This window comes from Sus scrofa, chromosome 6, assembly GCF_000003025.6.
Source record: "Sus scrofa isolate TJ Tabasco breed Duroc chromosome 6, Sscrofa11.1, whole genome shotgun sequence".
NCBI classification, from domain to species: domain Eukaryota; kingdom Metazoa; phylum Chordata; class Mammalia; order Artiodactyla; family Suidae; genus Sus; species Sus scrofa.
In genome coordinates, this window is record NC_010448.4 from 115,668,522 (window position 1) to 115,812,700 (window position 144,179).

At 37.3% G+C, this 144,179-nt stretch overlaps 1 protein-coding gene across 2 annotated transcripts; it reads right to left on the bottom strand.

Moving 5' to 3' along the window:
- Window positions 23,988–118,147, bottom strand: TRAPPC8 (trafficking protein particle complex 8). 2 transcript variants are annotated; one of them, XM_021096212.1, is made up of 29 exons: window positions 117,598–118,147; window positions 110,400–110,594; window positions 98,980–99,069; window positions 97,990–98,164; window positions 95,701–95,854; window positions 93,198–93,291; window positions 91,774–92,027; window positions 91,307–91,422; window positions 90,466–90,616; window positions 85,264–85,364; window positions 82,687–82,792; window positions 77,069–77,200; window positions 74,833–75,057; window positions 73,821–73,929; window positions 72,206–72,400; window positions 71,374–71,504; window positions 67,816–67,890; window positions 67,195–67,321; window positions 64,205–64,359; window positions 55,907–56,349; window positions 50,245–50,392; window positions 47,169–47,265; window positions 45,886–45,954; window positions 45,736–45,794; window positions 42,716–42,889; window positions 38,280–38,381; window positions 34,516–34,661; window positions 28,248–28,337; window positions 23,988–27,460 (listed from the first exon to the last, which is right to left on the bottom strand). In XM_021096212.1, the coding sequence occupies exons 1-29, from the start codon at window positions 117,752–117,754 to the stop codon at window positions 27,226–27,228; spliced, it is 4,305 nt and encodes a 1,434-aa protein (XP_020951871.1). In that variant the 5' UTR covers window positions 117,755–118,147; the 3' UTR covers window positions 23,988–27,225. The 2 variants fall into 2 exon arrangements, with proteins under 2 accessions (XP_020951871.1, XP_020951870.1); XM_021096211.1 differs by having other exon boundaries at window positions 26,416–27,460; window positions 91,774–92,030; window positions 117,598–118,109.

The following is a 144,179-nucleotide window of genomic DNA, read 5'->3' on the forward strand; positions in this document are numbered from 1 at the left end:
TGCTAAGGCATTTAGCCTTAAAGGGGCATAAGGTTGGCTTATGAAGAAACATGTGTTTAAGGAAGTTATTTTTTTAACTATGTGTATGTAAATGTTAGCAGGTAATATTAGACAACAGCTTTAATGTGATTTGTTCCTTATGCATTTCATACATCATTATATTATGGTATTTGTTTAATAAGAATTTTGTTGAACCTACACTGATCTAAAAAATTGAAATTAAAAAGTACTGATTGGGAGTTCCCGTCGTGGCACAGCAGAAACGAATCTAACTAGGAACCATGAGGTTACAGGTTTGATCCTTGGCCTCGCTCAGTGGGTTAAGGATCCAGCATTGCCATGAGCTTTGGTGTAGGTTGCAGACATGGCTCAGATCCCGAATTTCTGTGGCTGTGATGTAGGCCAGCAGCTACAACTCCAGTTAGACCCCTAGCCTGGGAACCTCCATATGCCACGGGTGTGGCCCTGAAAAGACAAACAAACAAACAAGCAAAAAAAAGTACTGATTGGGAGTTTCTGTTGTGGCACAGCAGTAATGAACCCGACTAGTATCCATGAGGACTTGGGTTCAATCCTTGGCCTTGCTCAGTGGGTTAAGGATTCAGTGTTGCCGTGAGCTGTGGTGTAGATCGCAGATGAGACTCGGATTCCAGGTTGTCATGGCTGTGGCATAAGCCGGCAGCTGCAACTCTGATTCGATCCCTAGCCTGGGCACTTCCATATGCTGAGAGTGCAGCCCTAAAAAGACAAAAAAAAAAAAGTACTGATTATCGGGAGTTCCCATTGTGGCTCAGCAGGTTAAGAACCCAGTTGGTAACCATGAGGATTGTGGGTTTGATCCCTGGCCTCGCTCAGTAACTTAAGAATCCAGTGTTCCCACAAGCTGTGGTGTACGTGGCAGATGCAGCTCAGATTCCACATTGCTGTGGCTTTGGTATAGGCCTGCAGCTGCAACTCCGATTTGACCCCTAGCCCTAGAACTTCCATCTGCCTTGGGTGTGGCCCTAAAAAGAAAAAAGAGGAAAGAAAAGCACTGATTATCAAAAATAAGATTGCATTATATTTACAACACAAGGAGAGTCAGACATAATAAAAATAAAATCCAAAGTAGGGAGTTCCCTTGTGGCATAGTAGGTTAAGGATCCAGCCTGTCGTTGCTGTGGCACATATTTTATCCCTGGTCTGGAAACTCCACAGAATAAAAAAGAATATTCCAAAGTTAACAAATATGGTATTTACACAGTGATTTTTACTAATTTTGGTCATTAATGTTTAAAATAGTTAAAATAGCTAATTAGATAAAATGGTTAAAATAATAAAAACTCAACATAGATGGAGATAATACAACCTTGTAAGTGGAGAGCTTCACAACGGCTAATTTTGAGAGAAGCATTCTAGTCTATTTTGAGTCCCGCTTTCAGAGGTGCCTGGGAGCCATGTGAATGCTAATCACAGCTCTTGTTGAAACAAGAAATTCAGCCTCACGGCAGAATCTATACCAAAAAATCTATCAGGTAGTTCAAAATAATAGGCGTTAAATTGATGAGACATTTAATGTAACTGCTCTCCAATACATTTCTATGAATCTCATTTTCTCTGTATGTAGTCAATGGTGTTGGTTTGAAAAACCCAACATAACATTTCAAAGTACCATCCACTTCTATCTCCACCTCCCACCCCCATCCAGCTTATCTCTCTGTCCTTGGAATATTGCTCTGAAAGGGAAAAAAAGAAACCAGGAAACATGCAGACCTTTTTCTCAATAAGGACTATTTTGGTTATTCCCTAGGCTTTATATGGATATTTAAAAAGAAAGGAAAATTTCTAATTTACTTCTGCTCTGGTCATTCCTGGAGGCTAGTGTAGTTTGGGTCCAGCTTGGATTTTCCAAGAAGGCTGCATGCAATAGGATTTGATGAATCCCAGGAAAGAGTCATATACAAATTTCCTCCACCTGGGCCTGCTATTGATGAATGGATTTTCCACTATGAAAGAAAAATTATTTTGGTTAAAATGGTGTCCTTTTTAAAAATGTAAATAATTCTAAGAAAGCTATCACTAAGCAAGGATCCAGATCTGATGCCTTAGTTGATCAATGATGACTGACAGAAGATACTGATTGGATGAAAAATACACATCATGTTTTATAACCTGGCTTGAGCAGGGGTTCTCAACCTCAGCACCCCTGACATCTGGACCTGGATAATTCTTTGTACGGAGGTGGGGTGTGGGGGAAGAGCTATCCTTGCAGGACAGAATGTTCAACAACATCCCTGGCCTCTCACCACTACAGCCCAGCAACAACCCCTTCAGTTGTGACAACCAGAAATGTCCTCTGGGGGCAAAATTGCCCTTGATTGAGAACCACTGGGCTAGAGTTTTAAATGAAGTCAAGTTATCATTACCAACATATTCAACAACATGGATGAATCTCAAAAACATTATGAATGAAAAAAACCTTTCCCCTAAAGAGGTATATATTGTATAATTCCATTTCTATGAAGTTCTGGAACAGGCAAAACTAATCTCTGGTGGGGAAAAAATAGAACCATGGCTGCCTATAGGGCATAAGGGTTAATGGGATGAGACAGGAGGGAACTTTCTGAGGTGAGGGTGATGTTCTATATCTTGATCAGAGTGTGGGTTAGACACGTGTATGCATTAGTCTAAAATCAGCAGATGTACACTTCAGACTTATGCATATCATTTTACCTACAGGAAAAATAGAACTTAAAAAATTGAACTAATGATATATATGCTGCAGTATTTAGGGGGAAGTATTCAAATGGCTTCAATTTACTTTGAAAAAGTAAAAAAAAAAAAAAAAAAAAGATGACTCAGCATTCTCACTGTGGCATACGTAACAGGATCAGCAGCATCTCTGGAGTGCTAGGACACACAGGTTCAATCCCCAGCCTCGCACAGTGGGTTAAAGGATCCCATGTTGCCACAACTGGGGCATATGTCACAACCATCATAACTGCTACAGCTGGGGCTCGGATCTGATCCCTGACCCAGGAACTCCATGTGGCCAAAAAAGAAAAAAGTAATAATAACAATGAGATGACTGGATGGATGAATAGAAGACGGATAGAGAGACATATGATAAAGCAAAATGTTTATGGGAGAAGCTAGGTGGTGGTTTATGGTGTTCACCGTAAAATTATTTCAGTGTTTCTAAATGCTTAAATTTCTTTCCTAATAAAATATTTTATTAGGAAAAGAAATGATGTGGCTTGTTAGTGATATCAACACTAGTGCTAGTTTAGATGGCCTAAACTAGCAGCTTCATAAATATTCAGACTGATAAATCTGGTTCTTTGCACCCTTCACTTCATTTATGTCTCCACTCAAATGTCACCTTATCAGAGCTGTCTCTGACCCCTCCTGTAAAAATAAGGCCACAGCCCCTCTCAAGCCCCTGATGCTGTCTTCGGCATTATTTTTCTCTGTAGCTCATATCATAACCTGACATATTTATTTCCAAGTTGCTCATCTCCTTCTGCTAGAACACAAGCTCCATGTAATTGTCAGTTTTATACACTCCTGACTCCCCAAGTCTAGAACAATGTCTGACACATAGGTGCAGCTCAGTTAATATGTGTTGGATGAAGAATCACTGAAAGAACCAGGAAGATTTCTCATGTGCAATTGCTGTGTGCAAGATGCTGATCCAAACCTAGAAAGCAAGACTGTCTGTCATCTCTGTTCTCAAGAGACCTTCAGTCTAGTCCGATGTCCCAGGATAGTTAATAAATAAGACATTTGCAACACACGATGGCAAGTGCTAAGTGCCTTAGAAAAGCTAAACAGCAAAGCAAAAAAGGGCCTCATGGAGATGAGATTTAAGCTTTGTCTCAAAGGCACAGTAATGACACTTGATCTCCTTGAAAGTTATATGTGTCACTAGAAATTAATACATTGGGCTACCACGTTTCAGGGATGTGTGATGTGTCAGTTCTCGTGAATTCACTCAATGGATGTTGACATAATCGAGCTTTGGGGAATCATGAAGCTGCAAAAGGCTACTGGGAGAAAGAATTTAAAGACAGGAAATAACTGAGACAACCAGATGTCAGAAGAGGGAATATGATGGATGGCTTAGGTGGAGGGATTTACCTGGGACAAGAAAAGGCATTTCTCATCCTGAGCCTGAAGGGAAAGAAGTTGTTTACAGTATAGAACTGAGGAGATGAAAGACAGGAAGATAATGGTGCTTATGTCTGCATTTAAATCCTAGTTCTGGTACTGAGTAGCTGTGTGACCTAGAGCAAGTTACATAACTTCTCTGTGCCTTAATGTCCTCATCTATAAAATGGGGTGAGATGTAACAATAATAATAGCATTACCTCCCAGCATTGTTATGAGAATTAAATTTAAATGAACTGATACATAAGAGGTGTTTTGAATAGTGCCTGACACATCATAAATGTATTATTATTATTTGGAGGCTTAAGATTGGTAAGAGCTACTGTGAGAAACTAGAGCAAGAAGAAGGTAAAGTGAATTTCCGCTAATGCTTAATTGAGGTTGCAGACTATAGATTGATCATTATGCTGAAGATGTTTAGATTTTCTCTAGAAGAGCTAAGCTACCTAGTGCTGGAGAAGAGATCATAGACTTTAGGACATATCCAAGGTTGAGACCTATGAAGTGAGATGTGTGGAACCACAGTGGGTCTGAAAGCTGAGACTTTCTGGGTAGGGAGTAGTTCAGTGGGTCGACCTGGCTGTAAAGACATGAGTTCTGGGTGCCAGCTCTCCCACCTAATGAAATCACCCAGGGTGACAGCATGAGGAAGGGTGGGGGCAAGCTTGGTTCCTGGGTGTCATCATGTGTAGGCAAATCTCAGTGGTGACAACAAGGACTGTATGGGCAGCCGATGGTGTTTAGAGAAGGGTCTTTAGGGAAGGGTCATCCAGGGAGAGCAGTTGGTTTCTTTGGGCCTCGCTGAGTGGCATTCCTCTGGGTTAGTGGGGGGAGAAAAGGAAGGGTAATATGAAAAATTGTGTCCCCATAATTCATGTTGAAGCCCTGTCACCCAATAATATTTGTAGCTAGAACCTTTATAGAGGAAAATTGGGTTAAATGAGGCGATGAGGATGGGACCCTAATCCAATATGATTGGTGCCCTTTATAAGAAGAGGAAGAGTCACCAGGGATGGGTGCACAGAGAAAAGGCCAGGTGAGGATGCAGTGAGAATACAGCCACCTGCAAGCCAAGGAGGCCTCAGGAGAAACCAACCCTGTCAACCACCTGGTCTTGGACTCTCAGCCTCCAGAACTGTGAGAAAATAAAATCCTGCTGTTTGAGCCACTTGGTCTGTGGTCCTTGGCTGTGGCAGCCAGGGCAGACTAATATAGAGGCTATGCCCTGAATCTCACCCTCAACTCTGCAAGACCAGAAATCTGATTTTCTTCCTGTATCACTAGATAATCATTCAAGGACTGACTCATACATATTAAACTCATAAAAGGTTGTTTTATGGACCCTGAGAGTAATACTGATTGACAAGCAAAATGAAGCCTACAGAGAACCGGAATGCACCTCACCACCACCAGTATATTCTCTCTCTGTCGGCAAATGTTGGTGAAGCTAAATCATCATTTGAAGGTCACTGGGTGATTATGGCTTTAGGAGAAAGGGAAGTGGAGAGGATTGAAAGATGCTGTTGTAATTCCTATTGCCAGTGATGTGGGCCCATGACCTCAAAATGGGCTTACATCTTTGTTTTTGTTTTATTTGGCCCTGGTGTGTAGTGGCTTAATGTGGACTCTCAGTTCCCAGACCAGGGATCAAACTCCAGCTGCAGCAGTGAGAGTGCTGAGTCTTAACCACTAGACCACCAAGGAACTCCCTACATCTCTGTTTATTCAGCTTATTATGACTTGGGCACCCAGTCCTACCTCCTCCAAAGCGCCATCCTAGCTATTTGCAGGTGTTCCCAAGGTGCTGCCTCAGGGGAGTTTTACCACAGATCCCCGTGTTTCTTAACCTGCAACCCTGCCGAGCCTTGTGAAATGGCTCCCTGGTGGGCTCAGCCTGTCCCTCATGATGGCCACTCTGCTGCTTCTACTCTGTCCTCAGTTTGGGGACCATGTTGCCACTAATGGCCAAGAAGACAGCTGAGACCCGATGGTGGCTCTTACTAATGTTTAGTAAAGTGGGATTACAGAACATGGTGCCAGGACTACTGTGTAGCTGCTACAAACCTAACCTCAGGAACTCCTGACTGGCTTGAAGCAGACTGCCTGGTGGCAGGAGCAGGCCTCGCCCCCAGTGGGAATCCCAGGCCTCTCTAGGCATCGTCACCAACTTAGTCCAGACCCAACTCCACCCAGGTGGTGCCTTCCCTGCTCCTGTCCCACCTCAGGATGATTGACAGTAGAAACATGTATTCTCTTCAAGGAAACCCCCCTCCATGGCTCAGCCAGAGCAATGGCAACAGGTGGTCCCCTAAGTCTAAAATCCCTCTTTTTTGTGACAGTTCCACCTTCTGATAATGCCACATAATGAGTGTGACTGTGAAATCTCCCCTGATAAATTTTGAGGAGATACCATATTAACCCCTGAGTGTTAAACCAGTGAATTATCACAGATTCTGTTCAAAGTTTACCTTAGGGGTTAGAATTTCCCCCAAGCCACGAATAGGAAGAAAGCAGAAGAAAAGCTTGACAAACACAAAGAAAACCATCGCAGCCCCTGGTGTATCTAAAGACAGAAGAAGTAAGCAGATATATTGTCTGCAGAGAAGATAATAAATGGGGAGTTCCCATTGTGGCGCAGTGGAAACAAATCCGACTGGTATCCATGAGGATGTGGGTTTGATCCCTGGCCTCATTCAGTGGGATAAGGATCCGATGTTGCCATGAGCTGTGGTGTAGGTCACAGACGAGGCTTGGATCCCACGTTGCTGTGTCTGTGGTGTGGGCTGGCAGCTGTATCTCTGATTTGACCCCTAGCCTGGGAATTTCCATATCCTGTGAGTGCAGCCCTAAAAAGCAAAAACAGAAGAAGAAGGAGAAGAAGGTAATAAATGAGTATCGGATGATGAGAAAAGATTCATCAGGCTATAGTCAAGAAGAAGATACAGAAGTTCCTGTTTTGGCTCAGTGGGTTAGGAACCCAATATAGTGTATGTGAGAATGCAGGTTCAATCTTTGGCCTTTCTCAGTGGGGTAAGAATCTGGTGTTACTGCAAGCTGCAGCATAGGTCTCAGATGCAGCTCAGATCCATCATTGCTGTGGCTGTGGTGTAGGCTGGCGGCTCCTATTCAACCCCTAGCCTGGGAATTTCCATATGCTGCAGGTGTGACTGTAAAAATTAAAATAAGTAAATCATAAAAGAAGAAGAAACACTGAATCTGAGAAAGCATTCACCAGGAAGTACTTGTTTGGAAGCTGTGGTTTATGGAACAGCAAGGATGCCAGCTGGAGAAGCAGGAGAGAGCAGAAGAAAGCTGCTTCCTCATTTCCCAGGTGGGGACCCACTTTGGCTTTCTTTGGCCTGTAGCTCTTGTTAAATTAAACAAGGAGGCCATGAGACAGAACTTACTCTGATGCCCTGTTCTCTCACATTAGCAAAGCAGTGTAATGTAAATGCCTCAAGGTTATAAATCAAAACGCTAGGGACAACAAGTCACAGACAGCCACCTAGCTTTAACCTGTAGCCAATCGAATGATTTCCTCTCTTTCTCTGTGAACTTTCTCTGAGTGTCTCCCAGCTCCTGTCCTTGGAGGCCCCTAACTGCTTCTGCTTTGCTGCTGCCTGATTCCCATAGATTTTTTGCTCAGAGGAATCACATTTTTAATATGCCTCCGTTTAACACTCTTGAGACCTCCTATTTATTTGGATTCTGCTGTACAGTTCACAGAGGGCTTCCCCAGCATCTCTCTGACGGCAGTCATCGTGAGAGGAGCAGAGAAGGTGGTGTTAGCTCCCCTCACTGCATGAAAACAAGCAATATCTGAGGCAGGAGGCAGGTGGGCTCCAGGATAGACACTTCCAACCAGCCGCCTCTCTATACTTCAAGATAGAAATAACAACAGGCACAAGGCAAATAACTGGAATTTGTCTTCTGTGAACTGGTTAAACAGTGGTGATGACAAGATCAAAATAGGGGCTGAACCCTGCTTGAGCCATAGGCCAAGAGTTCACACACGTCCCATCCTCGGGGTCAGGGAGACCCTCTTGGGTCAGAAAGGGAGGAGTGCCAGGCCATAATAAGTCTGGACAACCTTCCCGCCATGCTCTGCTTTGGATTCCATCTTGGCCAACAGATGTGCACGCACATCAGGGAGGGCCCCAGGTCTGGTCACGTGTGAAAGATAGAAGAAGATAATTGGCCAAAGGAAAACAGAGACCCGGAAGAAATGTCATATATAAGTGGTTTAAATCACCTCTCTGGTGCGCTCCTCATTCAAGGGGACGTCCATACCCGCACTCCTGCCTCAGCTAAAATAGATGAATTCTTCTCTCTGTGCTCTCCCACATATTGTACTGTGTTTCTAACAATAAACTTTATACCACTTTTTACAATCTTTGCTTTCAACAGGGGGCAGGAATCAGGGCAATTCTGCTTTTAGCCTCTATTCTAGTCTAGCGGCTGGGGTTCCTGATTTTCACCCAGGCTGCCCAGCTTCAGTTCCTAACCAGAGAATTAAGATCTCGCTTGAAGCTGTCCCTCACTGCTGTCTGTCCTAGGTCACATCCTTGCCAGTACAGCAGAACTGATCTAAAACCAATCTTTAGAGTCCAAGTCAAAGAAACTTCCCTCATAGGACTGTTGATCCCAAAAAGATGTCTCACCAGGTTAGTCCTTTCTCATCAAGCTTGTCATTCATCTTTCCTGCTTGCTGCAACATCCTCCCCTTTGCGTTCCTGCCGGTGTGGTGCCTCGTGGTGGCCTGCGCCTGGACTGCTGTGAGGAATCTATGGAAACATCACAACAGCAATACTCTCACCCTCACCCTTTCTGATGCAATCACTCTTTGCCTTGGGATTTTTTCGTTTAGGTAATAACTGAACTACAAATTACAGTCCCTATTCTGTTCTCTGTTAGCAAAGGGTCCTAAGGCAAGTTAACACTAACCTAGGCAGGTTCTGGGAAGAGAAGATTGTGAGGCGAAAGAGGAAAAAGAGCCATTTATCCCAATCTGGATTATGTGGTGAAGCAAAACACATATACTTTGTCTCAGCAAATGCACATTTCAGCTCATGAGATATAAAATCTGTGGTAAATGGGCTTTAAGAATATTATTTTCCTTGCTTATTTTCTCGTGTGTCCTTTACTCGAAACTTAGGAAAAAACCTCTGACATTGAGATGAGAGATACCAAAAGGAGACCAAACCAGAATGCAAGAAGAACGTCATTTACATCAAAAATCATCTGCTGGTCTTTGCTGTTAAACAAAATCTGTTAGCCTGGTTTAATGGCCACGGCTCAGTCTGAATGGGGTAAATTGTGCTGAAAGAAAATATTGTGCATTTATCTTCCTTTCCTCTGTGTGTAAAGCAGGTTCTGACATTATTTATGCAAAGAAGACTGGCATTTAATGGCTCTGTATTTGCATAATGACTATTCTTTTGCTGTCCCAGCTAATTGCCTTAGAATACCTCTACCACATCTGTTGGGTTGTACCACTTTCTAATAGATTCAAAATCCTCAATCCCAGCCAAATCCACACCACCTAAATCAAATTTTGAAACATGGGAATGTATGTAGCATCCAAAATTTGTATGATTTGCTGGTGACAAGATCATACTCTATCAGAAAGAAGGTAACAATCCAGAAAGGACACAGAGTCATAAAAGGAAAAAAAAATAAAAATGCTGGTGTTTCTATGTCCTCCGTACCTTTCTGGAATAAGCTTTGAAGAAAGCTTTGTTTCTTCTTGTGCTACAGAGATCTTCCTATTCATGGAGTCCAAGATTCTGCATGCCCGATGGTTCTCCTGAGCTCTGTTGGGTCTCTTTTACAGTATCACTAATTTCATTCATGAGGGCTCCACCTCATGACCTAATTGATGCTGGAGGGAGGGAAGCAGGGCACAACCATTACAAAAATAACCTGGTCATTGAGGACACAGCAAAAACCAAGGTTAGAACCATCTAGGTCCAAGATAGCGGAAAAATCATCTCCCAGCAGACCTTGAGCCTCATTATGCCCACAGACACCGTGACAATTCCCAGGCTGACCATAAAAGGACAAATACGGGCAGTGGCCCAATTCCTGGAAACCCTGCCTTTCCTGAAAATAGTTGGAATACTCCTCCCACTCATTAGCCTATGAAATTCCCTGCCCATAAAAACACACCACCGGGTTTCAGCCACTCTCACCTTCTGAGACAGACCACATTCTGCCAGTGGAAAGTGTGTCTCTCTCAGTAAACCTGCTTTCATTTCACTAAGGCTCCGTCTTGAATTCTTTCCTTTCATGAAGCCCAGGCCCCTCAGCTGGTGGCCCATCTTAAGAACTTTCCCAAGACCTGGAACGTGGCCATCCTCTCACACCGTGTTTTCCTGAAACCTCTTTATAAAGGATACTAATAGGAGTTCCCGTTGTGGTTTACTGGGTTAAGAACCTGATGTTGTCTCCGTGAGGACACACATTCCATCCTTGTCCTCACTCGGTGGGTTAAGTATCCAGTGCTACAGTGTAGGTTGCAGATGTGGCTTAGATCCCAGTGTTGTGGCTGTGGCTGTGGCTGTGGCTAGGCCATAGCCACAGCTCTGATTCGACCCCTGGGAACCTCCATTTGCTGCAAGTGCAGCCCTAGAAAAGACCAAAAAAAAAAGACCCCCTTCCCCGTGGGACACCACACACCTCCAGCTTTCTCAAGATTACGAGACCACCCTACCTCGAGACACCTCTGACTTTCTCATGACTATGTGACCACCAGAGTCCAGCTGGAAGCCAAAGATAAACCTAACCCCCTCCCTCCCCGCTTCAGGGAATCCAATTTCCCATCCACATGGTACAAGAAGGCCCCAAGAGAAGGCCGAGGAGGCCAGCTCTTCTCAAGCGTCAGTCACCCTCTGCCTTTCTCCTCTAATAAGTTTTCTTCTCTTTGCCTGAACACCTGGCTCATTCTCTTTTTCTCTATGCTCACCTTACACTTATCTCTTTCTTTTCCAAATTATATGTCTTCTATCATATTGTTCCATCACACAAAAATGAATTAAAATTTTTTTTAAAAATTTACAAAATATGAGAGTTGTGATGTTTCTGTCATAAATAAGGAACAAAAGGTAAAGCTACTTTATGTGGCAAGAGTTAACAATCCTCTATAAAATCACCCCATCTCCTGGGAGAAGAGTTAGGCTAAAAATAGAGCATTTGAATGCAGGCAAAGCCAAAATGTGAATAAGAAAGAGGAAATAACAAGCTGTGGACCAGGTGCCACCCTCCCCAAATAGAAAAATTTGTGTGCGTATCAGGAACCCCGGAATTGCTTTATTTATCAGTCATTTGAGGACATACAGGCTGCACAACAACTGTCTTCGTCTGCAAAGAATTTCTGCTTATTATCAGACAATTAAGGCACAATACCAAGAGATAAATGTCTAGCACAGACTTCCTGTTTCCGATGGAACACTAGATGATGTAGGTATGGTTTCTAAGGCCATTCCTGTTCCTTGGTTCTTGGCTAGCAAGCCCAAAAATTTGTTTTTTGGGTTTTTTTTTTTTTTTTTTCAGGGCCACACCTAGGGCATATGGAAGTTCCCAGGCTAGGGGTTGAATCATAGTTATAGCTGCCGGCCTACCACAGCTCATGGCAACACTGGATCCTTAACCCACTTAGCGAGGCTAGGGATCGAATCTACATCCTCATGAATCCTAGTCAGGTTCATTACCACTGAGTCACGACAGAAACTCCCGACAATTTCTCTCTCTCTCTCTCTTTTTTTTTTTTTTTTTTTTTTTTTTTTTTTTTTTTAAGGGCTGCTCCTGCAGCATATGGAAATTCCCAGGCTAGGGATCTAATCAGAGCTACAGCTGCCGACCTATACCGAGCCACATCTGCAACTTGCACCATAGCTCACAGCAATGCCGGATGTTAACCCACTGAGTGCTGCCAGGGATCAAACCTGCAACCTCATGGTTCCCAGTCGGATTGTTTTCCGCTGCGCCATGACAAAAACTCCCAACAATTTCTTGATATAACATTTTCCTTTTCCTTTTAAGACTAATGCTGAGGTGTAAAAGTGTTTTGCTAGTCTTAACATGACTCAAGGAACTCCTGAAATATTCAAGGTAGCCTCAGGGGACAGAATGCTGCCTTCTGCTGGGAGACACTTCTCTGCAGGTACTGCATTTCTGCTTGTCTTGTGCATTACCTGCCCTTGGGTTTGACTCCCTTTTCCAGGATGTCAGTGTAGTGAACAGCCTTGGAAGCTAGTGTCCAGGCCAACCCTAGCTAATGACTCCCTCTACTGTGAAGTTCAGGCAGGTTGCCTTGCTGTCCGTTATAAAAGATATCTTACAAATAATGAAATAAAATTCATCATTTATGGTTAAACAAGAAAACTGTAAACATAAATTTTTTTTCTCTTCCCACTCAGGCCTCTTCCCTCCCCTTTAGTGTGTGTTGTGCCTCTGCCTTAACCAGGCCTCCCGAGGAGATAACCTTCCTTCTTAATTTGTAATGGATCATAATGATCTACTAGGTCTGTAAACTGTCAGTAGATCATTTGATATATAATCCTTTGTCTCAAAAACACACATAACTGCTTTGATCTCTAACAGGCGGAACAGTCCTCAGAATTTAAAGACTGTCTCTTGGGTTGTCTCGAATAACATTTTTCCTTTCTTTCTTCGATCAAACTATTGATTAATTTTTCATCGACATAAATATTCTATAAACAACCTTTAGAATCTATGTTGCCCTGCAGCCAATCACTGAGAGTCCTTTGAGACAAATGGATTGATGAAGACTAGACTTTAAACTTCTATTTTAAATTGGGAAATTTGGCCATTTAGGCAATTTCACTCCTTTTGAAAACAGACTCTAGGAGTTCTCTTGTGGCTAGAGTTCTCTTGTGGGTTAAGCATCCAGTGTTGTCCTTTCAGCGGCTTGGGTCACTGCTGTGGCACAGGTTCGATCCCTGGCCTGGGAACTTCCATGTGCCATGGGTGTGACCAAAAAAGAAAAAAATACAGAGAACACATTCTAGTTTGTATTCTTGTTAACAGTAAACCTTCAATGAATTCTCGTTTCAATGCTGCAGCTTAGTAAACAACTCTCCTTTGGGGACCTTATGATAGAGTCCAAGTTGGCCACACTTGGGGCAAAGCAGCCTGGGAGAAGCTGCAGCTGAAGGGAAACCTGTTACCTGCCCAGTGGCCAGAGGTGGCTCAGAAGCCAGAGCAGCAGCTGTTTGGACACGCACAACCAAGATGAACCTACGATAGGTTAAGTAGCCTTGTGAATTGTGAGGGGATCCTGGTCAAAGACGACTTTTTTTTTTTTTTTAGGTCTGCAGGTGCAGCATATGGAAGTTCTCAGGCTAGGGGTCAAATTGGAGCTCCAGCTGCCAGCCTACGCCACAGCCATAGCAATGCCAGATCCCAGCCACATCTGCAAACTACACTGAAGCTCATGGCAACGCCAGAGACTTAACCCACTGAGCAGGGCCAGGGATCGAACCCGCATCGTCATGAATATTAGTCAGGTTCATTACCACTGAGCTACAACAGGAACCCCTCATTTATTTTATAAGTCATACTCGTGTTTCAGTTATCTATTTTCTGATTGATTTGCTATGAAATATGCAACAAAAAAATTTAACTTCTAGGCAGATGATCCCAATTTTTAAAATAGTAAACTTAGCAAGAAGTTTTGAATCTCCCCGAACTGCAATTTGTTTTAGACTAACATATTCCTAGATTTTAATTCACTTTCCTTGAGTCTACAGTTCTTTTTTTCATAATAAAAGAATATCTTTCTAAACAATAGCACTTATTATGTAGGAATGTTTTTCTATCATAAAGCGCTCTCTCTGTCGTCTTTTATATTATTAGTTTATCTAGTCCTTGAGCTCCATTAATTTTTTTTTTTTTTGCTTTTTGGGCTGCACCCTTGGCATATGGACACACCCAGGCTAGGCATCGAATTGGAGCTACAGCTGCCAGCCTACACCATAGGCTTGGCAACTTGGGATCCAAGTAGTGTATGCTACCTACACCACCACAGCTCATGGCAACACCAGACCCCTGATCCACTGAGGGCAGGGGTCGAACCTACATCCTCATGGATCCTTGTCAGATTTGTTTCCACTGTGTCACAGTGGGAACTCCACACTGTTAATTTTTAAATGCTTAATTACACACTCTAAAAGTTCAGGAGAAAAGTCACTTTCCCTATTATTTTTCAATGCTTACTAACCCCCAATCCCAAGGATGTGTGGAAATAAAAAATAGAAGTAGAATCAAGCCTGCCTTTTAATGGAAACCTCACTCTGTGCTGAAACCAGCCCACTCTTTAAGAAAAAATTAGGCCTAATTGTTGGTGGTTGAAGGGAGGAAAAGGAGAGTGAAAAAGGAGACTCAAAAGGATCATCAGAGGTGTTGGAAGAAAACCAGACAGGTGTTTTGTCATGAAAGTCAAGATGACAGTCTTTCTTGTTTGAGTTTGAATCTGAAGAAAAACAGAGAAGGCAGGGTTGAGCAAGAAATTATACTGACAAGCCATTTTTTTGAGAAAAAAAAAATCTTGCAATGAAGTAGAGTTAATGCAAAATATCCAGCAGCAACTTCTAGGGCTATTATTAATCTTAGCTAAAATATAGCAAAGGCTAAAACTATTGGTATATGTGAAACCCTCAATCATAACAAAAATTACTTGGGCACAACATTATCAAACATACATAACCCTCTCTCCATGGACTTCTTGTAAATAGGAACAATAGGTCAAGGAACACCTTTCTTTAAAAGATGAGTTTAGAAACCAGACGGGGATATACATTTAAAAATACTCCAAGGGAAAAGTGAGAACAAGAAAAATTATCTGAATAATGTTGACATAAAGGAAACAGAATATGTGACCAAAGATATACCCATCAAAAAAAAAAAAAAAAAAAAACAACCTTAAAAAACAACCCCACTACATAACAAGAGCACAAGGCAGAGAGATACAAAGACAACATGGTGAGAATGACATTAAAAAGTGGAAAAGCAAAACATAGGCAAAACACTCTCTGACATCAAAATCATGAATATTTTCTCAGGTCAGTCTCCCAAAGCAATAGAAATTAGAGCAAAAATAAACCCATGGGACCTCATCAAACTGAAAAGCTTTTGCACAGCAAAGGAAACCCAAAAGAAAACAAAAAGACAACTTACAGAATGGGAGAAAATAGTTTCAAATGATGCAACCGACAAGGGCTTAATCTCTAGAATATATAAACAACTTATACAACCCAACAGCAAAAAAGCCAATCAATCAATGGAAAAATGGGCAAAAGACCTGAATAGACATTTCTCCAAAGAAGATATACAGATGGCCAACAAACACATGAAAAAATGCTCAACATCGCTGATTATAAGAGAAATGCTAATCAAAACTACCATGAGATACCACCTCACACCAGTCAGAATGGCCATCATTAATAAATCCACAAATAACAAGTGCTGGAGGGGCTGTGGAGAAAAGGGAACCCTCCTGCACTGTTGGTGGGAATGTAAACTGGTGCAGCCACTATGGAGAACAGTTTGGAGATACCTTAGAAATCTATACATAGAACTTCCATATGACCCCGCAATCCCACTCTTGGGCATCTATCCGGACAAAACTCTACTTAAAAGAGACACATGCACCCGCATGTTCATTGCAGCACTATTCACAATAGCCAGGACATGGAAACAACCCAAATGTCCATCGACAGATGATTGGATTCGGAAGAGGTGGTATATATACACAATGGAATACTACTCAGCCATAAAAAAGAATGCCATAATGCCATTTGTGGCAACATGGATGGAACTAGAGAATCTCATCCTGAGTGAAATGAGCCAGAAAGACAAAGACAAATACCATATGATATCACTTATAACTGGAATCTAATATCCAGCACAAATGAACATCTCCTCAGAAAAGAAAATCATGGACTTGGAGAAGAGACTTGTGGCTGCCTGATGGGAGGGGGAGGGAGTGGAAGGGATTGGGAGCTTGGACTTATCAGACACAACTTAGAATAGATATACAAGGAGATCCTGCTGAATAGCATTGAGAACTTTGTCTAGATACTCATGTTGCAACAGAAGAAAGGGTGGGGGAAAAAATGTAATTGTAATGTATACATGTAAGGATAACTTGATCCCCTTGCTGTACAGTGGGAAAATAAAAAAATTTTTTTTAAAAAGTGGAAAAGCAGGAGTTTCCACTGCACAGTGGGTTAAGAATCCTACTGCGGCAGCTCAGGCTGCCCCAGAGATATGGGTTCGATCCCCGGAAGTGCGGTAGGTTAGAGGATCCGGTGTTACCAGTGTTGGAAGTTCCTGTTGCCGCTCAGCATGTTTCAAACCTAACTAATATCCATGAGGATGTGAATTTGATCCCTGGCCTCATCAGTGGGTTAGGGATCTGGCATTGCTTTGGCTGTGGCGTAGGCCAGCAGTTGCAGCTCTGATTCAACCCTAGTCCAAGAACTTCCAAATGCTGCAGGTGCAGCTGGAAAATAAAGGGGGGGGGTGGGAATTCATCTAGAGGGAATTGGGAGCCAGAGAGAGACAGCCATAAACAGCCCCCCAAGGAGGTGTCAGCCACATTTGGGGAAATTTAGATGAGATCTCCAGAGATGGAGAGGTCTCCCCAAACCCCACAAGTATTAAGTAATAAGGGATGATATGAAGGGAGCAGATCTCATAGTTGATGTGCATGGGTCCCAAGCCTGCAATCAAAATAAAGCCTATAATCTTGTACAAAATTGGAAACTTAAAATAGTGCAGTGGTTGCTATAGATAGAATTTATTATGGGTTTACAGTTCATACAACCATTTGAAACTGCATCTATTAGAGGAGCTTACAAGGGCATTTTTCAAATGGGATTTAAGTAAATCATGTTTAAAATAGACCAATGAGTGTTCACTACCAGTCAGTCACCGAACCAAGAAATGTATGGGATTTAGTCATTTGATCCCTCACAGTGACCCAGTGAGATGGGAACTATCATTGTCACCTTATATAGATGAGAAAACTAAGGTGGGTAGTTAAATTACTTTTACTTTTGCGAAGTCTCATATTTGGTAAGAAGTAAAGCCATGGATTCAAACCCATGGAGACTTAGGAGCCACTGGTTCTAGCTCATACAAGGCTGTCTTGTTTGCAGACATGATGGTCCATTATCCATCCACAGGTAAACTCATATGCCCCAAATCACAGACCCTTACTTTTTTGTTTAGAAAATATTACAACCTCCCTTTAAATATCTAAAATATTTCAGTATTACACTTGCCTTCTCAATCTTGGTATTTATTTTGAAGTCACTGTTTTAGTTTATGAAACTATAACTTCTGTTTCAAAATTTGAAAGATGATTCATGCCCACTTCTCCTTAACAGTCCCAGGTTGTGACTTTGGGGTAACTGTGGGATACTTTTTAAAAGCTGCCCAGGAGTTCCCATTGTGGCTTAGTGGTAACAAACCTGACTAGCATCCATGAGGACTCGGGTTCGATCCCTGGCCTCGCTCAGTGGGTTAAGGATCCATGTTGCCGTGAGCTGAGGTGTAGTTCTCAGATGTGGCTCAGATCCCATTTGCTGTGGCTCTGGCATAGGCTGGCAGCTACAGCTCTGATTCAACCCCTAGCCTGGGAACCTCCATATGCCGCAGGTACGGCCCTAAAAAGATGATAGATAGATAGATAGAGAGATAGATAGATAGATAGATAAAACCTGCCCAAATGACTGAAACAAACTGGTAGCTTTCCTGTTCTCCACCATGCCTGAGGGCTCTTCTGGTCTGAGTCATCTTGCTCTATAATGTCATATCCCACTGGGAGGAATTCTCAGGTACATTGACTTAGCTAGTACTGGACACCAACCATGTTCTAAGAACTTTAAAACCCATTATTTCACTTAAATAAACCATAAGAGTATCCTGTGTTATAAGACAACAAAGAGGTTAAAAGTTTTGTCCATAACCAACGAGCAGGAATAGAAGTCTTACCCACATATTTTATCAGAGGTTTCATTGATTTAACAATGTTCCATTTTAGCCTCCATTTTAGATTGCACTAAGACAAATTAAATGACTTTCTGATCAATAAAACTTTACAATGTCTTAAAATATTAAGTTTCAAGAAAAATCCTTCTATCTTGAGTCTCTGGATGAAGTAAACACTACTAAAAAGTTCAACAAGTTTTAATTATGATTGTATTCCCTGGGTTAATACCGTGACTACTTTAGGCTGGTAAATTATCATTTTGTCTGATTCCAGTTCTCTGTAGCAGAAGAAAAAAATGTTTAATGAGAAACCCAGCTCCATTAAGTGCTACCTGATAAAATGCTAATTGAGACTTTTTAAAGGCAAATAGGCAGGATGGCACTTCTGGTGCCCTCTAGTGGATATAGTTGGTTTCAGAAATCACTTGCTAGGTTTTAATGTGAAACCAGCCATAGAAAGGAATCCCGGCTCCCTAAAATCAGTCCTCTCTCCTTTCTCCTTCTTTAGTCATAATCCAGGTTCCCAAGATCTGCTGACAACATCACTCAGTGTTAAAGCTAATATAACTCTATTTACAAAAATAGATTAAAAATGGTCACACCCATGCCTTCACATATTGTTTGGCAGGTTTTGTACTACAACGGGAAGAGTTAAGTAGTTTCAGCAGAGACTCTGACCCACAGGGCCTAAACTGCTATCTGCCTGTTTGCAGAAAGTCTGCTAACCTCTAGTCTGTCAGCATTAGCACCAGTTCTGAAAATGCTTGGGCCAGGAAGAGCTGGCTTGTCCCTATCAACATGTTTGGAAAACCTCCACCGCCCACCATGAAATGTACATGGGCAATAAGGAAGCCTCTTTCATTTTATTTGATTCCATATTTCCCTAATTTGTTTAATCAAGGACCTCCTTTCTCACCTAATAGCTATTAAGGTCTTGTTCAGTGGGACTTATTTTGGGAAATGCTATAGTATTATTCTTACATTTAAGACTTAAGTCTTATGGTATTATTTTGTTCATTTTTATGGCTGAGTAGTAGTCCACTGTATATATGTACCACATCTTAATCCATTCATCTACTGAGTGAAGTAAGTCAGAAAGACAAATACCATATGATGTCACTTATATGTGGAATCTAAAACAGGTGGCACAATGAACCTATCTTCAGAACAGAAACAGACTCACAGACATAGAGAACAGACTCGTCGTTGCCAAGGGGGAGGGGAAAGGGAGTGGGATAGACTGGGAGTTTGGGTTAGAAGATGCAAATTATTACATTTAGAATAGATAAGAATTAATGTCCTACTGTATAGCACAGGGAACTGTATCCAATCTTTGAGGACCTTGGGAAGACAGTGTAAGAAAAGGAATGTGTGTGTGTGTGTGTGTGTGTCTGTGTGTGAATGTATGGGTCACTTTGCTGTACAGCTGAAATTGGCACAGCATTCTAAATCAACTATACTTTAATTTTCAAAAATGTAAAAGAAACAAAAAACAAGACTCGTCTTATTATACTTCCTATCAATCTAAGAGGAAATTATTATTATTATTATTATTATTGGTCTTTTTAGGGCCGCACCCACAGCATATGGCGGTTCCCAGGCTAGGGGTTTTATCAGAGCTGTAGCTGCTGGCCTGTGCCACAGCCACAGCACAGCCAGCTCCAAGCCGTGTCTGCAACCTACACCATAGCTCACGGCAATGCTGGATCATTAACCCACTGAGTGAGGCCAGGGATCAAACCTGGGTCCTCATGGATGCTACTCAGTTTCATTTCCACTGAGCTACAACTGGAACGCCTAAGAGAAAATTCTGTCTTGCAGCATTATGCCATTGGAATCAAATAATATAGAGTATAATTTAAAATAGTTCACCAAAGGCAGTGTGACATATGTATGTTAAGTTAGCTTTAACTACCTAGGGGTAGTTAAAAGGCTTTTGAGGTACCTGAGTTACAGGTGATTATTTAGCCTTTGATTAATTCTTGTCAGTCTATAATCCAGAGGTGGCTACCAAAAGCCTTTCAAATATTGCTATCTCAGCAGATTTTAACACTAATAAATTTGTAATCAACATAAAGGAGAGGTAAGTTGTGTTCAAGATATGCATACTAGCTAGAAACATTGTACAAGCTCCTCCAAGCATGAAAAGAACTCAGAAATCCAGTTAGGCCAGTAGCCTTTACCCATTTGAGTGGTATTCTGAGCCTAAGGCTAAATTCAGTCCTATTTCCAGTCACTAAGTAAGCAGAGGATTCTGCCACCTGATTCCAACCTGCAGGTTAGCTGAATCTTGCCACTCATTATCATATCTGAATTGAGTGACTATTTCTGCCAAAAAGGCCAGGAACTAGGACTTCCCCAGGCATCTAAGAATAAGCCAAATGCCTGCTTTGTGAACGTGCGGTATTTGCATGTTTAGCAGAGTTTATCGTAATGTACCAGCCAGCAGAGAGCCTGAGAGGGAGGAGAGCTAAGGCTAATATGAACACACATCCCCGTGTGCCTGAAACATGTCTAGTTTATGCCTGTTGTCTCATTGTAATTATTAAAACACCCCCTTTCACTCTCAAAAATGCCTCATTTGGGGTGAAAATTTAAGCAGTCATCCTAGTTCTCACTCTCATCTATCTAGTAAAGACTACAAATAATCTGTCCAAAAGAGCCTATTGTGAATGGCAAAACTGACCACAGCAAAGACTAGTAAGAGTTAGTTTTTAATGACCAATGATCAAAAAATAAAATTGACAGGCAAGCTGAGATTTGAGTGTCATTATTTTGTATTTAATTGAGCAAATGAGCTATCATAAACTCAATTTTTATTTTGATGTCCTTAAGTAGAAAATTAATCTTTGAGCAATCCGTCACATTTTTAGGGGCATATTTCAAAATATTGGCCTAGCCTCCTGGAACTTTTAAAGGGTAATTAACATTTCCATGATGTTCCTGAAAACTTGATAGAAACAAACGGCATATAAAAGAAAATCATGGACTTGGAGAATAGACTCATGGTTGCCAAAGGGGAGAGGGATGGAGCAGGATGGATTAGGAACTTGGGGTTAATAGATGCAGACTATTGTCTTTGGAATAGATAAGCAATGAGATCCTGCTGTGCAGCACTGGGAACTATATCTAGTCACTTATGTTGGAGCATGATAATGTGAGAAAAAATGAGTGTATACATGTATGTGTAACTGGGTCACCATGCTGTATAGTAGAAAATTGAACAGTAGAACAGTATAAACCAGCTCTAATGAAAAACAAACAAACAAACAAAAAACATAAAAGATCAAAAAAAAAAATCTGCAGCTGAACACAGTGCTTCTCAGACTCTGTGGTGCAACGTTTCTTAGTGTGGTGTCAAGTCCCTTAGAGTCAGGGCTTGTTAAAATCCCAAGATTTAAAACAAACAACGAAACCAAAACCCAACAACACAAATAAGATGACTGGCCAGAGACAACCCACTCTCAACCAGACCAACAAAACTGGTCAGGGCAGGTAGACCAAATTGTTGGGGAGGAAGCCTCTGGAATTGCATTTTTAGTAGCTACCCCAGTGATCATGCCCACGCATTTTGAGAACCACTGCTTTATGGAGTTCCAAAGGCTGAAAGATTCTATAAGACACCTTAGCTCTTGGCTAAGTGCAATGTGGATGTCAGAACACTAACTTTTTCATGGTCTATGCCCATACCCTGAGGTGTGATAAATGTTTTTCTGTTTGTTTGCTTGTTTTTATTTTTTGCTTGTTAGGGCTAAACCTGTGGCATATGAAAGTTCCCAAGCTAGGGGTCAAATTGGAGCTACAGCTGGCAGCCTACGCCTCAGCCACAGCTACACAGGATCTGAGCCGTGTCTGTGTCCTACACCACAGGTCACGGCAACTCCAGATACTTAACCCACTGAGTGAGGCCAGGGATCAAACCTGCATCCTCTTGGATACTAGTCAGGTTCATTACCACTGAGCCTCAATGGGAACTTTCTGTGATAAATGTTTTATCAAATTACTCTCCAGGAGAAAAAAAAAAGTTTTTAAACTGATATAAAGTCTTTGAAGCACACATGAGACAATAATAAAAATGCAATATTCTTTATGGTAAATTCCACATAGCCCACTGATTCTCAATGAGCTCTTGGATAACCAACCTGAGCTAAGATTCACAGATAAAAGTAATTCCAGTATGATGCTGGTTGATATTTTTGTTTACTCTAAGGAGGAAGAGGAAAAGTGAGATGGCACGTCCACTCCTGTTCATCAATAGACATGAACAACTGCTTTGAGAGGAATATTTCCTTAATTATTGGTGCTATTCATGTGACAGCTACAGGCAGGCAATGTGTTAAAGTTTAATCTACATTATTAACATTTCTCCATCACTTTCTTAGTTTGAGAGTAAGCAAAAATCAATACAGCAAACCCGGATATGCAGCCAAACTTCTCATTATGGCCAGTTTCAATCTACCAGAGCCAGACAACACGGAGTTGAAAAGAGATAGGACTGAATGCAAAGTTGGGAGATGAGTGGCAGCATCCCATTAGGTAGTAACCCTTTCCACCCATGCCCCGCCCCCCCATCCCAGACACAATAGACACAAACCACAGTGCATTAGGGAACCATTGACCAAAACCACCAGCTGTGACCAGGCACAATAATGCTTGCTTGAGATGTCTCACAACAGGAGGTCTTGATAAGAAACATGGAACTAACTAGTTGCCACCAAAAGGAAGAATATGGGAGGGTCCAAGGAGGAGGAGACCCCAGCCCATGATATGTCCTGCCAAACTCACAGAAACCTTTACCCCGGAATCCATCCTGACTGAGCGATGTTCGGGGCAGCACGAAGGGCCAAGTTGGACCAAATATGGGCACAAGCAAGATGACTGGCCAGAGACAACCCAGAAGGCTAAACCCACCCAACGCCATAATCCCGGAATCTGCAGCAGAGCCATCCTCCCGTTCCCTTACCTGCTGCTCTGCACCCCCAGTGGCCTTTCCCAATAAGGTCTTTGGCTTTGTCAGTACAGGTATCTCCTCCGGCAGTTCATTTCTGGGTGTTACACAAGAGCCACTCTCGGCCCTGGAAGGGGTCCCCCTTCTGGTAACATAAGTTACAGCAAAATATTTAGCAAGCAAGGAACTTTCAGTAGTACTTTCATTTTGAATATACTGTATTTAGCTGTAAGTTTATGTAATTGGATTCTTCAGGAGGGTTTGTGTTCACAGAATTCCTGAATATTAATAATTGGCTCTCAACTGTGTTGTAAACATGTTTCAGGACACACTATATCTATGCCTCCCTCTCCCTCTCAAATTTGCTCTCTTCGCAGGACATTTTTATAAACCCATGGCCCTAAACTTCCAAGAGGAAAATACTCATGCCCAGATGTGACCACCTTCTCCACCTTGCCGCAAACATTCCAAAACACAGGGCGGAAAGAATGGAGGCGCCAAGACCCACGTGAGACCTGCTGCACGAGCAGCGGTAGCAGAGGCATAGACCAGCAACCTGCTCTCAAGAGTTGTTTTGTGCCCAGGTTTTGAATCCGCAGTCTTTCTGAACCTGAAAAGTGGGGTTCACTGATCTCTTCTCACTTTTGTGCAGTTTCCTGGGAGGGTTGATGGGATGTGGACTTTAAAAACCATGGCAGCTTCCGGTGGCAGCCCTTCACTTTCCAGGATGGAAACCTCCCTTCCTCTGTCTGTGCTTTGCATTAAAATTCCCTATTGTTCTCTCTTGCCCCCAAATATCCCTTCTCTAGTTCAAGTTATTTTGAGAGCAGACTTTCTAAGAAACAGATTAGCAATAGTCTTCAAAAGATTCAAATTGTTTTATACTACATCCTGGTGGAATGTTTATTCAGACAGACCATTCATTCACATGCAAGAAAAATACCACTTTTTTTTGGCCCTTCACAAACATCCAGTTATCAGATGTGTCCTTTCCTGCCACCATGTACTGCACAATTAATTCATGCGTTGCCTCCGCATCTGAGGAGAAAGAACTGTTTCAAGTTTTAGGAAAGCTGAGTCTATCAGTTTAAAAATCAAAACAAAATCATGAGAGGTGGGGACAGACGACACATGATATGCAAACCTTTCCTCTGAGGTGAAAAGCTACAGCCCGATAATTCTAGGGTTGACCCTAAGCAAAATTATGAAATGGGTCAAGTTCTTCTTCACCATCCTACCCCCTCCTCTTTCGGAATCACCAATCCCTGCCCCTCCACCAGCGTGCCTCACCTGCCTCCTAAACACCACTCTGTGTCCCATTTAGTCTTGCCTCACTCTTAGCCTTCCTAAAAAATCTTATATTTTACAGATGGATGAAGGTACCCTATTAGGGTACCTACAGGCACCTGCATTTTAATGGAGTCTTCTGGAAGTCAGGCCTAAGGATATGAATCTCTTTTTTTTTTTTTTTTTTTTTTTTTTTGGTCTTTTGTCTTTTTTTGTTGTTGTTGTTGTTGCTATTTCTTGGGCCGCTCCCACGGCATATGGAGGTTCCCAGGCTAGGGGTCGAATCGGAGCTGTAGCCACCGGCCTACGCCAGAGCCACAGCAACGCGGGATCCGAGCCGCGTCTGAGACCTACACCACAGCTCACGGCAACGCCGGATCGTTCACCCACTGAGCAAGGGCAGGGATCGAACCCGAAACCTCATGGTTCCTAGTCGGATTCGTTAACCACTGCGCCACGACGGGAACTCCCAGGATATGAATCTCTAATGGAAGAATTTCACTTGAAACTGAAAGTTATTTGGGCTGCACAAGTTTCAAAATACTCAACCCTCTTCTAAGTAGCCAACTGATAAGGTAATTCCTTTTAGGAGGCATTTCCTTAGCTGTGTGATAAATGGGCCCTGTTCCTTGCTGCTTTTACAAGGCTCCACTGCAAAGCCTCAAGTGCCTTGCTTGTCATCAGAGTTCTCATCTATCCAATGTCTTGTACTTTTACAGTTAGGATGACTTTCTCTTTCTTTAGAGTAAGTGCAGTCCACTCTTAGGCCCCATTCCTCTTACTCCTTTCCAGAGTGTCTTTCTGGATTCCTATCTTCCCCACCTCCACTCTCTTCAACAGCTTGCCATAGATGCTTGAGAGAGGCAGGTGGAATTTCAGGCTAAATTTTTCCATGTGCATGTAATTTGTAGTATTCTTTGTCTAGTTATGCTACAAGCACGAGCTAGGTATGGTTTCCACCTGCTCTTCTTATTGATTTATATTCTCATTTGGAGAATGAAAGATTTAGATTTAGCCAGACACTATTATCCTACAGACACCTGGCAATAAACAGTCTGGTTTCATTTGTCTGAAAATCTCTTTGTTTCACTTCCAACCTTGAAAGTATTCTTGTGGTTTAGAATTCAGGCTTAACCGTTTGTAGGGTTATCTTCAAAGGGTTGAAAGAAACTATCTTCTGGCTTCTGTTATTTTTGTTGAGAAGTCTATTGGTTGAATTGCTGCTACGGCTCAAGTTAGTTTTGTCTTCAGTACTCAAGACTGTTTCTCCCTTTGTCTTTAATTTCCAGCAGTTTCATGACGATGCATCTGAGTATAGGTTCCTTTTTATTTATGTTGTTTGGGATTTACTGAACTCCTTGGATCTGTAACATGATGTCCATCTTGGAAAATTCTCAGATTCTACAGTGTTCTGTTCTATCTTCTCCTCTTTCTAGGACTCCACATAAATACACGAAACTTTTTCACTGAATTCTGTATTTTTCTATAAACTTTCTTGGTCTCCTTTCCACCCTTGTTGTCTCCTTGCTTCAGCTGCAGTTATTTCTTCTGACCTATACCTATCAAATGCAGTCTTGGCCTCTCAGCTGCTTCTTCTAAGTGGGCAAACCGTCCAAGATGAAAAGCTCATCTCTCTAGACCTTCTTCTCCTGGATTTTGGTTCTCTAATACCTGCTATAATAATACGGTTGGGTGTACATTTTAAATAAAGAATATGGTGCAGTGGAAGTGAATCTGACTAGTATCCATGAGGATGCGGGTTCCAGCCCTGGCCTCACTCAGTGGGTTGGGGATCTGGCATTGCCATAAGCTATAGTGCATATCGCAGACACGGCTCAGATCCAGCATTGCTGTGGCTGTGGTGTAGGCCTGCAGCTGTAGCTCCGATTCGACCCCTAGCCTTGGAACTTCCATGTGCTGTGGGTGTGGCCCTAAAAAGCAAAATAAATAAATAAATAAATAAATAAATAAAATATCGTTCTCAGACTTTTTTTAAAAGGCATCTAATAAATCTATACAGTGAATAGCATGTCTTTATTCTATTTACAGTACATTTGTTATAAATATAATACATTTTTGAAAAGCTTAATTAACTTGAGTAGATTTATATTTTAAACAGATCAACTCAATTGTTAAAGTTACATAATAAAGAATATGATAATTTAAACGACAAAAATCCCATATTGTGAAATAGTGCACTCTATGCTGAGATGAATGAGGGCAGGGAGGGGGGAGTCAAACTCCTCCCAAAACTATATTCGAAGGAGAAAAAAATTTTTTTCTTTTTACAAAGTTATGTATAAGCCATAGGAACCACCAGATACTGAAGTATGAAGACTCTATAACCAAAGTTCAAAACTGATTTTAGAGAATTGTGTGAAGCAAGACAGGAAAATCTGTATTTAACACTCTATAGAACTTCACAGTAAAGCTGGAATTTATAGACTAATGGCTTAACAGGAGTATTGCCAACAAGGCCTTTTCTTCCTCAAAATCATCCCCTAAGGTTCATATACCATCATTCAGTTGTAACAGCAGATTTAGACATTGGTTTTAACATGGGGCTTAATAAGGTGCATGGATATGTTGAAATTCTGTTTATGAGCATGTAAATTATTACCAGGGTTTAAAGAAATACAAAAAAAGAATTTAAGTATTATCAGTCCAACGTGCTTTGCATTATCAACACATTGACAAGTCAAAGGTATTTTGCAGTGATCCAATACCAACCTCTCAAACAAGTTAGATATTTCAAATACTGCTGTAAAACCTATTCAGTAAAATAAAACTGATTCCTGTGGATCTCGGTACAAATTTGTAAGTTGTCACACATTATTGATGATGATTAGGGCAGGCATGGAGTTCTGCTGACTTGTTTCAAACACTGTGACTTGGTCCGATAACTTGGCAAATACCCTGGGAGTTCCAAGGTTATAAACACCGGTATGGACAAAACATGCTTTCAGCTGCAAACTGTGAATCTCCTGGCTTTTAAGCTGAAGTTTATATTGTGTTTGTCCAAGCCACGTAAATGATCCATGGATTTCCAATGCTTCTGGGCTAAAGGAGGAGGAAAATGTAAGTTGGAAGATGTTTTGCTTCATACATTTTCCCCAGAATCTCAATAACACATCCCTTTCATCTAGCAATTCTATTTCTAGAAATTATTTTATGATGTCAGCTGTTTATTAATAATAACAGTAATGGCAATAGCTATTATTATATAATAACTAACATTTATTAATAGTTACTGTGTTCTAGGCATGATGCTAAGGATGAATTATCTTATTTAAACCTCATAAGAGCAGCTAGTAAATGATGGAACCTGACTTAAAACCTGAGCTCTTAGTCACCTGGTTATCCATACATAATGCAATAACAATCAGTATACACTTCACATTGCTTTTCTAAAAAAATCCAAAAATTTCTGATTTCCAAAAAACATTCAGCTCTTGGAGTACCAGATGTGAAGGCATGGACCTATATATCTTTTTAAGTGTTATTTTATAAATCATAAAACAAGACAAAAAACCCTTCTATCACAAACTTGCTGATATTTAATTTTAGAATTCTTTATTACCAATGCACTTTTATAAAAGTTTTGTGTCAGGCCAAAATAATTTGCTGCTTTTGGACATTGCTTTCCATTTTGTCACTACTGAAATGCTAAGACAATCCTCTGTAACTCTTCTCTAATACTTCTGTAATACCAAACAAAAAAAATCAGGGTATGCCTGAGTAAATTTTCTTTATCCATAGTAAGTAATTATTTGCATAATTTCAAAATATAAACTGCCTCCTAATCAATCTTTAACTACAAAAAAACTTGCCCTAAATAAATCTTTACCTTGTTGTTTTATGCCGAAGATCAACTATTACATCAACGTCAGCCTTTGAACAATTGGAAAGTAAAAGGGTCACTGGTACTAAACAAAGGCTATGGGAAAAAAACAAACAATGGTTAGCAGGGTATTAAAAAGGAAAAAAAACCTTCTCGAAAATATAACTTTTTTTTTTTTTTTTGCTTTTTAGGGCCACACCCACAGCATATGGAGGTTCCCAGGCTATGGGTCAAATCATCGCTGTAGCTGCCAGCCTACACCACAGCTCACGGCAACAGTGGAACCTTAATCCACTGAGCGAGTCCAGGGATCAAACCTGCATCCTCACAGATGACAGTCAGATTCATTAACTGCTGAGCCACAAAGGAAACTCCATTGAAAATAAAACTTAAAGAGTACCTAACAACATAGCTCCTCAAAAACAATTAGATTCAAGAAAGGAAAAAAATTGAGTTATAAAATCATTCAAGACAAAATTATTCATATAAATAAGAAGTAAGACATATTAATACAATGCCTGAATACTAAATACCAGAATATACACATCCACAAACTATTTTATTTCCATTTATTACAGGTAATCTTAAAAAATAACTCTTAGGTGGAAACTAAAATAAAGGCCTAAAAAAGAATAAGTCTGCATGACTCACTGACCCACCTGCAGTCTACCTTATCAGACCTCCACAGGCAAAACAACCAAGCCCACAAAGTGGCTGACTTTCCAAAGACAAAAACAGCCCCAAGGACAAAGTTAAATTGTATACCATGATTCCAACTGCCATCCCAGACCTGTAGAACTCAGCACATTCACCCCCTGCCTATAAAACCTGATTCTCTCCCAAAGGCGGGGGACCTGAGTTTTTTACTTGCTCAGGGCTCCTGGCCACTCTGTTGGTCTATAAACCCTGCTTGCGATCTCACTGCTCCAGCCTCTTCCTCCTTCCTCCCCGCCGCCTTAACAATAACCAAAATGTTTCTAAGTGGTTATTTCCTAAAATAAAAACCTGAAGTAAATAATTGCAACTAAGATCAATGGAGAAAAAAAAATCATGAAAACGCCAACTGGTCTTCTCTATGTTTCTTGAAAATTACTTTGAGCACCTGGCCTAAACTGACATTTGCTCTTCTGTCAAATTTGCATAAAAGCCATCATATTTGGAAGAATATGAGAGTTATTTCTGCAAAGCAAGTTATAAGGAAAGTCCTTTCAAGTAAACAGATTTGCTCAATTAACCTAATTTCCCATCTCACTTTGTAATTAATAAATCACTAAAGCATAGGAGAAGGACAGGCCGTGAAGAGAACTCATGAACAGATTGGTGCAGATTTCAGATAGAGGACATAATAAATGAACATCATCTATGCACAAATGAAGCCTGGTTACATACTATTATTTAAAATATTTTACTCTATTAACACAAAGAATAAAGAGATAACTAAAAAAAGAAAAACAATCTTATAAGCTCACACTAAATAACTATTAATTCTGCCCAAATAATGTATTTTATGCTTTCAGAAATTTTATATCCTCTTGCTAAGAAATACTTTCCAAACCATACTGCAAATAACAGATTTCCATACACAAAAACTAAAATAACTTCAAAAACTTATCCTTAGGTTGTACTGACGATATGCCCTTACCTCCCCCACAAATTTCTCACAAGGAAAGGACGGCAACAAGGACTACCAAATAGGTTTCCAGTCTAGAGCACCTCACTAAGTTAAACTCCAGTCACATCATTTGTAACCGAAAGCAAAACCTCAGGACCTTTGCTATTCTGTTCCCATTTGGCCTCAAATTCTCCATGCTTCATCTAGATGCCTCTAGCCTGAGAAGAAATGAGAACATCTTGATGTTTCCTAGCCCCAAAGTCATGCCCTTCATTTCTGTTTCCTCCATGCACTGTTTCAGTGAAGAGCTCACCCTTCTCCCCAGCAAGCCTTAAGGCATCATACCAAGTATTTAAGTAGGAGTGGGGGCTACGGCCTGCTTCTCCCCATTCCCAATTTTCTACTACTTTTCACAAATTCCTGTCAATTCTGTCTCCCACACAGCTCTGGAACCTGGTCTTTCACTCAGTCTTCACTTTCCTTACAAATTCAAGTCATCACCTCTCCTGCTTTATGCAACTTCTAGACTCTCACTCTGATATAATCCAATCTTATTTTTATTTTTTTAAATGATTTTTTTCCCATTATCGCTGGTTTACAGTGTTCTGCCAATTTTCTACTGTACAGCAAAGTGACCCAGTCACACATATATACATACACTATTTTTCTCACATTATCCTCCATCATGCTCCATCATAAGTGACTAGATATAGTTCCAATCCAATCTTTATACAGGGTGTTTCTCATACCTGACTCGTGGTCCTCACACCATGCACCTGAGAGCTTGTTCAAAAAAAGACTGCTGGGCCCAACCCCCTGGGTTTCTGATTCAAGAATTTACATTTCTGGAGTTCCTGTCATGGCTTAGAGGAAACGAATCTGACTAGCATCCATAAGGATAAAAGTTTTATCCCTGGCCTCACTCAGTGGTTTAAGGATCCGGCACTGCCACGAGATGTGGTGTAGGTCGCAGATGCGGCTCAGGTCCCACATTGCTATGGCTGTGGTGTAGGCCGGCAGCTACAGTTCCAGCAGTTCCAGTTCAAACCCTAGCCTGGGAACCTCCATACGCCGCACAAGTGCGGCCCTAAAAAGACAAAAAAAAGAAAAGAAAAGAAAAGAAAAGAAAGAAAAAGAATTTACAGTTCTAACAAGTCCCCTGCTGCTGGTCTGGGAATACATTTTGAAAACCACTGCTTAATACAAAAGCCTTTGTAAAAATGCTAATCTGATGCACTGTCACTAAATTGTGGCATTATTAAAGGCATGAGTTCCAGAGTCAGATGCAAGGGTTCGTTTAAATGTCAGCTCAATAATTCTGTACCTCAATGTTCTCAACTGTAAACTGAGAAAAATAGCTATATCTACCTCTTTGGTTTGTTGTGGTGACTCGGTAAGATCAAATACGCTAAGTGCTGACAATAGTGTCTAACACAAGTTCAAGAGTTCCACAAACATTAACTAATATGGCTTCTGACTTTAAGGAGCTGTGGCAGGGAGTTCTTTTGTGGTACAGCGGGTTAAGGACTTGGTGTTGTCACTGCAGTGGCTTGGGTCACTGCTGTGGTGAGGGTATGATCCCTGGCCCAGGAACTTTCACATGCCACAGCAGCTAAACCCAGTATGATTCATTATCTCTGGTCACCTACTGTTTCCTATACTCTCATTCCTCTGCTGCCATGTGTTCCACTGCCATGACCAAACCTCCTCCTGTCCCATTCCTCCCACGTCTCCATTACTAAGAACATGCCACTAATCCTCAACCTCTTCTCTTTATGTTTCTACATCTTGCTTCCACTGAGATCTGGCTGAGTACACAGCTTCCTCTACAGTCCTCTCAATAACAGATGCTGCTTTTCTTCCAACATCTTCCACATCTCAGGTCAGAATGTCTTGTTAATGAAGCTAATACCACTTCTTCATTTTTTTCCCTCCTATCACACCCATAAAAACATCTCCATCCTTGTTATAAACTACTCCAAGGTTTTTATTCTTTTTATCTATCCCCATATTGACAAACTAAAACCAGTGGTAGTAAATCAGTACAGCAGAGATTCGGGGAGGGATGAGGTAAAGATGCTTCACATGCGCACGTGCGTGTGCGCGCGCACACACACTCACACCCTCTGCTTCCTCTAATACGTCTGCCAAGCAGGCATACCACTTAGACAGGACAGACTGCTCAAGGCTTCTTTTCCATATCTTCTCAGTTTTACCTATTAAAAGCTTCTGCATGAGTTTGCTTTCTTTCCTTCAACCCTGATCTCTGTCTTTCTTTTGGAGAACTTCCCTCCCAAGTTGGATGACTCATTCAGTTCCTTCTCAAACCCTGACCTGTCACCTCCACAACCACCAGTACTATTCAAAACTCAGCCATCTAACTTCCATGATGAAACTGCAAAATTTTTTTAGTCACCTTAAATAACTGCCTCTGAAATACTACTCTACTCTCTGACAACTATCTCCAACTCTCCAGCTGTCTCACTCAATTACACTTCTGATCTTTAGTTTTATAAGGATGCCCACTCACTCAACTCTCTATTTCACTGATTCTCAATCCTGGTTACTGTGGTAACTGTAATTACTGTTGGCAGTTACTCACTTCCCTTACCTTCCTACTGTGGGATTGTGGATATTACTGTTGACTGTGAAGGAGAGGCTATCTGGCCAATGGAATTATAAATGATTTTGATGCAAACAGAAGCCTTAAATGTACTATTGCGATACAGCTCACTTTTTGTACTCCAGAGATATGCCATGAGAAGAACACATCCTAGGTAGCTGCTGCCCATGTGGACTGACCCCAAAACATATGTGTCAAAGACATGAATCTAACCAACCCACAGCCTGAAGGAGAGCTTCAGCCAAATCATAGTTGGCCTGCAGACCCATGAGTGTGGGAATAAGTGCCTTGTAAGCTAGTGAATTCTGGAGGGGTTTACCACAAAGCATTATCATGGCAATAGTAACTGATACAGATTCACTCTGGTATCACCTGAGGATTTATTTAAAATATACAGACACCCAGGAGTTCCCTGGTGGCTTAGTGGTAAGGATTCAAAGTTGTCATTGCTGTGGCTCAGGTTCAATTCACAGCCTGGGAAGTTCCACATGCCATGGGTCCTACTCCCAGAGACTTTGGCTGGAGCATCATGATTTTCAAAAACTCTTCAGGGGATTCTATTGTGCAGCCAAAGTTGGAAAAAACTGCCATATCTTGTCCTTCTCAAACCAGCCTTATTTTGGTACTTCCATGCATAATTTTGATTCTGTGATGCTTTATTGTAACCCACTACTCTGCTTCAGTTTGATCAAACCTGTCCACTTTCACATACTTCTCTGCACTGCCTAAATTCTATGACACTTTTTACCATAAGAGAATCATGTGGAAAAGTCACTAGTATCCATGAAGATGTGGGTTCGATCCCTGGCATCGGTCAGTAGGTTAAGTATCCAGTGTTGCTGTGAGCTGTGGTGAAGGCCAGTAGCTACAGCTCCGATTGGACCCCTAGCCTGGGAACCTCCATATGCCATGGGAGCGGCCCAAGAAATAGCAACAACAACAACAAAAAGACAAAAAAAAAAAAAAAAAAAAGAAGAATCTGGCATTGCTGTGAACTGTGATGTCAGTTGCAGATGCAGCTCAGATCTCATGTTGCTGTGGCTGTGGCGTAGGGTGGCTGCAACAGCTCCAATTCGACCCTTAGCCAGGGAACCTCCATATGTCTCAGGTGCAGCCCTAAAAAGATAAAAGACAAAAAAAAAAAAAGCCTTTCTATGGAAGAATGTGAAGTCAAGACAGGTTCACTAGGAATAAAACAATTTTTTTCTCAACTTTGGCTGCACATCAGAATCATCTGGAGAACTTTAGGAAATCTGGATGTCCAGCCTCCACCCTCAACCAATCAAATCAGACCCTCTGGGAGCAGGACCAAAGCATCTGTAGTTCTTCAATTTCCCAGGGATCCCAGTGTGCATCTGTGAGTCAAAAGCACACAGGATGAGTACAGAACAATTAAGACCTGGATAAAGATTTAAGACCAAACGTATTTCAGAATAACTTAAAAGGCTAAAATTTTAAAGTCTGACAATACAATGTGTTGGTGAAGGTATGAGTAGAGGGAACTCCCACACACTACTTATGGGATGCATAAATCAGTAAACTCCTAGATAAGGCAACATACATGCATCAGGAGATACATACAAAACTCAGGGAAGAATTCAAAATAGTTGAAATATAAAAATAATCTAAAAATCCATCTAGAGTGGATCTTCTTCAATATTTAGGTTACTGCCATTGTCAAAATAAGTCTGTGTGTCTCTGTGTGCATGTACACACAGGTTTGTGTATTGTGGAAAACTTTTTTTTTTGGTCTTTTTGTCTTTTAGGGCTGTAGCCACGGCATATGGAGGTTCCCAGACTACGGTTCCAATCAGAACTGTAGCCACAGGCCTACGCCACAGCCACAGCCACAGCCACTAGGGATCTGAGCCATGTCTGCAACCTACACCACAGCTCACAGCAGTGCCAGATCCTCAACCCACTGAGCAAGGCCGGGGATCAAACCCGCATTCTCATGGATGCTAGTCGGGTTCAATAACCACTGAGCCACAATGGGAACTCCTATTGTGTAAAACTTTTAACAAAAATATATCTCAAACCTTTTTTGATGAAAGGGATGATTAAAGGATTCTGGATAGTGAAGACTCATTTTAATGAGATTAGAAAGCTGCTCTACTGATGGTCTTGAAGAAACTGTAGTGTTTTCTGGCCTGAAAAATTTTAATAGTTCCATTTCTGGTGGCTCCTGAGAAAAGAAAAGAAAAAAATACATGACAATAAAAACACTGCTTTGTTAAATCAAGAATAGCATACACAAACGAAGTTAAAATTAGTAGAGATAAAGGTAAAGCATGAAAAATACTTTTCCTGCTGTTATTTAAACAACCAGTTAGAATCATACGCAATATAATCAAGGATAAAGACACTAGGATCCATAATCACTTACTATGCATTCTCTATTATGTGATGGGGTTAGACTTGAAATCCAGCAACTTCACACATTAGCTCTGTAATCCTGGCTGTGTTATTTAATACTTTTAAGACTTAATTTCCTCATGTGTAAAAAGGGGTTCACGATAATAGTAATTTCAAAAGTTGCTATGGTTCTCATCTAACAAAACTGCTTGCTACTTAGGCTGCAGATATTCAATTGCATAGCATCTGTTTTAACAGTTAAAGGACCAAAACTGCTTTAGAATTTCATTTCTGAAAATGGATTGCTGAGTTTCACAGATTACTGTGCCTCAACTACATTAACTGAAGGTTAACATGTATGTAAAAGTCTTAATATAGCTAGTGTTAGGCACACTGTAAACATTTCAATAAATATCACTGTCATCTAAATAAAAATAGAGAATAATGTCCCATTTCTATCATTATTAGTTTCTTTCTTGGTTATTTTTTTCTCTGTTTTCTTTCACCATCTAGAATATTCTGATTTTTAATTTTCTGCTAGCCTAGTTAGATTCTGATCTATACACAGGATTGGCAAACTACACCCCATGGGCCAAATGCAGCCTGCCTCCTTTTTTTATAAAGAAAGTTTTATAGAAACACAGCCACATCCACACATTGTTTACACACTAGCTACGGTTGCTTCTGGACTCCAAACAAGAGATGAGTAATTCTGACAAAGACCTTCTGACCAGCAAATTCTAAAATATTCACTATCTGGATTTCCTGAGAAAAGGTTTCCGGACCCTTGATTTATAGTTGCAAAAGCAAGAATTAATGTGCTTTTGACTTATGAGTGGGAGACACGTAACTAGAGGTTCACTCTGAAGGAGGGAAGATGCATGCCAGGAAGAGAGCACAGAACTTTTGGAGTGCTGGTCATATTCTCTTTCTTGATTGGGTCCTAGTTATGCTGAAGTGCTCTTCAATTTGTGAAAGTTGATAAGCTAGTCTACACTTTAATAAAAAGTTCAAAGAATGTACTATTGTTTAAAATCATATAAGAAAAACAAGCTATTTTGGGGACTTCTAATTATACTAAATAAAGCTCTATATACCACTTACCATAAGAAGAAAAACACACAATGAAGAGTTTCCCTTTCAGCTTAAAAGTAGCAACAAGTATTTTCACAATCAACACTGGACAATTTGTACAGTAGTTTCACAATAAGTACTTGACTCAACCTTATGACAGACAGTTCCACCAAAAGAGAACCAAGGTGTGTAATACTATTACCGCAGGTTTATAAGAAAGCTAAAGTTTATCAAGTTATGAGAGTAATTTGCACTAACTACATCATCAATCTGAAAGCCTCTGGGTCCAATATATTACTCTTAATATGATGAACCTGCTATATCTCCCAACCCAGTAAATCATATGAACAGAACATAAAATACTTCAAAGGTGAAATACAGAGAAATAAAAAAGGATATGCTCCCCCCCACACACAAAAAAAAGGATATGCCCTACATTGTTTTAGTAAAATGGGACTATAACAAGGGTAAATTTTGGAGTTCCCATTGTGTCTCAGCAGGCTAAGGACCCAACTTTGTCTCCGTGAGGATGCAGGTTTGATCTCTGGCCTCACTCAGTGGGTTAAGGATCTAGCATTGCCTCAAGCAGCAGTCTAAGTCATAGATTCAGCTCAGATTCTGCGTGGTCGTGGCTGTGGTGCAGGCCCCAGACGTGACTCCAATTCGACTCCTGGCCTGGGAACTCCATATGCCCCAGGTGAGGCCATAAAAAGAAAAAAGAGAGTAAATTTAATAGAAAACACTGCTTCATTTTCTAAATGCTAATCCTGCCTTTTTGACATATTCTAAATGATCAAAATATGACAATTTACAACTAAAACTAGGGATTCTTGTATTAATCAAACCAGTTTGAGAAAAAGAATTTTCTTAAAAATAAGAAATAGACTTGGGGTTAAATTTGATATCTTCATCAAACCTAATGGAAAATTACCATTAGTAATCACTAAAGTAAACTTTGATTCAAAGTACAGAATTACCAAAGGAAGCTAAAACTATTGACCTAACTTTAATGAGACATCAGATATTTACATAGTCCCAAATTATCTCCCCACCTTATTACTTATTGTTATAAAAAGAAAAAACAGTAACTTTATTGAGAAGAAAAGGCAGACACCTCCTTAATCAAATGATCCATCACTAATCATAGGACAAGTTAATATCATGTACCTTCTGATGTAATTTAGTGATGAAGACACAGCATCACCTAGGTAGTATTTCAGCCAAAAACGTATAATCTTAATCTGATCATGAGGAAACATAAGATAAATCCAAAGAGGTATTATTCTACATTAAAACGACTGGCTAGTGCTCTTCAAAAATGTCAATGTTATAACTGACAAAGGTTCAGAAACTGTTCCAGATTAGAGACAAGATAGGTAAATGCAATGTGTGATCCTGGACTGAATTCTTGATGGGAAAAAACAAAGTCTTACAGCCAAGGCCTTTGATGACATTTGAATATGGACTGTATAAGAGTACTGTACCAATGTTAAACTTCTGGACTTTACTAATGGTTTTGTGATGATGTAAGAGATTGTCTTTGTCCTTAGGAATACTCAATGAAGTATTTAGGGGCAGAAAAGCAAGGTGCCTGCAATTTACTTGGGAGTAATTACTTGAGAATGATTTAGAAAAAAATTAATATGTACATGAACAGAGAAAGAATAGTAAAGCAAGTAAGGCAAAATGTTAACCAACGGTAAACCTGAGTGAAAGGTATAACAGAGTCCTTAATATTATTTTTGCAGCTTTTCTCTAAGTTTGAAAATTATTTCAAAATAAAAGTCGTCAAAAATAATAGGGAGAAAAGCTTGAAAATTAAAACCCATTATTTATAAACACAATACAAGGTCACTGTTTGAATCACAGGACTAAATGTCCTTAAATTTTATTTATATATATTCTAACAACTTTTAGTAGGATTAAACAGTATTTGAGGAAAAATAAGAAAATAAACAGTATTACCAGCTGTTGCACAACTCCAGAAGCCATCCTTTACATTGTATGATAGGACCCCTACAGTTCTGAAATGGTGTGTGGGCCTGTTAAACTATAAACAAGGTAACATAGAGCATATGGTTCCCTTTCTCTCAAGCAAATCAATTCTTTTTATAACTATGAATTCTAAATTCAATAAAGATCTTAGGAAACTCCAAGATCACAAAAGCATCTTAATACTCTTACAAAATGCACTAGTGAACTTTAAAATCAATTTATGTTCATTTCTAATTTGAATCAGCCTTCTGCCACCAACACCAACTCAAATCCCAATATAAAAGCTCACACAAACAGAAAGCTTCAAAAACACAAAAAACAATCAAACAAAAAACTGCACAAGCTCACAGGAAATCCCCACAGCAAATTCGGTCATTACCTGTTTCTGAGGATAGGAAAAAGCTTCTTTTCCTATAGTGTGAAGAACAACATGATGCTGACCTTCCAAAATAAGCTGCTTATTGTCCTCCACTACGTATGCCTAAGAGGTAAAACGCACAAAAAAATGTTACCCTACCTGGCAGTAAACTCAAAAATAACCAATGCAATATTTGAGGGAAAGTAAAGGTATTCTGGCTAATATCTATCAATCATCAATACTCATAGCTGTGTCAGCATTTCTTCCTTTTTTTGGCAGCACTCACCACAAGTGGAAGTTCCTGGGCCAAGGATCAAACTTATGCCACGGCAATGACCAGAACTGCAGCAGTGAGAACATAGGATCTTTAATCCACTGAGATACAAGGGAACTCCAGCATTTCTACTTTTATTCTTTTATTCAATCAATAAAGCATCTGTCAAAATCTGCTCTGCCTCAGTATAAAACAATTGGTCTGGGGGTTCCCTGTGGTACAGCAGGTTAAGGATACAGAATTGTCACTGCAGCGGTTCAGGTCACTGCTGTGGCAAAGGTTTGATTCCTGGCTTGGGAACTTTGACATGTTGCAGGCATAGCCAAAAACCAACCAAACAAATAAACAAACGAAAAGAGTTGGCCTGGATATCCAAGAGACGTTTTGAAATCTTTTCCAATTTTCTCTAGATTGCTTAAGAAACCAGTCCAAAAGAATAGTGCCATTACATAATGCAAGCTCTTTTCTTTACTGGACTGCCAATATACAGGTAAACGGCTTTTTCTTATGGTCTTGTTTCTGAAATGCAACCATGGTTTAATCATGTAGTAGAGCAAAATCAGTGAATATAATCATAAATCCTGTAAGTGGAAAAGCCATGTCTTTGGATATCTTAAATTTAAGTGCATATACTTGGGGGGCCGGAGGGCTTTTCCTTTCCTATAGAGTGAACTGATTTCACCTATATTAAAACACTTATGGGAGGTCCCGTCATGGCACAGCGGAAACAAATCCGACTAGGAACCATGAGGTTTCAAGTTCAATCCCTGGCCTCATTCAGTGGGTTAAGGATTCAGCATTGCTGTGAGCTGTGGTGTAGGTCGCAGACGCAGCCTGGATCTGGCATTGCTGTGGCTGTGGCTAGCAGCTACGGCTCCTATTCGACCCCTAGCCTGGGAACCTCCATTTGCCGTGGGTGCAGTCCTAAAAAAGACAAAAAGACAAAAAGACAAAAAGACAAAAAACAAAAAACACCACTTATGCCAGCATCCAACTCCTTGAACTTCTGTCCTCGAGAAAATAAATTCTTATGGCTCTAATATATGGTTATTGTCACATTGTGCAAATATGAATGCTTACATTTTTTTTAACAAGCTCAATTTTTTTTACTGTTAGATTTAACAAACAGAAAATACTCAGCCAAAATCCTTACGAAAGTTCATAAAAGTTTATTTTTAATACTTCTCATGATGAATGACAATGGATCACACTTGGAGAAGGGCTGCACTAAGGCACAGCACAGCCCAGGGCCAGCTCAGCAACCATCCATACACAACCCAGAAATGTACAAGTTAAATACCTGATGGGGTGACCTTTGGATTATAGCTAATAGGTAAGGTCCTGAGACAGGTCAATTATCTTTTCCAGTGGTCTCATAAGACTGAGCAAAAGTCACCCACTATCATGAATAATCCTATAAAGCACTGTGTTCCCTGCACAAAGGCTTAGTTTTTCAGTATGAACCTGGTTTTTTTGTTTTGGTCTTTTTAGGGCTGCACTTGTGGCATATAAAAAGTCCCAGGTCGAATCGGACTGCAGCCACCGGCCTACACACACCATGGCCACAGGAATGCAGGATCCTTAACCCACTGAGCGAGGCCAGGGATGGAACCTGAATCCTCATGGATCCTAGTCGGGTTTGTGACTGCTGAGCCACAATAGGAACTCCCCAACATTTATTTTTGGTTAAGATTGGTTAAGAGTTGTACTATATCCTCTTTCCAACTACATTTTACAAGAATGTTGTCCAAGCTCGTAGTTTTCTCCTGTATCATATTTTATTAGAGTACTACACTTCATATGCATCCCACTCCACAACTTAAATGACTTGTCAAATTTTCATTCAATAGGGTCCTTTGTGCATTACCTACAGCCTTCACTAAAGAAAAGCTACTGATCACTTTCTCAAATGAGTTGAATAATAAACTTATCATAGTTCCTAGCCACTACCAAACTTAATACACTATTCTATAATCTATTCAAATTTCCATTTCCTAATCAAGGAGAATCACAATCTTGGGTAGTTTTCTTCTTCATATGATCAGCAATACTAGTAATGGGTTTTTATTCAGGGTAATTTTTTTTCAAAAGATTAACTCTTTCACCTAATTGCCCCCACCCCAAGGTTACGGTGGGCTCAACAGTGAGTACAGAATAAAGCATACATTACGCAAAATCTTGTCTCAGAAACACTAAAAATGGTTATGTAGCATGAATTTGTGGAGTGACAGTTACAAATGCCAAATGTCTATCATACATTTATTTAGTGGATGGTTGGTTTACATTAAGGGGGACAATGCTACTGAGCCTGAAAATAGGATCCTCTTGATTCTCTGCTTCAAGAACATCGGATTATCAAGCTAATAATGTATACTCATCTTTTGAACATTAAATGCCTTCACCTCTATAATCAACAAAAGTACCAATTTGCTTTAAGCAGTTTTATTAGAACTCACAAAGGCAGCTTGTTCTCAAAAGAGCTTATTTTAAAATGTGCAGTTTAGTAAAAAGAACAATCTGGAACATCTGAGTCAATTTAAAGTGCATGTTCTGTTCATCTACTATGAGTACGTCTGTGTGTTAGGTCTTATATCAGACAACACAAAATCAAACTTGTCATAGTTCATGTGAATATCACTGAGGAAGATCCTAAATTTCACTGTAAAATTATTTTCTGAAAAATAAACAAATGATACAAACTAAGTTACAAATGGGCATGCTGGGAAAAATAAATCTCCTCTGTATTATAGTTCAGTTAACTTTAGAGAAAACCAATGCTTAAACAAACTTATTCTAGCATGCTATGTGTGGATCATATTTGAATTTTTTTAAAAAAATTAAAATGAGGAGTTCCCATCATGGCTCAGTGGTTAACGAATCCAACTAGGAACCATGAGGTTGCAGATTCGATCCCTGCCCTTGCTCAGTGGGTTAAGGATCTGGCATTGCTGTGGCTCTGTAGTGTGGGCTGCAGATGCAGTTCAGATCCTGCATTGCTGTGGCTCTGGCATAGGCCGGCAGCTACAGCTCCAATGGGACCTCCAGCCTGAGAACCTCCATATGCCGCAGTAAGCAGCTCTAGAAAAGGCAAAAAGACAAAAAAAAAAAAAAAAAAAAATTAAAATGACATTTTCAAATAATCTAGAAAAATTAAAGACCAACAAGTAGATAATTAAAAATTACTCTTAATTGGGTGAGATAATAATATAGTGGGGTTACAGTCCTCATCTGCTAGAAGTACATATAAACGTATTTACATATGAAATATTATATCATTAAAAAACACAACAAAGTATAAAGGAAGGCAGAAATAAAAGAAAGGAGCTAAAAGGAAGAGATGAAATATGAACAGCAACAAATTAGTGGCTACTGAAGCCTCCTGAATAATAGATACCCAGAGGTTCCTAGTGCTATTTTTCCTTTTTCAGAGCTTGAAAAGGCCCACAATAAAGAGTTTAATAGCACTTTAAGGAGTTCCCACTATGGCACAGTAGATTAATGACCTGGCTTGTCTCTGCGGTGGCCCCGGTTTAATCCCTGGCCCAGCACAGTGGCTTGGGGATCTGGCGTTGCTGGAGCTGCAGCTCAGATTTGATCCCTGGCCCAGGAACTTCCACATGACATGAGTGTGGCTCCCCAAAAAGTAAAAATAGCACTTATCACATCTACAATATTCTCAATAGCATTCAGAAGTAATAATAAGACAGAAGAAAGTCACCTAATTTGAATGAATTTAAACTGTTAAAGAAGTCACAAAGTAACTTTAATACTGAAACTGGAAATTTTAAGTAGAAAAAATATAAGCAAGAGCTTACATTTAATCTTCAGCTTAAGAATCAAGTACAGGAGTTCCCGTCGTGGCGCAGTGGTTAACGAATCTGACTAGGAACCATGAGGTTGCGGGTTCGGTCCCTGCCCTTGCTCAGTGGGTTAACGATCCGGCGTTGCCGTGAGCTGTGGTGTAGGTTGCAGACGCGGCTCGGATCCCGTGTTGCTGTGGCTCTGGCGTAGGCCGGTGGCTACAGCTCCATTTCGACCCCTAGCCTGGGAACCTCCATATGCCGTGGGAGCGGCCCAAGAAATAGCAACAACAACAACAACAAAAGACAAAAGACAAAAAAAAAAAAAAAAAAAAAGAATCAAGTACAAGTGAGGCTTGCTGAAATAATTTAATAACACATACCTTCCACAATACAACAATATTCAAATCTACTTCATTGCACTTCTGAATTAATCTCACAGCATCCTCTATTGACTGTTTTTCTGTATGCAGAGAAGACTGAGCTTGTGGTTTCTTCAATTCAGAGGATAAACTTCGATAAAAGAAGTCTGCACATGGGCTTGCCGAACTTACTATCTGTTAAAAGATAATCATTTGTCTATGTAAGTGTTTTCAATTAGATATACCGTCAAAATGTATATTTCTACAAGTTACATATACCCAAAATGCTTATTCAATAATTTTTTATCAGTTTGGTTGAATACAAGGAGGCCATCCCAAGACTTGAACCCCTAAAATATGTGGTACGAATTACCCTCAATCTTAAAAGCTCAAACTTCAAAATCATAAATCTACATTGCTATGACATTAGTGTTGACTTTCTGAGTATCCAGGTAGGATGAATGGGTATCACTAAGAGAATGGAGCGTTCCCGTTGTGAGTCAGTGGGTTAGGAACACAACATAAGTCTCTGTGAGGGTGCAGGTTCAATCCCTGGCCTCACTCAGTGGGTTAAGTATCCAGCACTGCAGCAAGCTGCAGCATAGGTCACAGATGCAGCTTGGATCTGGTGTTGCTGTGGCTGTGCTAGAGCTCCAATTCAACCCCTAATCTGAGAATTCCTATATGTTGCAGATGCAACTATAAAAAGAGAGAGAGGGAGGGAGGAAGGGAGGAAGGAAAGAAGGAAATGAATAAAAAGTAAATTGTTGAAAAGAAATTATTATTTTTTTACTACTAAAATAACCTAAGTGGAGTTCCCACTGTGGTAGTTGGTTAAGAATCCAATTACAGCAGCTTGGGTCACTACAGAGGGTGTTGCCACAGCTGTGCCATAGCTGTGGCATAGGTTGCAGCTGCAGCTTGGATCAATCCCTGGGAACTTCCATATGCCACAGGTAAAGCCATAAAAAAATTTTAAATTAAGACAAAAAATAAGTACTTCAAATATTTGTAACACTAGGTGATATTCAATGAATAAATGCAAATGGAGTTACTGGCATTAACTTGGCTTTTATAATTGAAGGGAGAGATCAGGAGAAAAGATTTTTAAATGGAGGACAGGACCACTTTATTAACGGAATAATGTGTTTCATAGTAAAATCTCTACACTTAATAATTTCCTGCATTATAAACTATATTATGTAGATATTAAGCTTCAAGTTAATTATTAAATATTAATAAATATATAGATTTTCCCCCTTAGATGTGACCTTTTTCTGGGAAACCATTGTCCACATAGTTATCTCATTAACCAGTAGTGTTTAGTAAGTTCTGTTTACTCTGATTCATCAAAAGGGAAAAGGCCTTTGTTTATGTCTTCTTCAGAGTGCTTATTCAAAATTAACAGCAAATACAATAAAAGTTACAACCTTAATATAATTTAAAGTTCATGATGATATTTTTAGGGATTTTAAATTTTTTCAGAAAGACATGAACAAAAAAAAAAAAAAAAAAAAAAAAAAAAAAACAACAACTGAAGTCCTAAAAGCTAAACTTCACCCATTCAGGAAGCACAGTATCTCCAAAAGTCATACTTGCTTTGGAATTATTGGATTTTTAGTGCTCTGGGATATTTTTAAATAGCTGCTTCCTCAAATGACCAAAAGAGAGTTCAAAGAGTGAGTCAGACAAAGGCAAATAGTAACAGAAATACAAAAGTGTAAGTACGTTTGGAAATATCAAGAAGAGCACAAAGAAGAAATAATACCAGTAACAGCACACAACTACAGGGAATTTGGTCCAGTATTTATCAAAGCAGGTCCCCAGATCATCTCTTCATATTATTTGCAGGGCTGAATGAAAATGTGTATTCCCTAATTCCACCCAAAGTATTATGAACCAGGGCTTTATTTTTTTGTTTGTTTGATTTTTGCTTTTTAGGGCCACACATGTGGCATATGGAAGTTCCCAGGGTGGAATTGGAGCTACAGCTGCCAGCCTATGCCAGAGCCACAATTGCGGGATCCGAGTGGTATCTACAACCTACACCACAGCGCACAGCAACGCCAGATCCCTGAGTGAGGCCAAGGATCGAACCAGCATCCTCATGGATATTAGTCAGATTCGTTTCTGCTACATAATGGGAACTCCTGAACCAGAACTTTAGAAGTGGGGAGGCAAAGCTTTCATTTTTACAAAAATTCTCAATGTAAAAAGTAGGGTGTGCAGATTGATAACCCCAATACCACCTAGGAGCTTTAGCAATTTAGAACCCCAGGTCTCATTCAGTCCCACTGATTGAGAATTTGCATTTATTTTAACAAGATTCCCAGATGACTTCATATGCATATTATTTCCAAGTGTGAAAACCATTCTCTATGTGATTCTAACATATAATTAAGTTGGGAGTAACACTGTCCTAGACAACAATACATTTAAAATTACAAACGAGCATGTTATTTGGTTCTCAGAACCATACGATATTCCAAAATCCAGAGGATTATCATCTACATGTTCCACTGTGACCACTTTCCCAAATAAAGAGGTTCCCTCATATGATTCTATTTCTCTTTTTAACCCTAAGCACTATACTTATCTCATGTGGCATATGGAAGTTCCCAGGCTAGGGGTCCAACTGGAGCCGCAGCTGAGAAGGTACCAGCCTATGCCACCGCAACAGAAATGCCAGATCCAAGTAGCATCTGCGACCTACACCACAGCTTACGGCAATGACAGATCCTTAACCCATTGAACGAGGCCAGGGATCAAACCCACGTCCTTATGAATACTAGGCAGGTTCGTTACCAGTGAGCCATGAGGGGAACGCCAGAAACTATTGTAAATAACTAATTTAAATAGTATACGCCGTATAGTATTTCTCTTTGCTCTGGAGCATGAAGACAAGCTGCAAAACCCAACAAAGCTGATATGTTCACCCAGTAAAGAACATGGAGATTACTAAGGAATCTTTTGCCAAAACAGAAAAGATATTACAGAACTGTGACTTTTAAAATCAGATGCTACTGTGCTTATTTGCATACCTGTTCATTTCCAAAGATGATATCTGCAAAGGTGTACTTTTCTGGGGACTGTGTGGCAACTAAAAAAACAGGGAAAAACAAACTAATCATATCATTGACGTGAGACATAAAATGACCATTTAAGAAAGTGTGAAAATAAAATGGATTTACCTTCTTCCTCCTTACATCGTATTGCCTTGAAACAAAATTTTCCCTTCTCCCTACTGGCAAGTTTGGCATCTAGAAAGAGAAAAAAGAAAATTTCAAAGATGTTTCTCAGTTTATAGCATGGTAAAATCTAATTCATTATTCAGACATCCTCCATCAAATTGGAAATTTATTCACAATTAGAAATGTTTAATGAAAAAAACTTCATTTTCATCTCAATAAAGCAAATCTCATTCAGCTCTTAAAAAGGATAAGACTAAGTTTTCTTGAAATATATATTCATATGTACATACATATTCATATACATATGACATTACAGATAAATAGAAAGTTTGAAAAACTAGAACTTGGGAGCCAGAGAATCCACAATTCCACCAATCTATCATTTTTTTACTTCCCTTCAGTATTTTTTCATATGATTATACCAATATTATTATATAAACAAACTTTGCTATGTATGATGCATTTTTTCACTATTGCACATTTTGAAAGATAATATATCTCAATGACCACAAAATAATCTGAGCTGTAGCTTAACTGTACACTCAATTTTTCTCTATTACATGTAATCTTGCAATAAACTGCTTTGAATATATGGATCTTCTCATATTTTGAATTAATTCCTTTGTATAAATTTCAAAAAATAAAGATTATTGTGAGGCTAGGTAAGATGTTAAACATTTTTCTTTATCTTTTGAAATACATTGTATAATTCTTTCCAGAAAGAGCAAATATCATTTTGCCAGCTTCAATCCACTATTACAAGCACTAGGCATTCTCATAATACTGGCAGGATGATAAACTGATAGAAATATTTTGGAAAACAATTTGACAATATGTATTACAAGTGTGCATATTCTTTTGTTTGAATGTTATATGAGTATAGAAATAAACAGAAAAGCCAGTCAATATATAAGTATGGCTGTACACAGAAAAACCAGCCTACCAATAGCAAAGGAAACAAAGAGAAACTTTCAATTCTAATATATGTTTCTGTACTGTTTGAAATTTTTACAGTGATCACCATGTATTCAGGCATGAGTTTTACAATTAAATTTTTTTAAAGAAAAAACAACATATGAATAGAAAAGACATGGAATAAAAAGAATCGATTAAGATGGGTATGTACAGTCACGTAGTCACGTAATGAAAGCACAATTTAATGCTTTAAAAAGTTCATTATAAGGCATCAACAATCTTATGATATTCTGGTACTATTCTGTAAAAAAAAAAAATAACCAATGACAATATCAGAATTTATTATGAAGAGGGAAAAAGGCACAAACCTTTGTTTTCAGAGAGATTTACAGATTTCTGTAACTTCCAGTGTTTGCTACTACTTGATACTTGTACTATGTGGAATTCCTTAACACCTGCTTCACTCTATCCAAAAGAAATAAGCATCATTTAGGATTCAGGAGTACTAACCTTGAATATTCAAGAGATCAATATTCAGACCATGCTACCAAAGTAACTATCAATTAACATAAGATGAAATTTTTATTTGTAAATCAACAATATATATTTTAGAAATCTAAGTTACTTAAATCCCTCTATAAACTTTCTTAAAACAGTTGTCATCTTATCCAGAAATATATTTAACTATAATGCACTCCCAGTGGCAAATTTTTAAATACTGAAAGGCATTCAATTATTAGGATCTATTATAATGAGCTATTGGCAGTATCTAAAATATCGAAAATTATCTGTTGTCAATTTGTAATCAAAACTGTAGCATTTCCTTTTTACTTCTTTTGATCTTTTTATCACCATCCCAACAGGGCAAAATCCAAACAGTAAGAATCCCAGTACACAGCCAATATACATAAAGTTATTTAAATTGCATATGTTTTATTCTCCTGAACAAGAGCTAATTTGAAGTACCCTCCTTCACTGTTGGTGGGAATATAAATTGGTACAGCACTATGGAAAACTGTATGGAGGTACCTCAGAAAACTAAACACAGGACTATCATATGATCCTGCAATCTCACTCCTGGGCATATATCCAGACAAAACTTTCCTTGAAAAAGACACATGCACTAGATCACCTTGCTGTACCATAGAAAACAGAACACTGTAAACCATCTATAATGTGAAAAATAAAAATCATTATAAACCCACCCTCCCCCCACCCTCCCCCCAAAAGATACGTGCGCCCCCTACATTCACTGCAGCACTATTCCAAACAGCCAAGACATGGAAACAACCTGAATGACCACTGACAGATGAGCAGATTAAGAAGATATGGTATATACATACAATAGTATACTACTCGACCTTAAAAAAAACAAACTAATGCTATTTGCAGCAACATGGCTGGAACTAGAGATTCTCATACTAAGTGAAGGAAGCCAGAAAGAAAAAGACAAATACCATATGATATTCACTTATTTGAGGGATCTAAAATATGGCACAGATGATCTTATCTACAAAACAACAGATCACAGCCAAGGAAGGGAGATTTGAGGTTCCCAGTGAGGAAGGGGGAGGAAGTGGGATGGATGGGTGGTTTGGGGTTTTTGGATAAAAACTGTTATATTTGGGTTGGATGGGCAATGGGGCCCTACTGTACAGCACAGGGAACTGTGTACGACTGGATCACTTGCTGCAGAGAAAAAACATTATAAATCAACTACATTCTAATAAAAATTTGTTTTGTTTTGGTTTTTGTCCTTTTAGGGCCACACTAACAGCATATGGAAGTTCCCAGGCTAGAGGTCTAATCGGAGTTATTACTGCTGGCCTACACCAGAGCCACAGCAACACCAGATCCGAGCCGCATCTGCAACCTACACCACAGCTCATGGCAACGCCGGATCTTTAACCCACTGAGCAAGGCCAGGAATCGAACCCACAACCTTATGGTTCCTAGTTGGATCTGTTTCCGCTGAGCCACGATGGGAACTCGTAAAATTTTTTTTTTTTTTTAAAAGAGCTATTTGAAATAATTAAAAATTTCTAATTCTTACAAATACTGATTTTTGGGATAGATCACAAAAGCATCAGCACACTGATGCTGATCTTAAACATCCTAAAAAGAGGTATTCTTACAAATTTATGAACCTAAAAGAAAAGGACATCACAGAATTAATAAGTAATATTTCAAGTAGGTATCTAAACTAGGTCAATCTGAAGCTATGATCTCGTTTTATTTTATTTTTTAACTTTATTTATTTATTTTTGGCTGCATTTGTGGCATGCAGAAGTTCATGGGCCAGGAATTAAGTCCACACCACAGCTATAACAATGCTGAATCGTTAACCCTCAAGCCGCCAGAGAATTTCAACTAAAACCCTATTTAATCATATTATTCCCTTCTTCAAGAATATTCATTCTGATACTAACAGGACAAAAACAAGAATGATAAAATGTTTGAAATACTTTAATATAAAGGAAATGGTATGGTGAGAAAAGTATAAGTAAAGGGTTATCAAGTTAGCACTCAATGTGAAATCCTAATAGAACTTCCGAATTTAATAATGTATGGGAGTTCCCATTGTGGCTCAGACGTAACGAACCCAATTAGGATCCATGAGGACTTGGGTTCGATCCCTGGCCTCGCTCAGTGGGTTAAGGATCTGGCATTGCCATGAGCTGTGGTGTAGGGCAGAGATGAGGCTCAGATCCCACGTTGCTGCGGCTATAGCATAGGCCAGCAGCTGCAGCTGATTCAACCCCTAGCCCAGGAACTTCTATATGTCACAGGTGTAGCCCTAAAAAGACAAAGAAACTTTAAAAAAAATAAAAACTTAAAATTAAAAATTTTTTTTTTAATTTAATTACATCAAAAGACCTATTCTCAATGGTGAGAGTAGAAAGCACTATATGACATCTCTTTTGGGTTGAATTACTGGTGTATATGGCTATATTCCATACGATTACATAATATGTTAGTGCCGCCATGTTCTTTTATTTGAAAGACTGAGGGATAAAATTACAAAGCAAATCAAGGAGTTCTCGTCGTGGTTCAGTGGTTAATGAATCCGACTAGGAACCATGAGGTTGTGAGTTCGATCCCTGGCCTTGCTCAGTGGGTTAAGGATCTGGTGTCGCCGTGAGCTGTGGTGTAGGTCACAGATGCGGATTGGATCCCATACTGCTGTGGCTCTGGCAAACGCTGACAGCTACAGCTACGATTAGACCCCTAGCCTGGGAACCTCCATATGCCATGGGAGTGGCCCTAGAAAAGGCAAAAAGACCAAAAAAAAAAAAAAAAAAAATTACAAAGCAAATCAAGAATTAACATGTTTTCACATTCTATTCTATGTGAACAATTCTAAATTCCTAGCTTTTGCTGTCCTGTGAAGGAAAAAAAAAAAATCCATTATTAAAAACAACATTTAGTTTTAAACCAACTTACAGTATTGGTATTTTCCACATCCACAAAGACTAGCATATTGCCTCCTCTGCCCTCCTCATCTTCAAGAGAATTACTTCTGCAGACGGTGGCTCGTACATTCAGAGATCGACTGGTACAAATGACTGCTGTGTGTCTCAATATTCTGTGACTAAAGAGTAAAAATTACAAATTTAACCTAAGAACCACTCTGTGTTATGATTCTCTAATTCCAAATAAAGCTTTTAAAACCTCATCACTCTCAGGACCATCTACACTATAAAAAAACAAACACAATAAGGTAAAATTATCTAGTTAGCCTAACTTTAATTCACTTCTTTATTCATAATTAATTAATTAATTTGGAAGGAAACTATTAGTCTTTCTGACTCTTAAGCTTTTTCTCTGCTCCATCCATGAAAATAATCGTCATATAGTCATGTCTTGATTATGCCTCTTCTCTGACAGCAGTTCTAAAGTTAATGAATGCCTACCAAGTAAATTCTAAACTTTCACCTAGCATTTAAGGCTCACCACAATGGAGCTTTACAATTTAATGTTTATTCCCCTTTTACATATGTTTTACACTGCAGCCAAGCTAAGTGTACTCAGTTTATATTTCCTAGCTTGAATGTTTTCATTCAATATATACAGTTACTTGGAATGCTCACTACTCTACTGCCTATCCCCTTTGATATTCAAATTCTGAAATCTTTACTTTCCTTGGGAACTTGTTTAACCACTAACTTTCACAAAGCCTTTCTGGACTGCCCTGCTTTTCTATCATTTTCTTAAGGGGAATTAACATTTATTAAGGACCTAAAATGTACTTGTTCTTAAAATTATATCATTTTGTTCTCATAGTAACTTTCACAAAATATTTTGAACATTCCATTAAACATTACAATGTAGCATAGCTATTTCTTTTTTTTCTTTTTTTTTTTTTTTTTAATGGCCACACCAACATATGGAAATTTCCAGGCCAGGGATGGAATTGGTACTTCTTCGGCAACCCAAGCCATTGCAGATTCTTTTTTTTTTTTTTTTTTAATTACTCAAATGAATTTATCACATCTATACTTGTATAATGATCACAACAATCTGATTTCATAGGATTTCCATCCCACAGCCCAAGCACATCCCCCCACCCCCTCAAACTGTCTCCTCTAGCGACCATAAGTTTTTCAATGTCTGCGAGTCAGCATCTGTTCTGCAAAGAAGTTCAGTCTGGCCTTTTTTCAAATTCCACATATCAGTGAAAGCATTTGATGTTGGTATCTCATTGTACGGCTGACTTCACTTAGCATGATAGTTTCTAGGTACACCCATGTTGCAAAAAATGCTGGTATTTCGTTCTTTTTAATGGCTGAGTAATATTCCATTGTGTATATGTACCACCTCTTCTTGATCCACTCCTCTGTCGATGGACATTTAGGTCATTTCCGTGTCCTGGCTATTGACAATAGTGCTGCAGTGAACATTGGAGTACATGTGCCTTTGAGAGTCATGGTTTCCTCTGGATAGATGCCCAGGAGTGGGATTGCTGGATCAAATGGTAGTTCTATATTTAGTTTTCTGAGGCATCTCCATACTGTTTTCCACAGTGGTTGCACCAATGTACAATCCCACCAACAGTGTAATAAGGTTCCTTTTTCTCCACACCCTCTCCCACACTTATTATTTGTAGACTTTTGGATGATGGCCATTCTGGCTGGTGTAAGGTGGTACCTCATAGCAGTTTTGATGTGCATTTCTCTAATCATGAGTGATGCTGAACATCTCTTCACGTGTTTTTTGGCCATCTGTATGTCTTCTTTGGAGAATTGTCTGTTTAGATCTTCTGCCCATTTTGTGATGGGGTTGTTTGTTTTTTTGGTATGGAGCTGCAGAAGTTGTTCATAAATTTTGGAGATTAATCCCTTGTCAGTTGATTCATTTGCATAGATTTTCTCCCATTCTGTGGGTTGTCTTTTTGTGTTGTTTAGGGTTTCCTTTGCTGTGCAGACACTTTTAAGTTTGATTAGGTACCATCTGTTTATTTTTGTTTTTGTTGTCAATACTCTGAGAGGTGGATCTGAGAAGATGTTGCTGTCATTTATGTCAGAGAGTGTTTGGCCTATGTTTTCCTCTAAGAGTTTTATAGTGTCTGGTCTTCTATCTAGGTCTTTAATCCATTTGGAGTTTACTTTTGTGTATGGTGTTAGGGAGTGTTCTCATTTCATTCTTTTCCATGTGTCTGTCCAGTTTTCCCAGCACCACTTACTGAACAGGCTGTCTTTTGTCCATTGTATATTCTTGCCTCCTTTGTCATAGATGAGTTGGCTGTAGGTGTGTGGGTTGAATTCTGGGCTTTCTATCCTTTTCCACTGATCTCTATTTCTGTCTTGGTGCCAGTGCCAGGTGGTTTTGATGATTGTTGCTTTGTAGTATAGTCTGAAGTCCAGGAGCCTGATTCTTCCAGCTCCATTTTTCTTTTTTAGGATGTCTTTGGCTATTCTGGGTCTTTTGTGCTTCCACACAAACTTTAAAATGTTTTGTTCAAGTTCTGTGAAAAATGTCCTTGGTAGTTTGACAGGGATTGCATTGAATCTGTAGATTGCCTTAGGTAGTATAGTCATTTTGATAATATTAACTCTTCCAATCCATGAGCATGATATATCTTTCCATCTATTTGTGTCATCTTTGATTTCTTTCATCAGTGTCTTATAGTTTTCAGAGTACAGGTCTTTTGTCTTTTTAAGTAGGTTTACTCCAAGGTATTTTTTTCTTTTGGATGTGATGGTAAATGGGACTGCTTCCCTAATTTCTTTTTCTGCTCTTTCATTGTTAGTGCATAGCAACGCCGTCAATTTCTGTGTATTGATTTTATATCCTGCAACTTTGCCAAATTCGTGGATGAGCTCTAACAGTTTTCTGGTAGAGTCTTTAGGATTCTCTAGGTATAATATCATGTCATCTGCAAATAGTGATAGTTTTACTTCTTCCTTTCCAATTTGGATTCCTTTTATTTCTTTTACTTCTCTGATTGCTGTGGCTAGGATTTCCAGAACTATGTTGAAGAGTAGTGGCGAGAGCAGTCATCCTTGTCTTGTTCCTGATCTCAGCAGGCATTCTTTCAGCTTTTCACCATTGAGAATGATGTTTGCTTTGGGTTTGTCATATATGGCCTGTATCATGTTGAGGTAGGTTCCCGTTATGCCCACTTTCTGAAGGGTTTTTATCAGAAATGGGTGTTGGATTTTGTCAAAGGCTTTTTCCACGTCTATTGAGAGGATCATATGGTTTTTATTCTTCAGTTTGTTAATATGGTGTATCACACTGATGGATTTGTGGATATTGAAGAACCCTTGCATCCCTTGGATAAATCCCACTTGATCATGATGTATAATCCTTTTAATGTGTTGTTGGATGCGGTTTGCTAGTATTTTGTTGAGGATTTTTGCATCGATGTTCATCAGTGAAACTGGCCTGTAGTTTTCTTTTTTTGTGGTATCTTTGGTTTTGGTACCAGGGTGATGGTGGCCTCATAGAATTGGTGGCTTCCTCTGCAATTTTTTGAAATAGTTTCAGAAGGATTGGTGTTAGATCTTCTCTAAATGTTTGATAGAATTCGCCTGTGAACCCATCTGGTCCTGGACTTGTGTTTGTTGGAAGTTTTTTTTTTTTTTTTTTTTTTTTTTTTTCTGCCTTTCCTAGGGCCGCTCCTGTGGCATATGGATGTTCCCAGGCTAGGGGTCGAGTCAGAGCTGTAGCTGCTGCTACAACTACAGCTCATGGCAATGCCGGATCCTCAACCCACTGAGCAAGGCCAGGGATCAAACCCACAACCTCATGGTTCCTAGTCGGATTCATTAACCACTGAGCCACAACGGGAACTCCTGTTGGAAGTTTTTTAATCACAGTTTCAATTTCAGTTCTTGTGATTGGTCCATTCATCTTTTCTATTTCATCTTGGTTTAGTCTTGGAAGATTGTATTTTTCTAAGAATTTGTCCATATCTTCTAGGTTTTCCGTTTTATTGGCATATAGTTGCATATAGTAGTCTCTTATGATCCTTTGTATTTCTGTGATGTCTGTTATTACTTCTCCTTTTTCATTTCTAATTTTGTTGATTTGAGTCCTCTCTCTTTTTTGCTTGATAAGTCTGGCTAAGGGTTTATCAATTTTGTTGATCTTTTCAAAGAACCAGCTTTTCGTTTCATTGACCTTTTCTATCATTTTTTTCATTTCTATTTCATTGATTTCTGCTCTGATCTTTATGATTTCTTTCCTTCTACTAACTTTAGGTCTTGTCTGTTCTCTCTCGAGCTGCTTGAGATATAATGTTAGCTTGTTTATTTGAGCTTTTTCTTATTTCCTGAGGTGGGCTTGTATTGCTATAAACTTTCCTCTTAGAACGGCTTTTGCTGCATCCCATAGGTTTTGGAGTGTCGTATCTTCATTGTCATTTGCTTCTAGGTATTTTTTAATTTCCTCTTTGATTTCTTCAGTGTTCCATTAGTTGTTTAGTAGCATGTTGTTGAGTCTCCACATGTTTGTGTTTTTTGCAGTTTTTTTCTTGTTGTTGATTTCTAGTCATATAGCATTGTGGTTGGAAAAGATGCTTGATATGATTTCAATTTTCTTAAAGTTACCAAGGTTGGATTTGTAGCCCAGGATATAATCGATCTTAGAGAATGTTCCATGTGCACTTGAGAAGAATGTGTATTCTTCTGCTTTTGGATGAAATGTCTGTAAATATCTATTAAGTCCATCTGGTTTAATACATCATTCAGGTCCTGTGTTTCCTTATTGATTTTCTGTCTGGTTGATCTGTCTATTGCTGTATGTGAGGTGTTAAAGTCCCCCACTATGACTGTGTTATTGTCGATTTATCCTTTTAAGGTTGTTAGCAGTTGCCTTATATATTGCAGTGAACCTATGTTGGGTGCGTAGATATTTAAAATTGTTATATCATCTTCTTGGACTGATCCTTTGATCATTATGTAATGCCCTTCTTTGTCCCTTAAAATATTCTTCATTTTAAAGTCTATTTTGTCTGATATGAGTATTGCTACTAGTCATTGCAGATTCTTAGCCCACTGCACCACAGCAGGAACTCCCAACATAGTTATTTCTTGTTAATTTTGTAAAAATGAAAATGGCATTATTACAAACTATTCTGCTGTGCAATACAGAGGCGACAGATGCTTGTCGCTTGTGTTGGTTAGGTTTGATTTCTTCAGAGATCCCCCCAACACCACCCAAATCATCTCTTCTGCAAATACACATATTTTGTGAGGTAAGACAGGGAGTGAAGAGAGGAGGCAATAGGAAAAAAGAAAAGCAAAATAAAATAATTTTCTTTAAAGAGGATGACTGTAGGCAGGTTGACTTCATGCTAAATAACACTCTATGTTAATACATGCTACTTGTGAATTTCACTATTATGTGATAATTTTATCCACAATACTTAACTGTGTCAAAGAATCATGAAGTTTATAGACAGAAGCACGAAAAACATTTAATGTAGCTTAATTTTTTCCCCACTTTTGGCTACTCAAAACTTAGATTAGGGACAATCTCAGATATAAACTTCACACATAATTTGGAAGGGGGTAATTCGTCAATAAACAATGGAATATAGATGAATATTAAATACAGAGGTTAAGTCTAAAAGGTTTTTTTTTTTTTCTTTAACACTCACCGTATTTTGGGCTGCTTTTTAACACTTTCATAGTAAAACAAAAAGTTAATTTCATGGACACCTTCTTCATCTGGCCCACGCAACCACATCGGCAGCTGAACTGAAGCTCCAGGCAGAAGAACAGTGTCAGGAAGGGGAACAGGAATCACCTCTGGCTGACTTCCTGTGCCAATGCCAAAGTCTACAGAAGAAGCTGATGATGTGAGTGCTGTACACACAGAGGTAGGATCTGTCACAACAGTCTTGTAAGCACTACAGTTCTCAGAGGCTGAGGGACTTAGCGGTGTTAGAGCAGCCGTGTTACCACCGAAAGTAAAGAACTCTGGACGTTTAGAAACAACCCTCAATCCAGTAAGAGGACATTTGCTGACGTTGACAAATTCTACATATGCTTTTCGGATTTCCCCACAGAGGAGCCCTGTAGGAAAATGTATAAAGAACACCTGCATTGGAGGGAAAAAATACCATTATATTGTCTGTTAAGAATTCTGAACCTCTAACGAATAACACTTTAATTCTCTACTACAGGTTTACAAGTATTTTATTAATTCTCTTTGATATCTCCCTGAGTTATGTGGCAATTATGTGGCAATTAAGAATTTCACTTTTTTAAAAAAAGATGAGAGAGACCAGTGTTACTCAGCAACAGATTTCAAAGTTCTGAATTGAAGGAACAAGGTCATTATCTAGAGAGCTATCGGCAAAACTTTCACAACTGTGTAGATTACAGACAAGAGAAGCTGCAGGTAATTTAACATGGTCAAATGAATTAAACAATTAACAGTTGAAAACCCCTTAATATTTTCAACTTAAAAAACATATCAACTATCTATTTATACATTATTAAAACGAAAAGACACGCGGACTTCCTGTTGTGGCTCAGTGGTTAACAAATCCGACTAGGAACCATGAGGTTGCAGATTCAATGGGTTGCCTTGCTCAGTGGGTTAAGGATCTGGCATTACCATGAGGTGTGGTGTAGATCCAAGACGCAGCTTGGATCCCTCATTGCTGTGGCTCTGGCATAGGCCAGTGGCTACAGCTCCAATTAGACCCCTAACCTGGGAACCTCCATATGCCTCAGGTGCAGCCCTAGAAAGGAAACAAAAAGACAAAAAAAAAAAGAAAGAAAAAAGACATACAATATGTCTTAAAAGGGAAAAATGTACAAATGCATGATTCCATATCCATAGTTTTAAAACCCAATTGCTCTGAACATCTTCAGGCTTTCAGTAACCCATGTGGAAGCATAAACTGATCTTGCAAAACCTTATCTTCCCATGTGGTGCAGCTTGTTAAGGATCTGGCATTGCCACAGCTATGTGCAGGTCACAACTGCAGCATGGATTCAATCCCTGGCCCACCCTTCCAATGCTATGGGTGTAGCACTCCCTCAAAAAACACCTGACCGGACTAATGGAGGCTCTTTATAGTCTTTCTCATTTAGTGTGATATTCATATGGTTCACAAAGCCACATTAATGTGCTTGATGACAAGGTGCTGCCACAAACCTAACAAGCCAGATAACACTTTAGATGTAAACACACACATACACATGCACAATTTCTAAAAAAGTTTTTAAAGAACTGACTTTAAAAATCAGCTTGGGGAGTTCCCGTCGTGGCGCAGTGGTTAACGAATCCGACTAGGAACCATGAGGTTGCGGGTTCGGTCCCTGCCCTTGCTCAGTGGGTTAACGATCCAGCGTTGCCGTGAGCTGTGGTGTAGGTTGCAGATGCGGCTCGGATCCCGCGTTGCTGTGGCTCTGGCGTAGGCCGGTGGCTACAGCTCCGATTTGACCCCTAGCCTGGGAACCTCCATATGCCACGGGAGCGGCCCAAGAAATAGCAACAACAACAACAACAAAAGACAAAAGACAAAAAAAAAAAAAAAAAATCAGCTTGGCTTAAGAATTTCAGATAAGGGATTACGGACCTGTACCAAAGAGTTACAAATATGGGCTAACAAAATCATCAATTAGGTCATTTTTATTTAAAAGACCCACAAGTGTAAATGTCAGAAATACACTGACAACATTTAAAAAAGGAGGAATATAAAGGCAACAGTATGAGGAATGAAGTTATAGCTGGCTGTCCCAAAGGAGTTATTAAAGGCCAGCAGAAATATCTGCGTCTTTTAATTTAAGTTTGAATGGGACTTTATTATGGCCATAGTCTTAAGAAATTAGATAAAACTGGGAGAAACCTGAGGCTTTAAAAATGGATGTAAGACAACAAGGGATTAACATAGATACCCGAAACTTCTTAATTCAAGAGATTAAGAAGACAGGAGGCGTTCTCCCGTGGCACAACAGGTTAAGGATTTAGTGTTGTCACTGCAACAGCTCAGGTCATTGCTGTGGTGTGGGTTAAATCCCTGGCCCGGGAACTTCCACATGCCATGGGTGTGGCAAAAAAAAAAAAAGGAAAAAATAAACTAAGTATAGTATTATATTGAAGACACTACCAGTGTACTGATTAGCTGGTGCTGATGAGCTTAGTCAAATAAGCTAAAATTTGTGAGGAATTTTGATTTGTTACATCAAAAACAGCTGCCTGAGTAACAAGTGAAATAGAGTACTGTAAACACACACTAAAACACACCCAGACACCTGGATACTATAAAGAAGGCTGCAACACTTGTAAAATGAGGTGAGTAATGGAATAAGTAAAAGACCAGTGATACACCATTTGTAGGACATTATGCAATTTATCTTCAGAATAAACATTTTACTAAATATACAATGTTGACTCTTTAAAGAGAATCAGTATATGGAGCCTTTACTTCAAACGCATTGTTACTAAATGTCCTTTGAAACAGCTGATGTTTTGGACAGCTTCCAATTTAAATGAAAAATAAGGCCAGGAACCAGGAATCATACTTCTAATTTATCCTAAAGATGCATGTGTGATATGCATATACATGATGCATGGTATGCGTAACGTTAGTCACTGTGGTTTTAGCTGTAACAGCAAGTGATTAGACACCTGTCTATCACAAAAGTCTGGCTGAATAAACTACATATACACAACACACTGCCTATGCAGTGGAAACCTGAAGGAGCTTGATCTTCTGTTTTTTTATAAAAAGTTTTCCTAACAAAAAGTTTAAAAAAAAAAAAAAAAAAAAGGAATTCCTGTGGGTTAAGAATCCATCTGCAGACATTAGGATTTCTTTTTCTACTAATATTGATGTCTACTATTGTTCATCAAAAAAAATTCATAGAATATTCCCATTGCTAATATTTTATGCAGATATATCGTACAGAATTTAAAGTGTTTAAGGAACAAATTAAGTACTGCATAAACTGCTTCCATCTATACCTTGAAGTCCAGCTACTACCAATAGATAAAATCTGGACATATATTATACTTAGACTACTTGACGATTTTCTTTAGATTCCCACACTGAAGAAACAAAAACTCGAAACTTAAAGTGTCAACTTATGGATGTGCCTGAATACATGAAAGATGAAATGAAACTCATATTAGGAAACCAAACAACACAAAGAACTCATAGAAAAGGCCTCTAACTAAATCTGCACTATATCAACTCTTTGTGATTATTTTCCAGGTTTTCATTTATCTTTTTTCTTTGCTCATGTATGTTTTGCCATACAAGAGATTTGCTTGTTAAAATCTTATTATATAATTAAGTTAAATTAAATCAAAATATTTTTTCTTGGTGATTTTGAAAAAAAAAGTGAATGTACAGTTGTTATGTAGAATAGGAAGTCCTCTGCTTTAAAATATCCTCTTAAGGGAGAATGGCATCTATAACAATAAAATTTGAAAAATAAAACACTATAGTATTCAAGAAGCAAAGTATAGAACCAGCAGTATCAAAAACAAGATGAATGTAAATTTAAAGACTGTTAAAGAGAACTTAAAAGTCAAGTATCATCTGGTTCACTCTCCTATACTACTAGTGGGAAGATAAATTGGTACAACCACTATGGAAAACAGTATGGATGTTCCTTGAAAAACTAAAAACAAAACTACCATATGACCTAGAAGTCCCACTCCTGAGCATCTATCCAGAGAAAACCATAATTCAAAAAGATACATACACCCCAAAGTTCACTACAGCACTATTTACAACAGCCAAGACATGGAAACAACCTAAATGTCCATCAAAAGAGGGAAGATAAAGAAGATGTGGTAAATATATACAATGGAATATTTAAAAAAGAATGAAATAATGCCATCTGTGGCAACATGGATGGACTTAGAGATTATCATGCTGAGTGCAGTAAGGCAGACAGAAAAAGACAAATATGATATGATATCATTTCTATGTCGAATTTAAAAAAAAAAAAAAGATAGAAATGAACTTATTTACAAAACAGAAACAGACTCACAGACTTCAAAACAAACTTATGGTTACCAAAAGGGAAAGGGGCAGAGGGAGGGGATGCACTGGGAGTTTGGGATTAACATATACACACTACTACATATAAAATAATCAGCAATAAAAAAGAATGAAATAATGCTATTAGCAGCAACACAGACAACCAGAGATTATCATACTAACTGAAGTCAGAAAGAGAAGGACAAATACCATATGATATCATTTACATGTGGCATCTAAAATACGGCACAAAAGAACCTATCTACAAAACAGAAACAGACTCACAGACATAGAGAACAGACTTGTGACTTGCCAAGGGGGAGAGGGGAGAGAGTGGGATGGACTGGGATGTTAGGGTTAGTAGTCTCGAACTATTACATTTAGAATGGATAGATAACAAGGTCCTACTGTGTAACACAGGGAATTATATCCAGTCTCCTGGCATAAACCATGACGGAAAATAACATTAAAAAAGAATGTGTACATATATATGTAGGACTGAGTCACTTTGCTATACGGCAGATATTGGCACATTATAAATTAACTATACTTAAACTAATAAAAATAGATAATCAACAAGGAGCTACTGTACAGCACATAATAACCTACATGGGAAAAGGATCTGAAAAAAGAAGGGATATGTATACATATAACTGAACCACTCTGCTATACACCGGAAACGAACACAACATTGTAAATAACTATACTCCAATGTAAAGTTAAATTTTTAAAAAAGAATTACAAACTCTAAATAAAAACCACCATCTGGTTCAACTTACTTCATTATATAAGTGAACAAACTTTCCAAGATCAGTTAATTAGAGCTGGGCTTAGACAGAGGCCAAAATGCTGAACTCTATCCATTAACAATATGTGCCTGAGAAGCATGGCACTTAAAAACCACCGGTACATTTAACAATCTTAATAACTGAAAACATTTAACTGACATAGTAAAATAAAAATCATAAGCTAGTAGAACCTACAAAAATGAGTATTTTGGTATTCTCTACTGATTTATCTTGCAACTTTAACCAGAGATCAGAATCTCCCCTTTTGCAAGTAAGCTCTAACAAATTCCCATTTAAAATGTTTATTAGTTAATGACTTCTAAATTAAAGTGGTATCAGAGTTCCCGTTGTAGCTCTGTGGTAACAAACTCAACTGGTATCCATGTGGATGTAGGTTCAATCCCTGGCCCTGCTCAGTGGGTTAAGGATCCGGCATTGCCATGAGCTGTGTTGTATATCACAGACGCAGCTTGGATCTGGCATTGATGTGGCTGGGGCATAGGCCAGCTGCTGCAGCTCTGATTCAACCCTTAAGCCTGGGAATTTCCATATGCCACGGGTGCAGCCCCCTCCCCCCATCCCCCAAAAAACTACAATGGTATTGAATAGCCCTAAAATAACATTGGATACCAATTCATCTTCTGCCTCAAAAATCCTACCTATGGCAATGCAATCCTAATAAAATTCCAATGCCTTTATGTGGGAACCTGACAAACCTGGTCAAAAGTGGTGTAAGTATAAGAAAAAAAATTAAAAATTGTAAGGCCTTGGCTTGCTAGATTAAAAAAAAAAAAAAAGATGATAAAGCAAGAGTATAGTACTGACACCAAAAGAGAAAAGAAAATGTCCAGGAGAATAGGCATCATGCAGAAATTTAACAGGTATGGATACTTTTAGCCTATCAGTATATTAGAAAGAGCCATCATGAGTTGCCAATATTAATGGTAATTAGGACTAGAAGCAAAGTTTGACCTGTACCCTTCAACAATCAGAAGAGTATTTTCATTTGTATTTAAAAAAAGACATTAAAAAACGAAATATAAAAGTTTTGACTATGTAAGTCTCTGTAATACAAAACCTAGAAGAAACCAAGTAGAAGACTATCAGACATGATTTCATGCAAGTTAAAAACCTTAAAATGGTGAACGATACCAATTTGAATTAAAATACGTACAAATATTTATCAACCATAAACTAGCACTGAAGTCAATTTAAGTCTTTTATTTGCCCTACACAACTCCTTAAACACAACATAATTAAGCAAGTATAAAGTCTGGGCAGAACCCAGGCAGTACCTTTCTCAACAATACCTTTCTCTCAACAAACACACACATCACCGTTTTCATGAGAATGTTCCCTACTCCACCACTACATGTATATGATTAGTACACATAAAAATCACCCAATGAGAAAAAGGAAATACACCCAACTAAAAGGAATCATTTGGATATATGAAAGAAAAAATCATATGGACAAAAAAAATACCAAGGTTGACCAATCTTATCAGTTATCAGAGAAATGCCATTTTTCACCAGCCTGATTTACAAAAGTTAAAAAAACAAACTGATAATATCCAGTATGTCATAGATGTGAAATAATGGGCACTTTAATTCTGAAGAAAAGTGCCCAATTACTACAGCCCTACTTAGGATAATTTCGTAGCATATTGCAAAATTGACCCAATAATTCCATTTCTAAAAGTCTAAACTAGAACATGGACAAAATATATACATAATGATTTTTACTGCAAAACTATTAGTAATGATAAGAAACTAGAACCACACCTATCATACCTAAGTGATTAAAATACATTACAACATATCTAAATAAAGGAATACCATATGTAGCTGTTAAAGAATTTGTACTGAATGAAAACAAAGACCAAGTTATATTGTTAAGGACAAAAAGCAAGTCACTGGCTAAAATGTGCAGAATTAATACTAAAAAGACAAGTGTATAATAAAAGGTCTGAAAGGAGAAACATCAATTTGCTCTCATTGTCACTTTCTGAAGGTGCCTACTCGGGAAATTTGAGTATGGAGGAGGAAAAACATCCTTCCAGGGTTCACACTTAAACTACAAGGCCTTGATATTGGCCTCAGATAGATATCTAATTCAGGGTAGGTCAGATCTCTCTCTTAAAAACTAGAAATTTGTAGTGATGCAGCATAAAGACCAGAAGTTGTTTTTTTGTTTGTTTGTTTGTTTGTTTTTTGTCTTCTTTTTTTTTTGCCTTTCCTAGACCCGCTCCCTCGGCATATGGAGGTTCCCAGGCTAGGGGTCGAATTAGAGCTGTAGCTGCCGGCCTACACCAGAGCCACAGCAACGAGGGATCCGAGCCACTTCTGCAACCTACACCACAGCTCACGGCAACGCCAGATCCTTAACCCACTGAGCAAGGCCAGGGATGGAACCCCCAACCTCATGGTTCCTAGTCGGATTCGTTAACCACTGAGCCATGACAGGAACTCCCATAGAGACCAGAAGTTGTTAAACTAAGATCATACTAAAGGCAATGCTTTCTAAAGGCTTTACAAACATTTGCTGCCAAATTCCCCAGAGCTGCTAAGTCCTTATTCTTTTTTGGGACAAGATGTTCTATGATACCTCAGTTTCCATGAGATATTCCAAAGTCCTTCAAACTAAATAACATTATTTTCTATTTTGGGGCATATGCTACCTAGCATCAGTTTCTACCTTTTGCAACTAAAAGACATTGAATACATATGGCATGAGAAGTAGGACAGGGTGGGATACAAAGAAAGTGAAGGGAATATTGCTTTTATTCATATGCTTATCTATACTGCTAAATTTTTCATATTGCTTAAATTTTTACAAGAATTATTTCTTATATTATTTTTACATATTACTGAAAAAGAATCATTGGTTTTAATAACAACCAAAGTGTTCTTTCAGAAGTGTTCTCCCAACTTCCAGAAATATTTTGAGGATTATATCTTATAACTTGTCTGTGACTAAATGCCAATTTGCATGATAACCTTATCTTTGTGAATTGTATCTATTTAACACTAGCTTAACAATAATTTAAAAGTTTGGTTCAACATATCAATTATCTCAAAGTCTAAAATTAATTTACCAAAGTATCATCTCACCTTATAGATCAATTATTAAGTCCATGAAATTTTAAAAAGTGAAATACCTCCAATAGTGGCATTTCCTCAGTGATTATGGGATCTAAACGTCGATCAGGACCATATTTAATAGATGTTTTCTCTTCTTTTGTGTTGTTAAGTCGAGGACCTTGAATTTCTAAATCCTGTCTCCCTCGGACTGACATACTCAAGGAATGTTTTCCTGAAATAAAAAACAATTGATGCCCTAAAATAATTTGGTATGTTAACTGATATCAATTTAGCTTGAATATATGCATTCTATAGGTTTCAGATTATTTGTAGAAAAATTTTAGACAATTACTGATTAACATGGTTAATCAAATAATTTAGCATATTTTATTTTCATGTTTAATCACCTCTATTGTATACTGCTTAAGTTCTCATTTCATAAGGATTTACTTACCTTGCAGTAGGACTACACATCACTAAATAGGAAGTTTTTTGAAACTGGTATTTAACCATAATGAGATGATAAACCAAAAAGATCTGAGAGAATAGCTTTGGTGGGACCTATAATTTGATTCAGACTAAGAAAAGACCTATTTTCAGAGGAAAAAATATTCTACAATGTTGAATAGGTCAACTTTTCACTTTTACTCATATTCATATATATATATATAAACTTTATATATACACACACACTAATTTGAATTATTTCTGGATTACAAATAACTGCATCTTCTCAATAGATTGCACAAAGAAAATTAAAGATTTTTAATCTCAAACTTAAAACTCATTTAATATTCATGCCTTTTTCCAAAGGTTTCTAAGCAGTACATGCAGGTGTGAAAAAACCTAGGGTATACAACTACATTTCTTTTTTTTTTTTTTTTGCTTTTTTTCGCTTTTCAGGGCCGCACCGGTGACATATGGAGCTTCTCAGGCTAGGGGTCTAATCAGAGCTATAGCTGCCAGCCTACACCACAGCCACAGCAATGCCAGATCTCAGCTACGCCTGCGACCTACACCACAGCTCACGGCAACACCAGATCCTTAACCCACTGAGCGAGGCCAGGGATCGAACCTGCAACCTCACGGTTCCTAGTCAGATTTGTTTCTGCTGCGCCACGATGGGAACTCCACACTACACTTCTTGCAGGAATAAGTATCCCGTTAGTGTGCTGAAGGCACCGTGACAGTCCCAGATCAGACATACTTCAATTCATCCAGATGCTTATTAGCATTTTACATAATAATGAACTACACTAAAACTTCATAAAAATTCTGCTTATAAGACGTAATTTGTTTTAATAATTAACTCAGGTTCTCCTGCCACTAATGTCATAAAGTACATAAATTATTATGTCATACCTATATATGGACGCTAAATGAAGCAATTACCTATATTTTATTGACAACCATAACTTTTACCTAGACGAACATCCTAGGTAGGTACAAGTAGGATAAGAAAAGAGTTGCAAAAAATTCTCAATACTCAGTTAATGTACTTAAAATATTCAAAAATTAGCAAGATATATATAAAAGAAACTTGTCCAGTGCTCGTCAATGAACCAAGATTTACACACACAGTATTAAAATGCAGAATACCAGAGTTCCCATTGTGGTACAGCGGAAACGACTCTGACTAGGAACCATGAGGTTGCAGGCAGGTTCGATCCCTGGCCTTGCTCAGTGGGTTAAGTATCTAGCGTTGCTGTGGCTGTGGTATAGGCCAGCAGTTGTAGTTCCGATCAGACCGGGAACCTCCGTATGCCGAGGGTTTGGCCCTAAAAAAAACACAAAAGACAAAATAAATAAATAAATAAAATGCAGAATACCATACTCAATTTTAATGTCAATTTTTTCTTTATAATTTTTGAATTCTTATGGATTCATTCTACTTCTGTATACTATTTTAAAAATGTTTTATTGAAATTATCCTAGATACACAGGCAAGTAGAAATAACTGAAGGTTAAAGGACCAACATGGCGTTCCCATGGTGGTTCAGCAGCAATAAACCCGACTGGTATCCACAAGGACGTGGGTTCAATCCATGGCCTTGTTCAGTGGGTTAAGGATCTGGAGTTGCCATGAGCTGTGGTGTAGGTCACAGACACAGCTTGGATCTGAGATTACTGTGGCTGTGGCTATGGCGTAGGGCCACAGCTCAGATTTGACCCCTAGCCTGGGAACTTCCATATGCTGCAGGTGTGGCCCTAAAAAGGAAAAAAAAAAAAAAAACCCAACAAATTTTCCAAGTGTTCCCTAAAGATTTTCCAATATTAATAATCAGCTTTTATAAATGCTAAATTTGAATCTGCCAATGCCTATCAATTTGTTTTTTTAAAAATAAGGACTTAGCTACTAAAATGAAGAGATGGAAATGAGCGATTATATAGTAAACTCTCTCCCTAACATCTTGTCAAGTTAAACTCAAATAACCACATATAACAATTACAAGATAATGCTAGTTCTAGAAAAGTTCCCTGAATTTAAAGGGGAAAAAAAAGGTAAACCATGTTAAACATATATCTGGTACTTGTACTTCTCAAAAACATAAATCATATCATTTGGGGAACCAAGAATATCAGGTTAACACTAAAGCTCAATCCTATTCTCTTCGCAAAATAGATGCCAAAATTTAAGGTGTTTCACACTCAATGATGTGAAAACACTGGTCTTTATTTGCTCTACGTTTTTATAAATAGACAATATTCAAAATATTGAATATACTGAGACAGTTTTTGTATTGGCAGTAGACATCTTGAGATTGATGAATGGTTAGAATATATTAGTTGGAATTTACTAAATTTGGTTAAATTAAAAAAAAGAAAAACATATATGTAGAACCTAAGAATTACCAAAAGAAAATACATTAGAAGGGAATAAAGTTGTTTATTTCTGAAGCACTGGCAGGAGCTAAAAATAATTCATATTATTCATTCTTTCATCTGATTAAAGGCCTTATTAAAAGTATATTAAACCTATTTTTAAATACTTTATTTTCATTCGTTTTACTCAATGGAGATTTAATTATTAAATGTTTCTAATTGTTTAGCAATGCTATAGCTTTACCTGTGTGACATCCAGGAAGAGCACCAATGCCATCCACTGTCACGGAGCCCTGAATTGTGCCAAGATTATAAACAACTCCCAGAATATGCAGCTCCCCTATGTGATGGGGAAAGAGCTTTAGTCTCGCCTGTGGAGATATTTAAGCCACTCTTATTAATCCTTTGCATAATATCTTAAATAACACAATACCTACAATCTGTAATGTTGCAGAAATATAAACTAATGACCCAAACTTTTAAATTATCAACTTATTTCTCTTTTGAGAAGTATTTTCTTCAAAAGGAATTTTCTAAATTCAACAATTACAGGCCTAAATAAATATATTATTTTTGTTAATAAAAATCAAAATATTCTGGTCAACCAAGTATCATATGAAATTACCACACTGATCCCAAGAAGAAAGCAAAAACTTTTCACAGGCTTTTTTAGGAAATTAGTAAACCAAAGAGTACTGCAAACCTACTTTCCCAACTAATTTCCTCTTATGCAATTACAGTTACCTAATCTTCTAAATTTTAGTTTTTAAGAAAATTGGATGATAAAACAAACTGAATAAATTGATTTTTAAAATGTTTCATCTTACTTTTAGAAAGGTGTGACAGAAAAATATAAAGTAATTACCACTTTAGATTCTTCACTATTAATTAAGAATTCTGTAATAACTTCAGTTCCAATCATTTCAGATTCACCTTTTACCTGAAAAGTAAATTATTTTGTAAAATATACATTCTAATGAATAAAGTACCAGTGTATGAACATTTCTATATATCATTACTTAAGAACAATAATTATAGTTATCATTTATTAGGTTTTTACTATATGCTAAGCAACATGCAAAGCACTTTGTGTCACACCTGGAGTAAAGTTATGCAGTAATAGGCACTTGATATATTTTATTTTCATTTCATTCAGTACAGCTCAACTTCAGAGGATAAATGATCTACTCAAAATCGCAGCCATCCAGATAATAAAACTTCAATAAAGTTCACTTGCTCATTGTCAAAAATGGCCAAAATGGCCATTTAACTTAATCTTTCAATAAGAGCAATTTTTTTTATCTTTTATTCTATTCAGCTCTTTTTCCAAATTGGCTAATCATACATAGAAAAAGTAATGACCACTTAAGCTGGATACATAAGACTGGTGGACAATAAGGGCAGTGGGACAGCAAAAAAGTCCTGTCTCTTTCAAATCAATGATGTAAGAGACTGTGGTCTCTGGTCATTTAACAAAGCAGAACTAATTGGCTCACACTTAGGTAAACCTGATCCACATAAATTCCGTTTAAGAGGAACTTCAACCGTGAAATTAGTTATTTGACACAAAAAATAAAAATTGCGTTTCTCTAAATTCCAGTTCAGCATCTTAGTCCATCACCAGTAGAAACTCATGAAGAAACCCAAAGAGTTTGAAATTCATAGAAAAAAGTGCAACTTCGTTATATGCTATGAAAATTTTCACTTAACCTTCATAAACCTCCTTTAAAACCTGGTATCTTTTACAGACTAATACACTTTAAAAAATTAATAGATCTTTTAAAAAAGCTTTTCCAAGAGTGAACAATTCATACCCTTTTCTAATTTGCATTCCAGGTATCCAGAAAACATTAGAAAAATTACTGAGATTGCTAAAATTCAAGTCAGATAGAGCCTGAGAAACCTCAACCTTTCAAAAGTATTCCCAATGAGTATAAATAATCAAAATGTTTCCAATGAATTTGAGCAGTAAGACTTAAAACTTAATAAGGCAATCTTTCAAAAAAAATAAAGTGCTTCAAGAGAAATAGTTTCTTTATTTATATATATATATATATATTTTTTTTTTGCTATTTCTTGGGCCGCTCCCGCGGCATATGGAGGTTCCCAGGCTCGGGGTTGAATCGGAGCTGTAGCTGCTGGCCTATGCCAGAGCCACAGCAACTTGGGATCCGAGCCGCATCTTCGGCCTACACCACAGCTCATGGCAATGCCGGATCGTTAACCCACTGAGCAATGGCAGGGATCGAACCCACAACCTCATGGTTCCTAGTAGGATTCGTTAACCACTGCGCCATGACGGGAACTCTGTAGAGAAATAGTTTAAAGTTTGTGTAACAGACATCTCTTTTCAAGTTCTCCCTTCATAAATCAGTACCAAAATGTTGGGATATTTCCCACTTTAAAAATAATTTTTACTACATTATTAAAGCATATAGCAAGGTAATATAAAGAAGTTAAAGTTACATTAATAGATACTGATGAATAAACAAGTAAAAAAAAAAACTGTATTTGTTCAAGTTATTTCTGGTTACATTCAGCTTGATAACAAAAACTCCTGTTTCAAAAATAACTATCTTTAATATACAGAGCACTTATTAAAGGCATGAATAAGAAGAGAAAAAGATAAATATATACACAGACTATTGACAGAAGAAATATAAATATAAGAACTTCGACTTTACTAGAAATCAATGAGATGGAAAATAAAATAGTAAGATGGCATTTTTCAACCTATAAAATCAAAATTTTTTTTTTTTATAAATAAGAATACTTGGAGTTCCCACCATGGCTCAGTGGTTAACGAACCCGACTAGTATTCATGAGGACGTGGATTTGATCCCTGGCTTTGCTCAGTGGGTTAAGGATACAGCATTGCCCATGCTGTGATGGAGGCTGCAGACGCAGCTCGGATCCACATTGCTGTGGCTGAGGCCTAGGCTAGCTGCTACAGCTGTGATTCGACCGACCCCTAGCCTGGGAACCTTCATATGCCATGGGTGAGGCTCTAAAAAGAAAAAATTAAAAAAAAAAAGAATACTTAATCTTGCAAAGATGAGTTACCTACCCCATATGATGCTAGTGCAAAGCTTGTTGGTATGATTTTTAGGAAATCAAGAGTATTAAAATATTCATTCCCTAAAATGTTCTAATTTCATGCCTAGGAATTTCTCCTACAGAAGTAATCAGGATAAAAACTATGTACTCAAATTTTCACCACTGAATTACGATAGTAAACAAATGAAAACTTCCAAAACAACTACCAATGGAGAGATAAGACTACAGCCTACAGATCATTCATGTAACGGAATATTACGCAAAAATAAAATATTAATGTACTTTAATATCAAAATGTGCATATAAATTAACACAGAATGGAAAAAACAACATACATAATATAAGAGAATTCCATACATGAGGGGAAAACATACAAATGGAAATGATTAGAAAGACATAAAGTAAGTGTTAACTATTTCTAAATACTGAGAAGAATGGAACCTAAGAAACAAATGCACAAACATAAAAAAACATTAATAGTTAACAGATACAGAGAACAAACAGGTGGCTGCCAGAGGGGAGGAAGATGGAGGAAGAAAGAAACAGGTGAGGGAGATTAAAAGGTACAAACTTCCAGCTGCAAAGTAAATGAGTCACAAGATGTACAATGTGGGTAATATAGTCAATAACTATGTAACATCTTTGTATGTTGATAAATGACAGCTAGACTTCTTCGCAGTGATCATTCTTGAAATGTACAGAAATAGCAAATCACTACGTTGTACGTCAGGAACTCACACAGTGTTTTAGGTCAATTATACTTCAAAAACAAAACAAAAAAACAAATGAACAAAACTCATAGAAAAAAATATGGAACGAGTGATTATCAGAGGCAGAGGGGTGGGAGGAAGGGGGAACTGGATGAAAGCAGTCAAAAGGTAAAAATTTTCAGTTAAAAGATAAATAAGTACTACAGATGTAATGCACAGCATAATAAATATGATTCTGCTGTATGTTACATGAAAGTTACTGAGAGAAAATCCTAAGAGTGCTCATCACAGGAAAAATATTTTTTCTATTCCTTTAATCTTGTATCTATGAGATGATAGATTCTCACCAAAACTATGATAACCATTTTGTGAGGTATGTAGATCAAATCATTATGCCATATAAACTTACACAATGCTGTATGTCAGTGATTTCTCAATAAAACTGGAAGAAATAAATACTGAGAAGACAGTTTTACTTCTATTCCTTATATTCTTCTGTAATCTCAATTTTCAACAATTAGCATATATCATACTTTTTGAAACTAGGGAAAATAAGCATAAAAAAGACTAAGTTCAGCTCACTGAACAGAAGCAGCTGAAGTGGTATTATTCTATTACTGAAACATGCTTATTACAAATACCTTTTAACAACTTACTAGTTCTTTAACTTCTTCATTATCCTCTCCACTGACACCTTTGGGCTGAAACTTCCAGAGCAATGACAAATCAGTCAACAAAAGTGGAACCTTCAAAGGGTTTCTAAAAGCCACTTCCACTGTTATTGGTTCTATAAAAGAAAGACCTAAGTTAATAATTAAACACCACACATCACAGTAGGCTTCAATTCTCCGAACCACCTTGCTTTCATAGTTCTGCAGTTCTGCACAGACTATCTTTTATCACCTTGTACATGTCCATTTATTCAGGATCCAGTTTTTAGATCACCTTCTCTAGACAACTTCCCCAATTTCTTTGTACTAAAGAATGCTATTCTGGAGTTCCCGTCGTGGCGCAGTGGTTAACGAATCTGACTAGGAACCATGAGGTTGCGGGTTCGGTCCCTGCCCTTGCTCAGTGGGTTAATGATCCGGCGTTGCCGTGAGCTGTGGTGTAGGTCACAGAAGCGGCTCGGATCCTGCGTTGCTGTGGCTCTGGCGTAGGCTGGTGGCTACAGCTCTGATTCGACCCCTAGTCTGGGAACCTCCATATGCCTAGGGAGTGGCCCAAAGAAATAGCAAAAAGACAAAAAAAAAAAAAAAAAAAAAAAAAAAATGCTATTCTCTCTTCTATACTCCAAAAAGCACACTGCATATTCCTGTATTAAAGCCCTCATTGCTTGGTCTTATAAATGCAGCTCACTAAACTATGAGTAATCAATTTACTTTCAGTTCCCAGCTTCCAGTCATACCTGGCATGCAAAAAATTATCTTGAATACACTGTAAGCAAAATAAACAAAAAAACCATGCATAATAATTAAAGTATATCACCTTCTACAACTGCAAGCGGAAATCTTGAGTTATCTGAATAACTATTCAAACAGTATTGTGTGGGGTGGAAATTGGATGGAATTACTCCTCTGTTAACCACAGCCACAACTTGTTCCTCAAGTTCTCGCCACTGTTGTGAGGATTCAGAGTCATATTCTTGATCAAGACTTACATGAGTAGCTGCTTGCTTTTCACCTTCAAAAAAAAAGTGTCACTATTAAAAACATATTTATTAACACCTGCCTTCAGATGAAATATATTTCAAATAAAAACCTATGGTATCCAAATAAATACATATACATGTTCTTGCCTATTTCCAATTATCTGAGAGAAACACATCCTCTTATTATTTCTAGCCTTGATTATATATATCAATATAATCTTGATATTATAAGATTGGACCTTATAATATCAATGTTCTTTCCCTCTTGGCTCTGAAAGAATACATTTTCCTAATCTTCCACAATTTTATATGGAATACTTCAAATATACAGAGAAAGCATGGAGAATAATTTAATAAACACTAGTATAAGAAAATTTAACAAATGTCAACTTTGTGTATGATCCCAAATATTTTTACCAAAGTGTTACAGAGAGAGTAGATGTCCTCTACGTCATCCTCCCCAATCCTATCTCTCCTTTATCTCCTCCCTGGCACTACTTCTTCCCAGAGCTATTCCAAAGTTGAAATGTAGCTGTGAATGCACATCCACTTTTTCTTTCCAAATATGAGTGTATACATTTTATGTCTGAAATCTATATAAATGGAATTAATCTGATTCATCATTCTGCAACATTTTTTACTCAACTTTATGTTGTGGGTAATTATCCACACTGAAACATGTAGAACTTGTTCACTCATGTCCTACCAGCATGAAACCATTGTATGAATATACCAAAATGTATGAATTCATTCCCTGCTTTTTTTTTTCTGCTATTAAAAACAATGCTGCTACAAGCATCCTAATATTTTTAATATAATACTACATTAGATCCCAAGGAGGCATATATTAAGCTCCAATTAAGAATGCTTAAAATTACAAAGTTTAACATGCATCAAGAGCTTTAATATGCAGTACTGCTATTCTAAGACTCGATGCTAAGGAAGATAATTCTAAAAAGTCTTATAACAAGAACAGCAGAATATTGGCAACTATTCTCTTCTTCTGTTTACATTTGAAGTTTTCCATAATAAAAAGTTAATATGAGTTTTATCCACAAAGATGCCCATTACAACTTGATTTTATATAAGCAAAAAGAGGGAAACAGTCTAACTATATAATAAGCAAATGTTAAAATACTTTATATGCACTGAATGGAGTATCTTACAACTATTGAAAGTGTTTACCAAGATTATGTAATAACATGAACACTCTACATAAACATTCTTTATATATAAGAAAAGCCATTTTATAATAACAGCAATTTTGTTATTGTTTTAGTTTTTAAGGCTGAAAGGAAAAACACTGAAGTTCAGGTGTCAGGATGATATATAGTATAGTTATTTATTTTCAAATATTCTTTAACAACTAAACATTATTTTTTAAACGGAGAAAGATGAAAAAGTTTAAAAAAATAGTCACTTGGTAACAAAGCCAAATAAAACTTTACTAACCATCTGCTGGTCGTCTGTCATGGCCAAAGAAAACCCGTGTGGCTGAACTGTTAATATATGGTAAAGGAAGCTGTGGTAAAGGACCATCTGGTGATAACTGACTTACATTCTAAGAGAAATATGAAAGAAAAAAGAATTTTTGAGAAAACTCCATTATCTTCAAATGCACGTCCTCATTTTTTTTAATATACAAGCAAGAATATTAAGAATTACTAGTTTTACTTCATATGTGAGAGCCATAAAGTTTTATAACTGGAAAGAACTCTAGGTATCATTTATTCTGGTCCAAGAGACTCTCTGTAAAGTTGCTCAACTAGTTAGCTCTCTCTGGATGTTAAACCTCCAAACTGTATTTTACTTCCTGTGACTTGTTATAGCATCTATCTGGCAAAATTCTAACCCATGTGACTTCAAATTAAAAAGTATATTTTGCAAGACAGATAAAATACTCAATATGTGTAAAATAGTCACTATTCGTGGGCCTTGAGGAAAAAAAATCTGAGAAAAAAATCATAGCTTTCCATTTTTTCCACAAAACAATGTTTCAAATTTACCTCCTATCTCAGTGAAGTATTTTTCCTTCCTATTAATTTTTCTGCATTACATCATAATAGTCTACAGATCCATACCTCCCCATCTTTCATAGGAAAAAGAGAAGAATGTACTTTCCCAAAGAACGGTGAGATGACCCAATACATCATAAAATCAGTAACAATTCAAAAATATATACTGAAGAAAGAGTCCAGAAAGCCCAAGGCATCTTTTTTTTTAAGATTCCAAGTACAGGCACAAATTAAATGTTCACTGGAATATTAAAATTCTCCTTTATGAGAACTATGGAAGGGCAACGCAACTCAGATCTAGGACCAAAAAAAGCCTACCCTGCCACACTTTAAGATGACAGATAATTATACATAGTCCAATAAAATCATTTAGACTCCTATTAGAACATGCTTTTTGCTAAAAATTGCAAATATAATTTTAATATCTACTCCTGAAAATAAATATTCACCTTGTAAACATAAAGATATTCTCTGAGGAAGGCCCCTTGTTGAGCAGCAGATTGTTTACTTTCATTGATTAAAATATGCCTAAAAGCAGACACAGCATTGTCCAGTTGCCTAAGAGTATAGGACTGACGCCCAATGGTGAAGTTAATGTGATCCTCTGCAAGAGACCAGCCTTTTCCTTTGTAAACTTGCATGGCCTGACAATAGCAGCGTAAAGCATGTTTTTTCTGCAAGAAAATATAAAAAGCAAAGTATTACAATTCAACTTTCTCCTGGACTGAAAAAATATGAGTGCACACACACACACAAAATCAAGTAACTGGTGGTTAGCATGTGGTTTCCTTTCCTTAGAAGGAATATTATAAACCCCCTTAGGAATGTGAATGGTTTCATTTGTGATTATGATGTCTTTAGATCTTCTATTTAGCTTCTGAAATTACACAGCATATTGCTTTTAGGAAATGCCTAACAAGTAATGCCTTACACAGAAGTGGACAAAATGTGGGAAAGGATGAATTATTTGTAATGAGAGACATAGGACCATTCCACATGCTTAATGTATTTTGTAGATTTTTGAATAGAACACTTTTAAGCAAAGATAAACAATGGGATGTTTCAGATGCATTTATAATTATTATGAAAAAAGGGCTGTGACTAATGACAGGGTTTGGGAGTTCGCATTGTGGCTCAGCGTATTAAGGATCCAACATTGTCTCTGTGAGGATGTAGGTTTGATCCCTGGCCCTCGCTCAGTTGGTTAAGGATCCAACATTGCCGCAAGCTGTGATGTAGGCCTCATCTGCAGTGTGGATTCAACCTCTAGCCTGGGAACTTACATATGCCAAAGTCTGACCATAAAAAGAACAAAAAAATTAAAAAAAAAAAAAAAAAGAGAGAGAGAGAGTTTTAAAATTTTTCCCCACTTCAGAACCTGAGAAATTCTAATTCATAAAGTGCATCAATTATTACAAAGACCTTTAATTTTATAAATATTTTTACAGTTTTGTATTTAATATAAAGCAAGTTCACATATTTTCTACCTTGCCAGTTTCCAAAAATAGAGGAAGGAACCCAATCTTGAAAAGTTGGCTTTTATAATCCGTTCTTAAATGAAATTGAGAATAATGTTGTCTTTTTTTTTTTTAGGGCTGCACCCACAGAATATGGAGGTTCCCAGGCTAGGGGTCTAATCAAAGCTGTAGCCACTGGCCTACACCACAGCAATGCCAAATCCAAGCCAAATCTGCAACCTACACCACAGCTCATGGAAACCCCAGATCCTTAACCTACCAAGTGAGGCCCAGGATCGAACTGCGTGCTCACGGAACCTAGTCAGATTTGTTTCCACTGAGCCACAACGGGAACTCCAAGAATAATTTTTAAACATCTTTATTTATTTGTACCTTTGAAATAACATACAATTTACAACACTGGCATGTTTTGGTTATCACAGATTTTGAAAACTGTTAAGAATGTACATAAAAATTCATATAAACTAAATTTTTTTACAACCCTCATACTCTCCTACCAGATTAAAAAGTTCCTTAAGAGATAAGACCATATTAGTTTTATTGGTGTAAGCGTGGCTCCTACAAATACAGAGATGATTATTCATCCACACATCTATCCATATTTCAAGTAAACCATCATGCCTCACTGTTGTTACCACTCTCTGCTTCTAGAAAGTTCTAACTAATGCTTAAAAGAACAATTAGGGCCAGAAAAGTACCTCTAAATTAAAAAAGATCTCTTGTCCCTAAGTGCTCCCAGGGACAAGAGACAGAAGATTTTTATCCATTAAATATTTAGTAAATACCATTAAAAGACACTCTGAGAGACAAGACCAGAGTTGAAGTAGGGAGAGTTCAATCATCTTTAAGAAGAATTTAAATTACTTAAGTGCAGTACACCAGGCCTTCTCGTATATGATTTAGTTTAACCTCACAAAAACTTGGGAAAAATTCCAGATTTTATAAATGAAAAAATGGAGGCTCAAAGAAGTAACTTAACAACGTCAAGTTGTGACCAGAAGATCAAGATTGAAACTCAGATTTGCCTAAATCCAAATCTCATTTCCTTACTAATATAACACATTACCTCAGAAAAAAATTTAATTCCATTTTTAGAATTTTAAATCATAAAAAATTGACAAATAATGTACATTTATAAAATAAACAAATTATAACAAATTAAAATTAAAACAACAAATTATTTTCTCTTTAAAGAAAATGCACTCACCTGTCCTGCCTTACTAAATCGATGGCCTGCCAATATCATGTGAAAAGCGTATTTTCTGACCATGGGACTCTTCATGTTTATAAAGCAATGTGCTGCCTGTTCCAAAAGAAGTGCACTTCGAAGATCAGAGTCCTATTGAATGTTTAAAGAAAAAGGTTAGTTTCACAAAACTAAAAGATAATTACTGAAAATACATTTACATTTTAAAAATAACATACAGCATATACAATGTTTAACTTAGGCATATCTGAGGGCAAAGGTCAAGAAACAATCCAGTCTTGACGATTCTTTCTTCCAATGAGCACACACAAAAAAATTTTTAATGTTCAAAAAATTCTCTATCATGAAGTATTTTCTTTTGCTTTTCACAGAGCCAAATGTCTGGTTATGATAAGCACATGTAATAAATCTGCAAAGAAATGTAATCCCTCCTCGAATGGCAAAAAAGAATATAAACCAGGAATTTAATACAGGTATACAGATTTAAAGATATACCACAAAATGGAGTACAGAAAGAAACAGATTCACTCCAATCTAATTTCTCCTGAAAACTGATTTGTGACATACAATAGCATACTTCCATCCATCCAAGAAAAAAGGAAAGATAAAACAAAATATGTACAGTTGATGAAATAATCTAATCTACTACTTCATCCTCTGTAAAGTTTTACTGTACTTAAAAGGAATTCCCAGTTTTTGCTCTAGTTCAAGAGGGCCAAAATGACTGCTTTTCATTAACAAGTCTGGAAGGCTTCCCCTTCAAAGATTATCAGTATATTAGTAAATGATACAACTCAAATTCCACTTCAACTGACTTACAACAGTGTCTACAAAATCACTTACTGCACTTATGGCCTCACCCATAAGGACAGCCTTTCAACTCAAAGAGCCATCATCACTTTACAAAAACTGAGAAAGTACTGAAGGTTGCTGATCAGGTATCAACAACATCTTCACCAAACTTTCTCTAGGTTTTCAGCTATTCTCAAGCTGAACTTACCATGCCCTTCCATGTGTTCTGCTGCCATTATTTTCCCCAGGGAAAGTTGAAAATAGAAAACATTGACTTTAAATGAAATAATTTCAACAAATAATAGTTACATCAAAAAGTGTTCATAGACCATTGATTACTATAACTATCTCTGCAGCAATCATAAAATTATATTATGGCAGAAAAAGATCTGAGGAAAACCATCTAGAAAGCATTCAACAAATGGTAGATGATACTATCTATTTCAATCCCTTCATAACAAAAACCAAATGATCAGATGACCTTTCTAGTAAATTAGATCCAAAGGTTAATGAGTGGGAAAATCAGGACTATACATTAGCAGGCAGTTCTTAACCAAGGGTTTGCATAAAAACTACTTGGGGGAGGTAGGGAGCTTACTTTTTTATTTTTTAGGAAAATATTTTCTTGAAAATTATTAACACAGCCTCTTTCTCTAAAGAATAAATGTTTGAAGAAAAAAATGAATAGCTCTCTCTTTCCCACCTCATGCCTCATCCAATTTGCCAGAGGCAACTACCATTACCAACATAGTGTTCATTTGTGTCATTTCTCTCTCCATATTTAATTTGTGTGTGTGTTTCTAAGTATACTTATACATTAAGTACAACATTTTTTAATACTCTTACTTTCTTATACATAAATGGTATTATACAGAGTATTCTTTATCTTGCTTTTTAACTTAATATCATGGACATCTTTCCAAGACATCTACATCTCTCATTTCTTTTATTTTTTATTCTCATTTCTTCTAAAGCCACAATGTATCCCATTATATAAATGTACCATAACTTATTAACACAGTCTCCAACTGATCAATTTAATACTGCTACATATTTTTATTACTACAAAAAATGCTCCAATAAAAGTCTTTATAAATAGATTTTTGATAAATTATACAAATATTTTTATTAGACAAGTTTTTAGAAGCAGAAGTGCTGAGTTAATGAAAGCTATGTATACTTCAAGTTCTAATTGATAGGGCCAAACTGGTACAAATAAAAGTTATACCAATAATAATTCCATCAACAGAGAATGAGAGTTTGTTTTCTGCTCTACCCAACCAAAAATAATTTTTTAAAAACTTAAAAAATGGGTTTTTGTGATTATCTGGTTTTGTAAGAGCCCTCTGTACACTTAATCAATATTAGGCCTTTGTCTCATTCGCAAATAGTACTTCCAAGTTTTGACATGAAAGAGTCTACTCTTTAATAGTTATACATACTATCTTTGTTTTTATGGCTTCAAAATATTGTATCAAATTAGAAAAGAATGTTATCATTCTTAATTTTTAAAAATGCTCTCCCATATTTTCTTGTAGGTTTTATTTTTTCATATTATAACTTAATCAAGCTATATTACCATCTAATGAATAGGACAGGAATCAACTATTTGGATGTCACAATACTATTTAGTGAATAACCTCACATTCCCCACTAATATAATTAACAGCTACTCTTATTTTTTTTTTTTCCTTTGTCTTTCTGTCTTTTTCTGGGGCCACACCTACGGCATATGGAGGTTCCCAGGCTAGGGGATTAATTGGAGCTGTAGCCAAATAAAATTTTATTTTAGTTGTAGTTCATGTCCATGCTATGACAAATCTATTATATATGCTCTATAAGGAACTAAGAAAAAAAGCCTGTGATACCACCTTGACAAGAATGCCAGCCTACGAACTCTGCCCACAACCAAGACATAATTTTTTAAAAAGCTGAAGAGGCAACATTAACTTAAATATGAGGATAGGGAGTTCCTGCCCATAAGTTAAGAATCCAACAGTACTGGCTCAGGTTGCTATAGAGGCACCAGTTCAATCCCCAGCCCAGTGCAGTGGGTTAAAGGATCTGCTATAGGTCACAGCTTGGATTCAACCCTTGGCCTGGACACTTTTATCTGCCACGGTTGCAGCTACATATGTGTGTGTGTGTGTGTATTTGTATGTGTATATACATGTATACATATACTTGTGTGTATATATATATATATATATATATATATATATATACACACACACATGTGTGTGTGTGAGAGAGGGTAAACATAGGGGAAAAAAATCTTTGCGTTAGAGGCTTCAATGAGCACATCCATAAAAACAGTTATAAAGGCACCAGTTGCACAAACTTAATTGAATCAAATCTCAAGGACGGTATGATACTAAGAAATCTCTTCTTTGCATACTTGCAAAATTAGCAAAAAAGGTGCTAACAGCTGATCAACTTACAGCAGGTACAGTTCCTCCCCAGCTGGAGACACTTAAGAAAAACCTGCTGCTATTACCATCCCTGAGAAACTGATGTATTTAAAAGGAGTAACAGACAAAAGGGTCATAAGACCAAAATAAACATTCAACACTGAAACACAGACACAAATAAAAGGAAAGTATCATGTCTTATGTACCAAAATTTAGTCATACTACCTATGTGCTGGTAAATTTGGCATGTTTTATCAATAAGCTGGGTTTGGTCTGCCTTGCTGAAAACCCCAGGGCGTACACAAGAATAAGATCCTCTTGCCCATAAACTAACAGTGCAAAAAAAGGAAGTCAAAACACAACTTGTTTTATCCAGGCCTCATAGCTGTCTTTTACTATAATGGTATTAACAAAAATTTAGGAAAAGCAATTACTGAATATCAAGACTATGTAACTCAGTTCCCTAGCCTCAAGACAAGTGCACTTTTCATTTTATTCAGCCTTTCTGGTCAGCAAAATTACAAAATTTAACAATCTTAGACACATTATCCCTAGCAGTCTCTATTTTCAAGTATCTTAAAGAAATACCTGAAAGGCATACTAGAAAAGGCCACTGAAAAATCACAATTTCTGGGGAAATACATCACATTTACCCCCATTCATCACCTCAAGGCAATAAATGACAATGATAAATTCCCTAGAATTTCACAACAAAGTCAATCATCCAGGTTTGAAATAGGTGAAACAAAGAGTTGGAAAGAGTATAAAGAGTATAATGATGCAGACAGAAGAATTTGCTCTAAAGAAATTTTATTCAAGCTCCCAAACCATGTATTTCTTTTACATTCACTGATAATCTCTGGCTTGAAAAACATACAACACATTTAAACCTAAGTTAAGACTATTATAGTACAGAACATCAACACACTCAAAAGCCTACATTCAGCTCTGCCAAACAGTTTATGTCCAATAACTGTTCATACTGGGCAGTGTCCACAGAATAACAATTATTAAACAGTTTTAATATCATCCCTTAGCCTACTTAGCTATATCTTACAGAAATCCTTTCAGAATAATTATGGTTCAGTTCAACAAACATTTGTAAATCATATACCATTGTCAAGTGGTAGGCACTAGGGATAAAAATGTAAAGGCAACACAGTTCCTTATGCTCAAGAAGCTGAGAGCTTAAATATAATTTCCAATATAATACGGCAAGTCAGCAGATATGAGGGCAGGACAGAGACACTTAGGACAACCTAGGTACTAGAGACGATTATCTGGACATGACTGATACCAGTACTACCAAATTAGGTTTAGAAAGAGGAAAAAGGCCATACTAAGTCCAAAAGGACATTAAGAACATGGGCCAGGGCATCAGTGGGGGAGATATGGGAAGGAGGGGTGGTTTAAGTAAAATATTTGAAGATATAAAAAGCAGCGTGCTTGGAAGTAAAAAAAAAAAAATCCCTATTTGTGTCACTGACAGTATAGAAGAATAAAGGAGCATCTCAAGCAGTTTCTGCCTTGAGCAAATGAGAACCTGGCTGGTTATAATTTAAGATCATGAACTAAAGTGAGAAAGAAGTTTGGTCACTGATAGTCGACTCTAAAGGTGCACTGGAAACACCCAAGAAGGTAAGTCTAAACAACAGTTGGCCAATCCAAATCTAAAGCTCAAGGAGCAGTCAGGGTTGGAGAAGATTTGAGAGTGAAAATCATGACTATAAATAGATCACCCAAAACAGGTAGAGAATCAAAAAAGTACAGTGGTTCAAGGGTTAAAACCTTAGGATACATTATTTGAAGGACAAACGAAGGTGTTTGATTTTGCTTTTTCCATTCTTGAGCATTTATCTAAAAAAATATGTCTTTAACCATACTTAGAAAGAATGACTGCCATTCTTTACAAGCCTATATAGTCAATGCAACTAAATGTCTGTTGAAAACCTTAAACAGTGACTATAAATGAATTTTTCTCCCTTTTGAAATATTCATAATACAGATTTTTTAAATGCTTAAGATGATTTTTTAACAAGTTCATGAGTGAAAATAAAATTAAAAATTCCTGAGTAATTACTTTTTTAAAATATCAATCTTATACTAGGAATGATGCATATGTATGTCGCTTTAAATACTGTTATCCTTAAGTCAAAATCTAATACACAGAAGACACACAATGCATGTTTGTGTTTAATAATAATGTAGACTTAAAATCTGTAAAAAAATAAATTCAGTTTACAAAATACTGCACTTTAAAACAGTTCAACAAATCACTAAAGTAGCCAGGTTATAAATTTCCAAAGAGAGATTCCCCTCTGATTTTGTTTTGCATACCCTCTCAAGAAAAAAGAAATACTTTTAAAAATATATGAAATAATACTAATTTAAACAAAAACTATACAGTTTCAGTACCTCACTAGTTAACCGTATTAGGAGAGCTGCAGCCTCTGAATATTTGCTTTGGCTTTTTAAGATTTCAGCACTAAGTAATACACATCTTTCAGCCAACATCATATTCCTAAAGAAAAAGAGAAGAAAAATAGAATTAGCACTACGATAATACTTCCGTACATCACATGGCGTTCCCACCAGGCACAGTGGGTTAAGAATCTGAATGCAGTGACCCGGATCACTGTGGAGGTGTCTGGTGTGGTGAGTTACAGGCTCTGGTGTTGCCACAGCTGTAGCTCAGATTCAATCTCTGGCCCAGGAACCTGTATATGCCATGGGTGCAGGCAAAAAAAAAAAGCAATAGCTGGTACTTTAGTACGTCATAGTAACCATGTGTTCAAGAAAAGTTTCCACTTCCAGTTTTCATGTAAAAAGAAATACAAGTCCTTGTTTTCTACTTACTAAAAAGGTTTTTAAAAACTTTAAAGAATCTCATAACTCATCAAAATGCTTTATCACTGCATAATTTTGTAGTAAGAATACAATACAAAGTCACATTTCCTATATGAAAAAAGCTAGACCCTAGCTCATATCTCTAAATCAGCAGTTAGTAAAACTTGTTTTCAAACATAAAGGAACATAAACATTTCACCCAGATTTCTTTTCTCTTCCTTATTGTAAACTCTGGTTGTATTTCATTTTACTGATTGCTTTTAGGAATAATTAGGCATCTTCTCTCTGGTAGTACTATTGCGATATTTTACCTGGAGACAGCATGGAGCCAATGCTGCCTGACTGATTCCTGAGCAAAATCTTACCAGTTATGGTAACTTAGAATGGAGGTTATAAGGTAAATGCACGACAGTAAGTGTATTTAGAAGAAGAATATACAGTCTGTTGTGAACAAGAGAGAAAACTAGATAGCCACAGCTTATTTAGCTATCTGAGTCAAGAGGTATTAGCACTTTCCTTTTGCATCATTCTATGCGCATTTATCCAAAAGCTCTGTGTTTCATGAAAACAAGGCAAATCTTTTCAGAGAAAAGAATTTACTGCTCTGGCTTCCTTAATGCCTCACTCTTATAGTCTTTCTACCTTTTAAATCTCTCAAAAGGTTCCTCTTTTGAACAGACTTGTGGTTGCCAAGGCAGAAGGGGGAAGGAGGAATGTATTGGGAGTTTGGGGTTAACAGATACGAACTATTATATATAGACTGGATAAACAACAAGGTCCTACTATATAGCACAGGGAAATATATTCAACTTCCTGTGATAAACCATAATGGAAAAGAATATTAAAAAGAATGTACATTTGTGTTTAAATTGATCACTTTGCTGTACAGTAGATATCAACACACTGTAAAACGACTATACTTTCAATTTAAAAAATGCAACAAGTTTCTCTTTCCCAGAAAGCTGTTTCTCCTGCCAGAGTCTCCAAATATATTCTCAAATAGATTACGTAAAGTAAAAAGGGCAGGATTTAATACTGGTTCTACCATTTATTAGCTGTGTGCCCTTAGGCAAGTTAAACTCTTTACATTTCAATCTCTGTGTCTGTAAAATGGAATAATAGTACCCACTATTTCATAGGCTTGTTGTAAAGATTAAATGAGTGTATAAATTACTTTGGCATAGTGGTAAATCCTAAGCACTAAATAAATGTTATTACTACTAGTATTGTTTTAAAAACAAATTGCTATGACTACTACTTCTACTTCAACAACAATATAGAAAACAAAACTGCCTCTGTGTCTCTGTCTTCTAACCCATCCATTCTACAAAGAAAAAATCACAATCTTTTTGGAAAATAACTCATTATGTCAAGGTTCTACTCAAATATTCAGTAACTCACCACTTACTACTACATAAATCTAACTACAGCTTAAAATAATAGTAAATAAGAGTTAGTGCTCCTTCACATTGATTTCTCTGAAAACACCTTTCCATATCCACAAAACCTCTAACCTAGCCAAGGAACAGAGATTCCTTCTCACCAGTAATGCTGAATCCAAAACACTGTTCCAGCCAGGAGTAACTCCTGAAATGTCTTCATGACTATCAAATCCCAACCACCTTCCTTTAAAGGTCTATTCCTCAAACATACCATGACACCTCTTCTGACCACTTCTGGACCCATTCACAGTCTCCTTTATAGACTGTGAGTCCTAATTCCCAGAGAGTTCCAAAAGAACTCATTATGTGTACAAAACACTTCTCATTTTCTTTCCTGGACATTATTTAACTATTTGTGTTTGCCTATTTAACAAAGGAAGTTCAAACTAGCTAACCCCTGGCTTAACAGTAGTTAGATTGCCCCAAAATACAAATCACTCCTAATAGAACACATAACCTCAACATTACCTACAAATTAGTAGGTTAGTAACAAATTCCTAACCACAAATCCAAACAACATAGGAAATGAGAATGTATCAAAACACTAATTTTAAATGATCATCTCATCTTATCTATATTAACTTGTTTTAAGAGCCTATTTAGGTTTAGAGAATAAAAAACAAAGAACCATTTATGTCTAATAACAATATAAATGTCAAATTTACCTCTAAATTGACAGAACATAAAGAGTCTAATCACCTACTTGCAGATATCCCTGTATGTCTGGATTGCTGTATCCATATAATGTGCAGGGTATGGCCTAGGAGCTCCTGGCTGAAGAAAAGCTGACACTGCTGCCATTTCCTAGAGGAAAGGACATTATTTATAATTCAAAAGGAGAATATTCTTGTAGTTTAGCATTCAGGAAGCCTAAAATTGGAATGAAGTTTGTTAAGTTTTTTTTAATGTATCCACATATATAAATTTGACAGCCTAATGAAGAACTGAAAAATATATTTATATGCTTTTAGTTTTAAAAATTCTCTAGTCAAATCCCACAGTCTGCTTTTCAAGATTTAAATGAGACTTTTCAAGACATAGCAAACACTTTCAGTATAGTGTATCTAACTACCAAGTGAGCCTAGCTTAAGATTTCTGCTACCACCTCCTCCTTATTACTCCCTATTCCTTAATAAGTAAAGAACAGATCAAGGATAGAACCACAGGCAGATATAGTAAAGTATGTCTCTTTCCAATTTACTGGCTTCGAATTTTTAAAACAGAGCTCACAACAGTTTGTACTATATATCTTCTCAGTTACTTTACACTATATTTTACATCTTATACAGAAGGCACAAAGACTATTTCTGAGACCTATATTATGTCAGTTTTCTAGGGCTTCTTATTTCATTTTAAAAACCCATTCTATGGTGTTCCCCCTGTGGCACAATAGGTTAAGAATCTGACTGCAGCAGCTCGGTTTGCTGTGGAGGCACAGGTTCAATCCCCAGCCCAGTGCAATGGGTTAAAGGATCCAACATTGCTGCAGCTTAGGTCACAGCTACAGCTTGGATTCAATCCCTGGCCCAGAACTTCCATATACCACAGGTGCAGCCATTAAAAACAACAAACTAATAAAAAAGTGTTCTAGGAGCTCCCATCATGGCACAGTGGAAACAAATCTGACTAGGAACCATGAGGTTGCAGGTTGGATCCCTGGCTTGCTCAGTGGGTTAAGGATCTGGCATTGCCATGAGCTGTGGTGTAGGTTGCAGACGCGGCTCGGATCCCGCATTGCTGTGGCTCTGGCGTAGGCCCGTGGCTACAGCTCCGATTAGACCCCTAACCTGGGAACCTCCATATGCCACAGGTGTGCCCCTAAAAAGACCAAAAAAAAAAGATGAAAATAAAGGTGTGGGCCTCAGTAAAATGGTAAAATATTCTATTACATCCATACTTGTGGTCTCAAATAGGCCAGAAGTTTTTATAAAAATTTAACTAGACATAAATAAAACTTTCATAAACTGGGGAAAAACCTGTTAATGCCAACGCACTTTTAGGACATTTTTCTGTAACCGTTTTTAAAATATAAAAAACAAATAATTTAATTATTTAAAAACTAGGATATGGAGTTCCCGTCGTGGCGCAGTGGTTAACGAATCCGACTAGGAACCATGAGGTTGCGGGTTCGGTCCCTGCCCTTGCTCAGTGGGTTAACGATCTGGCATTGCTGTGAGCTGTGTAGGTTGCAGACGCGGCTCGGATCCCGCATTGCTGTGGCTCTGGCGTAGGCCGGTGGCTACAGCTGCGATTCAACCCCTAGCCTGGGAACCTCCACATGCCGCGGGAGCGGCCCAAAGAAATAGCAAAAAGACAAAAAAAAACCAAAAAACAAAAACTAGGATATGACTAAAGCCTTTAACCTCACAGACTGTAAGTTCCATGACAATATCAACTGTATCTGTTTCAGATTACCTCTGCATCTTAAGCACTCAGCAGTGTCTGCTCCAAAATTTACTTAAGAAACTGAATGAAAATATATCATTTCCATGTGTCACAGAGCATGTTTCTACAACTCTGAAACACCATGTTGTCTTAACTAGTTTATATTTCAACTAATGTACATAATGAATACATACAGAATTCTTTATTACACAAAACTCTAATATATATTGCATGGTATAATACTGTATAAAAATGCATTATATTTGCTACATGACCTAATATGTTGCATATATATACATCAAAAAAAGTATCAAGAATAAATTCTGTAAGAAAAATATGGCCCAAATTTTAAGTTATTTTCTAATGTAATTCTATAAGAAGTTACAAATCAATATACAAACAAACTGAAAATTCCTAGAGACAGTGAGAACATTCAGAATGATCACCCCAAGTTACTGCATGATCTTCAATAATCGACCATTAAATCATTCCTTATAGCCTACAAAAACAGATTAGTACCTTTGACAAAAACTTCCATCAAGAACTGGAGTAATATACTGAACCTCTAACTAGTTATGATGACAAATCAAACTACAAAAAAAAATTTCTCCAAAAATTCCTATTATTGGTTTTGCTATGATAAAAATTTTAACTTCATAGTTACCATCTTCTATAAGTTTCATCAAAAAAGGCAGGTAGTATAGTCTGTTATCAATTAGCTACCATGTGTATGGTAAATACGAAAGTGGTATCAGTACAAATAAAATTCTTATTCATTCATAATTTTTTTAGGCAAGGAGATCAAAAATAGCAAATACACAATTATAACCTTCAACAGGAAAGGGAAAAAGCTCTGAACATAGCTGTTGTGCAAGCAGTTTTTTAAATCTGTACTTTAAGAAAGTGTAAAATAGGGCGTTCCTGCCGTGGCGCAGTGGTTGACGAACCCAACTGGGAACCATGAGGTTGCGGGTTCGGTCCCTGCCCTTGCTCAGTGGGTTGGCGATCCGGCATTGCCTTGAGCTGTGGTGTAGGTTGCAGACGCGGCTCGGATCCCGCATTGCTGTGGCTCTGGCGTAGGCCCGTGGCTACAGCTCCGATTAGACCCCTAGCCTGGGAACCTCCGTGTGCCGCGGGAGCAGCCCAAGAAATAGCAAAAAGACAAAAAAAAAAAAAAAAAAAAAAAAAAAAGAAAGTGTAAAATGAATGCCTATACTTTGTGGCAGGGGTTTGGTCTCTACAGAGACATCTGCTCCCAGCCTTGCACAGCTCTTGGCTCAAGGCAGACTGCACCTCCTTCCATGCTCATGTTCATGGCAAATCCACTAGCTACATGCTCCTTTTCCCCACCCCAGTGTTCACATATTGATTTTGTGTACTTTTGGTCTTTTTAGGGCCACACCTAAAGAGCCCCCAGGCTGAGGGTCAAATCGGAGCTGCAGCTACAGGCCTACACCACAGCCACAGCAACACCAGATCCAAGCAGTGTCTGCAACCTACACCAAGCTCATGACAACGCCAGATCCTTTAACCCACTGAGCAAGGCCAGAGATCAAATCCACATCTTCATAGACACTAATAGAACTCTTAACCCACTGAGCCACAACGGAAACTCCCCTGGTTCTGTGTACTTTTTTATTCCTTGAGAGAGTCTCCAGCCATGTTAAGTTGTCTCATACAAAAATATTTTATGCTCTGCTTACAAAGATAGATAGGTTTTAAGAGGACCTCCCCACCAAGCCCTATTATTCTCTACAGTCCTATTATTTTTAGGGTAGCTTTTGTAGACTACGAAGATTTTTAGGTATGCATATAATATGCTACTGCAGCTATGCCTTTATTTTCCAGTGTTAAACTACTTTTGCTCATATAGCTGCTACCTAAAATACCTTTATCTAAATGGTTTAAATGTAGTATGGATCAGATTATAGATAGAAATGAAAAAGCTTAATTACCATAAAATCACACAAATTTTTTGCCATACTTTTATTTTACCTATACACAAACGTTCAATTTGCAGATAAATATGTACAATTTTATAATTATAAACTTGTTATGAAGTACTAATGAAATAACATTTCAGTATTTCTGATTTCATATTAGATTATATTAGATGACCATAATAAAAAGACCAGAGAATATCTAGCCAAGGACAATTCACATAATTTTTCAAGTACTTCTATTTATTAAGACACTGTATTTTCAGTTCCTGAAGGTTTTTTAAAAGTTAGTTTTTCAAATTAAAACACTAGGAAATAAAAAATAGTAATTTTGCTTTACATTTAAAAATTATCCATTTTAGTTTTATGCATATATCAAAATAAATGCAAAATAGACAGCAGTTACTAGATAAGTATCTACATGATAATTACTGATGAAGTAGAGTTCTTGAATGTCTTTATTCTTTACACTTTTGTTTATGGCTTACACGTTTTGGGGGCTTTTTTGGTTGCACCCACGGCATGAGGCCGAAGTTCCCAGGCCAGGGGCTGAACCTGTGCTGCAGCTGCAGCATGGGGAACAGCTGTGGCAACGCTGGATCCTTAACCTGCTGTGCCACAGGGTAACTTTGAGCCTACGTGTTTTTGTTTTCAGGTTTTTTTTGTCTGTTGTCTTTTTAGGACCGCACCCATGGCATATGGAGGTTCCCAGGCTAGGGGTCTAATCGGAGCTGTAGCTGCCAGCCTACGCCACAGCAACACCAGATCCTTAACCCACTGAGCGAAGCCAGGGATGAAACCTGCAATCTCGTGGTTTCTGGTCAGATTGGTTTCCACTGCGCCACAATGGGAACTCCGGGGCTACATGTTTTTAAAAAGACTACACAGACAGTAACAGTGCTAGTTTACTCTTTTCTAAGCATAGAAAGCAGATTATAAATGTTTATGACATCTTTTCAAAGACATTAAAAGATTATAAGGCAACAAATAAGATTCTTTCTGAAACATCCAGATTTTATACCAATTATAAAAACACTGCTAATGCTTACTGACAGCTTATTGTATACAAGGTAATGTTAGGCACTTTACATATCTTATACCTTATCTACCCTGTACTATTAGGATTTACATTTTACAGATGAGAAAACTGAGGCTTAGAGACGTTCAATAATTTGCCTTAGATGAAAGTTTGTCTTACACTAAAGTACATATTCTTAACCAATATATAGTCTTAGATGAGAAGAAAAAATTTCAAACAATTTTAAATCATTTTTCAAGAGATCAAAAAGATCTTCTATAAAAGGTTTTTATACTGTAAATATAGTAAAAACTGTAATTCAAATTAAATAAAGTACTAATCAAATCTAAAAAACCAGTCCTCATATATGACTATGTTTGAATGCACTAATTTAAGACAAATCCATCAAGTTATCATGAATTAATTCAAAACATATAAAGCATTATATGTTATTTGGGTACAACTTTATCCCTAGGTATCTTGCCTGCCATTTCATAAAGAAAAATTTATAAGGCATTTATGGTAGCAGAAATAAGAAATTATAATACTATAGAATACCAACCAAGGCACCAGCTGCATAAAGCATTGCTTGATCATTAAGAAAATCCTTCTTTGCAGTATGATAGCAACTGTAAGCCAAATCATAATGCTGCACCAAAAAACATAAGTCAGCCATTTTTCTGATTTGAAGTTCTGGTGCTTCTGGTGGATACCTGTAAATACAAAATAAGTGAAAGGAATTTATAATTTATGACTACTAAACCATTAAATATTATAAAATGGCTAAAAAGATGCCCAACTGTCTAGAACATGAGAAAAACTAATCCTGTTTTACAAGAATTCTACCTCCAAGGAGAGTAAATTTTCTCAAGATAATTCAGAAACAAATAGTTACATCTATATCTATATAATTTATATCCCTATACTGAGAAATTCTCAAAAGTAGGCAAGCATTGTCTCCCTGGTCAAATTATAAAGTAAATGATCAATTCTAGGTAAAACTTATATACAACATGAAAGAAAATATAAAATAATTTTTATTTTCTCTTAAAATGAGATTTTATATTAAATTTCTATATATGCCAGATCTAAAAATTACTAGACCATAACATTTTAATATAGAAAAGTTAGTAAAGAATATCTAACTCCATCTTTTCACAAATAGGAAAACAAACTCAAAATAAAGTGACCTCCCTTGTTATCTTTTATTTATTTTTAGATATTCAATTACCTACAGTTCTAATTTAAAATATAATTTACTTACAGTCATTATTCTTATCTACCTGCATTCTAACCAACATGAAACTAAAAAACTAAAGAAATATTTATTTTTTACAGAACATCAAAGAGTCAAACAATAACCAGAGTTAAACATAGGAAAGCCAAAAATAATATTTACTCACAGTAATCCAGATGTATTTTTTAGCTCATTAATGCTCTTTTCTGGAACTTTACTGCCACTAAACCATTTTTTAGTTGCAGAAAATAGAGATCGACTCAAACCTTTTCTTGATATTAGCTAAGAAAAAAGATTAAAAATGTTGACAAATATAAGAATTTAATATTCTTCTTTTCATACAGAAGAAGAAACTCTAACTAAAAAGTTTTAAGAGTGAGCAAACATTCTTTTTAATAGCATTGATTTAAAGAAAACTATCCAAAATGCTGACAAAATTCCTAGAGAAAATAAATAAGCCTCATCTAGGATTTAATAGAGTTTTATCACTGATAGTAATGTTAATAAATTCTCATATTGGTCTATTCCTACAAGAAAAAAATTAAATACCTGAAATAACTTACACTACTATATTCTCACATTTACTACTTACTGACATTTTAAAAAATACTAATGCAAAAAAGTAAATCTTACCTGATCATTTAATTGCCGAATTGTTTTCTCTATATGTGGCAAAAGGCCCCGAAACGTGAACTCTTGTATAAACTGTCGAATTCTATCATGATCAGTAAGGGTTAAACATGCACCATGAATAATGCCAGTATTTGCTTTCTTTGTTTCATGTAAAGAAGCAGATTTTACATGATCTGGGCCATCAATGCTGTTAGAAGAGTCACTGGATGGGTCCAATTGGAGTGGGTGAGCTCTAAAGTTATTTGGTAAGCCATCTACTGAAAAAGAGATCTTTCGTTTACTCTCAGAAAGCCAACAGAAAATTGTGTTATTACTACCAGATTGCTAAAAGAAAAAAAGAATGTTGGAACCCTTTATCTTTCCATATGTCTTAGAAGTCTAACATTATTAAGGTATCCCCCCCTAGAATTTGAGGACATGGGTTAATATTTATTATTTATAATAAAAATTTTTTAATTCATATAAAAAATGAAGAAAAATAGCGTTAAAATATAAATTTTTTTTTTTTTGTCTTTTTGCTGTTGTTGTTGTTGCTATTTCTTGGGCCGCTCCCGCGGCATATGGAGGTTCCCAGGCTAGGGGTTGAATCTCAGCTGTAGCCACCGGCCTACGCCAGAGCCACGGCAACGCGGGATCCGAGCCGCGTCTGCAACCTACACCACAGCTCACGGCAACGCCGGATCGTTAACCCACTGAGCAAGGGCAGGGACCGAACCCGCAACCTCATGGTTCCTAGTCGGATTCGTTAACCACTGCGCCACGACGGGAACTCCTAAATAATTATTTTTAAATAGCACAACTAACCAAGAAGAAAAATTATAACAAAAAATTTTAGAGCTATCACTATCCAGACTATAATTTTTTTTTTTTTTCTTTTCTAGGGCCGCACCCGTGGCATATGAAGGTTCCCAGGCTAGGGGTCGAATCGGAGCTGTAGCCCGGCCTACGCCAGAGCCACAGCAACAAGGGATTCGAGCTGCATCTGTGACCCACACCTCAGGTCACGGCAACACCGGATCCTTAACCCACTGAGCGAGGCTAGGATTGAACCTGCAACCTCATGGTTCCTAGTCAGATTCATTAACCACTGCACCACCAAGGGAACTCCCAGACTATAACTTGAAATACAAAAATAAAGCTTTCAAAATCATCTAAATTGGGGGAATAATTATTGCTACATATCAAATCTTCCCTTGCTTTCCACAAAAAAAATTTGTAAAGAAGTCTGATTTATTACTCCTATAAAATAAATTTTTAAATGTCAAAAACCATCAAACTCAAATAACTCAAAATCTTCACAGGAAAAGCTATTATCTTTTTTCATTACAAAATTTCCCCTATCTTTTATGTATAAAGATTAGCATGCTTTAACAACAGTGCATATTTTCAATCCAAAGAGAAACTGAGAGAAAGTATATCAAGACCTTTGACTTCGTTATCTAATCCATCCAATGAAAGCAAGTTACTATCAGAATTCTTATTTGAAGTTATAGTACAAGGGCCATCTTCATATGATTCCTATCAAAATAAAATAAAAAAGCATTAACAGTTATATTTAATCATGTTTAAAATATCATCAAATTCATCAGCAACTATGGTTACTAACTGTAAACCTCATTTTTCTTTGCTACAACTTTTTCCTCCAAACCAAATTCTTAACTTTTTCCATGCATCATATTCAATCACTTTAATCCATATCTACTATATTCTTAAATTTTGTCCCATACTCAATCTACTATCCTACTTCTTCTGAATTCAAGTTACTTCTCAGTTTCTCTGTTTATATGTGATATGCATATGCCTATACGAATACCTGTATATGCATCTATGGAAAGAATAATGGCAATACAGACAGACTATCAGAGTCAAGCAAAAGTTAAAAAACAGACAAAAAAAAAGGATGGTATGGAATCTCCTGAATCATGGAAGCAGTGTTAATAGGTTGGAGTGCATTCTGAATATATAGGAGTGTTTTGGAAAAATAGCCAATGCAACATTTACTTGCATAAAGGGCACTGGTTCAGCCAACAACAACAAAAAAATTAAACTAAAAATACCCAGACTACTCCATGAGACCTAAAAATATGAGGTATTATTCTGAGTACTACACTTTGAGGAAAATATATAAACTAGAACTTAATAAGAGGAAAGTGATCAGAAGAAAAAAGTCTTAAAAAAAATTTAAGAGTTGAAAAAATCGATACATTTAGGCTAGAAAAATATTAAAAAGGGACATGAGATCTATCTTCTACAATTTGAAAATTGTCTTGATGGAAAACTAATATAGTCCCCACAGGACTGAGTATAAGCAAAGGAAGAAAATTTTTGGTTGATTCTAAAACTGCTCAGATGTGGAAGAAGTCACTTGAGAAGACAGTGCGTACTTTCACTAGATGAGGTCATTCAGTTTTAAAGCAAATTAAAGCATCAGAATAACGGTTGGGTTTGACAACCTTTAAACTATCCTCCAATTCTGGACTTCTTGGATTCTAAGCTGTAGAATTTCTGATAACTCTGTCTTCTGTTAAAAGTTCTCCAACTGGACAATCTGACTTATGTTCCTCTTTCTAACCGGAGGTGGCTGGGTTCTAAATTGAATATTTCAATATTGTTCCTATTCTGAGTGTGGCCCTGAAACACTATTTTAAAAAATTACGCTCCTCCACATCTAACTGGTTCTTCTTCTCTCAGACACTTTTCCCCAGCATTATCTTAAAGGTCGACAATTATCTCAGTATTGAAGTGAGTTAAATTATCAGTAAAGCACTGTACCTGGATTAAAAATTCCAAATATAAAATAGAAAAATAAGGCAAATAAACAAATTATTAAGCAATATTTATTAGAATATCAAAAATTACATGAACTTTATACTTCATATTTCTTAAAATAATACCACATAAAGTATAATGTAGTTTAATTGTACAAAATATAAATATATTTTCCATTTACTTAAGAAATCCTTCTAGACCAAAAACAGTCAACTCTTGATTATCTGAACTAATCATAGGAACTTGGCATCTTGACTACTAAAGTTCTATCTCAAAAGTTGGACAGAATGTGAAAACTTACACCAACACACATCAGCCAACAGAAAACAATTAACATTAGTGTAAAACTCTAGATAAGAAGAGTAGATTAGGAAGAAATAAAACTTCTTGCAAAATCAAAAGAAAGGGAAATCTGGAAAGTCAGGGAAAAAAGCCCACCCACCCAAAAAGTATAAGCTCTAAAAGGTTGGTCATAGAGAACAGCCTGTTGAAAATGAAGACAACCCCAGAGCGTGTGGATAATAAACAATTGACTGTAAGCATTCATAATGAATTAAACGTACAAGACAAAAATTCTATTCTCTACATGTCTAGCCAATCTAATTCAATTCTTAATGTGTAATTCACTTTTCTTCTTTTAAGAGACTAATTAACCCTGATATACCCGAAAGGAATACATACAAGTGATTATTACAGTTTAATTTAAAACAGCTTCTCTGGAGTTCCCGTCGTGGCTCAGTGGTTAACGAATCTGACTAGGAACCATGAGGTTGCGGGTTCGGTCCTTGGCCTTGCTCAGTGGGTTAAGGATCTGGTGTTGCTGTGAGCTGTGGTGTAGGTTGCAGACGCGGCTCAGATCCCGCATTGCTGTGGTTGTGGTGTAGGCCGGCAGCCACAGCTCTGATTCGACCCCTAGCCTGGGAACCTCCATATGCCACAGAAGCGGCCCTAGAAAATGACCAAAAAAATAAAATAAAATAAAACAGCTTCTGACCTACTGTTCACATGCTGATGGATTAAAACTAGCCAGATTCCACAAAATAACTACTAGTAATTCTACTAGTTCAACCAAGACATTAAAAATTCTACAGTGATACCATTATGTTACAAAACTGAAATACAGCTTTTGTGGTTTGCTTCATTGTTTTTTACATATACCTGGTTTTGAATACTATTTTTCTGGAGATACTGACTCCAAGGATCTGGTATCTGCTCATCTGAGGCTCGATTAGATGTTCGAGAATTAATTTTAAGTAAATAGCAACCCTGAGTTCCATATTTCTGTTTCATTTCTTCATAAATTGATTCAGCTCTAAAATTAAAAAATGGAAAAATTTCTAGTCAATGGGAAGCAGACCTTAGGCAATAATAGTTTTTAAAATACAAAAACCATCTAAGTAGTCCCCAAAAAAGACAGAACGAAGAGAAGTAAGATAATTTTAAAAATTAAAACAAAGAGCATGATCCTAAGCAAAATTTAGCTAGCCTCATGGGATAAAATTTTGCAAGATAATCCTATGTTATCCAAAGAGAAAGTTCTGGGGGTCAAATCAGTTTGGGAAACTACAATAAACAAAGCCAACCAGTTTCTCTGCAGCAGACATCTCAGAGCATTCCATTTGTAACGTGCACTATGAATTTCTAAAGAGCGACTTCAAACTTACAGATCAGAAACTCTTTCAACTATGTGGACTAGTGTCTTCAGAAAGTAAGATTTGGAGGAACTCTTAGAGAACAAACATTTATCAAAAAGTGTAAATGTTGAAATAGAAAAGTACAGTACCCCCCTTCAAAAGCCATCTTTCAGTGCTACAATTTACCCTTCTCTTAGCCCTCTCCAAAGGGATACAGTTCAGAGAAAGCAAAGAGAGAAGCAAGAAAAGCACCCGAAGTATTTATTACATAAAAATCCACCTTCCCTTGCAAAATTTGTAATAGCTGGATCCATGAGCTAATCCCAGATGTAAAAAAAAATTTTGATCTATTTAAAGTTCATTAAACTTGCTAGTTGGTAGGAGATAGATAACTCAAGTGATAAATCAGCCTAAGAATCAAATAGGACATTCTGATGGAAAATAAAATTTTGGTACATAGGGCTAACCTAATTTAAACAGGGTTTGTTTTTTTAATCAATCACTCATCTGATACCAAAAACACACACAGATAATTCTATATCATATTCAAATATAGATGCTAATACTATATAAATAACAAGCCTAACAAACAAGTTATATTCCACACTATAGAATTAAGCCTGGATAAGTAAAATAGTTATAAATTTGCATAAATACACATTTAAGTATATGGGTATGTAGATACACTTAAGTACAATAAACTAAACATCTACTCACTTTACAAATGACACTGCTAAGTATAAGAACCACTGAACTAATACTTTAATTACCGCTTAAGTATCCTAGTTACAACCATTCAATATGGAAGATATATACCACATCCAAATGCTGGAAACTAATTTTAATAGCCAGTTCAAATTATTTCTATTTATATAATATACGTTATCCAATAGGCTATAGATTGTTTATGATGTCAAAAAAATCCTGAAAATTGGTAACCCTCAGAACAATTCTTTGGTCTTACAGAGGAAAATTTATTTAAAATATGATGGCCTCTGCTCAGAACAAAGGTGAGAAATGATTTAATTGTATATCCTAAACAGCTCTGAGATGTGAGAGTAACAGTTGGAAACAAACGATTAACTTCATCCACGTCCTGAACCAAAGGTCAAAATAATCTGCAAAGCCACAAAAGCCACTTTCAATATCATCTTATTTTGCAAAAACCTTTCTTTTTATTTTTCTGGCTGCGCCTCTGGCATACATTAAGTTCCCAGGTCAGGAATAGAACATGAGCCACAGCGATGACAATGCCAAATTCTTAACCAGTAGGCCATCAGGGAACTCCTCAAGAATTTATTCTTAAAGATAAGTCATTCTCTTATCATAAAGATAAAAGGACTATGGCAAATCACTAATAACTAGTATTAAAGGGAACATAAGAAATAAGTGTTTGGATGTTTTTGAGACTGTGAAAAACATCAAGGCTAAAAACATAAAGTGATGAGAAAGTGAAGAGTGAAAAAAGAAGTGCCTGTAAGCCAGGAAATGAAAAGTTAGGGGAAAACTGGGAAAGAGAAAAGAGGGGAAAAAAATGAGAAATGATATTATATAAAATAGGAAATAACAGCTAAAACCTATACGTATAAAACGGCAAGTACTTTTGAACAAACAGCAATATATATTGAAAGAAAAGTTTGGGTAAGCACATGAAACCTAACATAAAATGATGTAATTGTTGAACATAACTCCAAATAAAGAGATACAAACTTTTATTTTCTTGGATGAAAAATATATCTAAAACTTAAGCCATGTCCAAATTAATTAACTCATTTAACAGGAAATAATTTAAAATTTAAAAAATAAAGCTTACCTCTGTTCATCTCCTGCACTTACATCATGTAAAAGTACATAATATTTAAGTGTATTTGGTATAAACCACTTGGGGTAGGAATAGTCATTGCTGTGTTGAATTCGATGCTGTTCTTGTGACAACTTTGAAAACTGTTCCACAGGTTCAGCTTCACTAGACGATGCCACCAACATGCCTTGTAAATCATATTAAGGTAATTATCACTTAACATTCAGTAATAAATATTATCCTATTAAAAAAAACTTCAGGGAAATATTTTCTACGCTAAAAGCAAAGTCTGATTTTACAGGTTTTCCTGCAAGCACAAAATAAATTCCTTAATATTTCTAAGTAATTCAAGGTTCTAAATCTTAAAGATTTTTTTGCTGGCAGTTTTTCTTAGATCATTTACATACACGATAAGGAAATGCATGAAAATGAGAACAAGTAATATGAAAATTGTGCAACTATGACCATAACGAACAACTTTGCTGAGTTGTACTCCTCTCCATTCCATCTCATTGCAATTTCACACTCTATTCCACCTCAACTTTTCTCTGCAATCTCATTAAGAAAACAAAAAAGTCATAACTATCAAAGGAGATTAATAGCTATAAAATAGGTTACTTAAAAAGTGGAAAACTGTTTTTAAATGAGCTTGTGCATAAGCAATTAATTTTGAGGCAATCAGCAAAAGCTGTTAACACTGACAGTTTACATTTTTCTTTCTAAAATAGCTTAAAATGTATTAAGCATGAAATACTCCAAGTTGGAGGATAAAGAAAAATAAGCAAGCCCTTAGTATTCTTATTTTTAATCAAAAATTATTTACACCAGTCCTGTATGTAGGATGTCATGTAACAAAAACAATAAAACTTGAAGCATCATCAATAAAAGTAATTTTTTCATCTCTACATCCTCTCAGTAATTTGGTCTTTGTATAAACTGTTTCTAAGATTAATAACTTTCAAAGCATTTGATTTTAAGAGAACATTAAGAGTCAAAGGATACATGCTAAATAGTGGTTCAGAAATTCATGATCTGATGCTGGCATCGACTGAAGAAAGGTCTCTCTGTAAGATTCAAACCATGGAGTAGTAGCTAAAATTAACAATAAATAAAAGTTAAAATTCCTCAGTTGAATCAGTTTACAAAAGACAAAACTTCAAATCCATATTCCTAAAAGGTATGAAAGATAACTTCCAGCAATAAACAATCATTTTTCATTTGTGCTTTGAGATGTATATGTGACATAGGTGGATAAGCCATAAAAACAAATATATTCATACATGACAGTATATATACCTGCAAAAATAAGTGACCTACACCACAATCCCACAACTTACATATTAATGCTTTCAATATTACTTATGTGAATAACCAGATTTTAGAACTGAATTTCTCTCTGCCACTAGCCATGCAGTCATAAGTAGCTCTTTTTCATAAACGGTATCACTTCAGAACAGTGGTTTTCAACCAAGAGTGACTGTGACCCCCAGGAAACATTTGGCTATGTCCGGAGATACTTTGGGTTGTCACAACTAGGGATAAAGACAGGGGTGATACTGGCATCTAGGGAAATAGGCCAGGAATGATGCAAAACATAATACAGTGAAGCAAACAAGACAGCCCTCTCCCCAGCTCCCAAGAATTATCTGGCTCAAAATGTCAATAGCGATGAGGCTGACAAATCCTACTTTATAATTTGATTACTTGAGTATGACAGCAACTAAACCTTTTCATACTTTATCTTATAATCAAATACGAAGTCCTGTATTTTCACTTTTTTTATACATGTATACAATGTGAGATTTTGGTTTTTTTTAAATTGCCGCACCTATGGCATATGGAAGTTCCCAGGCCAGGGGTTGTTCCGAGCTGCAGCTGCAAGCTCAAAGCAGCTGCAACAACAGCAGATCCTGTGGCAGGCTAGGGATCAAACCAGGCCTCCGCAGCAATTCAAACCACTGCAGTTAGTTTCTTAACCAATGCACCACCACAGTAACTCCTAATGTGATGCTTAAAATGTCAAATCTCTCTTGCTCCATGCTAAGCATTTTACAATACAATAATTCTATATACATATATACACATATACATAAATATACATATTATATTTTGCTTTTTAGGGCCACACATGTGGCACATGGAAGTTCCCAGGCTAGAGGCTGAATCAGAGCTGCAGCTGACGACCTATGCCACAGCCACAGCAATGTGAGTGAGATCTGAGCCACGTCTGTGACCTACACCACAGCTCACGGCAATGCCAAATCCTTAACCCACTAAGCAAGACCAGGGATCAAACCCGCATCCTCATGGATACCAGTCAAGTTCGTTACTACTGACCCACAATGAGAATACCCTATTCTAACTTTTTAAAAATTTAAATTTAGTTAAACTTAGTCATTTCACTAAGTTTTAAACAAATTATCTAAATCACAGTTTTACTAAAAGGATACTCCATTCCTAGTTACTTATGCTGACTACAAAATCTTATGTACTTTTGGTTTTACTCTTGGAATCGCTGAAAACATAGCAAATATATTTTCCGTTCATATTATCATACTATATTAAACAACTGGGAAGGTTAGGGAAAAAAAAAATCTATTCATCTAGATACTCAATAGTATATCAAACCTGGTGCCATATATACAAAAAAACCTTTCATTCCAACAAATGCCTTATGAGAATAATCCATATATTGTTTAGGAGGGCTATTACTACGAAATCTCATGTTCATTGCTCTAGAAGAGGAAAAACATTCTCAGAAATATTACTATATATATATAAAGTATATATATATAGTAATATATATATATAAAAGTGGCAAAAACTGGAGAATAAATGAGAGGCTCTGTTAGAACAGGAAACCAATTTTCTTACCAAGCAGTAAATAAATCTTCCCTCCAAATCAGTCAAAATTAATCCTTATCTTGAAAATTAGTGTATGAGTGGCAAGAAAAGAAAATACAAAAATTGATGAAAATTTTGGTTAAATAAGAAGAAATCTTCACAGATGGAGGAAATGACTTTATAGATTCTATTTTTCTATTTACTATGTTGCTCCAATGATGCTTAAATTTAACGAATAACAGGTACATTGCAGACATATGAAAAGGGACTTGTTTCATGATGGGTTGGGGATTTCTGAATAAACAAATTAGTTCTTTTCAAAATAGCTATTCATTGCGACACTATCTGTAATAAAAGACTAGAAACCACACATGTCCATCAGGAGAGGACTGGTTAAATAAACCATGATACATACAATAAACAGATACACTATGCAGCTTTAAGGGAAAGGGGAAAATCTCCATATATCACTATAAAGTGTTCCCAGGATATACTGAGTGAAAAAAAGGAACAGCAGAAAGTATGCATTTTTGTGAAAGAAAGGGAAGACAATATAAAAAGTCACACATGAATTAGCTTATATTCTCAAAGAAAAATAACAGAAGGACAAATCTAACAAATGCCACCATGTGTAAGAAAAAGAAGAAATGAGAAAGGGGAAAGGTCTGGAACAGAAGTTAGAGTTCTGTGAATGTACTTTGTCTTATGGTTTTACTTTGGAACAATATAAACATCCACATAATGAAAAATTAAATTAAAACAAAAAAGCAAATTCATGCATATAGCAGTTCTTAAACTGAAATAATACTTTCTAAATTCTGGTACAAGAAAACACTAGGTACTTAAAGTATATAAGAAGCAAAGGAACATTTTCTAAATATATATGGCAGAAGTGGGTTTTATCCTCAGGTAGGTCACACACCAGGTTGAGGAGGTTAAGTTTTTTTTTCATCCACATGTTTCCCTGAAGGGCTAATTAAGAAGACCTCTCTGTTTACTAGCCAAGACGTCTAGGGAATCCTTCTCTTTTTGCCTTTTCAAGTGACACTTTTGCAGAAAGTAGAAAAAAAATGAGTTTAAATTTTTTAGATTAACAAAAGACTAACATTTAGTAACAATTCTCTTCCCTTAAAGTTCTCTTGTACTTATTTTGGGATGACATCAGTATTTTGCTCATATTCCTTTCCACCTCTACATGTTCTTTGGAACTGAAACAGCGACCATGCTATCCTACTAGGTAAAGTTTCTCTATGCAGAATGTACTTTGCATTGTCAAGGAAGGGTAAGGAAATCAGCAAGAGCTTAAAAACAACATAATGCTCTGTCCACTACCCACATTCACAAAATGCAACCCTCTCTCTCTCCAATTCCTCCTTTGTTCCCTTCTTAGCGCCAGGAACTTGGGACACAGTTATGAGTATTCCAGTACATATCTAACAAGGGCTGCCTGCAGTGAGCTAGAGCTAGAACAACTCTGATCCTCCTTCTATTGAAACCAAATATTATCATTTGTAACCCTAACTCCGTAAGTGAGAAAGACTAGCTATCCTAAATATAAATATTACAGATAAATCACATATTTTTAGTCACAAAAATTGAAAGTACCAGAAAGCCAATATTCAGACTAAAAAAATACTAAAAAAAAAAAATTTTTAAAAACCTGCAAATTCCACATAATGTTGGCACTCAATCTATAACTTTAGATAAAGAGTAGTAGATATACCAAAACTTAACATACTCCAGAATGAAAATATTCAAGGGAAAAAAAATCAGATAATTAGATGTCATATAATTATTTAATTCAATAAACAAACAGCCTCAAGGTCAAAAATACTTAACACTAAACACAGTGATTTTCAGAATATATGGTTTAATTCAGAGGATCTTAAGACTACAAAAACCACAACAAACTGAAACCAGAACTCATATAAAATTTATGAGCATTTTGCAAATCATAAATAATATTAAATAATATGAATAAGAAATTCCAACCCTGTATTTTTTTTTTTAATCTTTTTTTGTTTGTTTGTTTTGTCTTTTTGCTATTTCTTGGGCCACTCCCGCGGCATATGGAGGTTCCCAGGCTAGGGGTCAAATAGGAGCTGTAGCCACTGGCCTACGCCAGAGCCACAGCAACGCGGGATCCAAGCCGCGTCTGCAACCTACACCACAGCTCACGGCAACGCCGGATCGTTAACCCACTGAGCAAGGGCAGGGACCGAACCCGCAACCTCATGGTTCCTAGTCGGATTCGTTAACCACTGCGCCACGACGGGAACTCCCCAACCCTGTATTTTAACAACACCCTTGAGAACTATTCTTGAGGAGATTATTTCTAATTAAGTGTTTCAGAAAAATAAGCAAAAATCAAGATATTCTAAAGAGATGAGAATCATGATTACTTATGCTCAATTATTAAATTCCTACCACAGGAGATTTTTTTAAAATCTCCTTTTTTGAAATTACATTCCTTTTAACCCTCAGTATATCAGGAAAAACAGTGCATTTACTATCTAGATCTACTTAACCCTTGATATTTTACTGTATTTTCAATTCATTTTACAAATTATTTAGAGTTAAGAATAAAACCTTGGAGTTCCTGTCGTGGCTCAGTGGTTAACGAATCCGACTAGGAACCATGAGGTTGCGGGTTCAATCCCTGGCCTCGCTCAGTGGGTTAAGGATCTGGCACTGAGTGAGCTGTGGTGTAGGTCTCAGACACGGCTTGGATCCCACATTGCTGTGGCTCTGGTGTAGGCCGGCAGCTACAGCTCCAATTGGACCCCTAGCCTGGGAACCTCCATATGCCATGGGAGCGGCCCTAGGAAAGGCAAAAAGACAAAAAAGAAAAAAAGAATAAAAACAAATTTTTTACAAATTTTAGTTAAGAACTTAAACATAGCAGGAGTTCCATTGTGGCTCAGTGGTTAATGAATGTGACATGGAACCATGAGGTTTCGGGTTGATCCCTGGCCTCGCTCATTGAGTTAAGGATCCGGCATTGCTGTGGCTCCAATTAGAGCCCTAGCCTGGGAACCTCCATATGCCATGGGTGTGGCCCTAGAAAAGGCAAAAAGACAAAAAAAAAAGAATTTAAACATAGCAAACTCCAACTGTATTCCATATTTTCCTGGTTTTAAAGATATATGTCACAATTAGGAACATTCCTTGAATGCAACTAACTGTTCATCAATTATCATGCATAAACCTAGAAAATGACCATCATGTAAATACCAATTTCAGATTCAAATACATCTCTAACAACTTCTAGTTTATCACTACTTCTGGTTCTTCCTGCACTTGAACAGCCAAGGTGAAACATTTTAGGAAAACATGTTGGATCATAATTTTGCTGAAACAAAAGGTCATTTTTGTTTGCTCCATCACTGCAAAATATCTTCATTTTTTAGACTTCTAAATAGCAAATAGAATGGCAAGCCAATGAATTTTTCATTTCTACATCATCTAATTCCTTCCAATTACTTTCTTATATATATCTGCTTTCACCATTTGTCTACTTACAAGTCTGTAACATAAACATCATAAAAAATGAAAGAATACAGTCAAATGTCCTTTAACAAAATAGAATGGTCTGGGTTATTGTCTCAAAATATTGTATGAAGTCCTTCCCACTAAATTAGTGATTAACTGGATGAAAATATTATATTCTCTTTTTGTTCTCAGCAATACACTGCTCACTCATCAATTCTTGAATTTGAGAAAAACTTTCTAGATATCATCATCTGGACACAGAGAGACTACGATTTCCATATATTATCAATTTTACCACTGTCATCAGAGTCCAATAAGGGGTGGTCACTAGCCACATGTGGCTATTAGGCACCTGAAATGTGGCTTGTCTGAAATGAGGTGTGTTGTAGGTATAAAATACACAATTTCAAAGACAATACAAAAAAAAATAAAAATTTCCATTGATTCTATGTTGAAATTACACACATACATAATTAATAATATGTTTATTATTAATTAAAAATTAATATATTAATATTCATTTCACCTGTTTCTTTTTATTTTTTAATGCATCTACAGAACACTGAAAATAATGTAAATGGCTTACATATTTCTACTAGATAGTGTTAGTCTAAAATGCTGTATTTCACTGGATTCATCTTCTGATTATCTAATAATTATGACCAACTGTGTCTTTCATTGTCCATTTTCTTTGCCAAAATGGGCTAAAAATGATCAATTCTCAACTATGTTTAATGAAAAACAAAGAAGAAAAAGATGTTGACTAAAAAGATGGTATCTCCAGACTTCTTTCATAACTTCCTGAAAAAAGATGCAATACAAAATTTAAAACTGAAGGATGACGCAGTAGTGATGATTTATTTTACTACTACATCATCCCAGGCAATTTCATCATTCTTCCACTTTCTCATAGTTCAAAGTAATTAGTAAATGATAAATAATTCCTAGAATGAAAAATAGAAAAATATATCAAGATACTAGAAAAAAAAAAAGGCACTAAGTTCCTATTCTTGCACTACCGCATTTTAAATAAATGTCACTTTTTAAAAGGGTTCTTTGTGAGTTTTGATTTTAAGTAAAAATCTAGGGAAAAATACTAAAGAATATTTAAACAAAATCTTTTTTTTTTTTTTTTTTTTTTTGTCTTTTTTGCTATTTCTTTGGGCCGCTCCTGCAGCATATGGAGGTTCCCAGGCTAGGGGTTGAATCGGAGTTGCAGCCCCCAGCCTACGCCAGAGCCACAGCAACGCGGGATCCGAGCCTTGTCTGCAACCTACACCACAGTCACGGCAACACCAGATTGTTAACCCACTGAGCAAGGGCAGGGATCGAACCCGTGATCTCATGGTTCCTAGTCGGATTCGTTAACCACTGCGCCACGACGGGAACTCCTAAACAAAATCTTTTAAAATACTTTTTTACACATGACTATTCACTGAAGTTTCATGGTATCTTTCAGAATAACAGCAATCAATAAAAAGGCAATCAGAAAAAGTATACTACATATTTAAAGGGGAGAAAATATGTTCTTTCCTATCAAAACAAGGTGCAGACCAAATTATACAATTTGAGCACAATGCCTGGATTTAGCAAGTAATCCTACAAATCAAGAGTGAACATAATAGACAACAGATGATAGAATAGATAACAAAAGTTATCACCACTTTAGAAAATTCAGACAGATATATTAACTGAAACACATACAAAAAAGTAGTAGCTGAGTAGGAAAAAAAAATATGCAAGGAGTAGAGTGTGAAAGATCTGGAAAACAGAGACCACCACAGGAAATGTCTATATACAATGAGGATTCTTCCTATTCCATCAGTGTGTCTTACCAATTATTGTACCAAGAACAATAGCTTTAGTTGACCAATCTAATGAAGAAAACATGAAACTGTTGGAGTTCCCATTGTGGCTCAGTGGAAACGAATCTGACTAGTATCCATGAAGACGCAGGATCAATCCCTGGCCTCGCTCAGTGGGTTAAGGATCCGGGGTTGCCGTGAGCTGTGGTGTAGGTCGCACATGCAGCTCGGATCTGGCGGTGCTGTGGCTAGGGATAGGCCTGCAGCTGCAGCTCCTACTCGACCACAAGCCTGGGAACCTCCATATGCCTCAGGTGCAGCCCTAAAAAGACAAAAAAAAAGAAAAAAAGAAGAAGAAAGAAAACATGGCACTGTTAAACTAAGCCTATGAGGTAAATATCTAACCTGATTTTCATAAATAGAATGGGTGAAAAGTATGCTGACTCACATTAATGGTAAAAGCCAGAAGTGTATTTCCGACAAATAGAGAGTTAATCTTACTTAAAATGGATAAAGCCACTCTTAAATCTCCAAAGTATTATTCTGTTACAATAGAATTTTGTTAAAATGAATTCAATACTTCATCATGTCACACTCCCGGTCTTCAGGAACAACATAACGATAACAACATAACAGTAAAACTAAAGAGAGGTGCCTTAAGGTAGCAGGGAAAGAAGCTGAAGCAACTGTTTTCTTCTACAGTTTATCCTAACCACTTGTGGTTCTTTTTGAAAATCTGCCTACAAGATTAGTAGTACCTATAGTAGTGCCTCCACCCACTTTTAAGGGTAAATAGTACTGAATCTTTCCCTATATTGAGATGTCCCTATTGAGAGTAGGGACCTGAGGATATTAAGTAATATAATTATATAAAACTTCTCACAACCAACTCATGACCACATTGTTCCTATAAACTATAACAAACCACTTTAATAGACTCTAAAAGGATAAATAAGCCCACCCCAAGTATACAGACAACCAGACATCAGATTTAAGAATCTTTCTCTAGAACTATTAAGTGGCCCCAAATAAAAGAATTATGATTAATAAAAACTGGGCAACCCTCAAGCCTATTCACAGACTCACGACTTAATAAAGAAGTCCACAAGCTAACAAACTTTTTTATGCCCAATCAGGATTTTAATGCCTCAATTTGAAACAGAAAATAATGCCAAGGGCTCAGCAGGCATATAAGGGAAGTTTCCAATATGAAAAAGAAATCAAAACAGACTGAAAAATAATACAAATGAAAGAAAAAGCACAGGATAAAAGAAAACTTAAAAACCAAAAGAAGTCAACAACAATTTACTAACATCCTCAGAGTTAAGATACCACAACATGAAACATCACGGTACCAAAAGGGAAATCCAGAAAGCAAAGAAAGTTAAAAAAAAAAAAAAAAAAAAAGACAGTGAACATTTGAAATTCAATAGCTGGGTTGAAAGATGAAACCAATGACATCCCCCAGGATGTGAAACAAAAAGACAGAGATGTACAATATTAGAAAAAAGATAAGAACATAGGAAAAGTAACTCAGGAAGTTCTCTATCTAACCAACAATAGTTCCAGAAAGAACACAGAAAAAAACAGGGAAGATGTTAACAATATAAGAAAATTTCTCTGAATGCAACTAGAGATTCCCATACTAAGTGAAGTCAGTCAGAAAGAGAAAGACAAATACCATATGATATCACTTATATGTGGAAGCTAAAATATGGCACAAATGAACCTATCTAGAAAACAGAAACAGACTCACAGACATAGAAACAGACTTGTAGCTGCCAAGGGGGAGAGGGTAGGGAGGTGGGATGGACTGGGAGTCTGGGGTTGGTAGATGCAAACTACTACATTTAGAATGGATAAGCAATGAGGTCCTACTGTACAGCACAAGGAACTATATCAAATCTCTTGGGATAGATCATGATGGAAGACAGTATGAGAAAAAGAACATGTGTGTGTTGTGTGTGTGAGAGAGAGAGAGAGAGAGAAAGAGAGAGAGAGAGGGACTGGGTCACTATGCTGTACAGAAGAAATGGGCAAAATATTATAAATCAACTCTAATAAATAAATGAGATTATTGGGGAGCTTGGAGTTAACAGATACAAACTATTGCCTTTGGAATGGATTAGCAATGAGATCCTGCTGTGTAGCACTGGGAAATATGTCTAGTCACTTATGATGGAGCATGATAATGTGTGAAAACAGAATGTGTACATGTATGTGTAACTGGGTCACCATGCTGTACAGTAGGAAAAAAAACTGTATTGGGGAAATAACTACTTAAAAAATTAAAAAGTAAATTAAATTTAAAAAATGAGATTAGAAAGAAAAAGAAAATTGATAGTCTAACAGTAAAAAAAAAAAAAAAATTCTCAAGAATAAAGTGAGTATACGACCAGATTATCAAAAGGAGCTATTTAATACAGTAAGTGAAAGACATCTGCAATATAAGAAAAAAAAAAATTTTAGTATGATAGTTAATCCCTCTCTCTATGCCCCTCAGCACTTTGGCATAACCCTTATGCCATATCTCTAGTATGATGTATTGTGACTTTAAGATACTAGAAGTTAGAATATATTATAATTATTAGCTGTTATAACTATGAAGTTTTATATATAGTATGTCTTAATCATCTCTATATCTCAACACAAAACATATAGTATGAAATCAATAAACACTTTAGCAGGAGTAACAAAAATGTAAAACATAATCACAAGATTAAAGGTATAGAAAAGGCCTTAATAAATAATCTAGCCAATCCCATTTTCAGAGAATAAAACTCATTCTGAGTGACATTCAAGTTATCCAATTACTTAATAATTATGGTAGTATAAAAACCTTGACACTCTGGCATTTGAGTCATTGACCTTCATTCACACTTCAACATGAATTTTCCACTGATGACCAAAATAGTTCAAATTCCATCACTTTTTCCCAAAAATATGCAAATTTTGCCTCACACTGAAAACAATAAGCTATGCCAGGAACTGCTTAAAATACTATCCTAGAGTTCCCACTCTTGCACAGCTGAATTAGCAGTATCTTGGGAGGACTGGAACACAGGATCAGTCAGTCCCTGGCCTGGCACAGTGGGTTACGGATCCAGTGTTGCCACAGCTGCAGCTTAGGTTGAAACTGTGACTTGGATCTGATCCCTGGCCCGGGAACTCCATATGCATGGGGAAGCCAAAATAGAAAAAAAAAAATCGTGAAATGGATTCTTTTTATTTGTAAAGATACCATAATATTCTATACTTAATATTATAATGTTAACTTATCTTGCTGAAATTAAAATAACATAAAAAGGAAAAAAATTATGAACATTTAAACAAAATAAATCTATTTTACACAAGTGCAACCAACTAATTTCATGATCTAAAGTACACCACTTAAATTCTCTTCGTATGGTTGGGAAAATCTTTATGCAATTAGGGGGTGATAACAACATAAATAATATATCATACTGATCTAAAGATTACTTTATTAAGCTGCTGAAATATCCTAATTAGATGATGCATTTTTAATCTTTCCTCTCTGAAAATCTATCCCAGTCCCCCCATTAAGTCTTTTCCATACTGGAAAAGAATCACACCAAATACTGCTAACTCATTTTACATATTACTAGTAATTCTACCTACCAATCTTATTATGAAAAACCGTTCACCATTCAAATCAGATTAAGATTAAATATTTACATACTATAAACATTTCCTCCACTTAACACTAAGATAAAAAATACAATAAATTTAATGTTTTTATATAATCATAGTATTATCACAAAAGAGTAGTTGTTTTTTACCTACTGTTCTTTCATTCGAGAAATATTTTTATGCATATGTTCTAGGAATTACTTCAGATACTGGGGATAAAATAAACAGCCCAAGTTCCTGCCCTCATGAAGCTTATATTAACTTTACAATTAGAACTATAAAACAAATTTTTTCCACTATGAAAAAGTAAAATGAAATCATGTAATTCAGAGTTATTTGAATGGCTGCCTGCTTACTTGATTATAACCTCTTAAAAACAAAGACTGTTTTTTTCAACACTGCATTCAAAGAAAAATGAAATCATTTAATTCAGTTATTTGAATGGCTGCCAACTTACTTGATTATAACCCCTTAAAGGCAAAGACTGTTCTTTTTCAACACTGTATTCCCAGGCTCTAGCTCTCAGTAAGAGAGCTTGAATGTTTGCCGAATAATTTCCAAGTTACATAATTACCTTTTCTAACAAAAGAAAACTTCATTTAAAAAATAATAATAAATCTTATTACATACCACTGATGTTGAGGTCATAATCTCCTGCTGTAATCACATTAGCTACTAATCCTTCTGCAGGCTGACTGCTAGAAACAACATCATTCAAAAGCTTCCGAATGGCTCCAGGTTGAGGTGGTTGGGTAATAATGTTGCTTACTGCTATCTTCAAATTTTTAATTACATGAAGCTGATTATTGGGATCTCTCATATGAACTTAAAAAAAAAGAAAAAAACTTGAAATTAATTCTATACAAAGCATAACAAGCCAACTATTATAACAATTTAAAAATTGGGTTAATGGTTTACAAGCAAAAAGAATGCCTAATTCAGAAACCAGAAATTCCAAGTGGTACAGTCTTCCAGAATACAACTGACAACATTTCCTTATATACCAAAAGGGCTAGTGAGACAGTCTAAAATTCCTCTCCCGCAACACTACTGCTCACAACTGCTCTACTCTACATCCTTTCCTTCCTCTTATGTTTGGAGCTGCCAGGAACCAATGACCATCCATATCAAATCTCTCTCACCTCACCCTAAGGTTGGTTGAGGGCATTTCAGGGTCCATGGCATCAACAATGAACACAGTAAAAGGGAAGAAAGGGGAATTAAATGCTGCATGCAGACTTCCCAGCTTCCCCAATCATGAGGCTACATCTTCAGCCCCCATTCTACTATCATAAAAATCAATGCCTACTTTGGCTGGGTCCACGTTAGAACAGTGGGCATGCGAGAACTCTCTGTACTTTTCTTCTCAATTTTCCTATGAATTTAATCTGCTCTTTAAAAAAAAAAAAGTCTATTACAAAGAAAAAAAAAAAAAAATCATTGCCCAGATCCCTTCTCCTAACCCAATACCTCCTGCCTCCTCCCTACTATATAGGCTTTGTCTCAAATCTATGGGATTTATAACCAGTGGTTCAGAGCTTTAAGTCCAGAGAACAGGCTCTCAGGCGACTGTACCAAGACAGTGCCCAAGTGCAGAGTAGGAAATGCGAGCATATATTTTTTTCTTATAAATATAAGCAGATGAGATGATTACGTCCCATAGTAGTATTGTAAGCAGTCCACTGTACTGACTCCCCAACTTTTGGAGTTTGACTTTATTTGAAATCCCAACCCACCAGTTATTAACTGGGCTATCCTAAACAACTTTTAAACTCTTCTGGGCTTCAATTTCTTCCTCTGTAAGATGTGAAGAAAATAACCTACTTCACACAGTTATTTTAAGGATTTAGGTGAGATACTGTTAGAAGATACAGTAAGTATAAAGCTCTCAGCCTGTACCTGACACATAACATACAGTAAAGTGCTCAAGAAGTGATGGAGGCAGCATGTACAACATACTCAATTTTAAGTACATCATGGATCATCATATACAAATACTAGCCAATTCTGGAAAACTGACTTTCGGTACCTATCCACTAATAAAAGATATTTTTTCCCCAATGGAAAATGCTTTAAACCAAACTTTTAAGTTCTGGCCTGCCTATGTTTTAAATAAAATTACAGCCATTAAAAACTGTCTTCCTAAATTTCCTGTGTGTCCTCTCTGCTGACTTCTAAATTTTTAATTAAAAAACCTAAGACAAAAATCTTTTTAAAAATACTACAGGAGTTCCCGTCGTGGCTCCATGGTTAACAAATCCGACTAGGAACCATGAGGTTGCGGGTTCAATCCCTGGCCTTGCTCAGTGGGTTAAGGATCTGGCGTTGCCATGAGCTGTGGTGCAGGTCTCAGACGTGGCTCAGATCCCTCGTTGCTGTGGCTGTGGCACAGACCAGCAACTACAGCTCCGATTAGACCCCTAGCCTTATGCTGCAGGTGCAGCCCTAAAAAGACAAAAGACAATAAATAAATAAATAAATAAATAAAAATACTACATGTGACATGAATATGTGCACTTGTGTTAAAAAAAAACTAAATATACTATACATACAGAAAGTATACATGCAAATTCCATTATAATGGTTACCTATGATGAAGGAAGGGAAGAAATGGGGCTAAGGGTAGAAGGTGAAATCAACTGTATCTACAATACTTCTTTTTAAAGAAAAGGAAGATACAAAGCAAGTATGACAAGATTCGTTGGCTCTGGGTAGTAGGGAGCTGGATGTTTCTTGTATACTCTTCATCTGTAATTGCGGATGTTTTCTAAATTATTTAAACAAACATACACAGGCCTCTCTCCCTAATTAAACTTCTCAGGTGATCTATATAAGAAAAAAACTAAAAAACATTAAAATACTATGGTACATTTCTGATATTTTTAGGAACACATTGTACAAGTAGTTTCCTTGAAGGTGATCCATAATTGTCAAATAACTCAAATAGCCATGTGTGTATCAACCCTCTCTCAAAATTTTAAATTGGCTTTAGTATTCTTAAGTGTTAACACAAAAATGGTTATTCTAGTTGTACCCTATATTCAGAATGGGTTTATCAGTTATCAGGTTATTATTATTGGGTAATCCTAATAATCCAGAAATGAGTTAATGGGAGGCAGACAGCTTCTGAAATGGCACTCAATGATCCTGGTATTTCCTGGCATACACACTTGTTTCGTCCCTTCCCACCTTCCAAGACTGGTGTGTGTAAGCAATGGAACATAGCAAAAACAGTGGTATAGAGTATGGCTTCCATCCTGGGTTCTCTCTCTGATCGCTCCCTCTGAGAGAAGCTAACTGCCATGTCATAGAGACACTCAGGGAACCTATGAAGAGGCCCACAAAACAGAGAACTGAGGTTTCAGGCCAACATCTAGTGAGGAAGTGAGACTTGCCAACAGCAAATGAGTGAGCCTGGAAGCAGATCCTTCAGCCCTAGATCACTGCTGACAAACAGCTCCACCGCAACCTCAAAAGAGACCCTGAGCCAGAACCATCCAGGTAAGCCACTCCCAGATGCCTGAGAAACAAACAATAAATGCCTTTGTTTTAGGTGCTAAATTTTGGGGTAATTTGTTACACAACAATATATAAGTATTACACTGGAAGATCACAAAACCAACCTAATAAAGAGAAAGTCAAGAGCTAAAAATAATCATTTTTTTAACAGAAATGCTATTAAATAACACAAAAAGTCCAAAAGGTTCCAAATTAAATAATTATACTACGGCCTCATTAAGATTATAATATCACAAAAGGTGACTTTATACATCATATAACATCTCAATTTCAAAGTGAAATTCAGCTCTACCATTATCTTACTTTTATAGGTTGCCATATAATTTCTTTAATACTGAGAAGTAACATTTCCCAGTATGGGCTGCCCATGGAATACTGGTTGCTCAAGATAGATGTTTCTGAAAAATCAATTCCATGTTCAAATAAATTTGGGAAATACTGGATTAAGTTTTTAAAAGATCTCTTTATAGCAGGTGTTCCAGAGTAATTATATGCTAAACGACACTGTAATTCTCCCAAACACATGCTATATTAAGCAAACTTATTTGACCACAAAATTTTTTCAGTGAACATATAATACAACTGGTGTCCTATGGAATATATATATTTTTATCTTTCATTTTTATGTAGCACATAAAACTTTACTGTATTAAAAAAAACTTCAACTGCTTTAAACCACACAACTCTCCCAAAATTTTATACCCTTACTCAAAAAATCTATGACTGCCACACATTTACCATTAGATATGAAATCAAAAATTTCTTCCCTAGGAGTTCTTTTGTGGCACAGCAGGAGAAAGATCCGGTGTTGTCACTGCAGTGGCTTGGGTCACTGCTGTGGCATATGTTAAATCCCTGGACTGGGAACTCTCATATGCTGCGAGAAGAGCTAAAAAAAAAAAAAAAAAAAAAAAAAAAAAAAGGAAAATTTCTCTTCTAAAATTCAAGATCCTTCCTTATCTAGCATTTTCCCTTACTACTCTGTACTCCAATAGTGAGCTTTCCCACTAATCCCCAACCAATCATAATTTATACCTTTTGCCAATACCATTCTAACTTCATCTCTGTCCTCAACAGGGAATGTCCACCCTCTCCACTTCCACCACTCTCTACCTATCACACTCAACTGACTACGCTCCTTCGCTAAATCACTTGCGGTCTACATACGGAAAGCAAGAGTACACAGGGAAAGCAGAGTACTGATTTTAGCCTCTTCATTTTTTCTCCTCTATTCACTGCACTGTCCAGCATAGGAGGCACCAGCCACGTGTCCACTGAGCACCTGAAATATTTCTAGTCCAAACTGAGATGTGCTATGTGTAAAATGCACACGAAGTTTCAAAGACTTAGCAATTTTAAAAAATGTAAAATATCCTGTTATGATTTTTTTATATTACATGTTGAAATGGTAACATTTTAGAAACAGTGACTTAAATAAGATACATACAGAGCTATATCTCTCTATATAGATATATCTTGTTAGATATGGCACACCCATAGCATATGGAAGTTCCCAGGCCAAAGATCCAAGCCACAGCTGCAACCTATGACACAACTGCAACAACACTGGATCCTTAACCCACTGAGCTGGGCCAGGATTGAACCCTTAACACCATAGACACAACACAGGATCCTTAACCCACTGTGCCACAGCAGAAACTAAACTGGCTGGCTGCACCTGCGACATACAGAAGTTCCAGGGCCAGGGATCAAACCAGAGCCATACCCGTGACAATGCCATGCAGTTTGGTTGTACGCACCAAAAGTCCAAAGATTTTTTCTTTTTTTATGGCTGCCATTCATGGCATGTGAAAATTCCCAGGCCAGGAATTGAAATCTGAGCTGCAGCTGCAACCTACACTGCACTTGTGGCAAGGCCAAATCATTTAATCCACTCTGCCCAGCTGGGGATCAAAACCTTGCCTTGGAAGCCACCCAAGCAGCTACAGTGGGATTCTTAACCCACTGCACCACACCAGGAACTGATATATATTTAAATACATAGAGACAGATTTTTTTTTTTTTTTTTTTTTTGGCCATACCCCCCTGCATGTGGTAGTTCCCAGGCCAGGGATCAAACTCACAACACAGCAGCAACCCGAGCTACTGCAATGACAATGCAGGACCCTTAACCTACTGCACAAGAGAACTCCAAAATAAATTATTTAAACTACTTTCACCCACTTCTTAGCTTTTACAACGTACCTACTAAATAACTTAAAGTTACACATGAGACTCACATCATTTTACTATTGGACAGCACTGCTCCTTCGTGTGAATAAGTATTGCCAGCAGATAAGAAGACCTGACTGAGAACACCTTCTCTTTTTTTTTTTTTTTTTTTTTTTTCTTTTTAGAGCCGTATCTGTCGCATATGGAGGTTCCCAAGCTAGGGGTCAAATAAGAGCTGTAGCCGTCGGCCTACACCACAGTCACGGCAACTCGAGATCCTAGCTGCGCCTGCCACCTACACCACAGCTCACGGCAATGCCCGATCCTTGACCACCAAGCAAGGCTGGGAATTGAACCTGCATCCTCATGGATACTAATTGGATTCGTTTACGCTGCATCAAGAAGGGAACTCCAGAACACCTCTTGAGTCACACTACCTGCTTTGAAAACTTTCCCACCCCTAAGACTGGACAAATTAACATCTCTATGCCTCAATGTCATCAAATTTAAGTTGGTGTTGACAGTATCTAATGACAGTACCTTTAACTCAAGGAGGACTGAGAGACAAAAGCTACATAAGCAATATCAAGTGGTATTATTCTTTATTAACAAAGTAGAAAAAAGCCTATAGATCAAAGTCAAATTGGTGCTCCCCATTTTGTTTTTTAAGAATTTAAGAATGTAGAGAGAGGACTTTGTTGTTTTTGACTTAATACTAGAGGAGATGAGACTGATGATTAACGTACAGGCTGAAGAAAATCAAGAGTTCTCAAACTGTTTTGTTTTTGTTTTTCCCTTCTTAGGGCCACACCCAGGGCATATGGAGGTTCCCGGGCTAGGGGTCCAATCAGAGCTTCAGCTTCGGGACTACACCACAACCACAGGAACGTGGGATCCCAGCTGCGTCTGCGACCTACACCACAGCTCATGGCAACGTGGGATCCTTAACACACTGAGCGAGGCCAGGGATCCAACCCGCAACCTCATGGTTCCTAGTTGGATTCGTTTCCACTTTGCCAAGACAGGAACTCTTCAAAGCGTTGTGGGGTTTGTTTTCTTTTTTAATAGCTCCCTTTCTCCTTTAAATACAAAAGAATATACACCTGTGGCATGTAAATACATAAATTTATGGCACAGCATTGTTTTTTTGTGGAGAAGTCACCATAACCAAAAAAAATCATGGTCGTTGGCTCAACACAGCTTTATTATAGGCCCGTTTATTTTATTATAGAAACTTTTTATTTAAAGTTCTTACAAAGAACTTCACCTAAACTTTGCTATGTCCTGTTTGCAAAGTGGAGGTAAAGATACTGGTTAAACCACATTTGGGAGTTAATATTACGCTTACTTTTCCCTAATAAAGAATCCAAAGCTGGAGAAAACCAGGTAGCTCTTCAATAAGACATTTCTCCCGGTGATTAAACGCTTATCTGGAAAAAACAAATGTCAGGCCTTTTCCATTCCTATAAATGTAGATAACTCTAACTATCTCGATTAAATTAACTACAACTTGTCCTTACTTCCTAGTTCATCAGGCAAAAAAAAGGCTGTTCCAAGTTTCATTACTTTTATAATACTTCTCATTTTCTTGAGAAGTTATAATACTTTATACCTAAGGACACATTTAAATGTTGAAAAGAAAAAAGTAAAATAACTAAACATAAGTCTAGAAAAGGATGAGCCTCACTACTAAAGAATGTAATACTACTCAAGACAACTTTGAAAGCCCAGTTTAACTCCCAGGGGAAGATGATTCGTCTTCTTTACTAAGACCTCAAACGTCTAACAGGCAGATCTTACTCTCACCTTCTCTGCAACTTCCTAATTCCCTCCCTATGGCCGCAGAAACAGTCTCACTGCCCTTCTCTGGGCCCACTCTTTTTTTTACACGAATTACCTAACAGTCTAACTTGTCTGGGAAGTGCCTAGAAAAGCTGGAGGTTAGGACCACGCTGTCTTGACAACCTCTCCCCTGGCCCCTCCTCCAGCGGCCGCCCGAGAGAAAGAGGGGCCCCAGCCCGACGCCACTCTACCGGCTCCTGGATGTAAACATCGCCGTTCTCTTCCCCACCCGCGCCCAACTTCCCTCTCCCGGCCGCGGTTTTGCAGGAGCTCAGTGAAAAGGGAGACCACATACCCTCGGAAGTGAGGCGAGAGAAGGGCTTAAGCAACTCCGCGAAGCTAAGGTGATTGAGACGAGTGAGCCGCTCGGCTTCGTCGCTGCATAGCGCGGCGACACAGGGTACGAAGGAGTCCGGGATGAGCTCCTGCACCGACTGTACACACTGGGCCATCACCACGGCAGAGGCGGCGGCGTCCGCCTTTCGGCCCACTCAGAGGCTGATCCAGCGGCTGCAGCAGCTACTGCCGCCGCCCGCCAGCCTGGCCCGGCCGGGCGGGGCCCGGCACTAAAGCCTTGAAACCAATAGAAGGAACAGATGCTTCCTCGGTTCCCGGGGCACCAGCCACTGACCCCTCCCCGTCACCGCCGCTCCTCAGCACTCGCCCCGGCGTCCTCGCATTCCACCCAGATAAGTGGAGACGCCGACAATCGCCAGTTAATCCTCCCGACGGCAAAGCCTTGGTCACTGTCCCACCGGTATCGCCATATTGAGGCCGAACCCTGACCCACCGGCGTACTTATCCCATCAGCCCCCGCGCTCGCCCCTCACGTGACAGTGTCAAAGGAGGCGATAGGGGCGGAGAAAGAGAGCGGGGAGAGGGAAGTAAAAGAGCGACCGAGGCCTGTAGGGAGGCCGGCGCCGGAAGTGGGACGGGTGGGTCCCTTACTAGGCAGGGCTAGGGCGGGGACTACGAGTGCAGTGGGCGGGGCTAGGCAGACAGGCACGCAGCGTTAGGTCTGGCTTGGCAAAGCCGCTCCATGTGCGACCGGGAGTCAGTAGGTAGACGCTTGTGATCCGTGATGATACAGTGGTGGAGGCGCTCGTAAGCCTTCCACGCCCAGGGGGCCTCCCCTGGAAACAGTGGGCAAGTGATGTGGCTGTTCGCGCTGCTTCCTGCCCATTGGCCCCGCCCTTCCCACGCTCATAGTGGAGCGACTAGGGGCACCTGCTCAGGGAAGAGGTCCCCATGTCCTCCCAGTTCTTGGGGGTTTCTCTGGATCCGGCCTGAAGAGGCCGACGTATCTTTTGAACACAGCCATGCTTTTTAGAAAGCATTTAGAAAAGGTTACCACGAATGGGGACTCAAGCAGTGAGCAGAAATGTGTGCTGTTGTGGGCGCTGCAGTTAACCCGAGTGTAAGAGAAACTCCTGCGCTACTGCAGTCTTGCTGGTCTCAGAGAACGTGTGTGCCTGGGGACATCCGACCTGATCCTCCGCAGCAGCTTCCTTTTTACACTCTACTGAAATACTACTTTGTAGTGATGAAAGTGGAAAGCCAGTAATTACGTGCCAAGCGAAAGCTTGACTGGCTTCTTGCTAGCTTTCATTTTTATAGATTTTTTTTCCCTCAAAATATGTATAAGTGATTGAAAGGAAGTTTACTATATCATTCAACTGATTGGATTCCTTCAGAACTATATGCTAAAAATATAAGGCAAGGAAAAATGGAACTCTGTCATGGTTTTATGGCTCTTGATTTAAAGGACGCTTCCCCAACAACTATATCACAGATTGTCGGATTTTTTGGCACCCTGAATATTCTACCATGGTAAGAATTTATGGCAGATAAGTATGCCTTTTTCCTATAAATCAAAAAATGGGATGTAGGAAAGGACAGTAGGATATACTGACATGACACCTTAGCCACAGATCAGTCTACAAAAGATAACATGTGCAAGTTGAAGATCTGGAAAATCAGTCCCTTAAAACTTATCTGTGCCTGAGGACCTCTTGGAAATTCTTTTCTTATCCCCCGGGGTATACATATTCCCTTTTGAATACTTCAGATATATCCCTTACCTTTTTTATTTTTTATTTTTATTTATTTATTTATTTATTTTTTAATTTTTTTGGCCTGGGCCCTGGGCCAGGGGTGGAACTCACACAACAGTAGCAACCCAAGCCACTGAAGTAACAACACCAGATCCTTAACCCAATGTGCCACAAGGGAACTCCATCCCTTACCCTTTCTAATGTGAGAATCTCCTGCAACAGAGTATAACTCAAGTTATAAGATATATTTTTTTGGTAACAGGGTTCCCCAATGCAAGCATACTACTTTGTTTATTATGCAACTCAAAACTTAAAAAGGCAATGTATTTTTTACAGTGAATGTAAAACTAGCTATATTAGACTCTTTGAGAAAGACTCTCCAAGGGTAATTTAGCCTGAATGGATTTTTGGAGATATAATTCACGTACCATAAAATTCGCTCCTTTAAAATGTACAGTTCAGTGGTTTTAAGTTTATTCAGAAAGTTGCACAACCATTACTACTAGTTCCAGAACATTTTCATCACCCCAAAAAGAAGACTGGTGCATACGAACAGTCACTCTTCATCCTAATACCCCTTCTAGGCCCTGACAATCACTAATCTACTTTCTATCTCTATGGATTTACCTATTCTGGACATTTCATATAAATAAGAATCATTCAATATGTGACCTTTGTGTCTGATTTCCTTCACTTAGCATCATGTTCATAGTTTATCCATATCATAGCATGAATCAGTACTTCATTCCTTTTTACAACTGAGCCTAAATGAATTTTTGTCCTATGCATTGACTTTACCATCTCACACCACATCTATACAGTGTTTCCAATGAATGACTTCCCTGTAAAAATCCATTTCTTTCCTAATCTATCCTAAATGATCTAAAGTGTTCATCTTCTGAAGTGTCCTCCCCTAGGAGTTCCCGTCGTGGCACAGTGGTTAACGAATCTGACTAGGAACTATGAGGTTGTGGGTTCAATCCCTGGCCTTGCTCAGTGGGTTAAGGATCTGGCATTGCCGTGAGCTGTGGTGTAGGTCGCAGACTCTGCTCAGATCCCGCGTTTCTGTGGCTGTGGCGTAGGCTGGCGGCTACAGCTCCGATTCGACCCCTAGCCTGGGAACCTCCATATGCCTCAGGAGCGTCCCTAAAAGACAAAAAGACAAATAAATAAATAAAGTGTCCTCCCCTAAAGATTAAACTGGAATCACTGCCACATTTGCTTTGCAGCCTACAGGAATGGGGAAAGAGAATGAAAAAGTATGTGACTAATGGTTTAAGATCAGATTGTAGAAATAGCATTCAACAATTTCAATCACATTCCACTGCCCCCCCCCAAGTCTCATGGTCACAGCTATCTCCTAAGGAGACTGGAAAATATAGGCTTGAGAGTTCTGTTGCTAAACAAAGAGGAGAATGAATACGAGATGACCGTCAAGAGTCTCCACCCTGCTTTTTTAGGAATGAGATACCCTGCAGGATAATTTTACCTAGGGTCTAAGATATCACATCTCTCATTTCTCTGACTCCTCTGGACATTGACCTTTTTTGCATCACATGTCCTTTCAACCATTTACTCTGTCCAGGAAAAATGAAGTGCTATGATTGGCCAGGCCTTGGCCTTGTGCCCACCCTCAAGGCCAAGAGGACAGGGCCTGTCACTAAAAGAGAGGAAGCTTGCTGGACAAAATAATAACAATAACACAAGCAAATAAGAACCTATTTTCCAAGTAGTAAAGATGAGCCCCAGCTTCCTTCTCTCCCCAGAATCAAAGAATCCTGTAAAATGTATGCTATGCCAATAGCCTTATACTTTGAAACACTGTGTTACCAAATGATCATGGTTTTTTTTATTTTGCATGTATGACATTGCCAGTCTCTTCTGCTGTCTGGTGTGGTCAAATTTAAAGAACACAGACACGGAAATCAGAGGTGCCTCGCATTCTTTATCTGTAAGTTTATGAACTTGGAACTAAGATTTCCGGTATTCATTTTAATTTAATGTGAAGATCTGAGAGTCTGCTCTTATTTCCATTATTATTAAATTTTACTGTGTTAACAGTAGATGGTGCTATTGGGTATTGGCTGCAAAAGCAAAAAAACAAAACAAAACAAAACATAAAGTACATGGATCTCACATAGAAGATAACCTAACTGTACATCAGAGTATTGGAGGTTGGGGGTGCTGAGAAATTTTGTTCATTAAAAGTTTATGTACAAGCTTATGTGGAATCTAAAAAACATGAATGTATATACAAAACAGAAACAGACTCACAGGCATAGAAAACAAACTAATAGTTACCAAGGGGGGAGAGGTAAGGGAGGAGGGACAAATTAGGGGTATGGGATTAACAGATACAGACCACTGTACATAAAATGGATAAGCAACAAAGATGTACTGTTTCATAGGGAAACCTACCCAATATCTTATAATAACCTACAATGGAATATAATGTGCAAAAATCCTGAATCACTAGGCTGTATGCCTGAAACTAACACAATATTATGTACAGCCGAACTTCAATTTGTAAAAAGTTTCTTTTTTATTTTTATTTATTTGTGGGTTTTGGTGTTTTGTTTTTTTTGTTTTGTTTTTTTGTTCTTGGTCTTTTTGTCTTTTTTTAGGGTTGTACCCACAGCTTATGGAGGGTCCCAGGCTAGGGGTCTAATCTGAGCTGTAGCCAGTGGCCTACACCACAGCCACAGCAACTTGGGATCCAAGCTGCATCTGCGACCTACAGCACAGCTCATGGTAACGCCAGGTCCTTAACCCACTGAGCAAGGCCAGGGATCCAACCCGCGTCCTCATGGATGCTAGTCAGGTTCGCTAACCACTGAGCCATGATGGAACTCCCAAATGTTTCTTATGTTCAAAGATTTTATAGCCTACTACTTTAAAACACTAAAAAAGAAAGATTTAAATATATAATCTACATATTGACCTACACTTTTTACTTTGTTTACTGTACTGGATGTTTTAAATCAACTTATTATCATTAAAATTCTGACTAAAACAGATGGTATCCATTTCCTGGTTATTTTAGGAATGAATCATAGCCACAGTTTTGCACTTAAAAGCTCATGATTCTATTTTATACTTACAATACATATTTAAGCCCCATATAAATCTTTGTCTAATTTAATCGGCAGCAAGTAAAAATCTTTTATACGTATTTTCTCCTTTATGCTTCTAAGATAGGGAATAATATTACTGCTTGGTTTTAAATCATATGTAAATACTTTCAAAAAGAATAGAACAAAAAGAACCAGATTTGGACAAGAAAAATATGGATGGGGGAGCAGTGAGTGGGAATACTAAAGACCTCAACTCCAAACCATTCTATAATCATTAATCCTCAAGATTCAGACTAAAAATAAATACATAGTTCTATGCCATATTGTAGATTGGTTGCATAGACCCATGACTTTCCATTTAGGAAGAGCTACAATATCATTTTGTTTTTTGTGGGTTTTTTGCTTTATTTCTGTATTTTTTTATTTGTTACTCAAATGAATTTATCACATCTGTTTTTGTATAATGATCATAACAATCCAATTTCACAGGATTTCCATCCCACAACCCAAGCACATCCTCCCACCCTTCAAACTGTCTCCTCCAGAGACCATAAGTTTTTCAATGTCTGTGAGTCAGCATCTGTTCTGCAAAGAAGTTCAATCTGTCCTATTTTCAGATTCCACATCAGAGAAAGCATTTGATGTTGGTGTCTTATTGTATGGCTGACTTCACTTAGCATGATAATTCTAGGCCCATCCATATTCCTAAGAATGCTTGTATTTCTTTCCTTTTAATGGCAGAGTAATACTCCATTTTGTATATGTACCACCTCTTCTTCTTTGTTTGTCTTTTTTTTTTTTTTTTTTGTCTTTTTGCCATTTCTTGGGCCACTCCCGTGGCATATGGAGGTTTACAGGCTAGGGTTCGTACCGGAGCTGTAGCCATCAGCCTATGCCAGAGCCATAGCAATGTAGGGTCGAGCCACATCTGCAACCTACACCACAGCTCACAGCAATGCTGGATCCTTAACCCACTGAGCAAGGCCAGGGATCGAACCCGCAACCTCATGGTTAATAGTCAGATTCATTAACCACTGAGCCACGACGGGAACTCCTGTACCACCTCTTCTTGATCCACTCCTCTATCAATGGACATTTAGGTTGTTTCCATATCTTGGCTATTGAAAAGAGTGCTGCAATGAACATTGGAGTACATGTGTCTTTGAGAGTCATGGTTTTCTCTGGATAGATGCCCAGGATTGGGATTGCTGGATCAAATGGTAGTTCTATGTTTAGTTTTCTGAGGCATCTCCATACTGTTTTCCACAGTGGTTGCACCAATGTACAATCCCACCAACAGTGTAATAAGGTTCCTTTTTCTCCACACCCTCTCCCACACTTATTGTTTGTAGACTTTTGGATGATGGCCATTCGGGCATGTAAGGTGATACCTCATCGTGGTTTTGATTTGCATTTCTCTAATCATGAGTGATGTTGAACATCTTTTCATGTGTTTTTTGGCCATCTGTATGTCTTCTTTGGAGAATTGTCTGTTTAGATCTTCTGCCCATTTTGTGATGGGGTTGTTTGTTTTTTTGGTATGGAGCTGCAGAAGTTGTTCATAAATTTTGGAGATTAATCCCTTGTCAGTTGATTCATTTGCATAGATTTTCTCCCGTTCTGTGGGTTGTCTTTTTGTTTTGTTTAGGGTTTCCTTTGCTGTGCAGACACTTTTAAGTTTGATTAGGTACCATCTGTTTATTTTTGTTTTTGTTGTCAATACTCTGAGAGGTGGATCTGAGAAGATGTTGCTGTCATTTATGTCAGAGAGTGTTTGGCCTATGTTTTCCTCTAAGAGTTTTATAGTGTCTGGTCTTCTATCTAGGTCTTTAATCCATTTGGAGTTTATTTTTGTGTATGGTGTTAGGGAGTGTTCTCATTTCATTCTTTTCCATGTGTCTGTCCAGTTTTCCCAGCACCACTTACTGAACAGGCTGTCCTTTCTCCATTGTATATCCTTGCCTCCTTTGTCATAGATGAGTTGGCTGTAGGTGTGTGGGTTGAATTCTGGGCTTTCTATCCTTTTCCACTGATCTCTATTTCTGTCTTGGTGCCAGTGCCAGGTGGTTTTGATGATTGTTGCTTTGTAGTATAGTCTGAAGTCCAGGAGCCTGATTCTTCCAGCTCCATTTTTCTTTTTCAGGATGTCTTTGGCTATTCTGGGTCTGTTGTGCTTCCAAACAAACTTTAAAATGTTTTGTTTGAGTTCTGTGAAGAATGTCCTTTGTGATTTGATAGGGATTGCATTGAATCTGTAGATTGCCTTAGGTAGTATAGTCATTTTCATAATATTAAATCTTCCAATCCATGAGCATGATATATCTTTCCATCTATTTGTGTCATCTTTGATTTCTTTCATCAGTGTCTTATAGTTTTCAGAGTACTACAGTATCATTTTAAATGTGAAGAAACAGATCTAGAGAAATCATTTCCCCAAGGTTATATCCCTAGTTAGGCACAGAGCCAGAAAAAGCTCCCCAGTTTCCTGACTTTCAGTCTCAAGCACTTTTTATCGTGCTTCTTCTGTTTATATATTAATTAAAATTGGTTTTTATTTATTTGCCCCTCCTTATTTCAGAAATAATGCCACATATATTGTTTTAATGCATACTTATTTATAAATGCTTTTAATTTCTGACTCATTAAAATGAATTTATCTATTTTAAAAAAAAGAAGAGTTACAGCTGCTAAGCAGTCCCCAAAAGCCATGTACTTTGTTAGTTAACTTGCTAGACAAGTTAAAAAAATATATGCACTTTGAAAGAAATTAAAGACCTACCTAAACACATGGAATAACATCTCACTTTCATGGATTGGAAGACTTAATACCATTAAGATGGCAACACTCCACAAATTGATCTACAGATTCACATCAAATTTGGAGGACTCAACCACCTATCTAATTGCAAGCTTACTATAGGAGTTCCCCTTGTGGCTCAGTGGGTTACAAACCAGATTGGTATTCACGAGGATGTGGGTTCCATCCCTGGCCAACCCTGGCCATCCCTGGCCTCACTCAGTGGGTTAAGCATCCAGCGTTGCCGTAAACTGGGTAGGTCATAGAGCTGCTGTGAGCTGTGGAGTATGCTCGGATCTCAAGTTGCTGTAGCTGTGGTATAGGCTTGCAGCTATAGCTCTGATTTGACCCATAGCCTGGGAACATGCCACAGGTGTGGCCCTAAAAAAAGCAAAATAAACAAACTTAGTGCAAAGCTACAGCAGAATTCCCTGATGGCCAGGGGGTTAAGAATTTGGTGTCACTTCTGTGGCTCGAGTTGCTGCTGTGGCGCATGTTTGATCCCTGGCCTAGGAACTTCCCCGTGGTTCAGGGGCATAGGAAAAAAAAAAAAAAAGCTGCAGTAATAAAAGTAGTGTGATACTGACAGGACAGACACATATATTAATGGGAATAGAAATGAGGGTCCCAAAATAAACCCTCACATTTAAGGGCAATTGATTTTTCAAAGGCTACCGAGACTATTTTAGAGGAAAATAAAATAGTCCTTTCAGCAGACAGTGCTAGGTCATCTCGTTATTTACGTGTGAAAGAATGAAGCTGAGCCCCCTACCTTACCCCATATACAAAAAAATTAACTCAAAAGACCTAAATGTTAAATCTAAAATTATAAAACTGTTAGAAGAAAACATAGGCTTGAATCATCATAATCTGGAACTAGGCAATAGTTTCTTAGATATAATAGCAAAGTCACAAACAACAACAGCAAAAAGAGATAAACTGAACATCATCATATTTTAAAAACTGTGCTTCAAAGCATACTATTAAGAAAGTGATATGAAAATTTATTTTTGTAGTATACATAGTAGTCATCAAGTCTCTTGACAGAGTATATTTTTAAAGAATTTCTTTGTGATGAATCCATAATGTCTGCAACTTTGCTGAGACATGAGTGAGGCACACTTTCCATTGTAAAGTATAACAAGGAAAAGAAAATATTAAGCAGTATTAAGAAAGTGAGATTGAGTGAGTATTCATGCAGTTGAGAAATGTGTATTAGTTACCATTTGTGACCTAGCACGGTTCTCATTTTAAACCTCAGAAGGCAAAAATGTACAAATTCTATAAATATTAATGTTCAAACACTGATAGAAATTCTAACATGAATAAAAATAATATTAAAAAAGTGAAAAGACAACCCACAGGATGGAGGAAGTTTTCTGCAAATCATATATCTAATATGATTTGATAAAAATCTGATAAAGTAAATACTGCCAAAAACTAAATATGGGTACCAAAAATATAGAAATAGAAGGGGAAAAAAATCTAGTATATATAAAGAACTATTACAACTCAGTAATAAAAAAAGACAAATTACCCTGTCAAAAATGTGCAACATCTAGTTAATATCTGTCACCATACATAGTTACAAATTGTTTTTATGGAGTTTCCTGGTGGCTCAGTTAAGGATCCAGCATTGTCGCTGCTGTGGCTCAAGCCACTGATGTGGCACTGGTTCGATCCCTGGCCAGGAACTTCTGCATGTCGCAGGCACCACCAAAAAAAAACAAAACAAAAATTGTTTTTTCTTGTGATGAGAACTTTTTAGATCTACTCTCTTAGCAACTTTCAAATGTACTAGATTTATTATGGTGACCATTTCACAATATATATAAATACTGAATCATTACCTTGTACACTTGAAAGTAGTGTGCTATTATACGTCAATGATTGTTCAATAAAAATAAAAGGAAATCCTTAACTATATATCTTTATTATGTAGCAAAGATTCATAATATTATACCTAAAGGGTAAATGTAAGAATCATTTCCTTTAAAGTCAGAATGAGACAAGAGTGTCCATTATCACTGTTTCAACACTTTTCTAGCTTCCTTATAGAAGCAGTTGGGGAGTTCCTATAGTGGCTCAGCAGTAACAAATCTGACTAGTAACCATGAGGATGTGGGTTCAATCCCTGGCCTTGCTCAGTGGGTTAAGGATCCAGCATTGCTGTGAGCTGTGGTGTAAGCTGTGGTGTGAGCTCAGATCCTGAGTTGTTATGACTGTGGCCCAGACCGGCAGCTGCAGCTCCTTCTATTCAACTCCTAGCCTGGGAACCTCCATATGCTGTGGGTGTGGACCTAAAAAAGAAAAAAAAAAAAAGATAAAAAGAAGCATGAAAAGAAGAAGATAAAAAGAAAAATGAAATTTTTAGGATTTCAAAAGGAAGGAAAAAAAGCCTATACTTATTTAGAAATAATATAGTGAGCTAAATATATAGTGCACCTTTATCCTCTCTTCAGTTGCTCTCCCAAAATTAGGAGGCAGAACTCATATTTTCAGCTTCTCTTATAGCTGAGACATCATCATTTGACTTGTGTTTTGTCAGCTAGACATATATGTACAAGAATCCTATTTGAAAGGAAATTATGTAAGGAAACATGTATTTGGAGAGCTTCCTTTTATGCTCACATTGATAGTGACAGAGGCACCATAAAGCTGTCTATTCCACCAAAATCAGTCCAGAGGTTCAATGCAATTGCAGTCAAAATATCCAGAGATTTTATGGAATTTGACAAACTCATCCTAAAATCCACTCTTAAGAGCAAAGATCTAAAGAATAGTTAAGATACTTCTGAAGATGAAGAAAAAGGTAGACGGAAGCAAGCAAGATATATTAAATTTATAATATGGTTATTAAGACAACAGTAGACAAACAGACCAGTGGAATAGAATGGAGAGCTGTGGGACAGACCAACTTAGAACATGAACAAAGCAATGCAGAAAGGACAGATTATTCAATAAATGGTGCTTCAATAATTGGTTATCTCTATGGAACAAAAATCCATTTAGTTTTCTATGTCACAGCATACAAAAAACTCCGATCAGGTAGAGTAAAGATGGAAACAATAATAACAAACACTTACTTCCTGCTTATTATGTGCCCAGGATGGTTTTAAGCATTTTATGTGTCCCAATTCATTTGGTCCTCATAACAACCCTGTGAAGTAGTACTACTAACATCATTCCTATTTCATAGGTGAGGAAACGGAGGCAAGAGAGATTAATTAAATTGTCCCAGGCCACAGAACCACTAAGTAAATGAGCTGTGCTTTGTACTCGGGTAATCTGCCTCTTGAGTCTCTGTTTTAAACCCCTATACTACATTACCTCCCTTTTGTGAAGAAAATAGGAACAGATTTCTTAAATAAGAATCAAAGAGTGCAAAGCATAACAAAAGTTTGATAATTGGATTACATTACATTTAAGATCTTTTTATCAGAAGATCACAAAGTGGTGAAAATAACAGCTACAAATGTACAAAGGTATAGATACACCCTAAAGAACTATAATTAATAAGAAAAAAGGTAAGCAATGCAATTGATGCTATACATGTGACAAGATACAACACATAGGATACAAGTGACAGAAAGTTACACAAGAGAAAATGTTATCAATAAGCATGTAAATATTCTGAAATTTTTTTAAAAAATGAGCAAAGGTGATAAATACATGGTTGTCCAAAAAAATGATTTACAAATAGGCAATAAACACATGAAAAGATACTCACCATTATTAACCATGATGAAAATGAAAATCAAAACCATAATAAAATACCATTTCACATCCAGTAGGATGGCTGTAATCCAAAAGACAATAACAATTGTGACAAGAATGTGGAGAAATTTGAACCTTCATGTACTGCTGGTGGGAATGCAAAGTGGTACAGCTGGTTTGGAAGACAAGCTGTTTTCCAAACTGTTAAACATAGAGTTTCTCAAGCTGTTAAACATAGAGTTACCATAAGATCCAGCAGTTTTACTCCTAAGAGAAATGAAAACATATGCCTACACAAAAACTTGTGCCTGAATGTTCATGAGTATATTCCTGACAGCCAAAGTGTGGAATCAATCCAAATGTTCATCAACAAATAAATAAGTAAAATGTGATACAGCTGTGCAATATAATATTATTTGGCAATAACAAGAAATGAAGTACTGATACATGCTACAACTTAGATGAACCTTGAAAAAATGCTAAGAGGAAGAAGCCAGTAACAAAGGGCCACATATGATTCCATTTATATAAAACATTTAGAATAGCTACATCTATAGAGACAGAAAATAGATTAGTGCTTGCCTGAAAATTGGAAGGTTATGGCTAAGGGGTACCCTGTTTCTTTTTGGAATAATGACAACATTCTAAACTGATTGTAATGATGATGTGTAATCCAGTGAATGCACTAAAAGCCATTGAACTGTAGAATTTTAAAGGGTGAATTGTATGGTATGTGAATTATATCTCAACAAAGCTGTTACCCAAAAATGTACAATGCAATGTTTTGCAGTTTAAAAAAGTCAGAGATGAGGAAAACTATTACAGTTTGTGTTGTAAGCCACAAATTTGGTAACAAAACCGCAAATCGAAAGAAAAATCTAGTCATGATTTCTCCACTGCTCAGTTGTAAAACCTTGGAACTAGTCACTTAACCTCTTTGATCTCAAGAATCATCACCTATAGATTAAGAATTGTGTGAATGCTGGTAACTCATGATTCTAAACAATGGTTCCTAGCTTTTAGAAGCACAGATCTTTTGAGAAATTGATAAACATCAGAAGCGTTCTGGTGAAAATCAGGAATGAGGCAATTAATTACTATTAATATTTAATATTGTTCTGAAACTTGGAGCTAATAAAATAAAAATAAGTATAAATTTTGGAGGAGTTCCCTTGTGGAACAGTGGGTTGAGGATCTGGCATTTTCACTTACAGCATCTTGGGTTGCTTCTATGGCACGGGTTTGATCCCTGGCTGGGGAACTTCCACGTGCTGTGGGCATGGTCAAAAAAAAAAGAAGTATAAATCTTGGAAAAGAAAAAAAGATTATTATATACTCAGAAAGGCCAGACAAATTTACAGGAAAAAAAACATAATTAATAAAAGTATTCAATAAAGGATCCTAGAGTCATAAAATCAATAGCAATAAATAAGAATAATTCAATTAGAAAAAAAATTTTAAGATACCACATTCAAATCCATATTCCTGCATGAGAAGGTTATCTCAAGCAATGAAAACGTCAATATCCATATATGACAAAAACAAAACAAAAGAAAACTCCTTAAACATTCCTCTTAAAAGGCTATAACAACAAGTAAGATCACAGTTAATGGTCAAATTCTAAATAAGCACTATTTTAGATGCATCCCACAAAATTTGGTATGTTTGGTTTTCATTTTTGTTCTCTTCAAAATACTTTCCTAATTCCTTTTGCTATTTCTTTTTCACCTACGGATTATTTAGAAGTGTGTTATTTATTTTTCAAATAGTTGGGATTTTTCAGATATGTTTCTATGATTTATTTATAATTTAATTCCATTTCAAAAGGTGCTTTGTATGATTGAGTAATTTTAAATTTCTTGAGTGTTGGTTTAAGGCTTAGAATATGGTCTATCTTGGTAAACAGAAAATGATGGGTTCTGTGGTTGTTGGAAGAATGTTCCTGTTACTGAGCCAATCTTGGATCCTCTCGCCCACATGCAATAAAGCCAATCTACTGACGTGTGGTTGTGGTGAGGCAAAGTGCAGCTTTATTGTAAGGTACCAATACAAGGAGATGAAGTGCCATGCACTCAAAACCCCCTAACTCCTCTGAAGGATTTCAGCAAAGCATTTTTTTAAAGGGAAGGTGAGGGAGGAGATCCTAGGGTGTGTGATCAACTCAGGCACAATTCTTGGTTCATGGTTGGTTCATGGTGAGGTAACATGGCAGTGTCACAGGGGTTAATGTTATCACTCCTTAGGCTCCCTAGGTCTGGGAGCTATGTGCTTTCGATCATCAAGTAGTAAACATCTTCCATTTGGTGAGCGGTTTTCATATCTGTAAAACAACTCAGCAAATGTGCACTAGATACTATTATCTAGGTACTTCAGGGAGGAGCAACAGCATAGAATATAGGGGAGGGGTCTGTCCTGGGAAAGCCTCATAGGGTCCTGCTCAGTTACGTTTTCTAAATACTAATTATGTAATATTGATTGATGAAGTTCCTCAAGTCTTCCTTATCTTTACCTTGTATTTTTCTATTTATATCTGTATTAGTTTCTTAGAGCTCCTCTAACAAAGTGCCACAAACTGAGTGGCTTTAAAACGGCAGAAATTTATTTTCTCATAGTTTTGTTACGTGATTTTTGTTTTTTAGCTGCAACTGAAACATATGGAAGTTCCCAGGTTAGGGATCAAAGTTGTGCCAAAACAGCCACCCGAGCCGCTGCAGTGACAATGCCAGATCTCCGTAACTCTCTGCACCACTAGAGAACTCCCATAGTTTTGGATTCCAAGAGTCCAAAATCAAAATATCAGCAGGACCATGCTCTCTTAGAAGGCTCAAAGGAAAAGATCCTCTTCCTTCTTCTAGCTTGTGGTGGATACTGACAATCTTTGGCATTCCTTGGCTTGTAGCAACTCCAATCTCTGCTTGTTGTCACTTGGGCTGCTTCCCTATGTCTGTGTCTTCAAAATCTCTCTTTCCTTACAAGGACCCGGCAATGCCAGATCCTTAACCCACTGAGTGAGGCCAGGGATTGAATCCGCAACCGCATGGTTCCTAGTCGGATTCATTAATCAGTGAGCCATGATGGGAACTCCTCTGGTGTATTGCTATTAATTACTCAGACAGAAGTATAGAAATCTCTGACTATAATGTGGATTTGTCTGTTTCTTACTTCAATTCTATCGGTTTTTGCTTCATGTAATTTGAAGTTCTTTATTAGGTTCATTAACTTTTAATATTGCTAAATTACTTTGATGAATTGATTCCCTTAGTTAAAAATGTCTGTGACTACTCCTATTCAGCCTAATACTGGAGGCCCTCGCTAGCATAACAAGCTAAGAAAAAGAAATACATTATTTATGGATGAGAAAGAAAAATAAATAAATCTCTTGTCATTTGGCAGAATATGTTCTGCATAGAAAATTTATTTTGTTATCACAGAAAAATTATTTACAGCAGAGAGAGTTCTAAAAGTTTACTAGATAACTGGGTCACCATGCTATACAGTAGAAAATTGACAGAGCACTGTAAACCAGTTATTATGGCAAAAAACAAAAATCATTATATAAATAAATAAATAAATAAGTTTACTAGATAAAAGATCAACATACAAAAAGATCAATTGTGTTATCACATATCAGCACAATTAGAAATTAGAAAACAGACATTTTAAAAGGTATATTTTTCAATAACAAATATTTGAGACTACTGATGTAATATTCATATGTAATAATATATGTAATTATTTTTAAAGCATGAAAATACTATGTGAGGAAAACTACAAGACTTTATTGAAAAACTTAGGAATTTAAAATATACCTAAGGGATGGAATTCCCGTCGTGGCACATTGGTTAATGAATCCAACTAGGAACCATGAGGTTGCCGGTTCGATCCCAGGCCTTGCTCAGTGGGTTAACGATCCGGCCTTGCCGTGGGCTGTGGTGTAGGTCGCAGACACGGCTCAGATCCCTCATTGCTGTGGCCCTGGCGTAGGCTGGTGGCTACAGCTCCGATTAGACTGGTAGCCTGGGAACCTCCATATGTCGAGGGAGCGGCCCTAGAAATGGCAAAAAGACAAAAAAAAAAAAAAAAAAAAGTGTACCTAAGGGAATTACCTGGTGATCTAGTGGCTAGAACTCAGTGTCTTCACCACTGTGGCCTGGGTTGAGTCCTTAAATCCTTAGTCTGAGAACCAAGATCCCACATCAAACCACTGCACACCATGGCCAAAAACCAAAAAAAAAAAACGGCCAGTAATAATAATAATGAGGACACTTAAGTAGATAGATATACTCTGTTCATGAACTCAGCATTATAAAGATGACAGTTCTTCACTGTCATCTTTAATCTCTAATTCAACTCAAATTAATCTGTAAATTCAATACTAAAGTTAAGAGTATGAGAAATCAGAGTTCCCATCATGGTTCAGCTAAAAGGAATCTGACTGGTATTTATGAGGATGCAGGTTCAATCCTTGGCCTCACTCAGGGGGTTAAGGATCCAGCATTGCCATGATCTGTGGTGTAGGTTGCAGATACAGCTCAGATCTGGCATTGCTGTGGCTGTGACTAGGCCAGTGGCTACAATTCTGATTCGATCCCTAGACTGAGAACCTTCGCATGCCACTAGTCTGGCCCTGAAAAGCCAAAAAAAAAAAAAAAAAAAAAAACGAAAAATAAAAAAATAAATAAAATTAAAAAGAACATGAGAAATCACAAAAGAAGAAATGTGCTTTACTGATTCAAAATTTAAAACTAGGAGTTCCCATCTTGGCGCAGTGGAAATGAATCCAACTAGGAACCATGAGGTTGCGGGTTTGATCGCTGGCCTTGTTCAGTGGGTTAAGGATCCAGCATTGCCGTAAGCCGTGGTGTAGATCACAGATGCAACTCAGATCTGGCGTTGCTGTGGCTCTGGTGTAGGCTGGTGGCTACAGCTCCGATTGGACCCCTAGCCTGGGAACCTCCATATGCCATGTGTACAGCCCTATAAAGACAAACGACAAAAAAAAAAAATGTTAACTATTATTTGACCAAAAAAGTAATAAAATTCAGGAGTTCCCTGGTAGCCTAGCAGTTAAGGATTGGGTACTGTCATTGCTGTGGCTCAGATTCAAAAAAAAAGGTAATAAAATTCAGAAAACAGAGAGATAGGAGGAAAGGTTTCTCATACATGTAACAAAAACCAAACATGTTTTTCATATAAAGAGTGTCTAATAAAGACTTTAGTGAGAAACATACTTGCTTTTTTATGTATATGTGAGAAATCTTCCTCTCTTTTTGTTCTTATGCATCTCTCAAATCAGTCCCATTTCTTCTTCTCATCCTCAGTTATTGTCTTACCTTAATGCTTCATTATACCTCACCTCAATTTTTCAATGGCCACCTCAATTTTTCAATAATTATATATACTATGATATATACATAAATATTAATTGCTCTTCCCACTTCAAATCTTTCCCAGTTCCAGTTCGCTCTTCAGAGTAAACTCCCTAAAATATATATGTAAAAGAAAGTGTTACTCACTTCCATAAAAAATTTCAATGACCCTCCATAGCCTAAATCCTAGCACATATTAGGATATATCTTGACCTGGCCCTTGTCCTCCCCCCCAAGTCTTTGCTCCTCAAATGCAAAAAGTTAACGATATTTGAAACACTTGAATTTTCTTAAATCTATCAACTTTCTTTAATTACAGTAGAATTTTAATAGAATTTCCTTAAGCCTTTAGTTATAGAAAAACTGAGACCCACTCAAAGTAACTCAAGTACAATGAGAAGGAAAGTAAATTATTACAATGTAGACTTTTGCAAGGGCAGGAACTAAAATACAACTGGGCTTGATGCAAACAGAAATAGGAACGTTAGAGCCAGAGCTCCTTCCCCAGTCAGAGTTCTTAATGTCCTTTTTTATCTCAGCCTCTTTCTCTTATGGAATTTGTGCTTTTTCCTTAGCTCCTCTCTCTTTCCTCTTCTTCTCTTCCTCCCCCTCCTCCTCATTCTCTTCCTTCTCTCCCTCCTCTTTCTTCCTCTGTCTCTTACACACAGAGAGAGACACACCTCTACCTCTTTTTCTTTACTCATTTTGCACCATACTTAATATGGTTATCCAAACCCCAATTCTACATGATATAATAAAGTATCCCCTCTGTTTCCCTGTTCAATTTGTTAAAACAGATAGAAGGAGAGTTCCTGTCGTCGTGCAGTGGGGGGAAACGAACCTGACTAGGAACCATGAGGTTGTGGGTTTGATCCCTGGCCTCGCTCAGTGGGTTAAGGATCTGGCATTGCTGTGAGCTGTGGTGTGGGTTGCAGATGTGGCTGAGATCTGGCATTGTGACTGTGGTGTAGGCTGGCAGCTGTAGCTCCAATTAGACTCCTAGCCTGGGAACCTCCACCTGCCACTAGTGGAGCCCTAAAAAGAAAAGGAAAAAAAAAAAAAACAGATAAAAAGTTTGGTTGCTTTTAGGTATCCATCCTTGCTTCAACTTAGTCATGGTCAGTGACAAGAGTCATGTCTATAAAAAGTATTAGGGGAGTTCCCACTGTGGCATAATGGATTAATAATCCAACTGCAGCAGCTTGTGTTACTGTGGATGCGTGGGTTCTATCTCTGGCCTGGTGCAGTGGGTTAAAAGGATCAGGCATTGCCGCAGCTATGGCACAGGTCGCAGCTGTGACTTGGATTCAATCCCTGGCTCAGGAACCTCCATATGCTGCAGGTGTTGCCATAAAATTTAAAAAGAAGTATTGCTAGGAGAGCAGGCAAGAAACTTATATAAAACTTCTCTTTAATCCCACCACCACTTCTGCATCATCCTCTTTTCACTTTATTAATTCTTATTCTTTGAACATTAAACTCAAATTTTACCTCTTATGACATAGAATTTTCTGACCTTCAAGTCTAACCATAAGTTGTCCCTATATGTGTCTCATAGCATACCTTAATATAGAATCTATTTCATTATAATCATTTGTTTTCTTTACTGTTCTCATCTAAATTTTGAATTTTAGAGAGCACATACACAGTAGGCACTCATTTCATCACCCATGTAAGACAAATGGGTGACGGATATAAAGAAACAAGTCATAAAACTTTTACTTGGTGGTTTTGTAAATTAATGTCCAACTTATGAAAAGCAATTTGGTGGCAAGTATCAAAAGTTGTAAAAATGTTTTTACTCCTGCTCTATGAAGAATTCATTTCACTTCATTTAACAAATGTTTGTTGATGACTTTTTATAGGTTAGGCACTGATCTAAACTCTAGAGTTTAGAGCAAGGCCAACAAAGACCTGCCATAATCATAGCATGACTGTTACAAGTTTCACCTGTGTGGGTTGCTCTCCATGGTTCTGAACCATACTTGCCCATCAAGACACAAGTCTAGTTCACTAATATCTCCTATGTAATCTTATACCAGAATTGTGAAGCAGAGTAGAGAAGGGAGGATAATAAGAGAAAAATGTGGAAGAGAGAGGAAGAAATATCATTACAAAAGCATAGTCACTTAAAGAGTCAGGCAGAAAAAGATTTAAGATGATTTTCAAATAGTTTCAGCTGCAAAGTTCCACAGCAAAAAAAACAATCCACAGAATGAAAAGGGAACATAAGTCATGGGGTAAAATATTTACAAACTAGGAGTTCCCATTGTGGCGCAGCAGAAACGAAGCTGACTAGGAACCATGAGGTTGTGGGTTTGATCCCTGGCCTCGCTCAGTGGGTTAAGGATCTGGCATTGCCGTGAGCTGTGGTGTAGGTCACAGACACGGCTTGGATCTGGCATTGCTGTGGCTGTGGTGTAGGCTGGCAGCTACAGCTCTGATTAGACCCCTAGCCTGGGAACCTCCATATGCCATGGGTGCAGCCCTAAAAACACATACACACACACAAAAAAAAAATATATATATATATATATGTGTGTGTATATATATATATATATTGTGTTGCATATATATATATGTATTTGCAAACCATATGTTTGATAAAGGATTAATCTTTCAAAATAAGTAAGGAATTTCTACAACTCAATCTCAAATAAACTAATGATAATAAAACAGGCTAAAGACTTCAATGGACATTTCTCTTCCCCAAATACAAATGATCAACAAATATAAGAAAAATACTCAATGTCACAAATCATCAGGGAAATGCAAATCACAATTGCAATGAGATACACCTCACACCTATTAGGATGGTTATTATCGGAAAAACAAAAGACAAATGTTGGCAAGGGTATGCAGAAACTGAAACCCTTGTACACTGTTCATGGCTATGCAAAATGGTGCAGCTACTATGGAAAACAGTATGGAAGTTCCTCAAAAAAAAATTAAAAATAGAACCACCATATGCTCCAACAACCCCACTTCTGGAAATTCATCCAAAAGAATTAAAATCAAGATCTCAAAGAAGTATTAGCATTTCAGTGTTTACTACAGCACTATTCACAATGGCCAAGATATGCAAACAACCTAAATGTCCATTGACAGGTGAATGGATAAAGAAAATGTGGTGCATACATACAGTGGACTATAATTCAGCCTTAAGAAAAAGGAAATTCTACAATATGCAAAAACATGGCTGAATCTTGAGGACATTATGCTAAGTGAAATAAGTCAATCATAGAAAGAAAGACAGACCCTGCCTGATTCCACCAACATGAGGTATCTAAAAATTCATATAATCGAAGAGTGGAATAGTGGTTAACAAATGCTAAGGGAGGAGAAAATGGGGAGTTACTAATCAATGGGCACAAAGTTTCAGTCATACAAGATGACTATGCTCTGGAGATCTGCTGTACAATGTTGTACATATAGTCATCAATAATATATTGTACATTTAAAAATTTACTAAGAGGGTGTATCTCATGTGAACATCTTAAGTGTCCTTTAAGATTTAATTTAATTTTAAAATTAAATAAAAATAAAGTTGTTTGCCTAACATTATAACCTCAAAGCTATAACTAGAAGAATTTTTAAAAATAAGGAAATCTTTTTAATAATTGATAAAACAAGCAGAAATGATAGAGTCAATAAGGATATTTCATATTTGAATATTACAATTAACAAAATTGATCTAATTGTTACACAAAGTGTACATCCAACAACTAAAAAATACACCTTATTTTCAAATGCCCATGGAACAATTATTCAAATCAATCATATGGTAGCCCATAAATCAAGACTAACCATTCATCAAAGACTATAGAGTATATGCTCTCTGACTGCAAAGGAAGGAATTGAGCTAGAAATAAATAACAGAAAAGTAACTAGAGAATTTACAAATGCATGGAAATTAAGCATCATACTTCTGAATAACTCTTGGCCAAATAAAGAATCAGAATGAAGTTTGAAAAATTCTGAACTGAATGCTAATGAAAATATATCACTTTGAAATTGTGGGACTCAGCTAAATTAGTGCTTAGAGGGAAGTTTATAGACTGAAATAAATATTTATGAATAAAAAGAAATACTGAAAATCAACTACTTATGCATTCACTTAAAGAAATTAAAAGAAAATTAGCAAATCTAAAGAAAACTGGAAGAAAGTAATACAGATAGAATAAGAAATCAAAGAAATAGAAAATAAGTATACAATAGAGATAATTTAACAAAGCAAAATATTTATTCTTGGAAATTTCAGACAATAATCCTTAGCAAGATTTAACAAGAAAAAAAGCGGAATGTACAAATACGGGCACACAAAGAGAAAAGATGCTAGAGACATTAAAAGGATAATAAGAGAATGAACTACTTTACGTCAATATATTTGAATATTTAGATGAAACTACCAAACCCCTTGCAAAATGGAAACTAATAGAATATGGAGTTCCCATTGCGGCACAGCGGAAACAAATCAGACTAGGAACCATGAGGTTTCAGGTTCAATCCCTGGCCTCGCTCAGTGGGTTAAGGATCTGGCTTTGCGGTGAGTGTGGTGTAGTTCGAAGACACGGCTCAGCTCTGGCATTGCTGTGGCTGTGGTGTAGGCTGGTAGCTGTAGCTCCAATTCAACCCCTAGCCTGGGACTCTCCATATGCCACGAGTGCGGCCCTAAAAAGCAGAAAATTAAAAAAAAATAAATACAATAATAGAACATGTGAATAAGACTATATTATGAAAGACTGCGTCTGTAATTTAAGAAACAAAAATTTCTCGCCAGGTAAATTCCAGTTCCAAGTGGCATCTTCAGTAAATTCTGTCAAATATGTAAAAAAGAAATGTATCTGAATTCTTCCAGATAAATGGGAAAGAGGAAACACTTCACAACTTATTTTACCTAGCCACCATAACACTGATACTAAAACCTGATAAATAGGGAGTTCCCATTGTGGCTCAGCGGGATAAGGATCTGGCATTGCCGTGAGCTTTGGCTTGGTCACAGATGTGGCTCAGGCTCTGCATTGCTGTGATTGTAGCAAAGGCCAGAGCTGCAGCTCCAATTCCACCCATAGCCCAGGAACTTCCATATGCTGCACCTGCAGCCCTAAAAAGAGAAGAAGAGAAAAAAAAAAAAAACCTGACAAATACATTACAAAGACAGGAACATTATACTTTACTCATAAGCATAGATGCAAAAATTATAAATAAAATGTAAGCAAATTAAATTCATGTAGATATGGGTATTACATAGTAAGTCTTATTTATTCCAGAGAATATAGAGTTCATTTAACTTTTTTTTTTTTTTTTTTGTCTTTTGTCTTTTGTCTTTTGTTGTTGTTGTTGTTGTTGCTATTTCTTGGGCCGCTCCCACGGCATATGGAGGTTCCCAGGCTAGGGGTCAAATCGGAGCTGTAGCCACCGGCCTATGCCAGAGCCACAGCAACACGGCATCCGAGCCGCATCTGCAACCTACACCACAGCTCACGGCAACGCCGGATCGTTAACCCACTGAGCAAGGGCAGGGACCGAACCCGCAACCTCATGGTTCCTAGTCGGATTCGTTAACCACTGCGCCACGACGGGAACTCCTCATTTAACTTTTGAAAAATCAATCATTGTAACTTATCACAATAACAAATTAAGAAAGATAAATCACTCAACAATTTCAATAGATGCTGGAAAGAATTTGGTGAAATTTGATATTCATTCATTTGAAAACACCTATTGATGCTAAAAGGTGTTAGCTAGAAGGTGACATCTTACTTGATATCAGTAAATAAGAAATAAAGGATACACCCCTTCCGATAAAAGGTATCTACAAAACTTCTACCCAAAACATATTGGATGATGAAGTATCCCAAAGCCCTCTCTGGGAAAAAGGAAACAATGTTCACTATCATCACTTTTATTCAACATTTCACTTGATGTAAACTATGCAATTAAGCAAGAAAAGGAAAGCCGCAAAGAATGGAAAGAAGAATGAAATTATTATTATTCACAGAGTATATCATTGTGTACATGAAAATACAGAACAACTCTGGATCAACTACTGCTATCAATAAGTGAATTTAATAAGGTCACTAGATATACAATCAGGATCTTAAAAAAATCACTTGTATGTCCATATACTAGAAAAAGATAAAATGTTAAAACAATATAACTTATAATAGCATTAAAAGACATCAGAGGAGTTCCCATTGTGGCTCGGTGGTAGCAAACCTGACTAGTATCCATGAGGACAAGGGTTCAATCCCTGGCCCTGCTCAATGGGTCATATGCCTGCAGCTGCAGCTCTGATTCTACCCCTAACCTGGGAACTTCCATATGCTCCAGGTATGGCCCTTTAGGGGAAAAAAAAAAAAAGACATCAGATACTTAAGGAAAAATATTAATGAAAGATATACAAGACCTATACTCAGCAAAAATAAAGCACTGAGAAGGATTAGAGGAGACCCAAGAAAATCAAGGTGTGTGCCATCTTCATGGATTTGAGGACTCAGTGTTTTAAAGATGATGATTATTCCCATATTGAAGAATCTTTTTTGTGGAAATTAAGAATTTAGTGAAAACAATTCTAAAATTTATGTCAAAATGTAAAGGACCAAGAATAAAAAATTAACATTAAAAAAAGACCAAAGTTGAGAATTTATACTATCAGATATCAAAATATTTCTAAATAAGGTATAAAAAGTGTGTTATTAATTCAAGTGCAGATAAATGGATCGGTGGAACAGGATACAAATTTCAAAAACAGACACTAAAATTTATGCCAGATGCTCATAGACTTTAGTGTGAAAAAAAAACACTTTTAAAATATAGAACATGTCCAAGACTTTAGTATATTCAAAGATTTGAATTTCAAGACACATAATGAAAGAGATTGCTAAATTGGACTTGACTAAAATTTAAATTTTTATTCAACTCAGAGTTCCTGTCATGGCTCAGTGGTTAACGAACCTGACTAGTATCCATGAGAATTCAGATTTGATTCCTGGACTTGCTCAGTGGGTTAAAGATCCAGCATTGCTGTGAGCTGTGGCATAGGTCTCAGACGTGGCTCAGATCCTATGTTGGTATGGTTGTAGTGTAGGCCAGCAGCAACACCTCTGATTCGACCCCTAGCCTGGGAACCTCCATATGCTGTGGGTGAGGCCCTAAAAAGAGTAAATAAATTTTTTTTTTTTTTTTTGTCTTTTTGCCTTTTCTGGGGCCGCTCCCGAGGCATATGGAGGTTCCCAGGCTAGGGGTTGAATCGGAGCTGTAGCCAATGGCCTACGCCAGAGCCACAGCAACACGGGATCCGAGCCGCATCTGCAACCTACCACAGCTCACGGCAATGCCAGATCCTTAACCCACTGAGCAAGGCCACAGATCGATCCCGCAACCTCATGGTTCCTAGTCGGATTCATTAACCACTGCGCCACGATGGGAACTCCTAAATAAATAATTTTTTAAAAATAAATTTTTATTCAATAAATATGCTATTAAGACAATGAAAAAGCTAGTCATGGAGTAGGAGATGATATTTGCAATACACATATATGACCAAAAAATTTACATCCAGAATATATTTGTAACTTCTACAAATCAATAAGAAAAAGACAGACTATGCATTTTTTTTCATCTTTTGAGGGCCACGCCTGAGGCATATGGCAGTTCCCAGGCTAGGGGACAAATCAGAGCTATAGCCACAGCCACATCAACGCCAGATCCGAGTCAAGTCTGTGACCTACACCGCAGCTCACCAGCAACACCAGATCCTTGACTGACTGAGGGAAGTCAGGGGTAGAACCTGCAACCTCATGAATGCTAGTCAGGTTCTTAAGCTGCTGAGCCACAACAGGAATTCCTGCAATTTTTAAATAGGCAAAGGATGTGTAGTAGTAAAAGAGGACATCCAAATGGCCATTAAACACATGAAAGGGTGCGCCACATCATTTATCACCCACAGTAATGGCTTAATTTATGCCACTGCTGATACTCAGTGTTGGCAAAAATATATAGCAACTGGAACTCTCATACTCCCCAAGTTAATTCAGTAACATTGGCTTCAGCTGTCTTTACACTTAGCATTCTGGGAATAAGTCCATTGCTAGCCTGCTTACCTAGACTAGGATCCTTTCAGGAACACAAACAAAGCACATCTCAGTTATCAAATAAAGCCAAACGTACTTTTATGGACCCAGTAATCCACTCAAATACATATTTAACCTATTTGCATATATATGCCCCAAAAGATTTATACTAGAGAGTTCATAGCAGCTTATTGATGCTGTCTCTAAACCAGAAAAACTTGGAATGTCTATTGACAAGAAATAAATTAGGATGTTTTCATATAATAGAATACTATGCAAAAAGAATAAACTAATGCTACACGTGCAAAGATACACTATACGATTCCATGTAAAGAAATAGAACAAGCAAAGTCAAGGAGTTCCTGCTTTGGTGCAATGGGTTAAGTATCTGGCATTGTTGCATCTATGGCATAGGTCGCAGCTATAAGGACAGATGTCAGAATAGTGGTTAACTTTGGTGGAGGAATATTAAATGGAAAGGGTCATAAGATAGGTTCTATGGTGTTGGTAACACTCCAGATCTTGATCTTGGGAGTGGTTGCATGGATGTATTCATTTGTAAAAGTTCATTGATCTGTAAATTTAAATTTGTTCACTTTCCTTGATATTTTATACTTTAATTTTTTAAATTACCTCCTACAAAACCTCAAGGTGACATAGATTTTTTCTCCTATTTTTCCCTAGAAGTTTTATGGGTTTTAGCTTTTGTATTTAGATTTCTAATCCATTTCAAATTAATTTTGTAAGTGGTTTGGGACAGAGTCGGTATTAATTTTTTTCATACAGATATCAAGTTATTATAGCATCATTTATTAAAAGGACTTTCATTCCCATTGAATTGCCTTGGCACCTTTGTAGAAAATCAATTTACTATATACCTGAAGGTCAATTTCAGGATTCTTTATTCTGTTCCATTAATCTGTGTCTATCCATGTGCCAGCACTGCACCGTCTTGATTACTATAGTGTTATAGTAGGTCTTGAAATCAGGTCAAGTCCTCCAACTTTGTTCTTGTTTTAAAATTGCTTTGTCTTAAATACCATATGATATCACTTATAACTGGAATCTAATATCCAGCACAAATGAACATCTCCTCAGAAAAGAAAATCATGGACTTGGAGAAGAGACTTGTGGCTGCCTGATGGGAGGGGGAGGGAGTGGGAGGGATTGGGAGCTTGGACTTATCAGACACAACTTAGAATAGATTTACAAGGAGATCCTGCTGAATAGCATTGAGAACTATGTCTAGATACTCATGTTGCAACAGAAAAAAGGGTGGGGGAAAAATGTAATTGTAATGTATACATGTAAGGATAACCTGACCCCCTTGCTATACAGTGGGAAAATAAAAAAAAAATAAAAAAATAAAAAAAATAAAATTGCTTTGTCTTATATCGTCTATCAATAAATATTTCTTGAATGAACACTGTTTTGAAAATTACTTAGCTACTCCAGGTCACATTTTAAAATAAACTTTAGAATCGGCTCAACAATTTCTACAAAAATCACCCCACTAGAATGATGATTGCGATTGTCTATTTGGGGATAACTGAGATATTACCAATATTGAATATTCTAATCCATGACACAGTGTATTTCATCGTTTATTTTGGTCTTTCTTTTCTCTCAGATATGTTCTGCACTTTTTAGAGAAGAGGTCTGCATATATTTTATTACATTTGTTCCTAGCTATTTAACACTTCATAGTAATATTGTAAATGGAATCCTTTTTTTTCAAATTTCACATTGTTTGCTACCACACATAAAAATATAATCAACTTTTGTATATTG

What these genes read in the sequence shown, in the direction of transcription:
- TRAPPC8 (XM_021096211.1), bottom strand. Translation starts at nt 117,754, where the DNA reads ATGGCCCAGTGTGTACAGTCGGTGCAGGAGCTCATCCCGGACTCCTTC. An exon ending in AAAAATACATCTGGATTACT is followed by an intron (nt 90,617 to 91,306) that starts GTGAGTAAATAT and finishes TTGTATTTACAG; the next exon opens with GTATCCACCAGAAGCACCAG. An exon ending in AGGAAATGCCACTATTGGAG is followed by an intron (nt 56,350 to 64,204) that starts GTATTTCACTTT and finishes CCTCCAATGCAG; the next exon opens with GTGTTCTTTATACATTTTCC.